At 43.4% G+C, this 103,212-nt stretch overlaps 1 protein-coding gene across 1 annotated transcript; it reads left to right on the top strand.

Annotated features, from left to right (window-relative positions):
• The first annotated feature begins 302 nt into the window (after positions 1-302).
• LOC121574606 (potassium voltage-gated channel subfamily B member 1-like) lies at positions 303-83,060 on the top strand. Its single transcript, XM_041887157.2, has 2 exons — positions 303-857; positions 81,174-83,060. The coding sequence occupies exons 1-2, from the start codon at positions 303-305 to the stop codon at positions 83,058-83,060; spliced, it is 2,442 nt and encodes an 813-aa protein (XP_041743091.2).
• Positions 83,061-103,212: the final 20,152 nt, after the last annotated feature.

Below are 103,212 nucleotides of genomic sequence, written 5' to 3'. Positions count from 1 at the left end.
CATTGCGCTTCCCCCACCCTGCTCACTCATCAGCGAGGAAAGCGGCTGTACGGATTAAATTATCTGTTTGGTTCTCTGATGAGTGGATAAACCACCTGACATTGCGTTCTCTATCAGGCCCGTAGGTCATCGGGCTCGATTGTAATTTTATATAGTTACCCCTGATGTTTCTCTTTTCCCCTTTTGTGGCCACAGGAATAGGGGAGAACAGACCCTAATGTAGGACCGTGTCTTCTGGACCTGTCTGGCCATATAGTTTCGGACATTATTCATTCTCAAGTGGCTGAACGTCTTGAGTGAGGATGAATAAAGGGGGCTCTCGGTCGACCACCTCGCTTCCACCGGAGCCGGTGGATATAATCCGGAGCAAGGCGCATTCCCGCCGGGTGAGACTCAATGTTGGGGGTCTCCTCCACGAAGTTCTATGGAGAACGCTGGATAGGTTGCCCCGAACAAGGCTGGGCAAACTACGAGACTGTAACACCCACGAGTCTCTCATGGAGATATGCGACGACTACAGTTTGGATGATAATGAGTACTTTTTCGACAGACACCCCGGGGCTTTCACGTCCATTCTGAATTTCTACCGCACGGGAAAACTGCACATGATGGAGGAGATGTGTGCCCTGTCGTTTAGTCAGGAGCTGGACTTCTGGGGTATAGATGAGATCTACCTAGAGTCCTGCTGTCAGGCCAGGTACCACCAGAAGAAGGAACAGATGAACGAGGAGCTCAAAAGAGAAGCCGAAACTATGAGGGGTAGGGAAGGCGAGGATTTTGATACCACATGTTGTTCCGAGAAACAAAAGAAACTGTGGGATCTCCTGGAGAAGCCGAGTTCATCGTTAGCTGCTAAGGTAAGCAAAGTCCGGTATACCTCTTCAAGTTTGTCTGAACTTTTCCCTGCAAGGGCTTACTGCTCTGCCATGGGATTGCATGTCATCTTGCTTTAAGTGGATCGGCAGTTAATAAGCGAATGTAACTTCACATAGGTCCTCCTAGATAAATATTATTGGTGGCTTACCGCCACATTGAAGAGTTCAATTTAGTCATTTGCATTACATTCAACAAATAATAAAAAGGTGCCACATTTTGATTATGACATATAATTTGCTTAAATTGTTCATATTTAAACAATTACATGACCTCTCCTTGAGGGTGAGAGTTGTTCTAAAGAGGAAAGTCATAACTAAGGACAAGCATAACTTTAAGTTTCTAGACTTGTAAGTGCTATGACTCACACTATGAGTGTGTTTGTGATGAAGCATGTCATTGTAGGTTGACTTCACTAAAGTTGACATAAAACATTGTGTGGCCTCTGATGCCTGGCTGGCTCCCTTCATCTCGGAGCCAGTGCTTTTAATCTGTCATGTTCAATGGCTCTGGAGAGCTCCTGGAAAAGCACTATTCCACATCTCCTGTACCAATGAATGAATGTAGCCTATCTCTGAGAGGTCGTCTGTTCATACCAATAGGGAGGTAAAGGTGTCAACAGAGCATTAGCTCCATCATGACAGACTGATCTGATATTATGCATGTAGCTGATTTTGCCCTCATATTGAATACTTAGAATACTGAGTTTTGTCTGGAGACAAGTGGGCAGTACTGGGAAGTGGGAAGGCACGGGTACAAGGACCAGTTCGTGATCAGTGTGTGATTGAACGCGTGCATTTCTAATTATCTTGTCCCTCTCTGTTAGTTTCAGACTCCAACAGTCTCTTTGATTTTAAACCCAGTGTGATTCCTATAAAGGTCTCTTGAACACAGCGGTCGTTCATATTTGTATTGGTAAATCGAGAGAGGAAGGAGAGAGCAACATCTCTTACTGGAGGTATGCATCCCAGGGGACTGGAGAAAATAGATGCATTAATCAAAACCACTACGTAAATGTAACTCTTCAACTAATTATAGTCAGTTTATCAAGTATTTAAACTGATTCTGGTCCCACTCTCTTGTCTTTGGATTTCATAATGAGTGTATGTAGATGACATTTTCAGTGTTTGGTTCCACCCACTCCTCCCTCTCTCTCTCTCTCTCTCTCTCTCTCTCTCTCTCTCTCTCTCTCTCTCTCTCTCTCTCTCTCTCTCTCTCTCTCTCTCTCTCTCTCTCTCTCTCTCTCTCTCTCTCTCTCTCTCTCTCTCTCTCTCTCTCTCTCTCTCTCTCTCTCTCTCTCTCTCTCTCTCTGCCTCATTTCCAGCCCTGCATTTTCTCTCATAATTTCTCTAATTTATGAGCTCATTGCTCACGCTGCTGCAATAGGGCCATTTCACTGGGCTGGATCAATGTCATGTTCAGTCATGTTAACAGCATTTTAATGAAATGTTTCCACTACTGTTTGACTATGTCAATAATTAATTCACATGATTAATAACAGCCCAATAACATTTTCTGAACACTACAACTGTAAATAGATTGAGTAATAATTGGGAGAGTGGGGGGTCAATATTACACAGGTATCATTATATAGCTGGTTTAGCAAATGTGAGTGTTGTGTTGTTTTCTTTTTGTTTTTCTGCTTACTTGTAACCAAGACAGCATTACGTTTTTATGAAGACGTTTTAGAGTTCATGGATCATGCCCACTCCGATTTCTACTGTATTCTTCACCTGCTCTGCCTACTATTGTATATTACAGTGAGGTCCAACAGTATTTGGACATTGATAGATGTTTTGTTGTTTTGGCTCTGTACTCCATCACTTAGTATTTGAAATGACTATGATACACGCAATGATACACAATGATACACTGTCCCCCCATTTTAGGTAACCAAAAGTATTTGGACAAATTCAGTTATATGTGTATTAAAGTAGTCAAACCTTTAGTATTTGGTCCCATATTCCTAGCACACAATGACTACATCAAGCTTGTGACTCTACAAACTTGTTGGATGCATTTGCAGTTTGTTTTGGTTGTGTTTCAGATTATTCTGTGCCCAATATAAATTAATGGTAAATAATCTATTGTGTCATTTTGTCGCATGTTTCTGAACATTAATGTGGATGCTACCATGATTACGAATGAATCGTGAATAATGAATCGTGAGAAAGTTGCAGTGGCACCAAAGATCATACCCCCAATACATGCTAACCTATCACATTTATCAATAACAGGGGGTGTTAGCATTCTGGGGTGGTATGATATTTATACGTATGAATATAATAGTACAGAGTTAGTATGTTCTTCTGTTCTAGTCAACATGATTCCTTTCCTCCCAACAGATTAATCTCAGTGCATTTGGCTCATGCTGCACAGCAGGATTAGTGCTGTCTGAGGACATAGATACAGTGGGGGAAAAAAAGTTTTTAGTCAGCCACCAATTGTGCAAGTTCTCCCACTTAAAAAGATGAGAGAGGCCTGTAATTTTCATCATAGGTACACGTCAACTATGACAGACAAATTGAGAAAACAAAATCCAGAAAATCACATTGTAGGATTTTTTATGAATTTATTTGCAAATTATGGTGGAAAATAAGTATTTGGTCACCTACAAACAAGCAAGATTTCTGGCTCTCACAGACCTGTAAGTTCTTCTTTAAGAGGCTCCTCTGTCCTCCACTCGTTACCTGTATTAATGGCACCTGTTTGAACTTGTTATCAGTATAAAAGACACCTGTCCACAACCTCAAACAGTCACACTCCAAACTCCACTATGGCGAAAGACCAAAGAGCTGTCAAAGGACACCAGAAACAAAATTGTAGACCTGCACCAGGCTGGGAAGACTGAATCTGCAATAGGTAAGCAGCTTGGTTTGAAGAAATCAACTGTGGGAGCAATTATTAGGAAATGGAAGACATACAAGACCACTGATAATCTCCCTCGATCTGGGGCTCCACGCAAGATCTCACCCCGTGGGGTCAAAATGATCACAAGAACGGTGAGCAAAAATCCCAGAACAACACGGGGGGACCTAGTGAATGACCTGCAGAGACTTGGGACCAAAGTAACAAAGCCTACCATCAGTAACACACTATGCCGCCAGGGACTCAAATCCTGCAGTGCCAGACGTGTCCCCCTGCTTAAGCCAGTACATGTCCAGGCCCGTCTGAAGTTTGCTAGAGTCCATTTGGATGATCCAGAAGAGGATTGGGAGAATGTCATATGGTCAGATGAAACCAAAATATAACTTTTTGGTAAAAACTCAACTCGTCGTGTTTGGAGGACAAAGAATGCTGAGTTGCATCCAAAGAACACCATACCTACTGTGAAGCATGGGGGTGGAAACATCATGCTTTGGGGCTGTTTTTCTGCAAAGGGACCAGGACGACTGATCCGTGTAAAGGAAAGAATGAATGGGGCCATGTATCGTGAGATTTTGAGTGAAAACCTCCTTCCATCAGCAAGGGCATTGAAGATGAAACATGGCTGGGTCTTTCAGCATGACAATGATCCCAAACACACCGCCCGGGCAACGAAGGAGTGGCTTCGTAAGAAGCATTTCAAGGTCCTGGAGTGGCCTAGCCAGTCTCCAGATCTCAACCCCATAGAAAATCTTTGGAGGGAGTTGAAAGTCTGTGTTGCCCAGTGACAGCCCCAAAACATCATTGCTCTAGAGGAGATCTGCATGGAGGAATGGGCCAAAATACCAGCAACAGTGTGTGAAAATCTTGTGAAGACTTACAGAAAACGTTTGACCTGTGTCATTGCCAACAAAGGGTATATAACAAAGTATTGAGAAACTTTTGTTATTGACCAAATACTTATTTTCCACCATAATTTGCAAATAAATTCATAAAAAATCCTACAATGTGATTTTCTGTTTTTTTTTCTCATTTTGTCTGTCATAGTTGACGTGTACCTATGATGAAAATTACAGGCCTCTCTCATCTTTTTAAGTGGGAGAACTTGCACAATTGGTGGCTGACTAAATAATTTTTTCCCCCACTCCAAGGGGCTCAGAAACTTCTGAATGGAGGGGTGGGGGCAGGAGGGGGATGCAGAGATGAGGCAGCGGGAGTAATTCATTCACTTGACAAATAGGGCCCTTGTCCCATGTTTTCCCTCCGTAACTAGGGGAGAGGGAGATAAAAGTGTCATGCTGAGGTTTAATAGCAGGCGGTGGATGCAGCCTTGTTTTCCCATGCTTAATTGAAGGGTGGCGTCGCTAAAATAAGCTGTTCCCTAACACAGATTCCACCTAATTTATTTTTCAGTGCAGATACATTTTTAATTGTACATTAATTATGCTTGACTTTGTGTCGTGTGACGGGTTAAGGGAAGGTGCGATTCGCAGTATCTATAACTCAAGACGTCACCCTGGCTGTGCCTGGCCCTTTGGAGTTATAACCTCCACAAAATACACATATGAACCATGGCTCTGAGACAAGCCATTCCTCATAGTCAGACCTGCTGTATTATGAAGGACACTGTGTATACATGAGCCTCCCCACTGGGCACAGACGTCAATTCAACGTCTTTTCCACATTGATTCAATGTAATTTCATTGTAATTCATTGTTTTTCCCTCTGAATAATTCACCCAAAGAATATAAAATCTCTGGGAAACAAAACGTTTGAGATCATTAATTCATCCATTATAGATGATTCTCCTTTCGTACATACAGTATGTCTGAAAAGCGTGTACTGTGTGTGTTCACTGAGAGGAAAAGGAAAGCAGCTTGTGAATGGAAGACCTGGCTGGTGCTGCACTAAAGCATGTCTCAGCATGCTTCTGCCTCATAGACCACAGTTGACTCTCTGGGGCATCAGCATCATGGCCATGCAATATGACAGGCTCACAGTGCATCAGAGGGTTGTAGCCTGTACACTGCCATCTTACCTTACATTAGATAAGATAACACAGAGACAGGATCAGATGACAAAGCTACTATCAATGACAGTACTAGTTTGATTCAATATTTCATTGATTGTCCTACAGCAACGTTATTTTCCCTATACAATGTCAGGACATGTCTAGGTTATTGAGTCAACAGGTCGTGGCTATGGGTTGTGGGTTGATGGTGATATTTCCATATTTACACTCTGCCCTGTTCCACATACATCCCTGACTCTCCATCTCCACACACAATCACAGCACCCTCCCCAGTCCAACCTCCAACCTCCCCATCCCCTGAAAGTCAAGCAATGGAACCTACAACGACTGCAGTTTGGACCCAGAATGGGACTTGAGCTATACAAAAAGGATGCTAGTAGTGTATTAACTACATGGCTTGGAAAATCAGTTGTCAGACAATGTAATCAGAGTATTTGATGTTACAGCTATGATTCAGTGGTGGTTGACCGTGATCCAAATGCACCATTCAGCTGTAGTTAAAAAGCCATTTAGTTAATACTATTTCCTAACTATACTGAACAAAAATATAAATGCAACATGCAACAATTTCAAAGATTTTGCTGAGTTACAGATCATATAAGGAAATCAGTCAATTTAAATAAATAAATTAGGCCCTAACCTATGGATTCCCACCAATGTTCACGCAGGTGAAGAAGCCAGATGTGGAGGTCCTGGGCACGTGGTCTGCGGTTGTGTGGCTGGTTGGACGTACTGCCAAATTCTCTAAAACAACATTGGAGGCGGCTTATGGTAGAGAGATGAACATTCAATTCTCTGGCAACAGTTCTGGTGGACATTCCTGCAGTCAGCATGCCAATTGCACGCTCCCTCAAAACTTGAGACATCTGTGGCATTGTGTTGTGTGGCAAAACTGCACATTTTAGAGTGGCCTTTTATTGTCCCCAGCACAAGGTGCATCTGTGTAATGATCCTGCTGTTTAATCAGCTTCTTGATATGCCACACCTGTCAGGTGGATGGATTATCTTGGCAAAGGATAAAATGCTCACTAACAGGGATGTAAACAAATTTGTGCACAAAATTTGAGAGAACAACATTTGAGCTTTTTGTGGGTATGGAACATTTCTAGGATATTTTATTTCAGCTCATGAAACATGGGACCAGCGCTTTACATGTTGCATTTATATTTTTGTTCAGTATAAATGTTAATGTTGGATTTACTACCACAGTATATTTCTGTTGGACTTTCCTCAACACCTCATACAGACCTGTGAGGCCTCTTGAGCATCCCTGAACCCTGACCCTCACAGTAATCTCTTGGCTATACTCCTGAATGGGTTTGTGCTAGTTACAGTCACCCACTGCTATTTACTGAAACCTGCTTCAGGTTCTATCTCCTATTTTCCAGAAACACATTTTTGACTCAACCTCCGTCTCTGTCTCTGGTTGAGTGATGATGATTAGGCCTACCTTATGGCTAGGTTGACAGGTCCTCTGCAAATAATGAATGAGGGGCTCCAGCAGCCTACAGTACAGCAGCCCTGTTCACATCTCCTCACGCTTGACCTTTCACTTCTTAAATGTCACCATTGGAACTTATCTGCAGTACTTTACTTTTCTACCCACACAAGTTTTATTAGTCGTATGTACGGGATACATATGGTATACACCTTCCAAAGAAATGCTTACTTGCAGGTTCCTTCTTGACAATGCAACAAAAATAAGAAATTATAAAAGATAAGAATAAGAACATAAAGTAAATGGCTCAGTAGAATATCATTTTAGGATAAGTATATTACAGGAATCTCAATTTCTAGTCCAATATTTAATGTATTTTGGGGAAGGGGGGATTGGGGGGCAAGTGTTTAAATTATGCAGTATTTAGCGATCATAATAAGAGTCTGTTAGCAGGAGATGTGTGTGTAGCGTGAATGTGTGTGTGTGTATTTGTGTGTGTGTGTTTGTGTGTGTTTGTGTGGATGTGTTTATGTCTGTGTGGGTGTGTGCGTAAGTGAGTGCATGTGTGCTAAGTTGCGGAGAATCAGAGCAGGCTGTCTGTCCAGTTTAAGTGTTCAGCAGTCTGATGGCTTGTAGATTGAAACTCTCTGAGCCTGTTGGTATCAGACCTCATACTCCGATATTGTCTGCCCGATGGTAAGGGAGTGAACAGCAGGCCTTCCTCAGGCACCATTTCGCGTAGATGTCCTGGATGGGGGGAGCACGGTCCCAGTGATGTACTGGGCCGTCTCCACCACCCACTGGAGGGCCTTGCGGTCGTGGATGAAGCAATTCCCGTACTAGGCCGTGAGGCAACCAGTCAGGTCGCTCTCAATGGTGCAGCGTTGGTATTTGGAGAGGACCCGGGGTGACATGACGAATTTCTTCAGCTGCTTTAGGAAGTAAAGACGCAGTTGCGCCCTCTTGACAAGAGTGGTGGTGTTGTTGGTCCATGACAAGTCCTCGGTGATGTGGAAGCCGAGAAACTTTAAACTGCTGACTCTCTCTACTGCAATCCCGTTGTTGTCCTGGCACCACAATGCCAGTACACTTACCTCCTCCCTGTAGGCTGACTCGTAGTTGTTGGTTATCAGGCCTACAACCGTGGTGACGTCAGCAAACTTGATGATGGAGTTGGGGTCGTGCAAAGTCACACAGTCGTGGGTGAACAGGGAGTACCGCAGAGGGCTGAGGACACACTCCTGGGGTACACTGGCTGTGTGTGTGTAATGGCTAGGAGCTGCTACATACTGTAAGGTATTTAGGCAGTCTTAGAACACACTCTGCATTATAAGGGGGTTGGTCAGTGTGTGTTCGTTTGTATGTGTGTGTGTGTGTGTGTGCGTGTGTGTGTAGTAGTGGTAGTAGTGTTACTCTAGTACGGTAGACTTAGTGGCTCCCTCCATTAGGCAATAAGCTAATGTAGATCACCTCTCTGGGTGGAAACCCTCCAGTGCCAGTAGGACAGTGTTGCCTAGTTCCGCTCCAAACCAAGTGGGTCAAACTGCTCCCGGCAGACTGCTGTGAAAGCACAGAAAGCAGCCGTCTCTTCCGGTTACCCTCCGGTCAAATGAGATGACCTTGTTAATTGGATGTTATTATTTATACCTGTCCAGACCTTACAATATTTAGCAAGCATAGACTTATTAAGCTATTTTAACCCATTACTTTATTTACTGCATTCAGATGCCTATGGTGTATTACTGTAGAGGTACAGAAATATCTGTCCCATTGAGGATGGATCTGCTCCATTTATAGAGGATCAATCCAGCCATGATGACAGGTATCTACAGTCAGTTGTTGTAGGCTAATTCCGATGTCCTCATTAAAAGGTGAAAGAAACCTCACATTTGTAAGGGAAGCCTTCCCAGTCAAAAGGAATTACAGAACATCAGCCTTTGTCTAGCCTATGTCCTGCTGATACAAGGTAAACCCTAGCCTAACTGTCAATTAGTCCTTTCCTCTTCTGATCTCAGTTCCATATTAGGAATGACTTTTGGGTCATTATCATAAAGGGCATTTAGGAAAGTAATAAACTATAAGTAATTAACTTATAATAAGCTATAATAGTGAGCAGTTATGTTAGCTTTTCCATAGAGATAAGATACATGTTATCTCTTTCCTCTGCATGTTGTTTGTATTGATCTCTATGTAAATGTTTGTCTGTTTCCACCAAGAACCGCATTGTCCTCTGGGCCGCAGTATCAGTGAATTATGTTTTACAATCCCAAATAACATCAAGCAATCAATCAATACATCCCAAAACAGATAAAACAGCTTTGTGTGGTTAGTCACACGCTCAGGTCAACTCAAAGGCTGTCCCGGAGGAGCATAGTGAGCCAGGCAGGACCTGCTGTCCATACAGGTAATAGAGGACCTCCATCAATGGAGGAAGTCATTTATAGGTCACAGACCCTGAATACTGTCCCAGGGAACCACCTTCTTCACCACTCGTAATCTCTATGGAGAGGAAACCGTAGCCCAAAGGTATGACCTCAATTTCAACACATTAACAACATATTTCTCCAGGACCCCATTCTGCCAAATAGCCACAAGGTTTCTTTCAGAGGCAAGTTAATAAGGGAGTATCTCATATTGCATGCAGCTGAACGTCTGCTTGACAGCAGAATATATGTCTCTTGCTGCCTCAGTAGTTTACTGTGATTGCAAAGCGACACAGTCTTTGAAGGCTTTTAGAAATCTACCAAGCTTAGCAAATATGGTACATACGGGACACACTGGCAACTACACAAACAATTTAATCCTAATTTCAGCAGCACACTGATGGAGGAGATTTTCTCTATCGATTACAGGCTCCTCTGCTAGGGCTTTTTAGTTGCTACGGCCTATCTCCTTCTCCAGCCATGTCCTGCCACACATTGATCAAATGCTATCAAAGACGTGAAAAATCGATAATGTAAATGTTGGTTTGTGAGCAAGCCGTGAAGAGGAGCATCTCTGAAGGCTGTGTGCTGGATGTCCCCCTGTGGTAAAGGATTTCAAATGTAAACTAAAAATAGACAAGGCTTAAAGATCTGTCAGTAACACGCAAAATCAAAAAGTTGTCTAATTGTTTGTTTATTTCTTTGAGCTATGCCTTTGTTTTCTCAAATGTTAAGCTATGCTTTAGAGTAGGGATCTAGTAGGGAACTAGTTTCAGCCACAGGCCAAAATTTTGTTTCAGGGGGTCGGAACATAAATACAAATCATTTGTAGATTGCAAATTGACCACAAGAAGCCTAAAAAGATAATATAACTGAAACATAATCATTTCAAACCTTGCTTACATTTGTATACGATCACATATATTTATCTATGATGCATGGGAATACTTGGAGCTGATTTGCTGGTGTTTTTATAGTCTTTTATGTCTAACAATAACACATTTAAAAATAAAAAAATAAAAATAATAAAAAAAAATAGTTTTTCTTTGCTCAGAAAATGCTGGGGGCCAAATAAAATCATCCACGGGCCACCAGTTGGGTTACCTTGCTTTAGGGGCATATAGGGGATTATAGACACAATGAGAGAGTAACCTATAAGACAAGAACCACAAAGCACTTTCACCAAGACTGACATTCCTCTAAGAATATGGGTTTGGTCTGATAGCAGACAAAATATGTAAATGTCTTCGCTTTGGATTTCAAAGGAGATTCATTTTAAATTCTTGCAACACCATCTGGAGAAAACATTAGAGAGGTTCTAAGGATACACTGTAAAACCAAATGTTTTCTGTAACACTTTTAAATGCTTCAAGGCATTTAGAATTTAAATGAAAATGCCTCACCTGTCATGATTGTGTTCATGCCTGCGCAGCAGCAAATGCAAACCTGTAGTGTAGTCAATGTTTAAAAAGGCTTCTGAAGTTTGTAATTTTCCTTTTAAATGTCCATTAATTATAATCCACATAATGATTCACATTTCATGTTGCTGCAGGATTATTTTCCTGCTGTGAGAAATTATTCTAATTAAGATAGCATATCTATATCTGCGCACGTTCGTCCACACCAAAATAATTCCAGCATCCAAACAGCACCCGCCATTTGATGAATGGAACACCAAAAGGTGTAATGACATTCAGCTATTATCATTAGGCCTACTCTCGTAGCCTGAATTAATTGATGCATCTTTATGACAAATGAACCTTTTTCGTCAAAAGAAATTCGGGACATCTGTAAAGGGTTTGAAATACGAGGCTCTCGCAGGATGACAAGCGCACCCACATGGAAGAAAAATTGTTTAAAACATGACAGAGAGGTGGGGGTGTTCGTAAAAATTTTTTGGGGAAAAATCTTCATATTTACCACTGTAGCAGTTCAAAATTGCATTTAAAACAAATAGGAGAATGGTTAAATTAGTATTACAGTATATAGAGCCCCCCCGACGTAATTCACACTGACATCGGAGAAAAATAAAAACTGACTGATGAAGAAGACTCTCGTAATAGATCCAGTGTTATGGTGATTTTGCATGATTATGCATGTTTTTATGCTTACCTCATATCTGTGAAATGGTTTGCATTGTATTTCTTGTATCCTTTCATCTCAGTTGTAGTTGATATGCTATATCATTATCTCTGGTAATGAGTGCTAAAATGCGGATGAAGTTATTTTGATCTAAATAATCAGAGCGGAGAGAGGGAGAGAATGAGAAACAGAGAAGGAAAGTGAAAGTAGAGAACAAATGTTGTAGAGTAAGGAGGAGAGAGAGGTGATATGGAGAGATGAGAGAGAGGTGATATGGAGAGATGAGAGAGAGAGAGAGAGAGAGAGAGAGAGAGAGAGAGAGAGAGAGAGAGAGGGAGGAGTGGGTGGAACCAAACACTGAAAATGTCATCTACATACATGATATGGAGAGATGAGAGAGAGAGAGAGGTGATATGGGGAGATGAGAGCGAGAGAGAGAGAGAGAGAGAGAGAGAGAGAGAGAGAGAGAGAGAGAGAAGATAGGGGAAGATAGCATGTGCGTTAGTGCTCTCTGTCTGTCACTGTGCCTAGCGGTGACAGGCCGGTGGGAGATATACGACAATTGAATCAGTAAGGCAGCGGAGAAGCTGTGTGCCATGGATTTATAGGCATTCAGAAAGCACCTCAGCAACACGGCCAGACACTGTCACCCAGCTTCGACCCCTCAAAAACATCTCCTTCAACACAGATCATAGGACAGTCTCACAAATCTTGTCAGCATACTCCACTCCACACACATGTTCACACGATCATTGGCACGCACACACACACACACACACATCCATCCCTAGTCTAATCTTATGTCCTAGTAGTCATAAAGCATCTGCGGAGTCAATCACTTATATAACACAAACCCCACCATGCTACTGTACTGTAATTCTAGTGTGGCCATCCATCGTCAAGTCATGCTGAGCCAGTGGTCCAGCGGTCCACACACGTTACTCTGCCTTTCAGCCTTTCTCTATCTCCCCTGCATGTCTGTCCAGGCTGTGTCCTGACTGTCCTCACCCGACCTGACTTGCCTTTAATCTTAATGCAATTGTCATCGATTTTCTCCGCAGTTGAAAACAATTCACTTGTCAGCCCATACTGGGTGAAAATATATGGGACCTGGCGGGAGCTGTAGAACACTGTTGATGGCTTCACCTTGACAGAGCACATAAAACTGTCAACCTCAGCCCAGACAGATATCCAGTTAATCCTTAAGAGTCTAAACCGGGGTGAATTGTTTGGAATTGTTTTAAGATGGTCATATCAAGGATCATTTAGCAATTTGATTTGGAATGGTAACACTTTACTTGACACCCAGTGTTATAGCACGTTATGACACGGTCATAAGCATGTTATAATAAGTCATAACAGCTGACATAACTTGTCATAACCTGTTATAATATGGTCATAACACTGTCATGACACATATATTTAGACCTGTTGTGACATATATTGCATTATTTTATGGCTGGTTATGACACCTACTTAACAGTGTCAAAACCCACAAAACCTACCACACAAGGCAAAACATTCCATTACACCATAGCCTATGTGTCAACAGTATGTTCATTTTTATTTTATTTACAATATTAAATTATCATTGTAATTGCGCACACATTGATGTCAGACATGCAACAACCCCAATGCGCTGTTGCTGATGACTGGGATGAATGCAGGAGCAGATTTCAGGAGCAGGACAAGACACCCCCTTTTTGACTGATGACTGATATAAGGGCATGTATGTGATAGGCCCATCTGGCTTATATGATTATGATGGTCATAATGCCTCTTCACAGTGTCATAAAGTGTATTTTCTTAGTCCAAGCAAAGTGACACAGGAGGGTCATAATACAGTATGCCATTGGAAGGGAGGACAGTAGCAGGTGACCGAACTGTGATTCGTGACTACTATCATTTTCCATTTTAGCCAATTCAATAGCAGTCATTCTGTTACTGATTTTTTGCCCCATTCTGTTACAGATTTTGTAAGAGTGTATTTACTACAAGTTATTTAAAATATGATTTTTTTAAATATGACTGTGAATAATTAATTTCAACAACAACAAAAGATTTAAGAAACAAATGGAAGGAAACGTCTTGGCAGGATTTTTTTTGTTGTTGAATAAATGTGGGTTTTGGCACTCTTATATAAGTGTCATAACCAGCTGTAAAATAACACTATATGTCACAACAGGTGTAAATATATGGGTCATGACAGTGTCATGACCATATTATGACAGGTTATGACAAGTTATGTCAGCTGTTATGACATACTATGACATGGTATAAGAAGTTTGCCTTATACTCAGCTGGCCCCTCCCCGGATTTTGCGTTAAACGCTCTACAACAAAGCTTTCTTAGTGTCCAACAAGCTTTCTCTGCCCTTAACCTTGTTTTCAACACCTCCAAAACAAAGGTAATGTGGTTCGGTAAGAAGAATGCCCGCCTCCCCACCGGTGTGATTACTACCTCTGAGGGTTTAGAGCTTGAGGTAGTCACCTCATACAAGTACTTGGGAGTATGGCTAGACGGTACACTGTCCTTCTCTCAGCACATATCCAAGCTGCAGGCTAAGGTTAAATCTAGACTTGGTTTCCTCTATCGTAATCGCTCCTCTTTCACCCCAGCTGGCAAACTAACCCTGATTCAGATGATCATCCTACCCATGCTAGATTACGGAGACGTAATTTATAGATTGGCAGGTAATGGTGCTCTCGAGCGGCTAGATGTTCTTTACCATTTGGCCTTCAGATTTGCCACCAATGCTCCTTATACAGTGAGGGAAAAAAGTATTTGACCCCTGCTGATTTTGTACGTTTGCCCACTGACAAAGAAATGATCAGTCTATAATTTTAATGGTAGGTTTATTTGAACAGTGAGAGACAGAATAACAACAACAAAAATCCAGAAACACGCATTTTAAAAATGTTATAAATTGATTTGCATTTTAATGAGGGAAATAAGCATTTGACCCCCTCTCAATCAGAAAGATTTCTGGCTCCCAGGTGTCTTTTATACAGGTAACGAGCTGAGATTAGGAGCACACTCTTAAAGGGAGTGCTCCTAATCTCAGCGTGTTACCTGTATAAAAGACACCTGTCCACAGAAGCAATAATAATATAAATAAAATAATATGCCATTTAGCAGACGCTTTTATCCAAAGCGACTTACAGTCATGCGTGCATAATTTGTTTTTTTTTGTGCAATCAATCAATCAGATTCCAAACTCTCCACCATGGCCAAGACCAAAGAGCTCTCCAAGGATGTCAGGGACAAGATTGTAGACCTACACAAGGCTGGAATGGGCTACAAGACCATCGCCAAGCAGCTTAGTGAGAAGGTGACAACAGTTGCTGCGATTGCAAATGGAAGAAACACAAAATAACTGTCAATCTCCCTCGGCCTGGGGCTCCATGCAAGATCTCACCTCGTGGAATTGCAATGATCATGAGAACGGTGAGGAATCAACCCAGAACTACACGGGAGGATCTTGTCAATGATCTCAAGGCAGCTGGGACCATAGTCAGCAAGAAAACAATTGGTAACACACTACGCCGTAAAGGACTGAAATCCTGCAGCGTCCGCAAGGTCCCCCTGCTCAAGAAAGCACATATACATGCCCGTCTGAAGTTTGCCAATGAACAGATTCAGAGGAGAACTGGGTGAAAGTGTTGTGGTCAGATGAGACCAAAATTGAGCTCTTTGGCATCAACTCAACTCGCCGTGTTTGGAGGAGGAATGCTGCCTATGACCCCAAGAACACCATCCCCACCATCAAACATGGAGGTGGAAACATTATGCTTTGGGGGTGTTTTTCTGCTAAGGGGACAGGACAACTTCACCGCATCAAAGGGACGATGGACGGGGCCATGTACCGTCAAATCTTGGGTGAGAACCTCCTTCCCTCAGCCAGGGCATTGAAAATGGGTCGTAGATGGGTATTCCAGCATGACAATGACCCAAAACACATGGCCAAGGCAACAAAGGAGTGGCTCAAGAAGAAACACATTAAGGTCCTGGAGTGGCCTAGCCAGTCTCCAGACCTTAATCCCATAGAAAATCTGTGGAGGGAGCTGAAGGTTCGAGTTGCCAAACGTCAGCCTCGAAACCTTAATGACTTGGAGAAGATCTGCAAAGAGGCGTGGAACAAAATCCCTCCTGAGATGTGTACAAACCTGGTGGCCAACTACAAGAAACGTCTGACCTCTGTGATTGCCAACAAAGGTTTTGCCACCAAGTACTAAGTCATGTTTTGCAGAGGGGTCAAATACTTATTTCCCTCATTAAAATGCAAATCAATTTATAACATTTTTGACATGCGTTTTTCAGGATTTTTGTTGTTGTTATTCTGTCTCTCACTGTTCAAATAAACTAAAATTATAGACTGATTATTTCTTTGTCAGTGGGTAAACGTACAAAATCAGCAGGGGATCAAGTACTTTTTCCCTCACTGTAGGACACATCACTGCACTCTATACTCCTCTGTAAACTGGTCATCTCTGTATACCCGTCGCAAGACCCACTGGTTGATGCTTTTTTATAAAACCCTCTTAGGCCTCACTCCCCCCTATCTGAGATACCTACTGCAGCTCTCATCCTCCACATACAACACCCGTTCTGCCAGTCACATTCTGTTAAAGGTCCCCAAAGCACACACATCTCGGGTTCGCTCCTCTTTTCAGTTCACTGCAGCTAGCGACTGAAACAAGCTGCAAAAAAACACTCTAACTGGACAGTTTTATCTCCATCTCTTCATTCAAAGACTCAATCATGGACACTCTTACTGACACTTGTGGCTGCTTCACGTGATGTATAGTTGTCTCTACCTTCTTGCCCTTTGTGCTGTTGTCTGTGCCCAATAATGGTTGTACCATGTTTTGTTGTTGTCATGTTCGTTCAGGAACGGGTCAGACCAAGGCGCAGTGTGATATGCCTACATGTTTATTTAAACTGAATAAACACCACAACAAAACAATAAACGAAACGAAACCTGAAGTCCAAGTTAGTACAGAAAACAAACCTTACACGGAACATGATCCCACAACTACACAGTGCCAATAGGCTGCCTAAGGATGATCCCCAATCAGAGACAACGAGCGACAGCTGCCTCTGATTGGGAACCACACCGGCCAACATAGATCTATACATACTAGAATAAAACATAGAAAAAGCACAACAAGGAATATACACACCCTGACTCAACATATAAGCGTCCCCTGAGTCAGGGCGTGACAGTACCCCCCCCCCCCCCAAAGGTGCGGACTCCGACCGCACAACATAAACATAACAGGGTAGGGGCCGGGTGGGCATTCCGCCTCGGAGGCGGATCCGGCTCGGGGCGTGACGACCTCTCACTCTCCGCCTCCCTGTTGCGCCCCTGGTCTGGTCTGGACCTCGGTGCGCTGCTTCCCCTCTCCTTCCTCCCACGATACGCCAGGCCCTGTCTGGACCCTGGTGTGGGAGACCCCGAACCTGGAGAGGGGCTGACGTCATGGTCTGGACTGGAGCCGCTGACCGGAGCTGGACTATGCACCGGAGGAGCGGAATGCTCTGGCTCCGGAGTGGAGCCGCTGACTGGAGCTGGATCAGGCACCGGTGGAGCGGACTGCTCTGGCTCCGGAGTGGAGCCGCTGACCGGAGCTGGACTGGACCCCGGTCTGGCGACGCGCACCACTGGCTTGGTGCGAGGAGCAGGAACAGGCCGGGCCGGACTGGCGACGTGCACCACTGGCTTGGTGCGAGGAGCAGGAACAGGTCGGGCCGGCGACGTGCACCACTGGCTTGGTGCGAGGAGCAGGAACAGGCTGGCGACGCGCACCACTGGCTTGGTACGAGGAGCAGGAACAGGCCGGCGACGCGCACCACTGGCTTGGTGCGAGGAGCAGGAACAGGCCGGGCCGGACTGTGGAGGCAGACTGGAGGTCTGGAGCGGAGAGCTGGCACAACCCGTCCTGGCTGTATGCCTACTTCCGCACAGTATGTGTGAGGCATCAGCACAGAACGCACTGGCGATACAGTTCGTGGAACCGGCGCAGGATATGCGGGACTGAGGAGGCGTACTGGAGACCAGGAGCGTTGAGCCGGCACACCCCGTCCTGGCTGGATGCCCATCTTCGCATGGCATGTGCGTGGTGCAAGTACAGGACGTACAGGACTGTGCCGGCGCACTGGCAACACAGTACATTTTAGTCATTTAGCAGACGCTCTTATCCAGAGCGACTTACAGTTAGTGAATAATATATATATATATTTTTTTTTATATACTGGCCCCCCATGGGAATCGAACCCACAACCCTGGCGTTGCAAACGCCATGCTCTATCAACTGAGCTACATCCCTGCCGGCCATTCCCTCCCCTACCCTGGACCACTTGTGCGCCGCCCACGAGTCTCCCGGTCGCGGCCGGCTGCGACAGAGCCTGGATTCGAACCAGGATCTCTAGTGGCACAGTTAGCACTGCGATGCAGTGCCTTAGACCACTGCGCCACTCAGGAGACTGCTCAGTCATACGCTTCCTCGCGTGAGTACGGGGAGTTGGCTCTGCTCTGACACTAGGCTCTGCCAACCACCCCGTGTGCCCCACCCAAAAAAATTATTGGGGCTGCTTCTCGGGCTTCCTCCTTGACCGGCCTCCTCCGTGTTGTCGTTGCTCCTCTCCTGTCTGGGCATCTACCTTAGCCCATGGTCCTCTCCCCGCAAATATCTCTTCCCATGACCACAAATTGCCCACCTGTGACATGGCTATTCGCTTCGCCTGGGCACGCTGCTTGGTCCTCGTTTGGTGGGATCTTCTGTCACGTTCGTTCAGGAACGGGTCAGACCAAGGCGCAGCGTGATATGCATACATGTTTATTTAAACTGAATAAACACCACGACAAAACAATAAACGAAACGTGAAGTCCAAGGTAGTACAGAAAACAAACCTTACACGGAACATGATCCCACAACTACACAGTGCCAATAGGCTGCCTAAGTATGATCCCCAATCAGAGACAACGAGCGACAGCTGCCTCTGATTGGGAACCACACCGACCAACATAGATCTATACATACTAGAATACAACATAGAAAAAGCACAACAAGGAATATACACACCCTGACTCAACATATAAGCGTCCCCTGAGTCAGGGCGTGACAGTTGTGCTGCTACCTTGTTGTGTTGCTACCGTGTTGTTGTCATGTGTTGCTACCAAGCTGTGTTGTTGTCTTAGGTCTCTCTTTATATAGTGTTGTGGTGTCTCTCTTGTCGGGATTTGTTTTGTCCTATATGTTATAGTCCCCTGTAGCTCAGTTGGTAGAGCATGGTGCTTGCAACGCCAGGGTTGTGGGTTCGTTTCCCACGGGGGGCCAGTATGAAAATGTATGCACTCACTAACTGTAAGTCGCTCTGGATAAGAGCGTCTGCTAAATGACTAAAATGTAATGTTAATTTTATATCCCAGCCCCCGTCCCTACAGGAGGCCTTTTGCCTTTTGGTTGGCCGTCATTATAAATAAGAATTTGTTCTTAACTGACTTGCCTAGTTAAATAAAGGTTCAATCAAAAATAATCATAATAATGACCGTGTAATGTGTTATGACACCTAGTGTCAATTAAAGTGTGTTTTTTATTTGTTTAAATGTTTTTTATTATTTATTTATAAAATAAAATAAAATGGGGGTAGATCAGCTTTAATATTGCAGAGAGATTGTAACTTCCATCAATGTAATTGTCTGCATCACTTCCAATCCCCTATGTGGTTTAATTTATTCTGAGCCTCTATGTTACAGTTTTTATTGCTATCTATCTGTTCTGTTAGACCTTCTATTTCCTTTGTTAATTTGGACTCTTTTGACATAAATTGGTTTTGTTTTCGAGATGAGTACTGAATTGCATGGCCTCTAAAGGCACATTTAAAAGTGTACCATACAATAAGGGGATTTGCTGTACCTATGTTATGTCGGAAAAAAACAGTTATAAATTCCTCTGTCCTAGTTAAAAACAAGTTATCATCCAATAGGCTTTGATTAAATATCCAACATCCTCACCCACGTGGAAATTCAGTAAGAGTAATGTATATGCCAATTATATGATGGTCCGACCGCATTCTGTCCCCTATCAACACTTTTTAAACTTTTGGTGCCAATGAGAATGACATAAGAAAGAAGTCAAGACGACTAGCTTGATTGAGTCTCCGCCATGTATATCTCACTAGGTCAGGATATTTAAGCCTCCATATATCTACTGGTTCTAATGTATCCATGACATTCATGATTTCCTTAAGAGCATGAGGGTGATAGTTTGTAGTGTGATTTATTTTATGATCCATTGAGCTATTTAAAACAGTATAATAATCTCCCAGCATAATAATAGAGTCTTGTATTGCTTGCAGGGTTGATCATTTATTATATATATTGTCAAAGAAGGATGGATCATCATTATTTGGTCCGTAAAGGTAATGAGCCATATCTGTTTATTGTCCAAGAACATATCTAAAATCATCCATCTACCTTGCGGATCTGTTTGGACAATTTGCACATTTGGATCGAAATTACTGTTAATAAATATCATCACCCCTTTTGAGTTTCCTTCTTCCTTCTTCCACACAACTTCATCTAGAATTGTTGAATGAGTTTCCTGTAAATAATATATATTATATTCCTTCTCTTTGAGCCATGTAAATATTGTTATTATTTTGTTATTATCTGCTAAGCCATTACAATTATAACTGGCTATACTTATTTCACCACTTACCATAATGAGATACAAGTTTCAAATCTATTTATCATAATATATGTTTGTAAATTTACCAATAAAAAATACCATAGTGATTGAGTGTCCATATAGCTGTACCATGATATTTTCATTGCTACTAAGTAACCCTCCAATTGTTCTCCACTATTCCCCCCGCTAAAGCCCCTCCCCATCCCAAGTTGGGTTGTCATCCCAGTGATCAGCATACCACCCCCGTCCCCCCGGATCCCTAGGCCCCCCGAGAGAACAGGACCCATACTTCGAAAACAGCACACAGTGCCACCCACAAAACAGAAGCAGGTCAACCGCCAAAAGCATGTCCAATGCTCTCACCTCAATATATATATAGCTATTAAAAATATATATCTATTCAAATATCTTGCATATCTTAATTTCCATCATTATCAATTCATATGCGTAGTAAAGTGTTACCAAAAACAGATAGTCAAAAAATAAATCAAAAGGAAGTTTGTTTAAGTATCTGTTCTATATATGTGCCAATTGAACTGATATGTGGCAATAGTACCCTACAATTGAATGTGTATAGTAGACAGATAAGAGTGGTTGAAGTCTTAAACCTTTACTGCAGCATTTCCCTAACCAGTCCTGAGCACACCAAGGGGTGGACATTTTGTTTTCAGTTTTTTTAATCAACCTTAGTTTAATGCACTGACTGTAAGTCACTCTGGACAAGAGTGTCTGCTAAATGACCAAAATGTAAATGAACACTTGCAAAGGACACTGCTGGGTGTTATTATAATGAGCTCCGCTCCATTTATATTTTGATCAAATTTGGCCTTGTTTGGGGCGAAGCTCATTAGAATAATACCCAACAGTGTGCTTTGCAAGTGTTCATTTTCAACATTTACATTTTGGTCATTCAGCAGACACTCTTATCCAGAGCAATTTATAGTCAGTGCATTAAACTAAGGTAGATAAACAAGAACATCACCGTTATAGCAAGTAAAAAGATAATGTTACCGTTACCGAGAATGTTGTAGTTAAGCAGGCTACTTTCAAGTTTATTTTTGTATTAGAAAATACAAAATACATGTATTTTAATTAAACTGTTATAAAATACATGAATTGTACATGAATACAGTGAAATACAAATTAGGCAAATTATGCTGAACAAAAATATGAATGTAACATGTAACAATTTCAAATATTTTACAGAGTTACAGTTCATATAAGGAAATCAGTCAATTTAAATAAATAAATTAGGTCCTAATCTATGGATTTCACATGACTGGGAATACAGATATGCATCTGTTGGTCACAGATACCTTTAAAAAAAGGTAGGGGTGGGGATCAGAAAACCAGTCGGTGACCACCATCTGCCTCATGCAGCGTGACACATCTCCTTCGCATAGAGTTGATCAGGTTGTTGATTGTGGCCTGTGGAATGTTGTCCCACTCCTCTTCAATGGCTGTGCAAAGTTGTTGGATATTGGCGGGAACTGGAACAAGCTGTCGGACACGTCGATCCAGAGGCCATGGAAGAACTGGGACATTTTCAGCTTCCAGGAATTGTGTACAGATCCTTGCGACATGGAGCCGTTCATTATCATGCTGAAACATGAGGTGATGGCAGCGGATGAATGGCATGACAATGGGCCTCAGGATCTCGTCATGGTATCTCTGTGCATTCAAATTGCCATCGATAAAATGTAATTGTATTCTTAGTCTGTAGCTTTTGCCTGCCCACACCATAACCCCACCGCCACAATGGGGCACTCTGTTCACAACGTTGACATCAGCAAACATGGTCTGCGGTTGTGAGGCCGGTTGGACATATGCCAAATTCTCTAAAACGATGCTGGAGGTGGCTTATGGTAGAGATATGAGCATTAAATTCTCTGGCAACAGTTCTGGTGGACATTCCTGCAGTCAGCATGCCAATTGCACGCTCCCTCAAAACTTGAGACATCTGTGGCATTGTGTTGTGTGACAAAACTGCACATTTTAGACTGGCCTTTTATTGTCCCCAGCACAAAGTGTAATGATCATGCTGTTTAATCAGCTACTTGATATGCCACATCTGTCAGGTGGATGGATTATCTGGCAAAAGAGAAATGCTCACTAACAGGAATGTATACAAATGTGTGCACAAAATTTGAGAGAAATAAGCTTTTTGTGCATATGGAACATTTCTGGGATCTTTTATTTCAGCTCATGAAACATGGGACTAACACTGTACATGTTGCGTTTATAATTTTGTTCAGTGTAAATACATGTAACAGAATTACTGCCCATTGTTGGCACTAGCTGCCTGCACTGTAAATCTGCAACAGTTTACTAACCACTGTGCTTCCACTAATGGACGGTACATTCTAGAAATACAGCATGTTGCTGTTGTCAGGTTTTAGAGTAATATGCTGTACATTTCTGTTTCAGTAAAGGTCCTGTAAATCTGCAGTAATTTACTTGCTTCTGTGCTGCCAGTATTATACTGTACATTTACAGTAACCTACTAGCTACTGTGCTGCCAGTAATTTATTAGAAAAAATATTTGAATACAGATTTCAGAAAGTGACTACTTTAAAACAAATCTTTGAATACAGATCTTATAAAGCAACTATTTAAAAAATATATGTGAATACCAGCTCAATTAGGCCTCTGCAAGCCTACGGCAGCTCCGCAATTGCATCAAACGCTCCGTACGGAGCCTCCGGATCGCATTCCCAGAGCAAGCATAAATTGGCTTTAATGGCAGGGCTGCATCTGGTACGGCATGTTGCAGATATAAATATGATGAATAGACCACACACAATGTCCTATAATATTTCAATCTATCTGACAGTAGATCATATTTGAACTACATAATTAGGGTAAAATTAGGCCTTCAAAATAACACCTTATGAAAAGCATATGGTATTCTGTTAAAGAACGGTACAGTGGGGAAAGAAAGTATTTAGTCAGCCACCAATTGTGCAAGTTCTCCCACTTAAAAAGATGAGAGAGGCCTGTAATTTTCATCATAGTTACACGTCAACTATGACAGACAAAATGAGAAAAAAAAATCCAGAAAATCACATTGTAGGATTTTTTATGAATTTATTTGCAAATTATGGTGGAAAATAAGTATTTGGTCAATAACAAAAGTTTCTCAATACTTTGTTGTATACCCTTTGTTGGCAATGACACAGGTCAAACGTTTTCTGTAAGTCTTCACAAGGTTTTCACACACTGTTGCTGGTATTTTGGCCCATTCCTCCATGCAGATCTCCTCTAGAGCAGTGATGTTTTGGGGCTGTCGCTGGGCAATACAGACTTTCAACTCCCTCCAAAGATTTTCTATGGGGTTGAGATCTGGAGACTGGCTAGGCCACTCCAGGACCTTGAAATGCTTCTTACGAAGCCACTCCTTCGTTGCCCGGGCGGTGTGTTTGGGATCATTGTCATGCTGAAAGACCCAGCCACGTTTCATCTTCAATGCCCTTGCTGATGGAAGGAGGTTTTCACTCAAAATCTCACGATACATGGCCCCATTCATTCTTTCCTTTACACGGATCAGTCGTCCTGGTCCCTTTGCAGAAAAACAGCCCCAAAGCATGATGTTTCCAACCCCATGCTTCACAGTAGGTATGGTGTTCTTTGGATGCAACTCAGCATTCTTTGTCCTCCAAACACGACGAGTTGAGTTCTTACCAAAATATTATATATTTTGGTTTCATCTGACCATATGACATTCTCCCAATCCTCTTCTGGATCATCCAAATGCACTCTAGCAAACTTCAGACGGGCCTGGACATGTACTGGCTTAAGCAGGGGGACACGTCTTGCACTGCAGGATTTGAGTCCCTGGCGGCGTAGTGTGTTACTGATGGTAGGCTTTGTTACTTTGGTCCCAGCTCTCTGCAGGTCATTCACTAGGTCCCCCCATGTGGTTCTGTGATTTTTGCTCACCGTTCTTGTGATCATTTTGACCCCACAGGGTGAGATCTTGCGTGGAGCCCCAGATCGAGGGAGATTATCAGTGGTCTTGTATGTCTTCCATTTCCTAATAATTGCTCCCACAGTTGATTTCTTCAAACCAAGCTGCTTACCTATTGCAGATTCAGTCTTCCCAGCCTGGTGCAGGTCTACAATTTTGTTTCTGGTGTCCTTTGACAGCTCTTTGGTCTTGGCCATAGTGGAGTTTGGAGTGTGACTGTTTGAGGTTGTGGACAGGTGCCATTAATACAGGTAACGAGTGGAGGACAGAGGAGCCTCTTAAAGAAGAAGTTACAGGTCTGTGAGAGCCAGAAATCTTGCTTGTTTGTAGGTGACCAAATACTTATTTTCCACCATAATTAGCAAATAAATTCATAAAAAATCCTACAATGAGATTTTCTGGATTTTTTTTTCTCAATTTGTCTGTCATAGTTGACGTGTACCTATGATGAAAATCACAGGCCTCTCTCATCTTTTTAAGTGGGAGAACTTGCACAATTGGTGGCTGACTAAATACTTTTTTTCCCCACTGTATATATATATTTTTTTTATAACATATTCACTTAGGCTCTCACTTGGTGAAGACCACAGGACTGAAAATGGATGAATGCACAACCATTTCTCTGTCACTAACAAATACAGTCATGGGTGGTAACTCTACAATTTACTCAAAAGGCACTCTGGGAAATATTTGAATAAGGCTTTACACTAACCAGTGTGTTCATTTAACCAATGTCTAAATGGGTCCACAGACTCCACACTTTCATTTTTGATTTAACACCCTCTGTGTTAATTCTTATTAATAATTATACTTTTTTAAACACAAAAATGTGTCATATCATAAATCCATTTTCCAGGCCATTTGTTGTGTAGATCCATATACAGTGCATTCGGAAAGTACTCAGACCCCTTGACTTTTTCCACATTTTGTTACGTTACAGCCTTACTCTAAAATTGATTAAATAATTTTTTTCCTCATCAATCTACACACAATACCCCATACTGACAAAGCGAAAACAGGTTTTTAGACATTTTTGCAAATGTATATATATATATATATATATATATATATATTTTTTTATACCTTATAAGTATTCAGACCCTTTGCTATGAGACTCGAAATTGAGCTCAGGTATGTTTCCATTGATCATCCTTGAGATGTTTCTACAACTTGATTGGAGTCCACCTGTGGTAAATTCATTGATTGGACATGATTTGAAAAGTCACACACCTGTCTACATAAGGTCCCACAGATGACAGTGCATGTCAGAGCAAAAACCCAACCATGAGGTCGAAGGAATTGTCCGTAGAGCTCCGAGACAGGATTGTGTCAAGGCACAGATCTGGAGAAGGGCACCAGAGAATTTCTGCAGCATTGAAGGTCCCCAAGAACACAGTGGCCTCCATCATTCTTAAATTGAAGAAGTTTGGAACCACTAAGACTCTTCCTAGAGCTGGCCGCCCGGCAAAACTGAGCAATCGGGGGAGAAGGTTACGCTGACAGAGCTCTAGAGTGGGAAAACCTTCTAGAAGGACAACCATCTCTGCAGCACTCCACCAATCAGGCCTTTATGGTAGAGTGGCCAGACGGAAACCACTCCTCAGTAAAAGGCACATGACAGGCCGCTTGGAGTTTGCCAAAAGGCACCTAAAGGACTCTCAGACCATGAGAAACAAGATTCTCTGGTCTGATGAAACCAAGATTGAACTCTTTGGCCTGAATGCCAAGCGTCACGTCTGGAGGAAACCTGGCACCATCCCTACGGTGAAGCATGGTGGTGGCAGCATCATGCTGTGGGGATGTTTTTCAGCGGCAGGGACTGGGACACTAGTCAGGACCGAGGGAAAGATGAATGGAGCAAAGTACAGAGAGATCCTTGATGAAAACCTGCTCCAGAGTGCTCAGGACCTCAGACTGGGGCGAAGGTTCACCTTCCAACAGGACAATGACCCTAAGCACACAGCCAAGACAATGCAGGATTGGCTTTGGGACAAGTCTCTGAATGTCCTTGAGTGGCCCAGCCAGATCCCGGACTTAAACCCGATCTAACATCTTTGAAGAGACCTGAAAATAGCTGTGCAGCGACGCTCCCCATCCAACCTGACAGAGCTTGAGAGGATCTGCAGAGAAGAATGGGAGAAATTCCACAAATATAGGTGTGCCAAGCATGTAGCGTCATACCCAAGAAGACTTGAGGTTGTAACCGCTGCCGAAGGTGCTTCAACAAAGTACTGAGTAAAGGGTCTGAATACTTATGTAAATGTGATATTTCAGTTTTTTTGTCATTATGGGGTATTATGTGTAGATTGAGGAGGGAAAAAAGCAATTTAATCAATTTTAGAATAAGGCTGTAACGTAAGAAAATGTGGAAAAAGTCAAGAGGTCTGAACACTTTCCGAATGCACTGTGTATGCCTCAATGCTAAATCGAAAGATAAGTGCGATATAATTCCCTGGATTCATTCTGTGCTTATATTTTCCATTCGTTTGGGAATGAGTGATATACCTGAACATACATAACTGATGGCATTGGACAAATGCATTTTGATATCAGACTAGGCCTACATGCAGTTTATTCGAGGAATAAGAAAATTATGTTTGTTTCAGCATCGCTGGAATAACGTTCAGGCCTGACCGTTGCTCAATGATTGACAAAACATTTGAGACCCTGATGTTCATCAAATGCAGTCGCCATCTTAAATTATTACCAAGATCTAAAATTGCCTTTAAAGAACCATAGGCTATGAAAATGATGTAAAGAGTAATGTACATTTTTAGCAGATGCGCTTACCCAGAGCGACTTACAGGAGCAATTTGGGTTAAGTGCCTTGCTCAAGAGCACATCGACAGATGTTTTACCTAGTCGGCTCGGGGATTCAAATCAGCAACCTTTTAGTTACTGGCTCAATGCTCTTAAATGCTAGTCTACCTGCTGCTACCTGCTGTCCGTCACACAATGTAATGCATGATGTAAAGAGTAATGTAATGCATGATGTAAAGAGTAATGTAATGCATGATGTAAAGAAATTCAGAAAAATAAATGTTAAACAATAAAACAAAATCTGTTTGGTTTATATTTGTATTACTTTCCATTTTATCTTCAATCATTAAGTATTTAATTCTAGGCAATTAAGATTCATATCTGAAAGCCCTCCAAACCATGTGCTAATGATAATATATTTAGACTAATTAAACTAACTGTTCTAGTTTTTGGTTCTTTATCAAAATTGTTCTGTTTTCAAATAACTTGCATATATTCAAATACCTTCAAATATTATTTGTTTTTATGAGAGGTATTCAAAATACTTTCAAATATTATTGGTTTTTCTGAGACCTGTATTTGAATATCAAAGGAAAGTTGGTATTTTCAAATAAACTACAAAATACTACTTTCTGCCCAGGTCTGCACCACACAACACCCCCATCCAGGTTGACTTATACTGTCAAGCACCAGGTCTAGTGTGACAATGGAGCTACATCTCCACTAGATCAGTCTATAAGTGTTTCCTTTGTTCAGCTCCAGAAGTAGGGTTTAACTTGTGGTGTCATCACACACTGTCTACTTCACATCTGTGGTTGTGTGGTGTGGTAGAGGAAGAAAGTCAAAGAAAAACCTTTGAACCCTGCAGAATGTAGAGGTAGCTGGGTCTGGGTATGAAAGAAGGAAACAAAAACTGAACAGAGCAGAGTTTAACATGAAGGTATTCAGGCCATTGTGGAGATCATATCAAGGACAGCTATTGTGCTCCAGTGGATGACCACTGAGCAGAATGTTATTTTAAAATAACATTACTCTGCCTCTCTCTGTTCTGTTCTGTTCTGTGCTGTGGATGGTGGAGATCACATGGTATGTTGTGGCAGACAAGGCTGAATGGATGCATATTGAAATCACACAATATTTCTCCCTTTGCTTTTCCCTTTTTACCTCTCTTCTGTCCTGCTGTCGCTCCCTGCTATTACCCAGAGAGGTGTGGCAGCCATGTTGGGGATAGTGTTGCAGTGGTTGCCAGCCTGGCAGCTGTAATTACATGAAACTGATATACAACCCAACACCGGTAATCTCCATGGAGGAGTAATCAACAACAAAGTTCAATTAACACAAGATCATGGTTGCCACTAGTTACCACATCCACAAAGTAAACATTGGATATATCGTAAAAATTCATGAAAACAAAAATGTGCTTTTTGGTCTTAACTTAAGGTTAGGGTTAGGCATATGGCTATCAGTGTGGTTAAGTGTCACGTTCGTTGATGAACGGGTCAGACCAAGGCGCAGCGTGATATGCATACATGTTTATTTGAACCGAATACACAGCGACAAAACAACAAACGAAACGTGAAGTCCAAGGTACACAAACAACATACCTCACACGGAACAAGATCCCACAACCCACTAGTGCCAATAGGCTGCCTAAGTATGGTCCCCAATCAGAGACAACGAGCGACAGCTGCCTCTGATTGGGAACCACACAGGCCAACATAGATCTATACATACTAGAATGTACAACATGGACAAACACAGCAAGGAAAATACACACCCTGACTCAACATACAAGCGTCCTCTGAGTCAGGGCGTGACAGTACCCCCCAAAGGTGCGGACTCCGACCACACAACATAAACATAACAGGGTAGGGGCCGGGTGGGCATTCCGCCTCGGAGGCGGATCCGGCTCAGGGCGTGACGACCACTTACTCTCCGCCTCCCTGTTGCGCCCCTGGTCTGGTCTGGACCTCGGCGCGCTGCTTCCCCTCTCCTTCCTCCCACGAAGTACCAAGCCCTGTCTGGACCCTGGTGTGGGAGACCCCGAACCTGGAGAGGGGCTGACGTCTGGGTCTGGACTGGATCCGCTGACCGGAGCTGGACCGGGCACCGGTGGAGCGGACTGCACAGGCTCCGGACTGGAGCCGCTGACCGGATCAGGACTGGACCCCAGTGGAGCGGACTGCTCTGGCTCCGGAGTGGAGCAGCTGACCGGAGCTGGATCAGGCACCGGTGGAGCGGACTGCTCTGGCTCCGGAGTGGAGCAGCTGACCGGAGCTGGATCAGGCACCGGTGGAGCGGACTGCTCTGGCTCCGGAGTGGAGCCGCTGACCGGAGCTGGACTGGACCCCGGTGAAGCGGATTGCTCTGGCTCCGGAGTGGAGCAGCTGACCGGAGCTGAACTGGGCACCGGTGGAGCGGACTGCTCTGGCTCCAGAGTAGAGCAGCTGACCGGTGCCGAACCAGGCACCGGTGGAACAGGCACGGGCCGTGCCAGACTGGACACACGCACCACTGGATTGGTACGAGGAGCAGGAACAGGCCGGGCCGGGCTGGCGACGCGCACCACTGGCTTGGTGCGAGGGACAGGAAAAGGCCGGACCGGGCTGGCGACGCGCACCACTGGCTTGGTGCGAGGGGCAGGAACAGGCCGGGCCGGGCTGGCGACGCGCACCACTGTCTTGGTGCGAGAGGCAGGAACAGGCCGGGCCGAGCTGGCGACGTGCACCACTAGCTTGGTGCGAGGGGCAGGAACAGGCCGGGCGGAGAGCTGGCACAACCCGTCCTGGCTGGCTGCCCACTTTCGCACTACACGTGCGGGGCGCTGGCACAGGACGCACTGGGCTGTGCACGCGCACTGGCGATACAGCTCGTAGAACTGGCGCAGGATATGCGGGACCGAGGAGGCGTACTGGAGACCAGGAGCATTGAGCCGGCACACCCCGTCCTGGCTGGATGCCCATCTTCGCACGGCACGTGCGTGGTGCAAGCACAGGACGTACAGGACTGTGCCGGCGCACTGGCGACACAGTACGTAGCTCCGCAAAACATGGAGCTTGCCCAGTCATACGCCTTCTCGCGTCAGTACGGGGAGTTGGCTCTGCTCTAACCCTAGGCTCCGCCAACCACCCTCTTAGCCCCCCCAAAAAATGTTCTTGGGGCTGTCTCTCGGGCTTCTTCCTCGACCGGCTTCCTCTGTTCTGCCGTTGCTCCTCTCCTGCCTGGGCTTCTACCTTTGCCCATGGCCCTTTCCCCGCAAATATCTCCTCCCATGACCACCATTTGCCCACCTGTGACATGGCAATTCGCTCTTCCAGGGCACGCTGCTTGGTCCTCGTTTGGTGGGATCTTCTGTCACGATCGTTGATGAACGGGACGGACCAAGGCGCAGCGTGATATGCATACATGTTTATTTGAACCGAATACACAACAACAAAACAACAAACGAAACATGAAGTCCAAGGTACACAAACAACATACCTCACACGGAACAAGATCCCACAACCCACTAGTGCCAATAGGCTGCCTAAGTATGGTCCCCAATCAGAGACAACGAGCGACAGCTGCCTCTGATTGGGAACCACACAGGCCAACAAAGATCTATACATACTAGAATGTACAACATGGACAAACACAGCAAGTAAAATACACACCCTGACTCAACATACAAGCGTCCTCTGAGTCAGGGCGTGACATTAAGGTTAGCGTTAATGTTAGGGTTAGGTTTAAAATCATATTTTAAGAAGATAAATTGTAGAAATAGGCAGGGGTTAGCCATTTGTAGCTGTGGTAACTAGTGACGATCCAAGATCACTAGTAGACTTAGCGTAAAGCTGCAGGGAATCATATTTCTGGTGCAGACACTTTAGATAAAATAAAGCTTTATTGTGGACTGATCTCATCATCATCCATTGTGCTGTTAGACTCCAGTTGCTTTTAGACTATAGCAACTGACTATAGAAACTCTCTCATACTTTCAGTAATTTCTCATACTCGCCTAGCTATGTGTAGGCACAATATAAATTCTCCAGTTTTCACTTACATTCTGTCAAATTCAACCATGGCAAGGTGACTGGGAATATGGCAGAATATAAACAGTGTAGCTACTCACTCCGCAAGACAATTAAACTGGCAAAACATCAGTATAGAGACAAAGTGGAGTGGCAATTCAACGGCTCAGACACAAGACGTATGTGGCAGGGTCTACAGACAATCACGGACTACAAAAAGAAAACCAGCCACGTCGCCGACACCGACGTCTCGCATCCAGACAAGCTAAACACCTTCTTCGCCCGCTTTGAGGATAACACAGTGCCACTGACGAGGCCCACTACCAAGGACTGTGGCCTCTCCTTCTCCATGGCCGACGTGATTAAGACATTTAAGGATGTTAACCCCCGCAAGGCTGCTGGCCCAGATGGCATCCCTAGCCGCGTCCTCAGAGCATGCGCAGGCCATGCTCTGAGGACTCTGGTGTGTTTATGGACATATTCAATATCTCCCTTTCCCAGTCTGCTGTTCCCACATGCTTCAAGATGGCCACCATTGTTCCTGTACCCAAGAAAGCAAAGGTAACTGAACTAAATGACTATCGCCCTGTAGCACTCACCTCTGTCATCATGAAGTGCTTTGAGAGACTAGTCAAGGATCATATCACCTCTACCTTACCTGTCACCCTAGACCCACTTCAATTTGCTTACCGCCCCAATAGATCCACAGACGACGCAATCGCCATCACACTGCACACTGCCCTATCCCATCTGGACAAGAGGAATACCCATGTAAGAATGCTGTTCATTGACTATAGCTCAGCATTCAACACCATAGTACCCCCCAAGCTCATCATTAAGCTCGAGGCCCTGGGTCTGAACCCCGCCCTGTGCAACTGGGTCCTGGACTTCCTGACGGGCCGCCCCCAGGTGGTGAAGGTAAGAAACAACATCTCCACTTCACTGATCCTCAACACTGGGGCCCCACAAGGGTGCGTGCTCAGCCCCCTCCTGTACTCCCTGTTCACCCATGACTGCGTGGCCAAGCACGCCTCCAACTCAATCATCAAGTTTGCAGACGACACAACAGTAGTAGGCTTGATTACCAACAATGACGAGACCGCCTACAGGGAGGAGGTGAGGGCTCTGGGAGTGTGGTGCCAGGAAAATAACCTCTCACTCAACATCAACAAAACAAAGGAGATGGTCGTGGACTTCACCCCCCTATCCACATCGACGGGACCGCAGTGGAGAAGGTGGAAAGCTTCAAGTTCCTTGGCGTACACATCACCGACAAACTGAAATGGTCCACCCACGCAGACAGTGTGGTGAAGAAGGCGCAACAGAGCCTCTTCAACCTCAGGAGGCTGAAGAAATTCGGCTTAGCACCTAAAACCCTCACAAACTTACAGATGCACAATTGAGAGCATCCTGTCGGGCTGTATCACTGCCTGGTACGGCAACTGCACCGCCCACAACCGCAGGGGTCTCCAGAGGGTGGTGCGGTCTGCCAAACGCATTACCGGGGGCAAACTACCCGCCCTCCAAGACACATACAACACCCGATGTCACAGGAAGGCCTAAAAGATCATCAAGGACATCAACCACCCGAGCCACTGCCTGTTCACCCCGCTATCATCCAGAAGGCGAGGTCAGTACAGGTGCATCAAAGCTGGGACTGAGAGAATGAAAAACAGCTTCTATCTCAAGGCCATCAGACTGTTAAATAGCCATCACCAGCACATTAGAGGCTGCTGCTGCCTATTGAAATCACTGGCCACTTTAAGAAATGGAACACTAGTCACTTTAATAATGTTTACATATCTTGCACTACTCATCTCATATGTATATACTGCATTCTATTCTATAATATTCTACTGTATCTTAGTCCATGCCGCTCTGTCATTGCTTGTCCATATATGTATATATTCTTAAATCCCATTCCTTACTAGTTTTGTGTGTATTGGGTATATGTTGTGAAATTGTTAGATATTACTGCACTGTCGGAGCTAGAAGTACAAGCATTTCGCTACACCCGCTATAACATCTGCTAAACACATGTATGTGACAAATACAGTTTGATTTGATTTGATTTGAATTCAGTTGGCAGCAATATACAGTAGATTGTTGTTGTTGTTGCATTTTCCCTTTCACTAAGCAGTGTTCCTAAAGTGCAAATGGAAAGCCAACCAGAGTTAGTTAGAGCAGAACAGGAGTTCCAGCCACACCTGACTGGAAAATAGCCAGTGAGTGAGTGAGAGAGCAGAGCAGGCGTATAGACAGATGGGTGAGAGGGAAACCTGCTGCTATCCAGGTGGGTCTCTCTCTTTGGCCTCTGCTCTTAGACAAACACACACATACAGAAGACAGAACAGTCAGTTATGTAGGTTCAGGTATATCCCTCATTCCCAAACGAATGGAAAAGATAAGCACAGAATGAAACCATGGAATTATATCACACTTATCTTTCCATTTAGCGTTGAGGCATGTGTACAAAACATTAGGAACACCTGCTCTTTCCATGACATAGACAGACCAGGTGAATCCAGGTGAAAGCTATGATCCCTTATTAATGTAACTTGTTAAATCCACTTCAATCAGTGTAGATGAAGGGGAGGAGACAGGATAAATAAGGATTTTTAAGCCTTGAGACAATTTAGACATGTATTGTGTATTTTTTTAAATTTTCTATTTCACCTTTATTTAACCAGGTAAGCCAGTTGAGAACAAGTTCTCGTTTACAACTGCGACCTGGCCAACATAAAGCAAAGCAGTGTGATAAAAACAACAACACAGAGTTACATATGGGGTAAAGAAAACATAAAGTCAAAAAGACAAACAGAAAATATATATACAGTGTGTGCGAATGTAGTAAGTTATGGAGGTAAGGCAATAAATAGGCCATAGTGCAAAATAGTTACAATTTCGTATTAACACTGGAATGATAGATGTGCAAAAGATGATGTGCAAATAGAGATACTGGGGTCAAATTAGCAAAATAAATAACAATATGGGGATGAGGTAGTTGGGTGGGCTAATTTCAGAATGGCTGTGTACAGGTGCAGTGATCGGTAAGCTGCTCTGACAACTGACGCTTAAAGTTAGTGAGGGAGATAAGAGTCTCCAGCTTCAGAGATTTTTGCAGTTCGTTCCAGTCATTCGCAGCAGAGAACTGTAAGGATAGACGGCCAAAGGAGGTGTTGGCTTTGGGGATGACCAGTGAGATATACCTGCTGGAGCGCAGACTATGGGTGGGTGTTGCTATGGTGACCAGTGAGCTAAGGTAAGACGGGGATTTGCCTAGAAGTGATTTATAGATGACCTGGAGCCAGTGGGTTTGGCAACGAATATGTAGTGAGGGCCAGCCAACAAGAGCGTACAGGTCACAATGGTGGGTAGTATATGGGGCTTTGGTGACAAAACGGATGGCACTGTGATAGACTACATCCAATTTGCTGAGTAGAGTGTTGGAGGCTATTTTGTAAATGACATCGCCGAAGTCAAGGATCGGTAGGATAGTCAGCTTTACGAGGGCATGTTTGGCAGCATGAGTGAAGGAGGCTTTGTTGCGAAATAGGAAGCCGATTCTAGATCTAACTTTTGATTGGAGATGCTTAATGTGAGTCTGGAAGGAGAGTTTACAGTCTAACCAGACACCTAGATATTTGTAGTTGTCCACATACTCTAGGTCAGACCCGCCGAGAGTAGTGATTCTAGTCGGGTGGGCGGGTGCAAGCAGCGTTTGGTTGAAGAGCATGCATTTAGTTTGACTAGTGTTTAAGAGCAGTTGGAGGCTACGGAAGGAGTATTGTATGGCATTAAAGCTCGTTTGGAGGTTTGTTAACACAGTGTCCAATGAAGGGCCAGATGTATACGTAATGGTGTCGTCCGCATAGAGGTGGATCCGAGCTTCACCAGCAGCAACATCATTGATATACACAGAGAATAGAGTCGGCCCGAGAATTGAACCCTGTGGCACCCCCATAGAGACGGTCAGAGGTCCAGACAACAGGCCCTCCGATTTGACACATTGAACTCTATCTGAGAAGTAGTTGGTGAACCAGGTGAGGCAGTCATTAGAGAAACCAAGGCTATTTAGTCTGCCAATAAGAATGCGGTGGTTGACAGAGTCGAAAGCCTTGGCCAGGTCGATGAAGACGGCTGCGCAGTACTGTCTTTTATGGATCGCGGTTATAATATCGTTTAGGACCTTGAGCGTGGCTGAGGTGCACCCATGACTGGCTCGGAAACCGGATTGCACAGCGGAGAAGGTACGGTGGGATTCGAAATGGTCGGTGATCTGTTTGTTAACTTGGCTTTCAAATACTTTAGGCAGGGCAGGATGGATATAGATCTGTAACAGTTTGGATCTAGAGTGTCACCCCCTTTGAAGAGGGGGATGACCGCAGCAGCTTTCCAATCTCTGGGGATCTCAGATGTTACGAAAGAGAGGTTGAACAGGCTAGAAATAGGGGTTACGACAATTTCGGCAGCTAATTTTAGAAATAAAGGGTCCAGATTGTCTAGCCCAGCTGATTTGTAGGGGTCCAGATTTTTCAGCTCTTTCAGAACATCAGCTGTCTGGATTTGTGTGAAGGAGAAGCGGGGGGGCATGGGCAAGTTGCAGCGGAGGGTGCAGAGCTGGTGGCCGGGGTAGTGGTAGCCAGGTGGAAAGCATGGCCAGCCGTAGCAAAATGCTTGTTGAAATTCTCGATTATTATAGATTTATCGGTGGTGACAGTGTTTCCTAGCCTCAGTGCAGTGGGTAGTTGGGAGGAGGTGCTCTTATTTTCCATGGACTTTACAGTGTCCCAAAACCTTTTGGAGTTAGTGCTACAGGATGCAAATTTCTGTTTGAAAAAGCTAGCCTTTGCTTTCCTAACTGATTGTGTATATTGGTTCCTGACTTCCCTGAAAAGTGAGTATGTGTGCCATTCAGAGGGTGAATGGGCAAGTCAAAAGATTTAAATGCCTTTGAACGGGGTATGGTATTAGGTGCCAGGTGCACCGGTTTGAATGTGTCAAGAACTGCAACGCTGCAGGGTTTTTAAAGCTCAACAGTTTCCGTGTGTATCAAGAATGGTCCACCACCAAGACATCTGTCACGACTTCCGCCGAGGCTGCCTCCCCTCCTTGTTCGGGCAGGTTTCGGCGTTCGTCGTCACCGGCTTACTAGCTACTGCCGATCCCATTCTCATCACTCCACTTGTCATGTCTTGTCTTGTCAATCACACACACCTGGTGCTCATTCCCCTAATTCGTATGTGAATAAGTGTTCCCTCTGTTCCCCTTGTCTTTGTGAGTGATTGTTTATTGTGAGAGTGTGTAGCTCGGTTGAGCTATTCTTCTATTTGTACTTGCCAAGGTGGATTATTTTCCCTTGTATTAGTTTCTTTTTACTCCTGAGTGGCGCAGTGGTCTAAGGCACTGCATCGCAGTGCTAACTGTGCCACTAGAGATCCTGGTTCGAATCCAGGCTCTGTCGCAGCCGGCCGCGACCGGGAGACTCATGGGCGGCGCACAATTGGCCCAGCGTCGTCCAGGGTAGGGGAGGGAATGGCCGGCAGGGATGTAGCTCAGTTGATAGAGCATGGCGTTTGCAATGCCAGGGTTGTGGGTTCGATTCCCACGGGGGGCCAGTATAAAAAATATGTATTCACTAACTGTAAGTCGCTCTGGATAAGAGCGTCTGCTAAATTACTAAAATGTAAATGTCTAATGTTTTCACGCTGGGAGAGTTTGATTTATGTAAAAGGTATAAACTCTGGACTTTGGTGTTTTACCTCCTGCGCCTGACTCCTTCATTCACACCTCGTCACAACATCCTACGAACTTGACACAACTGTGGGAAGCATTGAAGTCAACATGGGCCAGCATACCTGTGGAACGGTTTCGACACCTTGTAGAGTCCATGCCCCGACGAATTGAGGCTGTTCTGAGGGCAAAAGGGACTGCAACTCAATATTTGGAATGTGTTCCTAATGTTTTGTACACTCAGTGTATATGGAACTACAAGCAAATGGCCTGTGACATGGATTTATGATGACACATTTTTGTGTTAAATAAATTACAATTAATAATCATAATTAACACAGGGAGTGTGGAGTCTGGACCCGTATAGACACCGGAAAAGTTTTAAATTAACACACTGCTTAGTGTAAAGTATTATTCAAATATTTCCCAAGGTGCCTTGCCTTTCTAGTAAATTGTAGAATTACCACCCATGACTGTATTTAAGATACTCTTCAAAATGCCTTTGGTGAACGAACCCTCTCACTTGACTTGTATTTATTATTATTTTTGTTATTATAGAAGTAAAGTAATAATTCTTACTAGCGCTGACTTTGCTGATAGCTACTTTATTGACTAAATATGTACTTACTATGACTGTGAAATGTGGTTGTCCCACCTAGCTATCTTAAGATGAAAGCATTAACTGTAAGTTGCTCTGGATAAGAGCGTCTGCTAAATGTCAAAACATTTAAATGTCATACATTTTTGCATTTCACCAAGTGAAATCCTAAGTATTTGTATTTATTTGTATGTATTATGGATCCCCATTAGCTGCTGCCAATGCAGCAGCTACTCTTCCTGGGGTCCAGCAAAATGAAGGCAGTTATACAATTTTAAAAACATTACAATACATTCACAGATTTCACAACACACTGTGTGCCCTCAGGCCCCTACTCCACCACTACCACATATCTACACTACAAAATCCATGTGTACGTGTGAGTATAGTGTTTATGTTATCGTGTGTGTGTGTATGCATGTGTCTGTGCCTATGTTTGTGTTGCTTCAAAGTCCCCGCTGTTCCATAAGGTGTATTTTTATCGTTTTCTTAATCAAATTTTACTGCCTGCATCAGTTACTTGATGTGGAATAGAGTTCCATGTAGTCATGGCTCTATGTAGTACTGTTCTGGACTTGGGGACTGTGAAGATGTGGCATGTCTTGTGGGGTATGCATGGGTGTCCGAACAGTTCAAACAGACAGCTCGGTGCATTCAACATGTCAATACCTCTCACAAATACAAGTAGTGATGAAGTCAATCTCGCCTCCACTTTGAGCCAGGAGAGATTGACATGGATATTATTAATGTTAGCTCTCCGTGTACATCAAAGGGCCCTTTTTTGTGGCACCTGACCACACAACTGAACAGTAGTCCAGCTGCGTCAAAATTAGGGCCTGTAGGATCTGCCTTGTTGATAGTGCTGTTAAGAATGTAGAGCAGCACTTTACCATGGACAGACTTCTCCCCATCTTAGCTACTGTTGTATAAATATGTTGTGACCATGACAGTTTACAATCCAGGGTTACTTCAAGCAGTTTAGTCACCTCAACTTCCTCAGTTTCCAAATTATTTCTTAAAATATATTTTGAGGTTTAGGGTTTTAGTGAATGATTTGTCCCAAATGTCCTAAATAACCACCGACCCGTAGTACTCACATCTGTAGCCATGAAGTGCTTTGAACGGCTGGTCATGGCTCATATCAACACCATTATCCCAGAAACCCTAGACCCACTCCAATTTGCATACCGCCCCAACAGAACCACAGATGATGCAATCTATTGCACTCCACACTGCCCTTTCCCACCTGGACAAGAGGAACACCTACGTTAGAATGCTATTCATTGACTACAGCTCAGCATTCAACACCATAGCGCCCTCAAAGCTCATCACTAAGCTAAGGACCCTGAGACTAAACACCTCCCTCTGCAACTGGATCCTGGACTTCCTGACGGGCCACCCCCAGGCGGTAAGGTTAGGTAACAACACATCTGCCACACTGATCCTCAACACGGGGGCCCCTCAGGGGTGCGTGCTCAGTCCCCTCCTGTACTCCCTGTTCAGCCATGACTGTATGACCAGGCACGACTCCAACACCATCATTAAGTTTGCTGACGACACAACAGTGGTAGGCCTGATCAACGACAACGATGAGACAGCCTATAGGGAGGAGATCAGAGACCTGGCCATGTGGTGCCAAGATAACAACCTCTCCCTCAATGTGATCAAGACAAAGGAGATGATTGTGGACTACAGGAAAAAAAAGAGGACTGAGCACGCCCCCATGCTCATCGACCGGGCTGTAGTGGAACAGGTTGAGAGCTTCAAGTTCCTTGGTGTCCACATCACCAACAAACTATCATGGTCCATACACACCAAGACAGTCGTGAAGAGGGCACGACAAAGCCTATTCCCCCTCAGGAGACTGAAAAGATTTGGCATGGGTCCTCAGATCCTCAAAAAGTTATACAGCTGCACCATCAAGAGCATCTTGACTGGTTGCATCACCGCCTGGTATGGCAACTGCTCGGCCTCCAACCGCAAGGCACTACAGAGGGTAGTGCGTACGGCCCAGTACATCACTAGGTCCAAGCTTCCTGCCATCCAGGACCTCTATACCAGGTGGTGTCAGAGGAAGGCCCTAAAATTTGTCAAAGACTCCAGCCACCCTAGTCATAGACTGTTCTCTCTGCTACCGCACAGCAAGCGGTACCGGAGCACCAAGTCTAGGTCCAAAAGGCTTCTTAACAGCTTCTACCCCCAAGCCATAAGACTCCTGAATAGCTAATCATGGATACCCAGACTATTTGCATTATTTTACTGCTGTTCTTTAATTATTTATCTTTTTTTTTTTTTTTTTTTTTTTGGGGGGGGGGTAGATCAGCTTAATATTGCAGATAGATTGTAACTTCCATCAATGTAATTGTCTGCATCACTTCCAATCCCCCATGTTTATATATATATACATATATACATACATACACATACACATACATATTTTTCATGTTCTTTAATTATTTTTTACATATCTATTTTTTTTTTTTCTTAAAACTGCAGTGTTGGTAAGTAAGCATTTCACTGTAAGGTCTACACCTGTTGTATTCGGCGCATGTGGCAAATAAAATCTGATTTGATTTGATTTGAAATACAATGCTTTTAGTTTTAGAAATGTTTAGGACTAACTTATTCCTTGCCACCCACTCTGAAACTAACCGCAGCTCTTCGTTAAGTGTTGCAGTCATTTCAGTCGCTGTAGTAGCTGACGTGTATAGTGTTGAGCCATCCGCATACATAGACACACTGGCTTTACTCAAAGCCAGTGGCATGTCGTTAATAAAGATTGAAAGTAAGGGGCCTAGACAGCTGTCCTGGGGAATTCCTGATTCTACCTGGATTATGTTTGAGAGGTTTCCATTAAAGAACACCCTCTGTGTTCTGTTATACAGGTAACTCTTTATCCACAATATAGCAGGGGGTGTAAAGCCATAACGCATACGTTTTTCCAGCAGCAGACTATGATTGATAATGTTAAAAGCCGCACTGAAGTCTAACAAAACAGCCCCCACAATCTTTTTATTGTCAATTTCTATCACCCAATCATCAGTAATTTTTGTAAGTGCTGTGCTTGTTGAATGTCCTTCCCTATAAGCGTGCTGGAAGTCTGTTGTCAATTTGTTTACTGTAAAATAGCATTTTATCTGGTCAAACACGATTTTTTCCAAAAGTTTACTAAGGGTTGGTAACAGGCTGATTGGTCAGCCTGTAAAGGGGGCTTTACTATTCTTAGGTAGCGGAATTACTTTTGCTTCCCTCCAGGCCTGGGGGCAAACACTTTCTAGTAGGCTTTAATTGAAAATATGTGAAATATGAGTGGCAATATCGTCCACTATTATCCCCAGCAATTTTCCATCCAAGTTGTCAGACCCGGGTGGCTTGTCATTGTTGATAGACAACAATAATTTTTTCACCTCTTCCACACTCACTTTAAGGAATTCAAAATTACAATGCTTGTCTTTCATAATTTGGTCAGATATACTTGGATGAAAAAATCATTAAAGTAGTTGGCAATATCAGTTGGTTTTGTGATGAGTGAGCCATCTGATTCAATGAATGGAGCTGAGTTTGACTTTTTCCCAAAATTTCATTTAAGGAGCTCCAAAGCTTTTTACTATAATTCTTTGTCATTTATCTTTGTTTCATAGTGTAGTTTCTTCTTCTTTTTATTCAGTTTAGTCTTATGATTTCTCAATTTGCAATATGTTTGCCAATCGGTTGTGCAGCCAGACTTATTTGCCATTCCTTTCGCCTCATCGCTCTCAACCATACAATTTTTAAATTCCCCATCAATCCACAGGGAATTAACAGTTTTTACAGTCATTTGAGTGTGCAAAGCTGTCATCAAGGCAAAGGGTGGCTATTTGAAGAATCTCAAATATAACATATATTTAGATTTGTTTAACACTTTTTTGGTTACTACATGATTCCATATGTGTTATTTCATAGTTTTGATGTCTTCACTATTATTCTACAATGTAAAAAATAGTTTAAAGAAAAAAGAAAAAACTTGAATGAGTAGGTGTGTCCAAACTTTTGACTGGTAGTGTACATTAGAAGTGGCCATCCAAGAAGGCTCAAGGTCATTGGCCACATATAAAATTATGTCAAATCACGTTATATCTACAGTAGCTTTCATTGGACTGATCATGTCAACATCAGACTTTCAAAATCTTAGCTAGCAGTCATCATCATGAATGAAGTCGACAATCCACTGGCAAATCCTTTTTAATCTTTGTCATATGAAGAGAAATAATGAGGAGAAATTATAGATAAAACGTATCGGTGCTCATCGGCCATTGGACATAACCATTACACAGCAACTTGGAAATCACAAATTCAACAATTACTGGTTTTGAAAGTATTAGTGGCTAACTGCAAGCATTGCAAAGCAATCACTAGCCTGCTATTCAGTGGAGTGGCTCTGTGGTCCCAAGTCTGTGTTTAAGGGTCTCTTTTCCAAGCTTAAAATGATAAACATTCAACATTGGCCATGCTGTCATTCCAGCATGATTTCTGCCACGCTCAAAACAACTGTTAACTCGGAACTGGGAAATCTGACTTCAGTGAGTTCAAGACAACTGGGAACGAGCTCCGACTGGGAAAATACTTTTTGAACGGTCATCCAACTCGGAATTGTAAGTTGGGAACTCGGGCCTCTTTCTAGAGCGATGACCTGAAGAGCACTGACGTAATCATGATTCGACTTTGTTTTTTTCCGAGTTCCCAGTTGTCTTGAAAGCACCAAAAATCCAGAGAATGCCAGACTTTGATGACAAAGTTTGATGACAAAATTTGCCCACGAAGGACCACCGCGCCACCTTCCTGTTCAAGTGAGCCCAGCACAACAAGGTGAGAGGCGGCCGTCAGAGTTCTCTGCACAGACTTCGAGGTTCCAATGTAAGTGAGGTTTATGTATTATTTTGTCATAATTTAAGGTCTTGAATGTTGTCTAAATCTGTTGCAGTGTTTCCTGACCCTTTGCTTGGGGACTAATAGCTGTTTCACATGTTGTAGCCATACACTATCATTGATCCATTTAGTCAACTACTCATCCAGCCATTGATTACTATAGTTAAATCAGGTGAAATGGTTAGTGGTCCCCTATTTTTTTTTTCCATAGGTTCAATCCAGCTGAACTCGCCTTCCTCACAGAGTATGCTGCCACCATGAGTACTGTAAGCCTCTGGTGGATGCGCTACAACTGGGACTGAAGAAGCGCTTCAGCCACATGTTTTCATGACCCTGAGCTGATCGCAGCTGCAATCCTTCTCCCCAAATTGAAAACAACGTGGACAAAGGATGAAGCCACCATCAGAATGGGTAAGACAACATGGTTAATTAACAGTATTTTATTATTCATAAACAACTGTGTATAGTGTACATTTTGACACTTTATAGATTTGAGAAACACCCATTTAAACTACAATCCTGACTTTGTGGTTCAGTCCAATGGGTAGCCTACTTAGCCCTGTTGCTTGGTTTATGTAGATGGGGGATGGGGATGGATTCATGTAGGCTCATAACAGCATGATTTCTATTGTTATCTTCCTTGTATTTCAGGAATGGACTACATCAAGGACCACCTGGAAGAACCCTTGCTGCAGCTAGTTGATGGCACCAGTTCATCAGATGAGGAGGACTTCTTCTCTGCCATGAAGACATCTCAAGCACAAGAAAGCTCCAAACAGCTGGACGGATACCTGGCCTGTTCAGCTTATCATATGGAGTTGCTGAAGTCCTTCCCGGCAGTCTGTAAGCTGTCTCTGAGGCTAAACACACCCTTACCTGCATCAGCTGCATGTGAAAGGCTGACAGCATTGCAGGACTTGTTTTCAGCCCCAGGAGAGCAAGGCTGGATTCCAGAAACTTTGAAAACCAGCTTTTACTGAAGATGAACCGTATATTCTTCAAGTAATGACAGCTTAACGCTAGCAAGCCCAAGGACACGGATGCCTTATGCATTTTGTTAATTTATGTTTAAAATTCACAAGTTATAGGTGTCCTTGTTACAAAGGCATTACATTTTATATTTTAGTCATTTAGCAGACACTCTTATCCAGAGTGACTTACAGTTAGTGAGTGCATGACCTGACACACTGATTTCTGATACAGTTCTATCAGTGGTGATGTCCTCATATTCTAACTATAGTTATCCCAGGTCTGTCACACAGTCAAATCTGACAGGATTAATGTAGATTTGGAGGGAAATCGTTTCATTGCTTCCAGAAATACATTTCATGATACTTGGACATTTAATGATTCCTTTATCCCCTGCAAAGTGAAAACAGTTAATTAATGACAAGATAAATGGAGCTGTTGATAACTTGTTGCTAGATGCAGGCTTTAGTGGGATAATGGTGGTCTTCATGTTGGTTGTGTGTGAAGGGGAGTGGGGTCAGGGGACCTCCCAGAACTATAGATCAGCTCTGATCTAGATAAGGCCAGTATGGGTGATAAGGGGATCCAGGGGTGCCTGTTTGTAGGCCTCCATTGATCTACTGCCTTTTCATTCACCTACACAGACGGGGGAAGAACAGTGGTTGCCATAGAGATTGGCCTATGTATCCAAGGCGATGCTCGGCCGGCTGGTGAGAAGGAAACAGTAAGAGGGAGTTCAACTGGATTTCTCAATCAATGCCTCCTCATCTAACCCCTCTTAAACTCTTCAGGGGAATGGCCTATTCAAACAAAGACAGTCAATAACGATGGATAGAAAGCAGAATGAAAAATCAGAAAGAGAGATGGAGAACAGGAACAATCTGCCTGTGTTTGAATGTCTGATGGTTTCTGTATTGAGAGATCACATTCCAAACTCTGACCTGGAGGACATGAGAAGTATCAGTGCGGTGATCCTAGTTCCTATTCCCTGGGGGATCTGGTCCAGTACATAATGTGATGCGTGTTCAGGGAGATTCAGAAGGATCATGCAGGAGAGAAGAGCCCTGGTACTGTAAATATTATACTGGGTTCTTCTCTTTCTAGTTAGACTGGGATTCTGTAAGGAGTAAGGAGGATGTGTGTGTCTGTGTGAAGGGCTGCCTCTACCTGGGAGGGGCTTCAGCGTGCGTGCGTGTGTGTGTGGGTGTAACACACTCTCCCTCTGGGCTTCTATAAATACATAGTCGTAGACAGGCACACACACGTGGAGATCTAGCTAATGTAGTCCCCCATCACATACACACACGTACACAGACGAAGGTAAGCACACACACACAAACAGACACACAAATCAAAATAAATTAAATTGTATATTCCTTACATGCTTCGTAAAAAACAGATGAAGACTAACATTGAATGGGCCCTTCCCAACAATGCAGAGAGAAAGAAAACAGAGAAATAATAGAAAATTAATAATACGTAAGAATAAAAGTAATAATAAATACACAATGAATAACAATAACTTAGCTATTTACACAGGGTACCAGTACCGAGTTGATGTGCAGGGATACGAGGTAATTGAGGTAGATATGTACATATAACTAGGAATAAAGTGACTACGCAACAGGATAGAAAATAAACAGCAGCAGCAGTGTATGTGATGAGTCAAAATAAGTTAGTGCAAAACGGGTCAATGCAGATAGACCGGGTAGCTATTTGGTTAACTATTTAACTAAGTATTTAGCAGTCTTATGGCTTGGGGGTAGAAGCTGTTCAGGATCCTGTTGGTTCCAGACTTGGTGCATCGATACCGTTTGCCGTGCGGTAGCGGAGAGAACAGTCTATGACTTGGGTGGCTGGAGTCTTTGACAATTTTTAGGGCCTTCCTCTGACTCCACCTTGTATATAGGTCCTAGATGGCAGTGAGCTCGGCCCCAGGGAAGTACTGGGCCATACGCACTACCCTCTGTAGCGCCTTGCGGTCAGATGCCAAGCAGTTGCCATACCAAGCGGTGATGCAGCCAGTCAAGATGCTCTCAGTGGTGCAGCTGTATAACTTTTTGAGGATCTGAGGGCCCATGCCAAATATTTTCAGCCTCCTGAGGGGGAAGAGGCATTGTCGTGCCCTCTTCACCACTGTGTTGGTGTGTGTGGACCATGATCGATCCTTAGTGATGTGGCGACCAAAGAACTCTCGACCCGCTACTCTACAGCCCCGTCAATGTGAATGGGGGCCTGCTCGGCCCTCCGTTTCCCGTAGTCCACGATCAGCTCCTTTGTCTTGCTGATGTTGAGGATGTTGTCCTGGCACCACACTGCCAGGTCTCTGACCTCCTCCATATAGGCTGTCAAATTGTCGTCGGTGATCCGGCCTACCACCGTCGTGTCGTCAGCAAACTTAATGATGGTGTTGGAGTCATGCACGGCCACACAGTCGTGGGTGAACAGGGAGTACACAAAGGGACTAAGCACCCCGTGTTGAGGGTCAGCGTGGCGGATGTGTTGTTGCCTACCCTCACCACCTGGGTGCGGCCCATCAGGAGGTCAAGGATCCAGTTGCAGAAGGAGGTGTTCAGTCCCATGATCCTTAGCTTAGTGATGAGCTTCGAGGTCACTATGGTGTTGAACGCTGAGCTGTAGTCTACGAACATCATTCAAATCAAATCAAATCAAATTTTATTGGTCACATGCGCCGAATACAACAGGTGCAGACATTACAGTGAAATGCTTACTTACAGCCCTTAACCAACAGTGCATTTATTTTTAACAAAAAAAGTAAAAATAAAACAACAAAAAAAGTGTTGAGAAAAAAGAGCAGAAGTAAAATAAAGTGACAGTAGGGAGGCTATATATACAGGGGGTACCGTTGCAGAGTCAATGTGCGGGGGCACCGGCTAGTTGAGGTAGTTGAGGTAATATGTACATGTGGGTAGAGTTAAAGTGACTATGCATAAATAATTAAATAATTCTATTTATCACTTAGGTGTTCCTCTTATCCGGGTGGGAGAGGGCAGCGTGGAGTGCAATAGAGATTGCGTCATCTGTGGATCTGTTGAGGCGGTATGGAAATTGGAGTGGGTCCAGGGTGTCTGTGATGATGGTGTTGATGTGAGCTATGACCATCTTTTCAAAGCATTTCATCGCTACAGTGAGTGCTACGAGGCGATGGTCATTTAGACAGGTTACCTTGGCATTCTTGGGCTTAGGGACTATGGTGGTCTGCTTGAAACAATAATGTATTACAGACTGGGTCAGGGAGAGGTTTTAAATGTCAGTGAAGACACTTGCCAGCTGGTCAGAGCATGCTCTGAGTACGCGTCCTGGTAATCTGTTTTGCCCTGTGGCCTTGTGAATGTTAACCTGTTTAAAGGTCTAACTCACATCGGCTACAGAGAGCGTGATCACACAGTCGGCCTCAAAACGAGCACAGAAGGCATTTATCTCATCTGGTAGGCTTGTGTCACTGGGCAGCTCGGGGCTGGGTTTCCCTTTGCAATCCATGATAGTTTGCAATCCCTGCCACATCTGACGAGCGTCAGAACCGGCGTAGTAGGATTCAACCTTAGTACTGTATTGACACTTTGCCTGTTTGATGGGTCGTCGGAGGTAGTAGCGGGATTTCTTATAAGCGTCCGGATTAGTGTCCCTCTCCTTGAAAGTAGCAGCTCTAGCCTTTAGCTCAGTGCGGATGTTGCCTGTAATGCGTGATTTATGGTTGGGATATGTACTGTACGTACGGTAACTGTGGGGACGACATCGTCGATGTACTTATTAATGAAGCCGGTGACTGATGTGGTAAACTCCTCAATGCCATCGGATGAATCCCGGAACATATTCCAGTCTGTGCTAGAGAAACAGTCCTGTAGCTTAGTATCCGCTTCATCGGACCACTTCTGTATTGGGCGCGTCTCTAGTACTTCCTGTTTGAGTTTTTGCTTATAAGCAAGAATAAGGAAGGTGGAACGTGAGGGAGAGCTTTGTATGCCTTTCTGTGTGTGGAGTAAAGTTGATCTAGAGTTTTTAGCCTCTACTTGCACATGTGACATGCTGGTAGAAATGAGGTAAAACAGATTTAAGTTTCCCTGCATTACATTCACCGGCCACTAGGAGCGCCGCCTCTGGAATAGCATTTTCTTGTCTGCTTATGGCCCTATACAGCTCGTTGAGTGCGGTCTTAGTGCCAGCATCGGTTTGTGGTGGTAAATAGACAACTACAAAATATATAGATTAAAATTATCTTGGTAAATAGTATGGTCTACAGCTTATCGTGAGGTATTCTAACTCAGGCAAACAGAACCTCAAGACTTCCTTAATATTAGAGATTGCGCACCAGCTGTTGTTAACAAAGAGACACACCTTGAGCTTACCTGAAGCTGTCGTTCTGTCCTGCCGATGCATAGAAAAACCAACTAGATGGACAGTATATTATCCATGTCCTTGTTCAGCCACAACTCAGAGAAACATAGGATATTACAGTTCTTCAGGTCCCGTTGATAGGATCGTCTCAAATGGAGCTCTTCCAGTTTGTTCTCCAGTGATTGTACATTTGCCAATAGAACGGTGTGCAGAGGCGGTTTATCTACTCGCCGACGTAGTATCGCCAGGGTGCCTGCATGTCGGCCTCTCTTGTGCCGTCTCTTTCTCTTCAGAGTCTCTGGGATTAGGGACTGGTCTGGGGTGAGCAGTATGTCCTACGCCGCCGACTCATTGAAGTAGAAATCTTCATCCAAATCGAGGTTAGTGATCGCTGTTCCGATGTCCAGAAGCTCTTTTCGGTCATAGGAAATGATGGTGGAAACATTATGTACAAAAAAAGTTAAGATCAGTGCAAAAAATATATAAAATAGCAGCATTGGTCAGGAGCCTGTAAAACATCAGCTATCCGTTCCAGCGCCATTCAAATAGACACATCCAGGTTATGACTTAACTGATTCATTGTGACAGGGGTGGAAGCATTGGATCACGCTGTATCAAACTGTTCGGCAATCACCTGATTTACCAAAGGTAGCAAACACAGAAAATTCTCCAGTGTTAAATCAACACAGAGAATGTTAAATTTAACAATGTTCCAGTGTCTATACGGCTCCACACTTTTCAGTGTTAAATTAACACACTGCTTAGTGTAAAGCCTTATGTGCATATTTCCCAGAGTGCTTTGCCTTTCAAGTGAATTGTAAAGTTATCACCCATGACTGTATTTGTTAGTGACAGAGACATGGTTGTTGCATTCATCCATTTTTAGTAATGTGGCCTTCACCAATTGAGATCCTTAGCGAATATGATATCAATGAACTGTGTTACAGTTTTTTCCAACTGCTTACACACGTTTTCAAAACTATGTCTCCTTTTTTCAAAACTCTACACACAATTCCCAAAACTGCACACACAAAATGCAAAATGCCTCACATCTCCTTCAAAATGTAACACTGCATTCAAAATGCCGTAAACACATGTCAGAATGAAGCATTTGCATCAAATGGCAAACACTTCTTTCATAATAGTACATTTTTGGATATACCATGTAAACACTGTTGTTCTAAATCTAAAGCTCTTTGGTCTTTCATAGGCTTATATCTACATTTCAATACAATGTTCTACAGTGAAAGTAATCTGCTGAGAGGGGTAACAAGTACACTGTAAACACCAATGCAATGTAGAAACAGAAAATATTTATTAGGCCAAACATTACTGTTGTATACAGTAGCACACAACAAAACCATAAACATATGTAAACCAAAAGTATATTCTTTAGAATACAGTAAAGAACACAATTGTGTGTGTGGGGTCCCGGGGGCAGTCCAGGAATTGGTAGGGGGGTGGGCAGTCACCAGTGCTCAGGCTACGCTTCATCTCTTCTCCGGCTGGGTCCGGCCACAATACTTTGTCCACATCACAAGATACGTTTTCTCTTGCCAAACATCGAGGGAGTATCTCCTAGCATGGCGTATCCAACCTTGGACAGAGGCAACCTCTATGTCCCCACATGCATCCTCCATTGCCTGGAGAAGCGGCATGCGGGCATAGGGTTGGCAATCATACACTTTCCAGCGCCAGGCTGAGAAGAATTCCTCTATGGGATTTAGAAAGGTGAATATGAGGGTAGGTACAAAACTACAAATTGTGGATGGGTGGCAAACCAGTTTTGGACCAGAACAGCCCGGTGAAAACTAACATTGTCCCATATAACCACAAATCCAGCAGGCTCCTGATCTGGATCAGGGACAAGCATTGTGTAAATTGCATCCAGAAAAGTGAGCCTATGGCCGGTCTTGTACGGACCCAGTGTGGCATTGTGATGGAGGACCCCGTTTTGAGTGATGGCAGCACACATAGTTATAGTTACCCCCACGCTGTCCAGGGACATTGGTAATTGCCCTCTGTCCTTTTACATTTCTTCAGCGGCGCCTGGTTTTGGTGAGGGTTGAAGCCAACCTCATCCACATAAATAAATCTCCTTCCTTCTCTTCTTTGCCCTCGTCCTCTTCTTCCTCTTCCTCTTCCTCTTCATTTTCCTCTTCCTCCTCCTCCTCCTCTTCCAACACTTCGTCTTTGAATTTGTCCTCGTTGTTGTCCCCTGCCTCTCCCTCCTACTCCTCTTGCTCTCTGTCCATTGTTGGCATCCATTGTTCAAAACAGGTAATCTGACCTTTGACCTATTTATAGGCCTATACTACAGTAAAGCAGTGATTGGTTAGTGATCAGTTAAGCAATTAGTGTTTGCACATGTGAAGAGGTGTGTGTGTGACCTGGTGAATAAGTGTAGCATTTTGAATGGTTGTGTTTGGAAAAGGAAAGCAAGTCACTTCCTGTTAGATTTTTGTGTTTTAGGTAGAGAATTGTGTGTAGTGTTTTGAAAAAAGTGTTTTATGCAATTGACAACTGAGTCAAAGGCTGAGAAATAGCTTATGGTTTTGGAGATTTGGTGTGTAGTTTTGCACTTTGAGTGAGAGGTTTCAAAAATCGTGTGACATGAAAAGATTTTGTGTGTAAGCAGTCGGAAAAAACTGTAACACAATACATATTTCATAAGGACTTATTTTGAGGTCCTAGTTTTACTCTAATACAGTTGGTTGAAGCTCATGGTTTACAGTCACATTATGCTGGCTTTCAAAGTGATGTGTTATTCTTATTGGAATCGAGCCAGATTGGGGATATCCAACATGACACTGCACTGGCTGGCACACTTTGGCCTAAATTCTAAATGAAACACTCACAATTAGGGAAAAACTCCACAGCAGGCATTAGGGTAAAACTAGGCCCTCAAAATAAGGCCTTATGAAATACGTATTTTATTGTTTTAAAGAATGTAATTGTATTGATAACATATTCGCTTAGGATCTCACAATGCATGGATCAGAGGATGAAGGATGGAGGGTGTGTGTGTGTATGTGTGTGTGTGTGTGTGTGTGTGTGTGTGTGTGTGTGTGTGTGTGTGTGTGTGTGTGTGTGTGTGTGTGTGTGTGTGTGTGTGTGTGTGTGTGTGTGTGTGTGTGTGTGTGTGTGTGTGTGTGTGTGTGTGTGTGTGTGTGTGTGTGTGTGTGTGTGTGTGTGTGTGTGTGTGTGTGTGTGAGAGGGGGGAGAGAGAAAATGAGATAGAGACTTTTCTAGGTCAGCACAGGGAAGCGTTGTATCTGGTTCCATTTCTATTTAAAACTGAGCATATAAGGACACAATTTTCCTTTGTTTTAAATTGGTTCTGTGACAGGATGAGTTTGCAATGCAAAAGCCCTCACATTGGTATATTTTCATTCAGAGTTCAGAGACATTCAGAGACATTCACAAGAAGCAATGTTCATTTAACAGATATAGTATGTGTGTTAGAGAGTTGTGTTTGGTCTGTCAGTTTTCTTCACTGTGCAGATAGAGAAATACCTGGAGAAATACACTACGAAAGTGCCAGGGCCATATGTGAACATGATTTGTGAGGAGTGAGGAGCATAGGTTGTGTCCCAGGGGTCATTCTATGCTAATATCTGTGTTAATTCTGACATCAGTGACATGTTGTTTAACAAGGATCCTCTGCCTCTTTTACAGTACCGGCTACATGTGAGCTAAAGCTAATGTATGGTGCTAACCTGAAATAGTGTCATATCACTGGTGTAGTGTAAATGGGCTGTGTGAGACTCATTCATCCCAACTCAATTAAAGCTGTTGGAGTCTATTCCATTCTAATGATGTTACTAGGGCAATCTCCAGGGATGAGTATCCTGTAGTTACAATACAGTAGGCTACTACCAACCTGAAACCCTATGGCAACTCTGCACAGGGAAGGATTGACATCTGAGGGCATTTCTCATTAAAGGATGTTCTCTATCTGATTGAGTACTGCTCTTATAACATTTTTACATTTAGGTCATTTAGCAGACGCGCTTATCCAGAGCAACTTACAGTTAGTGAGTGCATACATTATTATTTTTTTCATACTGGCCCCACGTGGGAATCGAACCCACAACCCTGGCGTTGCAAAAGCCATGCTCTACCGACTGAGCTACATCCCTGCCGGCCATTCCCTCCCCTACCCTGGACCAATTGTGCGCCGCCCCATGGGTCTCCCGGTCGGCTACGACAGAGCCTGGATTCGAACCAGGATCTCTAGTGGCACAGCTAGCACTGCAATGCAGTGCCTTAGACCACTGCGCCACTCGGGAGACAACCAAGCAAAGTGGCTGCCCATTTGAAACAGTGGGAAAGGTTTTGTTACTGTAGTGTACTGTATGTGAGAGTCAGTGCCGTGTGTCGGTGTGACTCTATTACAGTGTAGTGTGGGTGGACTGACTGTGTGAGACTCAAATCACAATTCCATTACTCTGCAGGCAGGAGTCCCAGTGGTCCCCTTTCTTCCCTTCCCAGGCAGACGGCTGGGTAGCCTCCATCCCACTCAGGCTCTGCTCAACCCCCCCCATCCCCAGCCCCCCGCCACCCCTTCTCCCCTAGTCACCATGGAACAGCCGGGACACAGGGATATTTCTGCCTGTTTCCTTGACCATGTCTAGGAGGAGAGCTAAGTGGACCATGCCAGCTCCCGTCACTGTGTTATGTACAGCCCGAAAAGGATCAGGAGCTGAGCGGAGATAGAATGCCTCTCCAGAGAAAGAAAGAAAGGATAGACAGTGAAGGGGAAACGGGGAAGGCGAATTAAAGACAAAGGGAGGGAGAAAGGAAAGATGAAAGACTAAACAAAGTGTAGGAAGTGAAAGAAAAAAGTGGAGAGAAAGAGAAGAAAATAGAGTGGGTGAGAAGAGAGAGCGGGGGCAAGCAGGTGAATGTTGGGGATGAAGGAAGGAGAGGGGGGGTGGTTAAAGGAGAAGAGAGGGGGAGATGCATCGTTGCGGGGCCTTCACTTCTCTATTTTCTCTCCCTCCTTCCCCTGGTTTCTCCTCTCTTATCCTCATGTGGTCTGTACACTCCTCCTTAATCTCTTTGTTCTCCCAACCATTTCTCGCTGTCTTTATCCTATCTCTTATACTCCTTTTTTATGTATTTTCTGTCTTTCCCCCATGTCTCCCCCTCCCATTCCTCTTTCTACCCCCCAGCCTCCCTCATTCCTTTCTACATCACTCTTTCCTCTGCTTTTCCCTCCCAGCCCATCCTCCACCTTGACAGTTGTGTAATGAAGATTACACAGCCACATTGCTGACTCAGAACATGCATTGAATATCGTTGCTCTGCAGCTCTCTCACATGGCATGTGTTTACAGATACTGATTTGGTGTTATTATTATTTGCCCTCATAAATTACCAGAAGTTATCATCTATGCAGTCTATTGTGAGTGGAGCTTGTGTGTTTTTGTGTGTCTTTTTGCAATGATCTTAACTTTCTTTGTACATAATGTTTCCACCATTGTTTCCTGTGATCGAAAAGAGCTTCTGGACATCAGAACAGTGATCACTAACCTCGATTTGGATGAAGATTTCTACTTCAACGAGTCGGCGGCGCAGGACATACTGCTGACCCGGACCAGACCCTAATCCCAGAGACTCAGAAAAGGAAGAGACAAAGAGAGACTGATGTGCGGGAACCCTGATGAAACTATGTTGGCGAGTAAATAAACCGTCTCTACCCTTCTTTCTATTGGCGAACATACAATCACTGGCGAACAAACTGGACAAGCTCTGTTCAAGACTATCCTATCAATGGGACCTGAATAACTGTAATATCCTATGATAATATACATCTAGCTGGTTTTTGTATGCATCAGCAGGATCGATCGGCAGCCTCGGGTAAGCTCAAGGGGGGAGGTGTCTCGAGGTTCTGCTCGCCTGAGTTAGAATACCTCATGATAAGCTGTAGACCATACTATTTACCAAAATAATTTTCATCTATATATTTTGTAGTTGTCTATTTACCACCACAATCCGATGCTGGCACTAAGACCGCACTCAACGAGCTGTATAGGGCCATAAGCAAACAAGAAAACGCTCATCCAGGGAGGCGCTCCTTGTGGCCAGTGATTATAATGCAGGGAACTAAAATCCGTCTTACCTAAATCCTACCAGCATGTCACCTGTGCAACTAGAGGCGACAAAACTCCATATCACCTTTACTCCACACCCAGAGACGCATACAAAGCTCTCCCTCACCCTCCATTTGGCAAATCTGACCATAAATCTATCCTCTTGATTCCTGCTTACAAGTAAAAACTCAAACAGGAAGTACCAATGACGTGCCCAATACCGAAGTGGTCCGATGAAGCGGATGCTAAGGTACAGGACTGTTTCGCTAGCACAGACTGGAATATGTTCCGGGATCCATCCAATGGCATTGAGGAGTTTACCACATCAGTCACCGGCTTCATTACTAAGTGCATCGACGACGTCGTCCCCACAGTGACCGTACGTACATATCCCAACCAAAAGCCATGGATTACAGGCAACATCAGCACTGAGGTAAAGGCTAGAGCTGCCGCCTTCAAGGAGAGGGACACTAGTGATGGGGAAACAAAGCTTCCTGAAGCATTGAGTATTTCCAGCCAATTGTGTCGAAAATAGGTTAATTACTCAAGGCTTTGATCAACACAGTGTACACTGGTGGCACCTGCTGGTCAAAAGATTTTAGAACAGCCAAATTATTATGGATGACATCGCACACGCCGTAGCACGTACATAGCTTCAGGCGTCATTGATCACGTGCTTCTGATAAAGTGATACAAGCATCGGCACACTGTTTCACAGCAAACTGCTTAGCAATTTTGATGCATGCTTCGGAGCTCCGGTATCAAACGTAACATCACTACGGGACACTAATCTGGACACTTATATGAAGTCCCGGTACGACCTCCGACGAGCCATTAAACGGGCAAAACGCCAATACAGGACTAAGATCGAATCCTACTACGCCGGCTCTGATGCTCGTCGTATGTGGCAGGGCTTGCAAACTATCACGGATTACAAAAGCAAACCCAGCCGCGAGCTGCCCAGTGATGTGAGCCTACTAGACGAGCTAAATGCCTTCTATGCTCGCTCTTCTATGCTGGCTTCGAGGCAAGTAACACTGAACCATGCATGAGAGCACCAGCTGTTCCTGATGACTGTGTGATCACACTCTCCGTAGCTGATGTGAGTAAGACCTTTAAATAGGTTAACATTCACAAGCCTCATGTTTCTAGCACGCCACCGTAGTCCCTGTGCCCAAGAATGCCAAGGTAAACTGTCTAAATGACTATCGCCCGGTAGCACTCACGTCTGTAGCGATGAAATGATTTGAAAGGCTGGTCATGGCTCACAACAACACTATCATCCCAAACACCCTGGACCCACTCCAATTCGCATACCGCCTGTTATGATGAGTTTCTAGTATTGAGAAGTGAGGATTCAAGAATTTACTTAGATGTTCTGTGGAGATTTTATACCAAGTATACTGGTACTGGTACCCTGTGTATATAGCCAAGTTATCATTACTCGTGTATTTATTATTACCTATTATTATTATTATTGGCTGTTAATACTTTTCTATTATTTCTCAATTTTCTTTCTCTCTGCATTGTTGGGAAGGGCCCATAAGTAAGCATTTCACTGTTAGTCTGCACCTGTTGTTTACGAAGCATGTGTCGAATTGTAGACCAGGAAAATGAGGCCTCGGAGCGGATGGGCCTCAGGTAAACTGAGCAGTGTGATTTCAATTGAACGGGTTAGTGATCTGTGGGAAACTTGACTCCCTCACCAACCATTACATAAGCACACTTGTGGTTCCTGAGGCAGCCAAGAGAGCAAGCAATCTGGCTAGATGGAGAGCTGAAGGACTGCTTAACTGTGACAGAATTGACCAATTACATTTCCCAGTATTTGATGATTTATCTGATGATTAAACCTTGTGTGTGATTAAGCAGTCACATACATACATAAAGATCCCAGAACACAGGTATCTTTTGGTTATCACTACAGCAACAGCCTCCAGGAACAACACAATATTTTGTGAATGCCTGCTCACTGTTTTCTGCTACTTAATGTCTCTGCATATTGGCCCATACTATCTGTAGCTTTATCAGGACACCACATAGTCATCCAGAGACAGAGCCCATATTAACCACATGGAGACTGGAGAGGTACCTCTTAATAAAGGCCATGATTGTGTGAGGACACTCCACTATCACCTTGTCATCCACAAAAGGACAAAAATACCTGCATTAAACATGCATGTCAATCTCCCTCTTCTTCTCTCTTTTACTCCTCCTCAAGCCTGAATAGCCACTGCAAAGTGAAGGTTTACTTGAGACTGAGGACTTTAACTGAGGACTTTGCTTGATAATGTTATTATGTAATGCTGTGCACTCTGCCCACTGGCACAGAGTTTCCGGTAGGACAGGACAGGGGTCTGAGGAAATGAGGAGGCTGGTGATTAGATAGTGAGTGTTCATCACCCCTCAGCCCAGATCACACTCTGTATTAAAAGGGAAATCCCCCGGATCTATTCCATGAAAATCTCCCAGGATTTGCTTTCTAATCTTAGTCTGATCCTGGGTTCTCTGAGTCTAATGGCAAAAAAGTGATTAGATAAATGCATGCAATGGCTCCTTTTCCCCACTTAATAATCCCACCTCCTGAATCCAAGTGATTGACATTGGGGAGGGGACCAGTAACTTTATGATAAAACTTTAGCTATGTAGAAGCAACAGTCATTTTTCCTACCTTGGTCATCATACTTTGATCTGGTTTCATCCGAATAGCATCCAATTTTATGAAAAACATGATTTTGACTGTTCATGACTTTTAACAAAAGGACATGGCTAGCCATTCAACCATTGAAGGTTTGAGACTTGCTGCCACTCTGATCTGTCCCCTATATATTTTAAATTTTAATGGAACCACTACCACATATCACTTAAATTGGTACTGCACTCTCACTAACGGGTGCAACAAATATAGCCTGTTACAAGACACACCTCCAAAACAATGTATGAATGAGAAACAACAATACCATGCACCAACTAGTATTCAAAAGATTTTTGGCACTACAAAAAACACGATATGGTACTGTATTCTGAATGACTGTAAATGACTGGCAGCAATTGACCAGTAGAGTAGAGTACTGTAGAGTTTCAGGGCAAGGTTTGTAGAATTCCTAAACAGTATATTACCATATTCTGTGTACAGCATTCTCACTCACGGGTGCAACAAATATTGCCTCTTACAAGGCATGCCTTAAAATATGTTAAAATATGTTTCCCTGCCCACAACATTTTCCCACAATGCATCATAGTTAATACTGTAAAACACATTGACGGTATTTTACTGTGCATTTTAGTGTTTTACTGTTGAAATTACAGAAAGGTCTTACAGTGTGCTGTAAAGCAATTGTACGGTATTTTACTGTGGATTCTATGGTAATTTACTGTATTCAGTTTATAAAGTATCATACTGTTGTTTAATACAGTAAGTTACTGATAACATTACAAAAAACGGCTAACAGTGTACAGAAAGAGGCCAACACCAACTGACTGACAGATCCAACACCAAACAGACACAGTTACAGACATATTATCAGACATACTATCAGACATACAGACAGGGTAGGAGTGTGTGGGGAAGGGGTGGGGGAGGAGAGGAGGATAACAGCTGCAAATTAAAAGTCTCAGCGCGGCTCCCTGATTGATTCACTTCATAAAGTGAAGGGTCGTGGTCTCGGCTGCTTGGGGCTGTGATTGCTTCCTCATTAGAGAGAGGCAGTAAAGTACTTTCACTGAAGGGAGGGGGGTGAGAAGGAGAAGGAGGAGGGGGAGGCTGGTGAGGGAGTGTTTCGGCTCCATGTATGGCAGGGGCTGTCTGGGCCAGCGTGCCAGAGTGACGGGCTGTTTACTCGCCGCTGGATGGATGTAAGCAGTGTGCTGTGTGTCACCCCCAGCCTGACGTCTGTTTAGCCTTCCCTCGGCCGGAGTGTGTCGAACCCACTTCACTAACCATGCCTGGGAGACTGGAGAGCTACAGCTAGGGCTGGAGAACAGGGAAGATATTTTCTCTATGTTTGGCTTCCTCTCTCTCCTTGCCTTCATATACACCTCTGTCTTGTATCCCTATTTTATAGATGCCCATAGTTGTTCAGGGACACGTATCTCTGTCTCTTAAACAGAGATGTTCTCCCTCTCTCTTTTGCTCTCTCTCTTTTTTCTCCTCCTTCCCATCCTCTGTCTCAGCAGCTCCAGGATCCTTCGGATGGCAACTGCATTACACACTTCCTGTTATGATTTAGGGTTTCGTTCCCCTTGCAAATCACCCTGCCTGTCACTCTCTCTTTATACAAGCAGGATGCGCTGGCCGTTCAGACTGGAGACGGGCAGCCAGCCACAGTCTCCTCTGGCCCCCTGCCAGCACGGGGCTTCTACGGCCACTTATCACTCTCACAACAATATGACACAGCCAGATTGAGATTGGCAACGGAGAGTAGAAAACTTTCAATGACGTTTATACCTCCATGTGTGTGTGTTTATGTTTGTTCATGTGTGTATGTGTGTGCATGTGTGCATGTGTGTGTGTGTATGTGTGTGTGTATTGCCCTCACTCTCAACAGGGCAGCAGAAGCTTCAGGTTTTTCCATATCAATTATTCAGTTGAGGGCACTACTTGAGCGGAGAAATCAAATCCCTCTTTCGTTTTCTTTTTTTCTAGGTCTCTCCAACCTGAGAGATTGAAATTAGGTTTGGGAGAGGTGATCAAGAAGTCACTCTGACACACAGAGTCTCTGCAGGGTGTTCTGGGCCACTTAGGTCCAACTGATCTTACCGATAGTGATACACTTACTCACCAGCTCCCATTCATCAGAGCGCTATACTAGCTCCCCGGAGCCAGAGTTCACAGTAATCAGTCCTCCACTAAAAAGAAATATAGAGTTTATTTCCACTCCTTTTAGCCCTTATTGCTTTTCTGTAGAGATTGAGAGCTGTACTCCCACCTCTCTCTCTCTCTCTCTCTCTCTCTCTCTCTCTCTCTCTCTCTCTCTCTCTCTCTCTCTCTCTCTCTCTCTCTCTCTCTCTCTCTCTCTCTCTCTCTCTCTCTCTCTCTCTCTCTCTCTCTCTCTCTCTCTCTCTCTCTCTCTCTCTCTCTCTCTCTCTCTGCCTCTCTCTCTCTCTCTCTCTCTCTCTGTCTCTCTCTGTCTCTCTCTCTCTCTCTCTCTCTCTCTCTCTCTCTCTCTCTCTCTCTCTTTCTCTCTCTCTCTCTCTCTCTCTCAATTCAATTCAATTTCAATTTAAGGGCTTTATTGGCATGGGAAACGTGTGTTAACATTGCCAAAGCAAGTGAAGTAGATAGTAAACAAAAGTGAAATAAACAATAAATATTAACAGTAAACATTACACTCAGAAGTTTCAAAAGAATAAAGACATTTCAAATGTCATATTATGTATATATACAGTGTTGTAACAATGTGCAAATAGTCACTCTCTCTCTCTCTCTCTCTCTCTCTCTCTCTCTCTCTCTCTCTCTCTCTCTCTCTCTCTCTCTCTCGCTCTCGCTCTCGCTCTCTCTCTCGCTCTCTCTCTCGCTCTCTCTCTCTCACAGCCAAGTTGGGATGTCATTCCTCCAGGCCATCCTCCTCTCTCTGTGTTTTGTTTTGTCCTGTTTTTGTGAATGCCTTGTGTCTCTGCTATGCAAAAAAAGCCTCACGTCACCATGGCAACTATCACTTCAGTTATAGCCAAGAGACTGCAGTCTCTCTCCAAATTGGAGCATGTGGTAAGTGCATGTGCTTGTGTTTAGTTTTCCTCATTCCATCATCCAAAAAATAGCCATCCATTGTCATTCATTAGCTTAGATCCTACCATTTTATCAATGATCTTCAGAGGGCAAACACCCCACTGGTCACAGACGTCAGTTCAATGTCTATTCCACATTGGTTCAACATAATTCCATTGAAATTACATGGAAACAATGTTGATTCAATCAGTGTGTGCCCTGTGGAACAGCTTGCTTCCACAGTATAGACAACAAACCCATGCCATGCTGTCCCCATGCCCATCCCATGCTCGTCCTATCGGGTGGCTGGGCATTGTTTTAGAGATGCCATAAGGACTGTCAGTCAGCAGGGACTTCCATTACAGAATGCACACTTCCATTACAGAATGCACACTCCCCATCATGGACTTAAAAGCATAGGATTGGTGTAAGCTTTAGCTGGAGGGAGTCTTAAATCCATGAAAAAAGGATGCGAACTTCAGGAGAAAGGTGGATAATCGGGATGCATCCCTAGAACCTATGGGAGAGGTCCTGTGCAGGTCATAGGAGGGGAAAACATTGACATCCATTCATCATGTCCTTCCTTTATATGTTGAAAACACATCACCTTGACATTAAACTGGAGCAACACAGTGTAAATATGGTGTATAAGAGCTGAATGTGTATGTTCTGTATCCCCTATGCTTTACTGGCTTAACAGTCACTGCCTGTGTGGAATAAGTACATCTTAAAGGGTTATTTGTAATGAATGGCTACATTTATGTGTCTCAGCTGCTCTCTATGCCAAGAATGAGGGTTTTAAGGTTATATCCCTCTAAACTGCTCCCATTGTAAATGTCAAACTCTAACACTCTTTACTTACCTTTTAGCTCTTTTTAGGCCATGCACATCCCTGACGGCACAGGCCATAAGCTGTTTGTTTTCATTATTAAACTATCTGTGTCAGTAACTGGAGAAAAGCACTGCATTGACAGTAAAGGTCTGCTCCTGCTTCTCTATGTCTGGTGCTGGGATGGTAATTCTTTAAAAAGCTGCTTTTAAAATGTTAATCTACAGAGGACTGTTGGGCTTATGGCTAATATTATCACACATGTACTGTACACACACGTACGCGAGTGGCGATCAGTGCCGTTTAAGATGAGGGGGATATTTATTTATTTTTATGAACATGGCTTATTTCTATTACAGCATATTGGATGACTGTCATTCATATTCCATTCACCCAGCTCAATGTAACATCGATAGGTTTAGGCTACTACATGATACTCAAATTTTCCCTGTACCCATTATGAGGTTGCTACAACCTAGCCTATGAATGAAAGTTTACAACGTAGGTGCACAGTTCGAGAGACTTTTGAGTAATCAAGGTGACAGACAGTCAGACATTCAATACCGCCTTGCACACTATTGCATGCATCTAGCTGATCTAGGGTGTAATCATTAGTCCAACAGTTGCAAACAAGAGTTTCTATTGGACAAATTCAGGTATGTTTATCCCCGCTTCGTTCCATTTGCTTCCATTTAAGAAAGGTTTTTCAACAGAATCGGCGCAATGAATACACCCCTGATCACACGCAAACACAATTCCCTCTCATACCAGACACATGCAAACAGCTCATTGTATATATATATAATTTATTCTCGCATCTATCTATGCTCTCTCTTCATCTCACCTTTTCCCTTCGCTTGTGGACTTCAGTGCACAACACATCAGCTGTCTGTGACCAGGCGAAAAAACCTTTCCAAGCCAAACCTTCATATCATGACCGCTAACCGCTACACACAGCCTACATCGTTGTCACGTCATAGTCAACATAGTTACTAGAACTAACATGTTAGTAAACCCACTATAATCATGCAGTAGAGTGTAGTCAGCAGCAATCAGTTTAGCAGTTACGCCAGCGGGCCCCGGTGGCAATAAATTAATAAAACCAAAAGCTTACCTTGACTTCTTTGTTTGAGCTGGTAGCTTGAGTAGGCTAAACTAACTAGCTGCATTTGACAATAGCTAAGTGAAAGTCAAAGTTTAAAAAATGTACTACGAAATATAGATAGCTCTCTCTCTTTCTCTCTTCCGTCTCCTTAATTTTTGAATAAATTCATTTGTGAAAAACTGTTCAACTATTGTCTTTCTCTTTAAGTCAACTACTCACCACATTTTATGCACTGCAGCGCTGCACTGCAGCACTGCAGCGCTAGCTATCTGTTGCTTATGCTTACAGTGCTAGATTCATTCTCTGATCATTTCATTGGGTGGACAACATGCCAGTTCATGTTGCAAGAGCTCTGATAGGTTGGAGGACGTCCTCCGGAAGTTGTCATAATTACTGTGTAAGCCTATGGAAGGGGTGAGAACCATCAGACTCCTAGGTTTTGTCAGTGTAACCAGAGGAGGACAGAAGCTAGCTGTCCTCCGGCTACACCATGGTACTACCCTACAGAGTGCTGCTGAGGCTACTGTAGACCTTCATTGCAAAACATTGTGTTTTAATCAATTATTTGGTGACAAATGGATATATTTAGTATAGTTTTATCTAAAAAGGATAACTTATTTAATGTTTCACTATTTTTATTTGTATGAAATTCACTGAGGAGAATGGTCCTCCCCTTCCTCCTCTGAGGAGCCTCCACTGATGTACACACACCAATGGCAATGTCCTCACTGCAGTCCTTGTCATTCTTACTAACGTAAAGTTGATAGAGAGGCTGTAGCCCAGCATAAATGTGTGTGTGCACTTCTAACGGCGGGATTCTAAAGAGATTAACTAGAGAGCAGCTGAGCTCAATCTCTTGTCTAGCTGGTAGAACTGAATATGAATGAGAGAGTGCTCTCAGACTGACCCATAGAGAGAGACATCCCCTTTCTATTTATGACCATTCGCTAGGACAGGAGGGTTCAAATATAGACCCAGTTATTTGTGTGTACTGCTAACTGTGTACCGTTGAAGTCGGAAGTTTACATACACCTTAGCCAAAAACATTTAAACTCAGTTTTTCACAATTCCTGACATTTAATCCTAGTAAAAATTCCCTGTCTTAGGTCAGTTAGGATCACCACTTTATTTTAAGAATGTGAAATATTAGAATAATAGTAGAGAGAATGATTTATTTCAGCTTTTATTTCTTTCATCACATTCCCAGTGGGTCAGTAGTTTACATACACTCAATTAGTATTTGGTCAAATTGTTTAACTTGGGTCAAACATTTTGGGTAGCCTTTCACAAGCTTCACACAATAAGTTGGGTGAATTTTGGCCCATTCCTCCTGACAGAACTGGTGTAACTGAGTCAGGTTTGTAGGCCTCCTTGCTCGCACACGCTTTTTCAGTTCTGCCCACATATTTTCTATAGGATTGAGGTCAGGGCTTTGTGATGGCCACTCCAATTGTGCGCCACCCATTTGCGACCAAGCTTTAACTTCCTTACTCATGATGCCATCTATTTTGTGAAGTGCACCAGTCCCACCTGCAGCAAAGCACCCCCACAGCATGATGCTGCCACCCCTGTGCTTCACGGTTGGGATGGTGTTCTTCGGCTTGCAAGCAACCCCCTTTTTCCTCCAAACATAACGATGGTCATTAAGGCCAAACAGTTATATTTTTGTTTCATCAAACCAGAGGACATTTCTCCAAAAAGTACGATCTTTGTCCCCATGTGCAGTTGCAAACCGTAGTCTGGCTTTTTTATGGCGGTTTTGGAGCAGTGGCTTCTTCCTTGCTGAGCGGCCTTTCAGGTTATGTCGATATAGGACTTATTTTACTGTGGATATAGATACTTTTGTACCTGTTTCCTCCAGAATCTTCACATGGTCCTTTGCTGTTGTTCTGGAATTGATTTGCACTTTTCGCACCAAAGTACGTTCATCTCTAGGAGACAGAACGCGTCTCTTTCCTGAGCGGTATGACAGCTGCGTGGTCCCATGGTGTTTATACTTGCGTAATATTGTTTGTACAATGAATGTGGAACCTTCAGGCGTTTGGAAATTGCTCCCAAGGATGAACCAGACCTGTGGAGGTCTACCATTTTTTTTCTGAGGTCTTGGCTGATTTCTTTTGATTTTCCCATGATGTCAAGCAAAGAGCCACTGAGTTTGTAGGTAGGCCTTGAAATACATCCACAGGTACACCTCCAATTGACTCAAATGATGTCAATTAGCCTATCAGAAGCTTCTAAAGCCATGACATAATTTTCTAGAATTTTCCAAGGTGTTTAAAGGCACAGTCAACTTAGTGTATGTAAACTTCTGACCCACTGGAATTGTGATACAGTGAATTATAAGTGAAATTATCTGTCTGTAAACAATTGTTGGAAAAATTACTTGTGTCATGCACAAAGTTGTCCTAACCGACTTGCTAAACTATCGTTTGTTAACAAGACATTTGTGGAGTGGTTGAAAAACAAGTTTTAATGACTCCAACCTAAGTGTATGTAAACTTCCGACTTCAACTGTATGTGTGTGTGTGTGCGTGCGCGTGTGTGTGTGCGTGTGTGTGTGTGCGTGTGTGTGTGTGCGTGTGTGTGCGTGTGTGTGGAGAGGGGGTGATTTAAAGAAGGTTGTACCTCATATGTCATGACTTGTGGTACATGAATACCATGGATATGTGGGCAGTTGTGGAAAGATCATTTTATATTCATATTTACTGTGTGAATAAAAGGGAAAGCGTTAGTATGGCAAAAATACTAAGTGTGAGAATGGGTGAGAGACAAATTGAATAATGTATCTACACGTAACAGGAGATTTTAGTTGCATGTTAAAATGTGTCTGTAGTTCAGAATAAGTATTACCGGAGGTAGTGAAGTTTTCTGCTGTTGGATGTATAGATAATACTCTAAGGGAGAAGGTCATCAGTGCTCTCAGATGTCAGAAACAGGCAATTTGTATGTCTGTTCATTTATATTTCACATCACAAATGTTATAAAGGGCTGCCAAAGTGACAGTTATGGCTTCAATATCAACCATAACAAGTAATGGTTTTGAAAAGGAACATTTATCTGAGACAGAACAGAAAAAAAACATGAGATAGGAAAAGATGGTAATCAGGATAGGAAGGCGAGAAAAGTGGTGAGAAAAAGAGAGATAGAAAGAGCAGAGTGGTGTTGACAGGCTAGTAATGGTCCAGTAACTCTCTATAATCACCACCTGGTGAGCTCTGAGTAGGTTGTCATGACCATAATGAGCGATGGGCCGTTTGATTATTTTCTGCTGTAGTGCCCACAACTTACAGACCACTGTGTTTCCCAAAGAGTCTCAGCTGGACCCTAAGGTGACTATAGAGACACTGTCTCTGGTGAATTGACGGGTCAAGAAAACTCTAAAGGCTTTATGTGGGTAAACTTCAACTGTTCTAAATACGCCCTCCACAGGCTACAGCTCGCTGGACAGGAGAGCACTTCTCCATCTCTCATTAGAGCCGTTGTTTGTCAGAGGTCTAGAGGAAAATATAGTGGACCTGCCGATCTGAGTGCACAATGCCTTTTCCTGTTTCAGGAGAAAAAAAAATGTGGGTCCATCCATCCTACGTTTTGCTGTGACAACCTGCTGTGGCGTCGAGTGACACCGCTCTTTGTGGTAAACACAAAACAGGACAGAACAGGTCGCTGGGCCACTGGAGCAGGATATATTAGTGACTGTTAATTAGCGGTCAACTGACACACGATCAGCGGAGGCATCTTATCGCTTCCCGTTGTACCCAGCTTTCAGCAGTGGCTGATATTGAGCTTCAGGCTGTGGTCGGTAACCTTGGAGATGACCAATCAAACAACATGGTTTAGTCACAGGAACTCTGAGATTTACATTGATCAGAACAGCAATGATCTAGCTGTCACCAAGCTTCTCTATTGTATCTCATTTGATGTTGAGCACACCAACGTTTCCGGATCATCTCAGTCTAACTAATTCGAACATGAGTCATGACCCTTGCCCTTAGCCCTGTGTAGTTTCGTCTCTGATTTGTACAGTATGTTCTCTCTGATCCTAATCATTGTTCGCAATCAACCTCTTATTGTCCTGTGGACATCTCCAGCTCAATGGTTGTTTTATAGCCCTCCTGTCACTCTAGAAGTTTCAACATGCCTCAGTTACTTTAATCGTGATCAAATCCTCATATTGTCAGTCAGCTAATCCCCATGTTACACACGCAGCCCGCCAACTAAGGACAGATGGCCCACACTGGGTGGCAATAAGCATGTTTACTGGGTGGCAATCACAAATCTCAAAGATATCCTAGTCCCCACTTAGTTCACTAGAGAAACCCTGACAATAGACACTACTGCCAGCCCTGGTATACCGTACGTGTGTCAAAACCATAACAAGACAAGAGAGCTGTATTTGCTGCAAGAAATAAGAAAAAAATAGCAGTCTTTGAGCACTTGTCATGTCAGCGGTGTGAGATATCTTTATCAGTAGGAAGAGTGTGAGTGCTGTGAACCTTGTGTGTTCCTGGCCCACTCAGACACATGCCCACCACACGTAGATGAGGATCACAGCCACATTACTTCTTTCATTAGAAGGAGCCTCACAATCTGTCTGTTTTTCCACTGCCCTGAGGAAAGCCTCACTGACAGTCTACTGAGGGTTCCCACTGCAAACGCAGCCAAACAGGCACTCAGAGAAGACGAGAGGAGCCTCCTCCATACCAAGATACAGCACAAAGAGAGGGAGAAGGAGAGAGAGAGAGAGAGAGAGAGAGAGAGAGAGAGAGAGAGAGAGAGAGAGAGAGAGAGAGAGAGAGAGATAGAGGGGGGTGAGAAAGAATGAGAGGGGAGAGGGAGAAAGAAAGAGAGAAAGAGAAAGAAAGCAAGATAAAGATACTATTTAACCACTCACCAGTCATACATCCTCAAAGCTTATAGAAAACCAGAGCATGTGGGCTGAAATAGCTTCTTAATATAATATGCCATTTAGCAGATGCTTTTATCCAAAGCGACTTACAGTCATGTGTGCACACATTTTCCCGTATGGGTGGTCCCGTGGATCAAACCCACTACCCTGGCATTACAAGCGCCATGCTCTACCAATTGAGCTACAGAGGACCATTAATAACCATTGAGTCATATGGAACATGTCTCCTGCCATGACTATCTGTATTTATCATGATGATGTCATTCATTGTCTTAGGAGCATATTAATTCATCCCTGTCTTATCCCTGTGTCAGAGTCTTTCATTTGTGACCTATTTCTAAAACAAGCCATAGAAAGTTGGTTGCAATTTCAATTTAATCACCCAGGAACGACAGAACAAATAATCCAACAAATATTGTGGTTAAACTCAAATATACTAATTGATAAAAAACATTTTTTTTGACAAACATATGGACAAACATATGGAAATGTCTGCTCTACCCAAAATTACAAACAAATAATTGCAGCATTACCGCAACAATGGAAGAGGAAAGTGGAAGGGGGAAAATGTAAGGAACTTGTCTGTCAGCCTTGCATTAAAGAACATAATCGGTTAAAGAAAACTGTGATAAATAACAAAGTGTACCAGTTTCATTTAAGGACCAAAGGATTGACAGCCATCCCATATAGATTGCAAAATAGTTGGGAAGTGATTTTTGACGTACCGATCCCATGGCATAGTGTTTATGAACTGATACTCAAAACGACGCCGGATTCAAAACTTATAATTTTTCAATTTAAATTATTATATAGAATTCTTGCTACCAATATAATGTTATTTATATGGGAGATACAATCTTCCCAGCTCTGCAGATTTTTCTGCGAAGAGACAGAATCATTAGATCATTTGGTTTGGGACTGTCCATTTGTAGCTTGTTTTTGGACACAGGTCCAGGAATGGCTAAAGGATTGCAATATTTACCTGAAGCTAACCCTGCAGATAGCATTACTGGGTGATCTGAAAAGTCATAGTCAATCGATCAATACTATAATAATACTGTTAGCAAAAATGTTTATTTTCAATTTACAATAGAAAGGTTCAGAACTTTTGTAAAACATCACAGTACAGTTGAAAAATATATGGCAAATAGAAATCCAATATGGATGGTGTTAAGAGATAGATGGTGGTGTTGAATGGAGTTAAAGGATGGGTCCAATAACAACTAACAACAATTAATAACAACAAGATAACTAATAATGTAAGCATACTGTGTCCATAATAAGTATATAGGTTATAGGTTGAGAGCTTTTGTGAAAGAACACAGTTAGAAAGATATGGCATATAGAAGCAAACCGGATGGACATCATGAAAATGATCGGAGAGGTTGAGGGTAGAGGAAGTTCAGGAGTAAAAACAAACAAAATAGAATTCTTGTAAAATTGACTGTGTCCATAAAATGTATATAGTATGTATAAGCTAGTAGTAGAGGCCTAAGCATTGTTGTTCACTAGTTTACTCCAATTAGGGAAGGGGTGGTGGGGTTGGAAAGTAATAAAGGGAAATATATTTTTAAAAAGGAAATGTATATGTATGTGTATATATGTATGTATGTGTGTGTGTATATACAGTGGGGAAAAAAAGTATTTAGTCAGCCACCAATTGTGCAAGTTCTCCCACTTAAAAAGATGAGAGAGGCCTGTAATTTTCATCATAGGTACCGTCAACTATGACAGACAAAATGAGAAAAAAAATCCAGAAAATCACATTGTAGGATTTTTAATGAATTTATTTGCAAATTATGGTGGAAAATAAGTATTTGGTCAATAACAAAAGTTTCTCAATACTTTGTTATATACCCTTTGTTGGCAATGACACAGGTCAAACGTTTTCTGTAAGTCTTCACAAGGTTTTCACAAACTGTTGCTGGTATTTTGGCCCATTCCTCCATGCAGATCGCCTCTAGAGCAGTGATGTTTTGGGGCTGTCGCTGGGCAACACAGACTTTCAACTCCCTCCAAAGATTTTCTATGGGGTTGAGATCTGGAGACTGGCTAGGCCACTCCAGGACCTTGAAATGCTTCTTACGAAGCCACTCCTTCGTTGCCCGGGCGGTGTGTTTGGGATCATTGTCATGCTGAAAGACCCAGCCACGTTTCATCTTCAATGCCCTTGCTGATGGAAGGAGGTTTTCACTCAAAATCTCACGATACATGGCCCCATTCATTCTTTCCTTTACACGGATCAGTCGTCCTGGTCCCTTTGCAGAAAAACAGCCCCAAAGCATGATGTTTCCACCCCCCATGCTCCACAGTAGGTATGGTGTTCTTTGGATGCAACTCAGCATTCTTTGTCCTCCAAACACGACAAGTTGAGTTTTTACCAAAAGTTATATTTTGGTTTCATCTGACCATATGACATTCTCCCAATCCTCTTCTGGATCATCCAAATGCACTCTAGCAAACTTCAGACGGGCCTGGACATGTACTGGCTTAAGCAGGGGGACACGTCTTGCACTGCAGGATTTGAGTCCCTGGCGGCATAGTGTGTTACTGATGGTAGGCTTTGTTACTTTGGTCCCAGCTCTCTGCAGGTCATTCACTAGGTCCCCCGTGTTGTTCTGGGATTTTTGCTCACCGTTCTTGTGATCATTTTGACCCCACAGGGTGAGATCTTGCGTGGAGCCCCAGATCGAGGGAGATTATCAGTGGTCTTGTATGTCTTCCATTTCCTAATAATTGCTCCCACAGTTGATTTCTTCAAACCAAGCTCCTTACCTATTGCAGATTCAGTCTTCCCAGCCTGGTGCAGGTCTACAATTTTGTTTCTGGTGTCCTTTGACAGCTCTTTGGTCTTGGCCATAGTGGAGTTTGGAGTGTGACTGTTTGAGGTTGTGGACAGGTGTCTTTTATACTGATAACAAGTTCAAACAGGTGCCATTAATACAGGTAACGAGTGGGGGACAGAGGAGCCTCTTAAACAAGAAGTTACAGGTCTGTGAGAGCCAGAAATCTTGCTTGTTTGTAGGTGACCAAATACTTATTTTCCACCATAATTTGCAAATAAATTCATTAAAAATCCTACAATGTGATTTTCTGGATTTTTTTTTCTCAATTTGTCTGTCATAGTTGACGTGTACCTATGATGAAAATTACAGGCCTCTCTCATCTTTTTAAGTGGGAGAACTTGCACAATTGGTGGCTGACTAAATACTTTTTTTCCCCACTGTATACAGTGGGGAGAACAAGTATTTGATACACTGCCGATTTTGCAGGTTTTCCTACTTACAAAGCATGTAGAGGTCTGTAATTTTTATTTTACATTTACATTTTAGTCATTTAGCAGACGCTCTTATCCAGAGCGACTTACAGTTAGTGAATACATATTTTTTTATACTGGCCCCCCGTGGGAATCGAACCCACAACCCTGGCGTTGCAAACGCCATGCTCTATCAACTGAGCTACATCCCCGGCCGGCCATTCCCTCCCTACCCTGGACCAATTGTGCGCCGCCCATGAGTCTCCCCGGTCGCGGCCGGCTGCGACAGAGCCTGGATTCGAACCAGGATCTCTAGTGACACAGTTAGCACTGCGATGCAGTGCCTTAGACCACTGCGCCACTCCAGGAGTACCTGGGGTACCTTTTATCATAGGTACACTTCAACTGTGAGAGACGGAATCTAAAACAAAAATCCAGAAAATCACATTGTATGATTTTTAAGTAATTAATTTGCATTTTATTGCATGACATAAGTATTTGATACATCAGAAAAGCAGAACTTAATATTTGGTACAGAAACCTTTGTTTGCAATTACAGAGATCATACGTTTCCTGTAGGTCTTGACCAGGTATGCACACAATGCAGCAGGGATTTTGGCCCACTCCTCCATACAGACCTTCTCCAGATCCTTCAGGTTTCGGGGCTGTCGCTGGCCAATACGGACTTTCAGCTCCCTCCAAATATTTTCTATTGGGTTCAGGTCTGGAGACTGGCTAGGCCACTCCAGGACCATGAGATGCTTCTTACGGAGCCACTCCTTAGTTGCCCTGGCTGTGTGTTTCAGGTCGTTGTCATGCTGGAAGACCCAGCCACGACCCATCTTCAATGCTCTTACTGAGGGAAGGAGGTTGTTGGCCAAGATCTCGCGATACATGGCCCCATCCATCCTCCCCTCAATACGGTGCAGTCGTCCTGTCCCCTTTGCAGAAAAGCATCCCCAAAGAATGATGTTTCCAGCTCCATGCTTCACGGTTGGGATGATGTTCTTGGGTTTGTACTCATCCTTCTTCTTCCTCCAAACACGGCGAGTGGAGTTTAGACCAAAAAGCTCTATTTTTGTCTCATCAGACCACATGACCTTCTCCCATTCCTCCTCTGGATCATCCAGATGGTCATTGGCAAACTTCAGATGGGCCTGGACATGCGCTGGCTTGAGCAGGGGTACCTTGTGTGCGCTGCAGGATTTTAATCCATGACAGCGTAGTGTGTTACTAATGGTTTTCTTTGAGACTGTGGTCCCAGCTCTCTTCAGGTCATTGACCAGGTCCTGCCGTGTAGTTCTGGGCTGATCCCTCACCTTCCTCATGATCATTGATGCCCCACGAGGTGAGATCTTGCATGGAGCCCCAGACCGAGGGTGATTGACCGTCATCTTGAACTTCTTCCATTTTCTAATAATTGCGCCAACAGTTGTTGCCTTCTCACCAAGCTGCTTGCCTATTGTCCTGTAGCCCATCCCAGCCTTGTGCAGGTCTACAATTTTATCCCTGATGTCCTTACACAGCTCTATGGTCTTGGCCATTGTGGAGAGGTTGGAGTCTGTTTGATTGAGTGTGTGGACAGGTGTCTTTTATACAGGTAACGAGTTCAAACAGGTGCAGTTAATACAGGTAATGAGTGAAGAACAGGAGGGCTTCTTAAAGAAAAACTAACAGGTCTGTGAGAGCCGGAATTCTTACTGGTTGGTAGGTGATCAAATACTTATGTCATGCAATAAAATGCAAATTAATTACTTAAAAATCATACAATGTGATTTTCTGGATTTTTGTTTTAGATTCCGTCTCTCACAGTTGAAGTGTGCCTATGATAAAAAATTACAGACCTCTACATGCTTTGTAAGTAGGAAAACCTGCAAAATCGGCAGTGTATCAAATACTTGTTCTCCCCACAATATTTGCGAGATAAAACAAAAAATATGGGGGATTGGAAGTGATGCAGACAATTACATTGATGGAAGTTACAATCTATCTGCATTATTAAAGCTGATCTACCCCCTAAATCTTTTTTGTTTGTTGTTTATTTACAAAAAAAAATACATGTACAGTGCCTTCAGAAAGTATTCACACCCCTTGATTTGTTCCACATTTTGCTGTGTTACAAAGTGGGATTAAAATGGATTTAATTGTTGTTGTTTTTTTGTCTACGATCTACACAAAATATCTGTAATGTCAAAGTGGAAGAGAAATTCTAACATTTGTAAAAGAAAATATAATAATAATAACAATACACTAATATACTGTATTCAACCCTCTGAGTCAATACATGTTAGAATCATGTTTGGCAGCGATTACACCTGTGAGTCTTTCTGGGTAAGTCTCTAAGAGCTTTCCACACCTGGATTGTGCAGCATTTGACCGTTATTCTTTTCAAAACCATTTTCAGGTCCTGCCGTAGATTTTCAAGCAGATTTAAGTCAAAACTGTAACTCGGACACTCAGGAACATTCACTGTCTTCTTGGTAAGCAACTCCAGTGTAGATTTGGCCTTGTGTTTTAGGTTATTGTCCTGCTGAAAGGTCAATTTATCTCCCAGTGTCTGGTGGAAAGCAGACTGAACCAGGTTTTCCTCTAGGATTTTGCCTGTGCTTAGCTTCATACCTTTTTTTTCCTGAAAGCTCCCCAGTCCTTAACGGATACAAGCATACCCATAACATGATGCAGCCACCACTATGCTTTAAAATATGGAGGGTGGTACTCAGTAATGTGTTGTATTGGATTTGCCCCAAACATAACACTTTGTAATCAGGACAAGAAGTGAATTGCTTTGCTACATTTTTTGCAGTATTACTTTAGTGCCTTGTTGCAAACAGGATTCATGTTTTGGAATAGTTTTATTCTGTACAGGCTTCCTTCTTTTCACTCTGTCGATTAGGTTAGCATTGTAGATTAATTATAATGTTGTTCCATTCATTTCTCCTATTACAGCCATTAAACTCTGTAACTGTTTTAAAGTCACCATTGGGCCAGTATGAAAAAAAACACAAAACAAACAAAAAAACATGTATGCATTCACTAACTGTAAGTCGCTCTGGATAAGAGCGTCTGCTAAATGACTAAGATGTAAATGTAAATGTAAATGTGAAATGCCTGAGCGGTTTTCTTCCTCTCCAGCAACTGAGTTAGGAAGGACGCCTGTATCTTTGTAGTGAATGGGTGTATTCATACACCATCCAAAGTGTAATTAATAACTTCACCATGCTCAAAGGGATACCTTTATCTACCAATAGGTGCCCTTCTTTACGAGGCATTGGAAAACCTCCATGGTCTTTGTGGTTTAATCTGTGTTTGAAATTCCCTGCTCGACTGAGGGACCTTACAGATAATTGTATGTATGGGGTACAGAGATGAGGTAGTCATTCAAAAATCATGTTAAATAGTACTATTGCACACAGAGTGAGTCCATGCAACTTATTATGTGACTTGTTAAGCAAATGTTTACCCCTGAACGTATTTACGCTTGCCATAACAAAGGGGTTGAATACTTATTGACTCAAGACCTTTTAGCATTTCATGTTTAATTAATTTGTACAAATTTTGAAAAACTAAATTCCACTTTGACATTATGGGGTATTGTGTGTAGGCCAGTGACAAAAAACTCAATTTAACCATTTTAAATTCAGGCTGTAACACAACAAAATGTGGATACTTTCTGAAGGCACTGTAATTCTTTCTCTGGCTCTAAACCATTCTAAAATTATTTCCCCACATAGCAACCCATGTGTAAGTAAACGTTTTGGCACACATTAGAGAATGTCCACCCTGCTCCAGTAGATGCTCCAGATGCTTGCAGAAGAGAGTTGATTTCCTGCCAGATGTCCTGGGAGAAAGGCTGGTGGCAAACAGCTGTTCTAGTGCAGGCCAGTGACACGCAGGGAGCCCTTGCCCCTCCTGCACCCGCCACCCACAAGGGAGCATGCGTATGCATTCACACACAGTCAGACACACACTCTCTCTCTTACCTGTCTAAACCCACTAAGAGGCAGAGGCATAAGCTCAGAGTTACACACACACACACACACACACACACACACACACACACACACACACACACACACACACACACACACACACACCCTGTTTCCTGGTGACAGTGCCACCTTCACAGCTTCAGAGGACACAGCCCACTGCCTGGGAGCCCAGCCATCCATCTCTCTGTCTCCCCCTCTGCACCCCATTGGCCAGGACAGGCCCAGAGGTGGGACGGGAAGATTGGGGGGTTGTGATGTGCTCGGTAACGTGGGGGTAACATTTGCTGTCATCTCCCCATGATTACATAATCACAGTCAGCCCTTCAATGTGACAAAGGAGAGAGGAGGTTTGAGGAGAGGAGAGAGGAGGTTTGAGGAGAGGAGAGAGGAGGTTTGAAGAGAGGAGAGAGGAGGTTTGAAGAGAGGAGAGAGGAGGTTTGAAGAGAGGAGAGAGGAGGTTTGAGGAGAGGAGAGAGGAGAGAGGAGGTTTGAGGAGAGGAGAGAGGAGGTTTGAAGAGAGGAGAGAGGAGGTTTGAAGAGAGGAGAGAGGAGGTTTGAGGAGAGGAGAGAGGAGGTTTGAGGAGAGGAGAGAGGAGGTTTGAGGAGAGGAGAGAGGAGAGGAGGTTTGAAGAGAGGAGAGAGGAGGTTTGAGGAGAGGAAACTGTCTTGCTGTACTGTTTGTTTGACATCCAAGCCTTTCTCTCTTACTACTCCATCTCTCCTCTCTACGTGTCCTTCCTCTCTCTGTGCCTCTCTTTCTCTCTTTACCGCTCCATCTCACAGTCTCCCCACCTGCCTCATATAAGGTTGTTTGCTAGTGGTTCTGGGACGGTGATGAGGGAATAGGTGAGGAGGGGGGAAGAGTTTGGGGGAGTTTGAGGGTAGACTTTCAAACAACTGGGTCACACCAACTTTCCGAACAGACTGTTCCCCATGAGTGTAGGTGTTTTTGTCTACACTGTACTCTACCCCATTGTATTCTCACGTCGGCCTGAGGAAGACCTGGTGTTTACTGGCAGTGGCTGGGTAATTCCATCCATCCTTTCCATTACATTGTCATTAATAGAAACAAAAACAAGTGATATTGATTCCTCCAGCCGTGGCCTGTACGACCCAGTAATAAGTGGGGAGTGAAGGAGGTCAAGCATACAGTACACAGAGAAAATATTTATTGCTAGATCATAGCACCGCTACACATAACAGGATCAGAAATACCCTATGTGTGCCCATTTCGCCCAGACTAAATAGCATGAGATGATGTGTGTGTTTGTGTGTGTGTGAGAGAGAGAGAGATAAAGAGAGGGAGAGAGAGAGAGAGAGAGAGAGAGAGAGAGAGAGAGAGAGAGAGAGAGAGAGAGAGAGAGAGAGAGAGACAAGACAAGATCAGGTGGTGAACTAGGCAAGCGGAGCCATGATTAAGTGCAGTGAAACTGAATCCATACTCTGTGGCCCAGGAGAGAGGGATAGAAAAGAGCGATACAATCCTATTATATTTATCCTTCTCTGTCCTCTCTGCTCCAGGTGGCAGACATGTTTCTTGTATCCTCGTTTCCATCCCTCACCCTCTCTCACACCTCCCCCTGGCCCTGGGCTGGCCTCAGCTCCCATCAGACTGGTGGTAAAACTAGATGTGAAGCCTAGGGTGGTGCAGACAGTACATGATAGCACAGATCTCCATACAAACTCCACAGCAGAGCAGAGCTCCCTAACAGTAACTACACTACCTGCTGTGGAGGGGAGCTGCCCTCACTGAGTTCTCTCTCCCTCTTCAACAAGTACTTTTGGGTGTCAGGGATGTATGGAGTAAAAAGTACATCATTTTCTTTAGGAATGTAGTGAAGTAAAAGTAAAAGTTGTCAAAATTATAAATAGTAAAGTAAAGTACAGATACCCCAAAAAACTACTTAAGTAGTACTTTCAAGTATTTTTACTTAAGTACTTTATACCACTGCATGTCACCCATTGAGCATGTTTGGGATGCTCTGGATTGACGTGTCCGACAGCGTGTTCCAGTTACCGCCAATATCCAGCAACTTCGCACAGCCATTGAAGAGGAGTGGGACAACATTCCACAGGCCACAATCAACAACCTGATCAACTCTATGCGAAGGAGATGTGTCGCGCTGTATGAGGCAAATGGTGGACACAACAGATACTGACTGGTTTTCTGATCCACGCCCCTACCTTTTATTTAAGGTATCTGTGACCAACAGATGCATATCTGTATTCCCAGTCATGTGAAATCCATAGATTAGGGCCTAATTAATTTATTTCAAATGACTGATTTCCTTATATGAACTGTAACTCAGTAAAATCTTTGAAATTGTTGCATGTTGCGTTTATAATTTTGTTCAGTTTAATTGACCTGGATTCTCAGTGCGTGGAGCTGGCTCTATGGCTTTACATGGTCCATGTTCTAACACTTGAGCTCTCCCCATCCCGGCGTTGTAACCCAACACTGAGAGTGAGCGTGTGAGAGATAAACATCTAGACTAGACACAGAGAGCAGGTTAGATTAATCTTTCAGTAGGGCAAGCGGATATCTCTGTTTTACTTAATGCTATAGCATAACACCTTTAAAGGTGTGTAAATGTTCACTTGATATATTGTGTTATGTCTTGAAGTGCGTGGAATGTTGTGGAAAGTAATTTGTGTTTGGCCCACAGACAGAGTTACAGTATTACATGTCTGGATGTCAGGCATAATGTGCACTTAGACATGTATGAGGTACAGTATACCTAACGACCACATCAGCCAATGTATATCAGTTTAAGTGTGTTAGTAAAATACTCAAGAACCCCAAACACTACACATTATCCTTATAAACACAGTGGAAATATAAGGAAACCGTGACATACAATGACACATATTCAAAGGTCAGATATACTTTGTCCTTGTCAATATATAAATTGCAGTTTACACTTGAAATGGTGTGAACTTGAGTCAATAATGGTGATTGGTTGAGGGAATCTTTAATGGGAGCAAATCCCCTTGGATCTAATGTGTTTGTAAATTTTTATACATCACTTTGGTCCCTCAGGATCCTGACTAGATGAAGGACATATTAGGTGTGGCTCTGATTGAGTTTAAACTGTCTGGTCTTTAATTCACTCTCTTTTAGCTGGGGCATTGAGCTGATGCTGAAACACTATAGCCCAGACTGCCTCTACCTCTTTGTCTCTCTCTTTCTTTCTCTCTCTCTCTCTCTTTCTCTCTCTCTCTTGCACTCTCTCTCAGCCTCTCCCTAAAGGCCAGGGTGGGTTTGCAGGCACCTCACCTGCCAGGATGAATTAAAGCTAATGAATGCTGAGCAGTGCCAGGGAGTAATCCTGCATTCCACTGACCTGGGACAGGGATAGGGACACAGCCTCCACTGTGACCTTGTGTTGGATTGACACACACTGGTCCTAGCTGGGAGAGGAATAATAGGTGTGTCACACCCAGTGTACACACGGCCCTGATCTGAATGCGCTCTGTTAATCCACAACACCTCTCCCATATCCTGATGTACTCAGCGTGTAGTACTCATCATCCTGTCCCCTGTGACCTCCACACAGGTTCAAATGCTCTTATCATGCAGGGGAGTTGCAGGCTGTGCTATGAATCTAGGTCTCTTGTAATCTGCTAGTAGTACAGACTCACTTTGCTTTGTAGAAGAACTAGGACAGTAAGTCTGAGGGAGTCAGTCTGAAGGAGAGAGGCAGATGGGGAGGGACTGAGAGGAGAGGCAGAAAGAAGGAGAGGACAAAGGGCACACATTTGGCAGAGATATGACACCGCAATTTTAAAGCTGCACAGCAAATTTGAAATAAAAAATATAACACCCACAGTGTTAAATGTAACACTTTCTTAGTGTGCATATGTGACCATCAGAAATAGCGTTAAACTAACATTTTTCAAAGTGCTGATGAACTAACACCCCAAGAATGTTGGGTCCCTAAAACCCCGGGAAAATTCTGACTTCAATTAACACTTTATTAGAGCTGATGCTGTTACACTTTCTCTGTGTCAGGGAATCAACACCTGTTGTGTTACAGTAACTTGTTTTGGGCTGTTGTTTTAACACTGTAGGGCAGGGATGGGCATCTTTGAGGCCACAAAAACAAAAATGGTTTGCGTACCCACATCCAAACCCCAGTTTTTAATATGATATCTGAGTGAGACTGACAAACAAAATCAATGGGGGGCCCCCAGGCGGTAATTTTTTAGATTGCTGGCTGCTAACCTAATTTAGCAATCTAAATTTCTTTTGCTGACATGGGCTAATTAACTGACTATCAGTGACTGACATAACAAGAGTAAAACTACTGCTGCACAACCAAATTTAAAAATGGCACCTTGTGTAGTCTACTATTCTAACTCGCAACAGTAAGTTGAGACCCCAACTGAGTTCCAAAAAAGTATAATGGGGGAGGGGGGATTGATCTGAGGGCCTTCAAAGGCACCCTGGGAAATATGTATTTATTTCCCAGGGAGCCATTCGAGTAAATTTGAAATGGTACCAGTGCCACCCATGACTGTGTTTGCTAGTGACAGAGACACAATTGTTGCATTCGATGGCTTTCAGTCCTGTAGCCTTCACCAAGTGAGTGCCTAAGTGAATATTTCGACATAAAAATTACATTATTTAAAGCAATACATTGCTTTTTTTGACAATACCATACTTCGACAGCCTATTTTTACCCTTTCACAGTGGTCTGAAACTCCTGGTTTGCAAGTCACATTATACGAGCTTGCAAAGTGTTAGGATATCCAACAATTTGAACTTTTAATCACCTGCAATTTGCAGTTAGAATGACTGTAAAGGTAGGGAAGATTGAAAAATTTGACTACTGGCCTCCCAAGTGGCGCAGCGGTCTAAGGCACTGCATTGCAGTACTTGAGGTGTCACTACAGACCCGGGTTTGAGCCCAGGCTGTCACAACTGGCCGTGACCAGGAGTCACATAGGGTGGCGCACAATTGGCCCAGTGTCGTCCGGGTTAGGGGAGGATTTGGCCGGGGGGGGCTTTACTTGACTCATCCTGCTCTAGCGACTCCTTGTGGCAGGCCGGGTGCCTGCAGGCTGACCTCGGTCATCAGTTGAACAGTGTTTACTCTGACACATTGGTGCAGCTGGCGCGCGGTTTGGTGGGTCATGTTTTGGAGGACGCATGACTCGACCTTCACCTCTCCCGAGCCCGTTGGGGAGTTGCAGCGATGAGACAAGATCTTAATTCGATATCACGAATAAGGGGGTAAAAAGAAATGACACTACCTAAATCATCTAAACTGGAACAATGGGTGAAATAAATCCAACCACTTACAGATTGGATTAGATAAATAAATGTATGTTATTTATCTTTATGTAGTATAAGATCAATTAATCAATCAATGTCCATGCAGAAACATCGATATTAAAACAAACTATTCTAAAAAGCAACCTGTAACAAAGTACAGTGAGGGAAAAAAGTATTTGATCCCTTGCTGATTTTGTACGTTTGCCCACTGACAAAGACATGATCAGCCTATAATTTTAATGGTAGGTTTATTTGAACAGTGAGAGACAACAAAAAAATCCAGAAAAACGCATGTCAAAAATGTTATAAATTGATTTGCATTTTAATGAGGGAAATAAGTATTTGACCCCTCTGCAAAACATGACTTAATACTTGATGGCAAAACCCTTGTTGGTAATCACAGAGGTCAGACGTTTCTTGTAGTTGGCCACCAGGTTTGCACACATCTCAGGAGGGATTTTGTTCCACTCCTCTTTGTAGAACTTCTCCAAGTCATTAAGGTTTCGAGGCTGACGTTTGGCTACTCAAACCTTCAGCTCCCTCCACAGATTTTCTATGGGATTAAGGTCTGGAGACTGGCTAGGCCACTCCAGGACCTTAATGTGCTTCTTCTTGAGCCACTCCTTTTTTGCCTTGGCCATGTGTTTTGGGTCATTGTCATGCTGGAATACCCATCCACGACCCATTTTCAATGCCCTGGCTGAGGGAAGGAGGTTCTCACCCATGATTTGATGGTACATGGCCCCGTCCATCGTTCCTTTGATGCGGTGAGGTTGTCCTGTCCCCTTAGCAGAAAAACACCCCCAAAACATATTGTTTCCACCTCCATGTTTGACGGTGGGGATAGTGTTCTTGGGGTCATAGGCAGCATTCCTCCTCCTCCAAACACGGCGAGTTGAGTTGATTTCAAAGAGCTTGATTTTGGTCTCATCCGACCACAACACTTTCACCCAGTTCTCCTCTGAATCATTCAGATGTTCATTGGCAAACTTCAGACGGCCCTGTATATGTGCTTTCTTGAGCAGGGGGACCTTGCGGGCGCTGCAGGATTTCAGTCCTTCACGGCGTAGTGTGTTACCAATTGTTTTCTTGGAGACTATGGTCCCAGCTGCCTTGAGATCATTGACAAGATCCTCCCGTGTAGTTCTGGGCTGATTCCTCACCGTTCTCATGATCATTGCAACTCCACGAGGTGAGATCTTGCATGGAGCCCCAGGCCGAGGGAGATTGACAGTTATTTTGTGTTTCTTCCATTTGCGAATAATCGCACCAACTGTTGTCACCTTCTCACCAAGCTGCTTGGCGATGGTCTTGTAGCCCATTCCAGCCTTGTGTAGGTCTACAATCATGTCCCTGACATCCTTGGAGAGCTCTTTGGTCTTGGCCATGGTGGAGAGTTTGGAATCTGATTGATTGATTGCTTCTGTGGACAGGTGTCTTTTATACATTGATTGATTGCTTCTGTGGATACGTGTCTTTTATACAGGTAACAAGCTGAGATTAGGAGCACTCCCTTTAAGAGTGTGCTCCTAATCTCAGCTCGTTACCTGTATAAAAGACACCTGGGAGCCAGAAATCATTCGATTGAGAGGGGGTCAAATACTTATTTCCCTCATTAAAATGCAAATCAATTTTTAACATTTTTGACATGCGTTTTTCTGGATTTTTTTGTTGTTATTCTGTCTGTCATTGTTCAAATAAACCTACCATTAAAATTATAGACTGATAATTTCTTTGTCAGTGGGCAAACATACAAAATCAGCAGGGGATCAAATACTTTTTTCCCTCACTGTATGCTGGGAAATTATGCAGTCGAATAACAACACCATGTGGTGTTGATTCCACTGTGATTGCGGGCTGCAATCACACTATTGGAAAAGACAGCTTTTGGTGGCAAAGAATGTGGGCTAAAATGAATAACACTGACTTTCAAAACGTAATTTTGGTCAGACTTGAATGCTCAACCAGGCAATCTAAATCATATTTATCTTTGACCTTTTTTTCTCTTAAAAAACTGCTAGTCCTGATATGACAGTAGCCTTTTCATAATGTTCAGGAGCTAAATCAGTCAGAGAGCTAAATGGGTCATGAATTCATCATATTTTTCAGGTTTCAGCTTCACAAAATGACTGTTATTATTTGCCACAGCCGTACTTAAGATATTTAAAGCAACTTTGAAAAGTCATTTTATCCCACAGTTGGATCCAGACAAAAAAGCATGGAAATGCTTTGGCATTAATGTTCTACATGTCACTGCACTGAGGTTTGACTGATGCATGTTATCTTGGTTGTGTTTCAACAGGTCCTGGCCATCATCTCCATCCTCTTTATCGTGCTGTCAACCATTGCCTTGTCTCTGAACACCCTCCCGGAGCTGCAGGACATAGACGAGTTTGGCCAGGTGACAGACAACCCTCAGCTGGCTCATGTGGAGGCGGTGTGCATCGCCTGGTTTACCATGGAGTACCTGCTCCGCTTCATCTCCTCGCCCAGCAAGTGGAAGTTCTTCAAGGGTCCACTAAACATCATAGACCTGCTGGCCATCCTACCCTACTACGTCACCATATTCCTGACTGAATCTAATAAGAGCGTTCTACAGTTCCAGAATGTCCGGAGGGTGGTGCAGATCTTCAGGATCATGCGCATCCTCCGTATTCTGAAGCTGGCCAGGCATTCCACAGGGCTCCAGTCTCTGGGCTTCACCCTGAGGAGGAGCTACAACGAGCTGGGCCTGCTCATCCTATTTCTGGCCATGGGCATCATGATCTTCTCCAGCCTCGTCTTCTTTGCCGAGAAGGACGAGGAGGACACCAAGTTCAAAAGCATCCCGGCCTCCTTCTGGTGGGCTACCATTACTATGACTACGGTGGGGTATGGGGACATCTACCCAAAGACTTTACTGGGTAAGATTATTGGGGGTCTGTGCTGCATAGCTGGAGTGTTGGTGATAGCCCTGCCCATCCCCATCATCGTCAACAACTTCTCAGAGTTCTACAAGGAGCAGAAGAGGCAGGAGAAGGCCATCAAAAGGCGGGAGGCCCTGGAGAGGGCCAAGAGGAACGGCAGCATCATCTCCATGAACATGAAGGAGGTGTTCGCACGCAGTGTCGAGCTCATAGACATAGTGGTAGAAAATAATGGCGAGAACATGGGGAAGGTGCAGGACAACCCCTTGTCTCTAAGCCACAGGAAAGGGACTCCCAAGAGGACCACCTCAGAGATGGGCTCCACTCAGTCCTTGCAGCCCAGCTCCCCAGACAAAGCCTGTCCCTCCAGTCCTCAGCAACTCAACGCTCAGAAACTGGAGGTAATGTACAACAAGATGGCCAAGACCCAGTCTCAGCCTAACCTTAACAGTAAGGACAAGGGGCCTTTGTCTAAAGCACCCAAGAAGAGAGACGAGATAGAGATGGGTAGCATCCCCACAAAGTCTGCCCCAACCACAGACATGAGGAGCATGTCCAGTATTGACAGCTTCATGAGCTGTGCCGCTGACTTCACCGAAAGCGCCCGCTTCTCCCACAGCCCCAGCACCATTGTACTAGGGAGGGTTAGTGTCAACCCCATGCTCGAGACCACCCTGGAGCACGAGGGCATGGAGTGCCCCTACAGCGCCACCAAGGTCCCTGGAGGACGAGTCTCCAAGCACAGCCTGTTCTCTGACAGCCCCCGGGGCCTACGCTTCAGCAACCCGCTCAAGAACCGCTCCCTCAAGGCCAACTTCAAAGGCGGGGATGCGGGCCCTTCCTCCTCCTCCTCAGCACAGGGGCCAGGGGGTGGGGCCCTCTCAGATAGCTCTGCCCTCTCTGCCCACTCCCTCATGAGCCCTGAGGTGTCTATCTACACCACTGCCAGCAGCAAGACTCCACCCTCTGAGACCCTGATCCCGACAGTCTTCACATTCCATGACGCGTCCATCAGCAAGTTCATCGACGCTGACACGGACGAGGAGGAGCACCTCCATGACAGCTCGGGTACATACGCCTCCCAGAGGCTTCTAGGAAAAGCCAGCCCCAAACTCAGCTCCCAGAGCAGCCACCACCGTGCGGCCAACCACCTGGAGGGCTCCCAGAGGATGCTGGGTAACAGGGTGTTCCTCTTGGAAGCCCGGCCAGGTGGGGGACAGGAGAACCATGTGCTTTCCCGGGGAGAGAGAAGTCGTTCAAACACCCATAATGAGAGCAAGTGAGGGTATAGGTAGTACAGAGAGAACCCAAACAGGAGGACATGGTGCAAATACCAGAGAGAAATCAAATAAAACATGAGCTCTAACCCATACCAGGAACAGCATTCCTACTTACATGAATAAATGGAACTAAAACACCTGCAGCGACTGTTTTTTTGTTTTTGTTTTTAACAAATGCCCAATAAGTAGAATGTATGGGACACCGGAAGGAGCCTACTCTTCCTTCCTTTTCCTGCTACTTGAGGGCAAAGACTGTCAGCAGAATTACCCAGGGCATTGGGAGATGTTATAGCAGGATTGAGAAAGAGAGAGAATTTAAAAGGGTGCATTGCGGCGGTGTCCAAAGGGGATGCACATAACTCTGCAGAATCTGGTCACACACTGTAGATGTAGGCATTGCTGAATCAGCATTGTGCTTAAAGAAATTTAGTTTATTTCTTAGTGTTTTATTCCTCAAAACTGGCCTTAGTTATATGTGACTATGTGTATGCATAGCGTGTGCGTGTGTTTGTCTGTGAGTGTATGTGTATGCATGATGATAGGCAGATAAACATACACATAGTTCTACAGTATTTTATGTATATTCTTTTTTTTATTCTTTTTTTTTATATAAATAGTATATTTTCTTTGGTCTGTTATTTTGTGATGCTATCTGAGAGGTGAACTTTCATCCTTGTTTATCAACAGTTTGGTTCAGCCATTAGAGAGGAAACAACCACTTTGATATCCAGTCTGTTTCCTCATTCCCATCACGCCCCCACCTCCCGCCTCCCGGGTAGCACTAACCGCACCTCAATGTGATGAATATTTTCAATTCTGTACAGGGTATTCTTTGTTGTTTTGTTTGTTTACTTATTTTTTTGTTTTTGATTGTGTGTGATTTATCCAGACAGGTTAGGGTTAGGGTTAACCCAGTCTCCTTTATATTTTAACACAGTTATTGTGCAAAAAATTATATTGATATTTTTTTATATTATTTAAGAATGGTATATTAAAAGAATGAATTATGCTAAACTCATAGTTTTGCATTTCAATACATAGTTTTATTTTAGAGGGGTTGTATTTAACAGAGAATATTACAAGATAATGAATTTGTATTTTTTGCTCCTGTCACCAAGTTGGTATAAATGTTTGTCCTTCCATCCTTTGTACAATGTGAGGAGCCAAATAGTTTTTCTTTCTGATGGCAGAAGAAAGATGAGGGATACTGAGCTATAAGACCAGCAATATCTAACACTCTGTTAAAGCCAGGGCATCTTTAATCATATCATTGACCCACACAATATTATGAATTAATTATAACAACAATAGTTTCAAACAGCAGAATGTCAGAAATATTTCAGGAAGCCAGGACAAACTGAAACACAGCAGAGATGAAGGGAGAAGAGAGGAGTGGAATGCCGGAAGATGGCACACAGGAAGAAAGGACAGGGAGAAGGAAGAGGGAACTTTATTTCACAGAGCCACTCACATGCTCATACACATGCAGTTAACACATGCTCACAGGCACATGTTTTATGTGGGTTCAATCTAAACGTAACCTATCCCAGTACATCTCATAGGTAGTATCTGATACAGACCACATATACACTACCCTCATGCACTTTATAATATTAAAGATACCATTTTAATTTATCCGTTTAAACACCTGGCTACACACTCAATATAGAGTGAGAAAAAAGTGTATTGTTTACTTCCATTGTCCTATTTTTCCATTGTCAGACTACATGAAAAGAGATAGGTATTTCTGTGCCTCTGCCAGTAACAAACTCCACTTTGGAAAGTCTGTCACTGTAGCCTTAGTTTAATAGAGCTCACATGACAATTCAATAAAGTGTAAAGCAAAGAACTGGGTCACCATGCTGTGAGGGTGTGATATTAAAGCACACAAACACGAAATACACACACACACACAAACACACACACACACACTCACTACAATTGACAACACAGTTTCCATGATCATAAGCAGTCCGGTACAAGATGGCTTACACTGACATGGCAAGCGGCCCTATGTAAGGGGAGAGGAATCTTAAACACTCCAAGTGTCACATGCAGGCATGTAGGCCAACATATCCCCAACAAACACTCACAGCTAGTCTGGCTTAACTAAATGCCCTTTCACAGCACACACTGGGGGTGGAGAGAATGAGTGGTATACTTGTGTGACCAGCCATGTAGTTAGTTACAGTCAGATGATGAGAGAACAGTGGGGCAGAGAGCTGTATGTCTACTGTTCCTCCTGATGTCTGTAGCTATCCCTGTGGACCTCAGGCCCTAGTCCAGCCCCACTCTATATCCATAGCCAGTCCACTATTAGATGATTTTATCCCTAACAATGGAATATTGGGCCATTTAGTCTGTATTGGGATTAATTGAATAAGCATTACAGAGCATTGTAGGACACTTGACCTCTGAACCCACACCCGGTAGAGAGACCATTACCCCCTGACTTACCAGAGCAGCATTACCTCCATTAGGACTCATATTAAACATAGATCAGGTTATCATCTATGTTCATGCTTTCAGACTGGCTAGGCCACTCCAGGACCTTAATGTGCTTCTTCTTGAGCCACTACTTTGTTGCCTTGGCCGTGTGTTTTGGGTCATTGTCATGCTGGAATACCCATCCACGACCCATTTTCAATGCCCTGGCTGAGGGAAGGAGGTTCTAACCCAAGATTTGACGGTACATGGCCCCGTCCATCGTCCCTTTGATGCGGTGAAGTTGTCCTGTCCCCTTAGCAGAAAAACACCCCCAAAGCATAATGTTTCCACCTCCATGTTTGACGGTGGGGATGGTGTTCTTGGGGTCATAGGCAGCATTCCTCCTCCTCCAAACACGGCGAGTTGAGTTGATGCCAAAGAGCTCCATTTTGGTCTAATCTGACCCCAACACTTTCACCCAGTTCTCCTCTGAATCATTCAGATGTTCATTGGCAAACTTCAGACGGGCATGTATATGTGCTTTCTTGAGCAGGGGGACCTTGCGGGCGCTGCAGGATTTCAGTCCTTCACCGCGTAGTGTGTTACCAATTGTTTTCTTGGTGACTATGGGCCCAGCTGCCTTGAGATCATTGACAAGATCCTCCCGTGTAGTTCTGGGCTGATTCCTCACCATTCTCATGATCATTGGAACTCCATGAGGTGAGATCTTGCATGGAGCCCCAGGCCGAGGGAGATTGACACTTCTTTTGTGTTTCTTCCATTTGCGAATAATCGCACCAACTGTTGTCACCTTCTCACCAAGCTGCTTGGCGATGGTCTTGTAGCCCATTCCAGCCTTGTGTAGGTCTACAATCTTGTCACTGACATCCTTGGAGAGCTCTTTGGTCTTGGCCATGGTGGAAGTTTGGAATCTGATTGATTAATTGCTTCTGTGGACAGGTGTCTTTTATACAGGTAACAAACTGAGATTAGGAGCACTCCCTTTAAGAGTGTGCTCCTAATCTCAGCTCGTTACCTGTATAAAAGACACCTGGGAACCAGAAACCTTATTGATTGAGAGGGGGTCAAATACTTATTTCCCTCATTAAAATGCAAATCAATTTTTAACATTTTTGATATGAGTTTTTCTGGATTTTGTTGTTGTAATTCGGTCTCTCACTGTTCAAATAAACCTACCATTAAAATTATAGACAAGATAATTTCTTTGTCAGTGGGCAAACGTACAAAATCAGCAGGGGATCAAATACTTTTTTCCCTCACTGTAGCTATTATTATATGCCTGCTTCATCGGTCTCAGAATACTGATTTGTCAACTGTCCAGTTCTCTATAGCTGAAAGTCCTCAAATTACTCTGTGGAATCTAACCTTGAAGTCAGGTTCAATTCCTCAAGCCCCCACAATTCAAGTTCAAAACATTCTATAATTGCTTCAGTGAGTGGGCCACTAAGTACCTAATGATTATGTGCATGACAACAAGGCCCCTGTGTTTAGTCCAGTACAAACTAAATTCAGAAAAAGGATTAATTCAAAAAAATATTGGAATTGTCCTTTGGGTTTTTCCTGTCTCAGTAGCCTTCTAGGTCTAGGATATGGATATTGATGTATAACTATGCATAAAAACATTGTAACAAAATTGGACATGGGGAAATAGGAGGATATAGATCATATGAAAGTCAGGGTCTCCTTCCACATACAATACTACAGCAGAGCTCATTCACACATGGTAAAGTCAAATTTAACACAGATTTCAAACCACGCACAACCGTGATCATGATTCCTGGGTCTCTTTTACACTCTGGTGTTGGATAAACTTGTATGATTTTAATGTGGCTTTTATTTGTTTTTGTTTCCCATTTGTTTTTACTTATAAATAAATGCACTTTATTGGATTGAGCTATCTCTTTGAAACGGGGCCTCCTACTAGGCCAAACCAAACACACTGTCTCCAGACAGACTCATTAATAACATTCTTACTACATGGTTGTAAATATGATGTCCCAAAAAGCACAATTTATTATTTATTTGAATCATTATTTTATTTTACCATCACCAACTGCCACACAAACAGATGCAGCCAACTGCTAATGCTCCACAAGCTGAACAAAATTATCCCACTTTTTCAGGCAATTTATCCTCCCCCCTGCTCTCTCACACAGCCCTCGATGTTAACCTTTTTAAGTTTCATTTTGTTTGTACCAGTTTACTTTCTAGGCTCTTGTCTCTGTGGTGTTATGTTGTTTGACGCATGTAGCGCTACCAATCTGTGACACAGAATCTGTACATTTCTTGTAAATAGCAAAAACAAAATGTCTATGTTCTTTTTGAAACAACGTTCTCCCATTACTGACTGAAAACGAAATAAAAGTCCAGAATTAAATATCAGTCTCTGTCTGTTCTTGTGGGTATATATAAATCTACCAAAGCATTTAAAACATTGTCTAGTTACGCTAAAAATGTGAGGAACTGAATGATGTTTGCGTTAGATCGAAAAGGTAAACAGTATCTGCTATCAAGTAGCGCCATCCAGTGTCCAAGATCTACATTGGCAAAGCATACACTCAAATTAGTCAATTATTTCTGTCTCTCGGTTGGTCTCTCTCTCGGTATCTCTGTTTCGGTCGGTCGGTCTAATCAATAATGCAACGAGGGAATTCTACACTTCATTCTTTTTTATTCACATTTTATGAAGCAAAGCCCCTGCCCTGGGAATCACTGCATTTCAGTCATGCCACTAACTACGTTTCCATCCACAGTTTTTAGGTAATGTTATACCATATAAACAAATAATCACGACAGCTGTGATGGAAATAGGAAGTTTAAGTACAATTTTGTGGGCATTTTAAAGCTTGTTTCTAGCATGAGGCATGGCGGAATCAGGAATTGTAGAACGCTTTATATTACCTGGATACTTTTTAATGTATTTATTTCAAAAAATAAAGCTAACAATCGGTATTATTTTTGCCATTTTCTTTAAGAAAGGTTATGGCATACCCTCACTCAATCTACTGCAGGCTATCTCTACAGTAGATTGCAACTCTGCCCCCTTTGGCAGTTCTATCTAGATGGAAAATGTTGTAGTTGGGAATGGACATTTCTGAATCTTTGGTGGCCTTCCTAAGCCAGGATTCAGACACTGCTAGAACATCAGGGTTGGCGGAGTGTGCTAACGCAGTGAATAACTCAAATTTAGGGAGGAAGCTTCTGATGTTAACATGCAGGAAACCAAGGCTTTTGCGGTTACAGAAGTCAACAAATGATAGCGCCTGGGGAGTAGGAGTGATACTGGGGGCTACAGGGCCTAGGTTAACCTCTACATCACCAGAGGAACAGAGGAGGAAAATAATAAGGATACGGCTAAAGGCTTTGAGAACTGGTCTTCTAGTGCGTTGGGTACAGAGAATATAAGGGGCAGATTTCCGGGCGTTGTAGAATAGATTCAGGGCATTATGTACAGACAAGGATATGGAAGGATATGAGTACAGTGGAGGTAAACCTAAGCGTTGGGTAACGATGAAAGAGATAGCATCACTGGAAGCACCGATTTAGCCGGTCTCCGCGTGTGTGGGGGGTGGGACAAAGGAGCTGTGAGGCAGGTTGAGCGGGACTGGGGGCTCTACAGTGAAAGAGAACTGTAAGAACTAACCGAAACAGCAATAGGCAAGGCATATTGACATGGGAGAGAGGCATAAAGCAATCACAGGTGTTATTCGAGAGAGCTAAGACAACAGCTGGTAATGGCGACAAAAGTTTGAGCTGAGGCTAAACAGATAAACAGGATGGGGTACCGTATAAAGGAACAGTCCAGCAGGCATCATCTGTGTAGCTGAGTGATCATAAGGTCAAGTGAACAGCAATAAGTGAGCCCAGGAGCAGTTCAGTGGCTGCTATGCCACAGGCGAGCAGGAGGCACGGCTGTTGATTGCGTGTGCTAGCGGGCAGGGGCTAGCAGATGGATCTTCGTGGTCATTGCAACGGGAAGCCTGTTGAAACCACATCAGACGATTATGTCGGCAGACCAGTCGTGATGGATCGGTGGGGCTCTGTGTCAACACTAGGAGGTCCCGTCCGGTTGACAGAGAGGTAGATAGCAGGGAGATGGGCCTGGCTCGAGGCTAGCTCAAGGCTAACTGGGGCTAGCTTCGGACAGTGGTGATTAGCCAACAACAACAACAGCCATTCGGTTGCAGCTAGCTAGTTGCGATGATCCGGTGTTAAGGTCCAGTGATTCCGGCAGAAAATCCAATATGCTCTGGCTTGAATAGCGCGATGTGCAGACTGTGCAGACTGGCCGATAATTGTCCAGGCTAAAGCTGGCTGGTAGATAGTGCAGGCCACGGACAATGGTGAAGACCGCTAACGGTGGCTAATAGCAAGTAGCTAGTTAGCTGGCTAGCTGGCTAGTTTCAGCCAGAGGGGGTATAATGGTGTTGCACATGTCACAATTAATATCCGCACTATGAGTCCCTCTTTTTAACTCACCTGCACATTAATTTTCTTTGTTCTTTCTTTGTTGTGTCTTTTCCATACAATCCATTATGTACAATTGCATTAAATATTACTTGAATAATGCAAGATTTTAAATCCCAGCAGTCTTTAAAATGACATTCAGGAGCAAAAGGTTTTCAATAGTTCTTTTTAATTCATTACAAATAACATTCATTGGAATATAATGTTGGAATGGAATATTACTAATAACATTAAATAACATAACATATAACATTTTATAACAATAACTGAACTAATTAATTAAGTGTAACATTGATGTGACAACTCTCTTTAGCTCTGCTATTGCACAATTCTAATTTGTTCATAGGTCAAATAAAGCTATCCAAAGTAAAATTGGAGCACCACTCATGAGCCCACCTCCTGCACTGCTCACACCTATTTCAGTCCCCACCTGTGACTGAAAACAGGGGGAGAGATGCCAATTGAAAAGCTCTCTCTTAAAAACGTAGCTAGCTATCTAGATATATTACATAAAATGCTGTGTAAAATAGCTAAAAGGCTATAAAGTAACATTAACTGTAAAGCTATGTCACTAGTGGAAACATTTAGAACTGCAATTAAGTTACATTATCTTTTTAATGTATTTTACCTCAGACGATCTGGTAGTAAGGTTGCTAGCTAGCACTCCTTGCAGATTATGCTAACTAGCTAGCATTTACTGCTAGTGAAGTTGCTAGCTAGCAAGTTAGCATAAACTAGCGCTAACTGGGCTAGTCACTGTGTAAATGACAGGTAGAAACACATTCATAACCATAAAGGGGTAACTAGCCCCCAGGGGCCAGTTACCCCCTAGTGAGGGGGCCAGTTGCCCCCTAGTGGGGGGGGGGGGGGCTAGTTGCCCCCAACACACTCATCCAACATATTACTACTTTACTCAAAAATGATCTACATTTTTCTCTCTAAACAAGTGGATTATTTATTTTAAGGCTTTCCTACTTGTGTATTTAAAAAACAATTATAGATCTAACTTCATTGGAATATATCTACAACTTTTTAAAAATGTCAAGGATTAGATCAACTTAACACAAAATCGTTTTGTTGAAATATCTTCAAAAGTTGTGATGACACAGAGGGCATTTTTTGTTGAGCAAGAGCAGTGGCAGCCAGGGAAAGTGTTGGGGAAATAATTAGGTGATAAATTCTGGTATTAATGTGGCATGGGGCCTAATCATATAATTATATTTAGAATCCCTATTAATTCAATAGCTTCTCTGAGGGCCTAGTCATACAAATTTGTTATTTGACTTTTAAAATGTATTACCTTTTATTGTGGCATAAACGCAACCAGTCATGATGTTTTCATATGATTGTCAAGAAGCACTTCAAAGGGCTCTTTTACTAGGTTACCCGCGCACGTTCATCCACTCACAACATATTTCAAGCCTCAAAACAAAGTGGTGAATGGAAAGAGACATCTATTACACAAAACACCAAAAAGTGTAATTACATTTGGCGATTGTCATTAGGCCAGAATGAATGCATCCGCTGCTGTCTGCGCGCGTCTCGGTTTCGGCCACTCATCTCTCCTTGGCAAAATGGCAGTGTTCTTGTCGAACCACTTCTTATTTTGAAGCGTAGGCTATACCGTCCGTTTTCATGTCCATTCCCTCATTTGTCATGCCTCTGACATGCAGTAATGATAAATAATGGTGTAATAGCCTACAGTTTTCTTGACATTTTGTTTTCATTATTGTGATAGGCTCATGTTTTACCGGTATGGCGTAGCCCAACTATATGTAATTACAGGCATGATCAAAAAGTGGTCACTTAACCAATAAGGTACGACAGGGTGTGGTATATGGCCAATAAACCATGGCTAAGGGCTGTTCTTACGCACGACGCAATGTAGAGTGCCTGAATACAGCCCTTAGCCGTGGTATATTGGCCATATACCACAAACCCCCGAGGTGCCTTATTGCTATTATAAACTGGTTACCAACATAATTAGAGCAGTAACAATACATATTTTATCATACTCGTGGTATACAGTCTGATATACCACGGCTGTCAGTGAATCAGCATTCATGGCTCGAACAACCCAGTTTATAATACTCAATAGAACTCTGTGGCGCTGCTCCGCTGTAGAACAGCGCTAACTTCCAACGTCAACTGACAAGCTAACTAGTGGCTACAGTCAGTGAAAACATGGGCTTTTTCTAAATGAAATTAGCTGAATACAAAACTAAATGAGGACTAAATATATATTTATTTACAAAGCTAACAGACTGAATTTTAATATCCACCCTCTGCGAAGACAATCTGTTCCTGTTTTCATTGTGTATTTCTGAGTATTTCCCTTTAAATCACCATAGAAACGGCCCCTCTCAACGTAGATTGATTGCCTATATAGGCAATGAACAACCTCTCCCTCAACATGAGCAAGACAAAGGAGCTGATCGTGGACTACAGGAAAAGGAGGGACGAACACGCCCCCATTCACATTGAAGGGGCTGTAGTGGAGCGGGTCGAGAGTTTCAAGTTCCTTGGTGTCCACATCACCAACAAACTATCATGGTCCAAACACACCAAGACAGTCGTGAAGACTGCACCATCGAGAGCATCCTGAACGGTTGATTCACCACCTGGTATGGCAACTGCTCGGCATCCGACCGTAATGCGCTACCGAGGGTAGTGCGTACGGCCCAGTACATCACTGGGACCAAGCTTCCTGCCATCCAGGACCTATATACTCCTTGTTTTTACACTGCTGCTACTCACTGACTATTATCTATGCATAGTCACTTTACCCCTATGTACAAATTACCTCGACTAACCTGTACCCAAACGAAACGAAGTGCAGCTAGTATGCAGTCTTTCCAGTTTCAGTTTGAAGTGATTGTGTTAGCTGTGTTGTTGGCTAGCTCATCTGAACAACAATGTCCTGACGCAGTGGCGGCTCCTGAAAAAATTCTCAGGAGGGGCAATTTTTCTGATGATTTAGGTGACCTACACACGTGCACGAGTCCGTGCACGCGATTCCAGATATCTTTACCTCTGAATAAACTGCCTTTATTATACCATATCCACCCTGTCCAAAGTCTCTACTTGGTCTCAGTTCTCCAGTAAACTTGTGATTATCAACAGTACACAACGGTAACAAACAATTGGGGGAACTCACGGGGCAGATAGTAACCACTTAAAAGGAAGCGATTCCCAAACCTTCCATAACAAAGCCATCACCTACAGAGAGATGAACTTGGAGAAGAGTCCCCTAAGTAAGCTTGTCCTGGGCCTCTGTTCACAAACACAAACAGACCCCACACAGCCCCAGGACAACAACAACAACAACAACAACAACACAATTAGACCCAACCAAATCATGAGAAAACAAAAAGAGAATTACTTGACACATTGGAAAGAACAAACAAAAAAACAGAGCAAACTAGAATGCTATTTGGCCCTAAACAGAGAGTACACAGTGGCAGAATACCTGACCACTGTGACTGACCCAAACTTAATGAAAGCTTTGACTATGTACAGACTCAGTGACCATAGCCTTGCTATTGAGAAAGGCCGCCGTAGGCAGACCTGGCTCTCAAGAGAAGACAGGCTATGTGCACACTGCCCACAAAATGAGGTGGAAACTGAGCTGCACTTCCTAACCTCCTGCCAAATGTATGACCATATTAGAGACACATATTTCCCTCAGATTACAGCGATCCACAAAGAATTCGAAAACAAACCCAATTTTGATAAACTCCCTTATCTACTGGGTGAAAAACCACAGTGTGCCATCACAGCTGCAAGATTTGTGACCTGTTGCCACAAGAAAAGGGCAACCAGTGAAGAACAAACACCATTGTAAATACAACCCATATTTATGTTTATTTATTTTCCCATTTGTACTTTAACTATTTGCACATTGTAACAACACTGTATATATACATAATATGACATTTGAAATGTCTTTATTCTTTTGAAACTTCTGAGTGTAATGTTTACTGTTAATATTTATTGTTTATTTCACTTTTGTTTACTATCTACTTCCCTTGCTTTGGCAATGTTAACACACGTTTCCCATGCCAATAAAGCCCTTAAATTGAATTGAATTGATAGTAAGGTCGCAATGACACAGAAAGCAGTTCAATGTCGGGGTACAGAGTCGCTCTCTTACCAGGATCGCGGTCCGCTCTGACCAGGGTGAAGGTGGCCGGCTCCACTTCTCTGTCCGGGACTCATCCAGCCAAGTCTCCCAGCTGTATTGGGATTCAGCTGCCAGCAGCGTTTTTCATTATTTAGTCCGTTCGTAGCGGGTATGTACACGATCAACAAGATCAGTCCAAAACCAACCACTGGAAATCCATGGTTGGCAGAATGTTTGTAAACTAAGTCTACAAATTAAAAACATAAAATAACGCCGCACTGCAGGTCGCAACAGAGACGCTTCTAGCCGCCATTGTCTTAGTTACGTTCAACGTTACGTCACGTATGACGAAAGCGCGTAAGTGCATGCCCACAGACACCCATAGAGAATGTATTGAAAGCTTTGAAATGTGAAAAAATAGATTTTACATGACAGGCTATGAGAGACTTCTGGGCGATTTTCAACTTGACTGAAATCGCCCCAAAAACGGGCGGGGCCATTTGAAGCACGACTTTAGCCTGATTTGACATTTAGTGGCTGGCAGATCAGACGTGAACACTGATAACTGCTGTTGCCGTGATATAATTGATTAGAAAAAAAATCCCTTCCTTTTCCCGTTTGGCAGTGCGTCGCCCATATCGCCCATTGAACAAGCCGTCCCTGTCCTGACGAGTGAGCACATTTTCTATGCCAGGTGTTAGAAATTGCGTAATTCAAATCTGGTATTGGAATAAGAATCAAGAGATCTTCAATCCAAGCTTAATTTATTATATGCAAAATGTATGTATGATAAGTATGAAGGTTCGTATATACGGGTCCGCTGAAATACCACGCAGGGCACTCAGAGAACTGATCCATTGTTACCGGTTCTTCCTCAAATACTCTGACAGAGAGAGTTCCCACCTCTCTGCTGGCCAATCAGAGTAGACGCTGAGCGTGGTTTAGACTTACTCAGCCAATCCGTTGGCGCACGGGTTGGTCCCAACCCCTCTGCGCTCCACTTGTTGCACACTGTTGCCAGGCATACGTTTATCATAACAACCTGTGGAGTCAGCACCCAAAAGACACCATTCCACTGTACTACGTTCAAGGACGGTTCACAGACAACAAAGAGGCAGTGTTCGTATCTGTGAGAAATACAAGTCTTATCTATAAGAAATACAAGTTTTATCTCCTCCTAGCCCCTAACGTTCCTCACATGAATCACAGCCTGTTATGTGAAACAATTTATATCAGTATAGTTCAAACCTATGCTCCTCATTAATGCATTCCTTCTAAGCTATTCATCACTTCAATCCAATTATGAGAAAACAAATCCCAACACAGGCGAAATCGCGCCTCATTAGCTAATTGTTATCTATGTATCCAAATAAAATGTCACTAGAAAACAGCTTAAAAAATGCAAATGCGGCTACTTTGCTGTTATTCTGGCTGCACTGTTTGACTGTAAGTTAGCCGTAGTTGGCTAGCTAGCAAGCAAGGGATAAGAACGTTTCCAGCCAGAATGGCAATGGAACATTTAGAATGAACGACTGGGTCGCTTCCAAAGATACAGAACAAAAAGACTGAACGATGGTCGCATCTCTAGCAACCGAACGGATAGAACGAACGACCAGCCGGCTTGGGTAGCAACCCTATATTTGTGTCGGGACTATATCTTGTGGAAGGATTAAATAGTATGAATAAATTCATTAGAATAACATTTTTAATGAAAATATGTCAATCATTATTTGAATATGTTGGTAACTCATTGTATAAAAGTGATAATGCCCTCGAAGCCGGTGTTTGGAGGATATAGGGGCACAGTTTGCCGGCCCTCAACGAACACCCTGCCAATATATCCTCCAAACACATGCTTAGAGGGCATTATCACTTAAATGACATATGGCAAAGAAAACTACGTTTTGACATTGATTTCGTAGCACCCTGTTGAATTGACCCGTTTTTCTCAATAGTGTACAGCGGTGAGTGAACTCCCTACATAATGTAGACTAACCTACCCGCATTAGATTTTGTGTGCACTACTACTTCATCACGCACTGATTTTTATCTGCAACAAGTCCATTTGGTGGAAACACCACTGGTGGGAAAATGCGCATATTTTCTTTAGGATTCAGAATATGCGCATGAAAATCTGTCCCCAATTGGATGGACACCTACCTAATGATTCGAAAAATCAAATCTAACTTTTTATAAGCATAATTACCCTAAACATATTCACACGAGTTCCTGAAAAGATAATGAAACTGTGAATCACAAATCTCTAGTGAACTGAACACCATGACAATGACAAACAATTAACCTCCTTATCTCGACATAGCTTTGCCAGTGGAGTTGGCCACGGCTCAGATCATTAGCTAATTGACACGAATGAACAAATAGCTCTTTCTAACTCCTGGGACTGGGCGTGAAAAACATCTTGTTACCTATTTGTTAACAGGATATGAACATGTTACCATAGGAACAGAGCAGTTTGTTGGCAGTAAGCATCAAAGCTCTGGGACTGGTCTTGCTTACGTGATTTTTGTATTCACACAAGCCAAAAAAGGATGCGTGCCCTATTAAATCAAAAGGTTGTGTGAAACTCAAGAGTTACCTGGGCCAGCCACGGTGTTTAACTGGACAGAAGGCTATTGTTATGTGTAGCATAAATCATGTGCCCGTCCCAGTACAGCAGCTAATCAGGGCCTACTCATACATTATCCTGCCATAGGAGGAGCACCTGAAAGAGACTTTACACCTGGCTAATTTCTTCATAATGAATTAATCTGTTGATATCAATGGGATGAGAGTGGACACATGGGATGAGATTGGACACATGGACAAGAAATATATATGATTTGCCATGTTGAAAGTCATTAGGCTACATTTCAAACATAAACCTCTGTTAATGAGCGATTTGTGTACACATGCCAAACACTGTTTATCCCCCTTAAACTTTAACATTGTGGAAACACTTAAATCTTATAGGCTAATATGCTGTCTTGCTAACTTTGAGTAGGCTAATAATCCTGTTGATATGTTTTTGTGCTTTGGATTTCTAAGACTTGGGATGTATTGAATAGTCATCATCTCTAGAGTGCCTTCGGAAAGTATTCAGACCCTTGACTTTTTCCACATTTTGTTAGGTTACAGCCTTATTCTAAAATGTATTAAATTGTTTTTTCCCTCATCAATCTACACACAATACCCCATAATGACAAAGCAAAAATAGGTTTTTAGAAATTTTAGCAAATGAATTAATAATAAAAAACAGAAATTTCACATTTACATAAGTATTCAGACCCTTTACTCAGTACTTTGTTGAAGCACCTTTGGCAGCGATTACTGCCTCAAGTCTTCTTGGGTTGATGCTACAAGCTTGGCACACCTGTATTTGGGGGGGAGTTTCTCCCATTCTTCTCTGCAGATCCCCTCAAGCTCTGTCAGGTTGGATGGGGAGCGTCGCTGCACAGCTATTTTCAGGTCTCTCCAGAGATGTTCGATCGGGTTCAAGTCCAGGCTCTGGCTGGGCCACTCAAGGACATTCAGAGACTTGTCCAAAAGTCACTACTGCGTTGTCTTGGCTGTGTGCTTAGGGTTGTTGTCCTGTTGGAAGGTGAACCTTCGCCCCAGTCTGAGGTCCTGAGCGCTCTGGAGCAGGTTTTCATCAAGGATCTCTCTGTACTTTGCTCCGTTCATCTTTCCCTCGATCCTGACTAGTCTCCCAGTGCCTGCCGCTGAAAAACATCCCCACACCATGATGCTGCCACCATGCTTCACCGTAGGGATGGTGCCAGGTTTCCTCCAGACGTGACGCTTGGCATTCAGGCCACAGAGTTCAATCTTGGTTTCATCAGACCAGAGAATCTTGTTTCTCATGGTCTGAGAGTCCTTTAGGTGCCTTTTGGCAAACTCCAAGCGGACTGTCATGTGCCTTCTACTGAGGAGTGGCTTCCATCTGGCCACTCTACCATGAAGGCCTGATTGGTGGAGTGCTACAGATGGTTGTCCTTCTGGAAGGTTCTCCCATCTCCACAGAGGAACTCTAGAGGTCTGTCAGAGTGACCATCGGGTTCTTGGTCACCTCCCTGACCAAGGCCCTTCTCCCCTGATTGCTCAGTTTGGTGGGGCGGCCAGCTCTAGGAAGAGTCTTGGTGGTTCCAAACTTCTTCCATTTAAGAATGATGGAGGCCACTGTGTTCTTGGGGACCTTCAACGCTGCAGACATTTTTTGGTACCCTTCCCCAGATCTGTGCCTCGACACAATCCTGTCTCGGAGCTCTACGGACAATTCATTCGACCTCATGGCTTGGTTTTTGCTCTGACATGCACTGTGAACTATGGGACCTTATCTAGACAGGTGTGTGCCTTTCCAAATCATGTCCAATCAATTGAATTTACCAAAAGTGGACTCCAATGAAGTTGTAGAAACATCTCAAGGATTATCAATGGAAACAGGATGCACCTGAGCTCAATTTCGAGTCTCATAGCAAAGGGTTTGAATACTTATGTAAATAAGATATTTCTGTCTTTTATTTTTAATACATTTGCATTTGCAAGATTTCTTAAAACCCGTTTTCGCTTTGTCATTATGGGGTATTGTGTGTAGATTGATGAGGATTTTTATTTATTTAATCCTTTTAAGAATAAGGCTGTAACATAACAAAATGTGGAAAAAGGGAAAGGGTCTGAATACTTTCTGAATGCACTGCATAGTATTTAGTCATCATATAGGCCATCTGGACATTATATAGGCCATTTGGAACCTGACTTCCTATGATCATATGTGGCAAATGGACATAAGATCCTGATTTGGTACTTTTAATACTTACATGTACCATTTGAACGTTATATATGCCATTTGGACATGGTTCTCTGACTTTTGGGTTTGAAGCCGAAGTCCAAAAAAACGACACAAAATGTCATCATAATATATTCACAAACTGTTCCGGATGGGAAGCATGCAGACGCCTTTAGCGAGATTTGGTTGGGCCCCCCCTACCAACCGGGTGCATTTTTTTGTGGACCCCCCCTCTTCACAGCAGAAAGATAAATGTAAGTTCTAATGCACGTTTTCTGCAGTTCTACACATTTTGCCATGGGATGGAAATGCATTTTTGACATTTTATAACATATTTCATGCAATTCTACTTATTTTGCCATGGGGCAGAGAGAAATGTTTGCTGTTTTAAAGCAAATTTCCTCAAATTCTACACATTTTTCCATGAGTTATGCCATGTTAATGGTATCTGAGTGAGAAGGGACCCGCTGGAGGTCAGGGCCCTTGGGCACGTTCCCTGCGTGCCCTGTTGGTATTCAGCCATGATTACTACAAGTTTAGATAACTGGCTAGACTAACTTATCCCCCAAAAAAGGGCTTACATGGCTAATTAAGTGACTGTCAGTGACTGACAAAACAAGAAAAAAAACTGCTGATGCACAACCAAATTTCGAACTTGCACCTTGTGTATTCTACTATTCTAACTCTCAACAGTAAATTGAGACCACCCCCCCTGGAGCCTGGAGCCGGCCCTGCTCGGCTGCTCCACACCATAGAGGAAAAAACAAGAGTACTTGTTCAAACCCTATCAGTAATGTGCTGTTTATAGGCCAACATACAGTGGGGAGAACAAGTATTTGATACACTGCCGATTTTGCAGGTTTTCCTACTTACAAAGCATGTAGAGGTCTGTAATTTTTATCATAGGTACACTTCAACTGTGAGAGACGGAATCTAAAACAAAAATCAAAAAAATCACATTGTATGATTTTTAAGTAATTAATTTGCATTTTATTGCATGACATACAGTGGGGAAAAAAAATATTTAGTCAGCCACCAATTGTGCAAGTCCTCCCACTTAAAAAGATGAGAGAGGCCTGTAATTTTCATCATAGGTACACGTCAACTATGACAGACAAATTGGAAAATAAAAATCCAGAAAATCACATTGTAGGATTTTTAATGAATTTATTTGCAAATTATGGTGGAATATAAGTATTTGGTCACCTACAAACAAGCAAGATTTCTGGCTCTCACAGACAGGTAACTTCTTATTTAAGAGGCTCCTCTGTCCTCCACTCGTTACCTGTATTAATGGCACCTGTTTGAACTTGTTATCAGTATAAAAGACACCTGTCCACAACCTCAAACAGTCACACTCCAAACTCCACTATGGCCAAGACCAAAGAGCTGTCAAAGGACACCAGAAACAAAATTGTAGACCTGCACCAGGCTGGGAAGACTGAATCTGCAATAGGTAAGCAGCTTGGTTTGAAGAAATCAACTGTGGGAGCAATTATTAGGAAATGGAAGACATACAAGACCACTGATAATCTCCCTCGATCTGGGGCTCCACGCAAGATCTCACCCCGTAGGGTCAAAATGATCACAAGAATGGTGAGCAAAAATCCCAGAACCACACGGGGGGACCTAGTGAATGACCTGCAGAGAGCTGGGACCAAAGTAACAAAGCCTACCATCAGTAACACACTACGCCGCCAGGGACTCAAATCCTGCAGTGCCAGACGTGTCCCCCTGCTTAAGCCAGTACATGTCCAGGCCCGTCTGAAGTTTGCTAGAGTGCATTTGGATGATCCAGAAGAGGATTGGGAGAATGTCATATGGTCAGATGAAACCAAAATATAACTTTTTGGTAAAAACTCAACTCGTCGTGTTTGGAGGACAAAGAATGCTGAGTTGCATCCAAAGAACACCATACCTACTGTGAAGCATGGGGGTGGAAACATCATGCTTTGGGGCTGTTTTTCTGCAAAGGGACCAGGACGACTGATCCGTGTAAAGGAAAGAATGAATGGGGCCATGTATCGTGAGATTTTGAGTGAAAACCTCCTTCCATCAGCAAGGGCATTGAAGATGAAACATGGCTGGGTCTTTCAGCATGACAATGATCCCAAACACACCGCCCGGGCAACGAAGGAGTGGCTTCGTAAGAAGCATTTCAAGGTCCTGGAGTGGCCTAGCCAGTCTCCAGATCTCAACCCCATAGAAAATCTTTGGAGGGAGTTGAAAGTCTGTGTTGCCCAGCGACAGCCCCAAAACATCACTGCTCTAGAGGAGATCTGCATGGAGGAATGGGCCAAAATACCAGCAACAGTGTGTGAAAACCTTGTGAAGACTTACAGAAAACGTTTGACCTGTGTCATTGCCAAGAAAGGGTATATAACAAAGTATTGAGAAACTTTTGTTATTGACCAAATACTTATTTTCCACCATAATTTGCAAATAAATTCATTAAAAATCCTACAATGTGATTCTCTGGATTTTTTTTTCTCATTTTGTCTGTCATAGTTGACGTGTACCTATGATGAAAATTACAGGCCTCTCTTATCTTTTTAAGTGGGAGAACTTGCACAATTGGTGGCTGACTAAATACTTTTTTGCCCCACTGTAAGTATTTGATACATCAGAAAAGCAGAACTTAATATTTGGTACAGAAACCTTTGTTTGCAATTACAGAGATCATACGTTTCCTGTAGGTCTTGACCATGTTTGCACACACTGCAGAAGGGATTTTGGCCCACTCCTCCATACAGACCTTCTCCAGATCCTTCAGGTTTCGGGGCTGTCGCTGGGCAATACGGACTTTCAGCTCCCTCTAAAGATTTTCTATTGGGTTCAGGTCTGGAGACTGGCTAGGCCACTCCAGGACCTTGAGATGCTTCTTACAGAGCCACTCCTTAGTTGCCCTGGCTGTGTGTTTCGGGTTGTTGTCATGCTGGAAGACCCAGCCACAACCCATCTTCAATGCTCTTACTGAGGGAAGGAGGTTTTTGGCCAAGATCTCGCGATACATGGCCCCATCCATCCTCCCCTCAATACGGTGCAGTCGTCCTGTCCCCTTTGCAGAAAAGCATCCCAAAGAATGATATTTCCACCTCCATGCTTCACGGTTGGGATGGTGTTCTTGGGGTTGTACTCATCCTTCTTCCTCCAAACACGGCGAGTGGAGTTTAGACCAAAAAGCTCTATTTTTGTCTCATCAGACCACATGACCGTCTCCCATTCCTCCTCTGGATCTCCCGAGTGGCGCAGTGGTCTAAGGCACTGCATCGCAGTGCTAGCTGTGCCACTAGAGATCCTGGTTCGAATCCAGGCTCTGTCATAGCCGGCCGCGACCGGGAGACCCATGGGGCGGCGCACAATTGGCCCAGGGTAGGGGAGGGAATGGCCGGCAGGGATGTAGCTCAGTTGGTAGAGCATGGCGTTTGCAACGCCAGGGTTGTGGGTTTGTTTCCCACGGGGGGCCAGTATGAAAAATTGTATACACTAACTGTAAGTCGCTCTGGATAAGAGCGTTTGCTAAATGACTAAAATGTAAAAAATGGATCATCCAGATGGTCATTGGCAAACTTCAGACGGGCCTGGACATGCGCTGGCTTGAGCAGGGGGACCTTGCGTGCGCTGCAGGATTTTAATCCATGACGGCATAGTGTGTTACTAATGGTTTTCTTTGAGACTGTGGTCCCAGCTCTCTTCAGGTCATTGACCAGGTCCTGCCGTGTAGTTCTGGCCTGATCCCTCACCTTCCTCATGATCATTGATGCCCCACGAGGTGAGATCTTGCATGGAGCCCCAGACCGAGGGTGATTGACCGTCATCTTGAACTTCTTCCATTTTCTAATAATTGCACCAACAGTTGTTGCCTTCTCACCAAGCTGCTTGCCTATTGTCCTGTAGCCCATCCCAGCCTTGTGCAGGTCTACAATTGTATCCCTGATGTCCTTACACAGCTCACTGGTCTTGGCCATTGTGGAGAGGTTGGAGTCTGTTTGATTGAGTGTGTGGACAGGTGTCTTTCATACAGGTAACAAGTTCAAACAGGTGCAGTTAATACAGGTAATGAGTGGAGAACAGGAGGGCTTCTTAAATAAAAACTAACAGGTCTGTGAGAGCCGGAATTCTTACTGGTTGGTAGGTGATCAAATACTTATGTCATGCAATAAAATGCAAATTAATTACTTAAAAATCATACAATGTGATTTTCTGGATTTTTGATTCCGTCTCTCACAGTTGAAGTGTACCTATGATAAAAATTACTGACCTCTACATGCTTTGTAAGTAGGAAACCCTGCAAAATCGGCAGTGTATCAAATACTTGTTCTCCCCACTGTATG

This window comes from Coregonus clupeaformis, chromosome 10 (assembly GCF_020615455.1).
Source record: "Coregonus clupeaformis isolate EN_2021a chromosome 10, ASM2061545v1, whole genome shotgun sequence".
In the NCBI taxonomy this organism is placed as follows: domain Eukaryota; kingdom Metazoa; phylum Chordata; class Actinopteri; order Salmoniformes; family Salmonidae; genus Coregonus; species Coregonus clupeaformis.
This window is presented reverse-complemented; position numbering and strand designations above follow the sequence as displayed.

Coding starts and splice junctions, on each gene's coding strand:
- LOC121574606 (XM_041887157.2), top strand. CDS start 303: ATGAATAAAGGGGGCTCTCGGTCGACCACCTCGCTTCCACCGGAGCCG. Junction 858..81,173: donor GTTCATCGTTAGCTGCTAAG/GTAAGCAAAGTC, acceptor GTGTTTCAACAG/GTCCTGGCCATCATCTCCAT.